The sequence below is a fragment of the Balaenoptera borealis genome, assembly GCF_965194805.1.
Source record: "Balaenoptera borealis genome assembly, chromosome: X".
In the NCBI taxonomy this organism is placed as follows: Eukaryota; Metazoa; Chordata; class Mammalia; order Artiodactyla; family Balaenopteridae; genus Balaenoptera; species Balaenoptera borealis.
The window spans coordinates 53,734,746-53,878,924 of NC_138881.1; the positions used below are offsets into that span (position 1 = coordinate 53,734,746).

Below are 144,179 nucleotides of genomic sequence, written 5' to 3' on the forward strand. Positions count from 1 at the left end.
AGCAGAAATTCTGGAGGCCAGAAGGGAGTGGTAGGATATATTTAAAGTGATGAAAGGGAAAAACTTACAACCAAGATTACTCTGCCCAGCAAGGATCTAATTCAGATTCAACAGAAATATCAAAAGCTTTACAAATAAGCAAAAGCTAAAAGAATTCAGCAGCACCAAACCAGCTCTACAACAAATGCTAAAGGAACTTCTCTAACTGGGAAACACAGGAGAAGAAAAGGACCTACAAAACAAACCCAAACAATTAAGAAAATGGTCATAGGAATATTCATATTGATAATTACCTTAAATGTGAATGGATTAAATGCTCCAACTAAAACACACAGACTGGCTGAATGCATACAAAAACAAGATCCGTATATATGTTGCCTACAAGAGACCCATTTCAGACCTAGGGACACATACAGACTGAAAGTGAGGGGATGGAAAAAGATATTCCATGCAAATGGAAATCAAAAGAAAGCTGGAGTAGAAATACATATATCAGACAAAATAGACTTTAAAATAAAGATTGTTACAAGAGATAAGGAAGGACACTACAAAATGATCAGGTGGTAAATCTGAGAAGATATAATAATTATAAATATGTATGCACCCAAAACATAGGAGCATCTCAGTACATAAGGCAATGCTAACAACTATAAAAGCGGAAATCGACAGTAACAAAATAATAGTGTGGGACTTCAACACCTCACTTAAACCAATGGACAGAAAATTAATAAGGGAACACAAGCTTTACATCAGTGGTCCCCAACACACAGGCTGTGGACCAGTAACAGTCCCTAGCCTGTTAGGAAACAGGCCACACAGCAGGAGGTGAGCAGTGGGAGAGCGAGCAAAGCTTCATCTACCATTCCCCATCACTCCCCAGCACTTGCATTACCGGATAAACCATCCCGCCTGTATCCGTGGAAAAATTGTCTTCCACAAAACTGGTCCCTGGTGCCAAAAATGTTGGGGATGGCTGCTTTAAATGACACAATAGATCAGATAGATTAAATCGATATTGATAGGACATTCCATCCGAAACCAGCAGATTACACTTTCTTCTCAAGTGCAAACAGAACATTCTGCAGGATAGATTATATCTTTGATCACAATTCAAGCCTCAGTAAATTTAAGAAAATTGAAATCTTATCAAACCTCTTTTCCGAGCACAATGCTATGAGATTACAAATCAATTACAGGAAAAGAAAACTGTAAAAAACACAAACACATGGGGGATAAAAAATACGCTACTAAATAACCAAAGAATACTGAAGAAATCAAAGAGGAAATCAAAAAATACCTAGAGACAAATGGCAACAAAAACACGAGGACACAAAACCTACGGGATGCAGCAAAAGCAGTTCTGAGAGGGAAGTTTATAGCAATAATATCCTACCTCAAGAAACAAGTAAAATCTCAAATAAACAATCAAAGCTTACACCTAAAGAAACAAGAGAAAGAAGAACAAAGAAAACCCAAAGTTAATAGAATGAAAGAAATCGTAAGAATCAGACCAGAAATAAATGAAATAGAAACAAAGAAAACAATGGCAAAGATCAATAAAACTAAAAGCTGGTTCTTTGAGAAGATAAACAAAAGTGATCATCTTTTAACCAGACTCATCGAGAAAATGAGGGAGAGGACTTAAATCAATAAAATTAGAAATGGAAAAGGAAAATTTACAACAGACACCACAGAAATACAAAGCATGATAGGAGACTACTACAAGCAACTCCATGCCAATAAAATGGACAACCTCGAAGAAACAGACAAATTATTAGAAAGGTATAACCTTCCAAGGCTGAACCAGGAAGAAATAGAAAAAATGAACAGACAAATCACAAGTAATGAAATTGAAATTGTGATTAAATATTTTCCAACATAAAAAGTCCAGGACCAGATGGCTTCACAAGTGAATTCTATTACATATTAAGAGAAGAGCTAACACCCATCTTCCTCAAACTCTTCCAAAAAATTGTAGAGGAAGGAACACGCCCAAACTCATTCTACAAGGCCACATCACCCTGTTACCAAAACCAAAAAAAGATATTACAAAAAAAGAAAATTACAGACCAAAATCACTGATGAATATAGATGCAAAAATGGTCAACAAAATACTAGCAAACAGAATCCAACAACACATTAAAAGGATTGTACACCATGATCAATTGGGATTTATCCCAAGGATGCAAGGATTCTTTAATATATGCAAATCAATCAGTGTGATACACCATATTAAAAAATTGAAGAATAAAAACTATATGATAATCTCAATAGATGAAGAAAAAGCTTTTGACAAAATTCAACACCAATTTATGATAATAACACTCCAGAAAGTTGGCATAGATGGAACCTTCCTCAACATAATAAAGGCCATATATAACAAACCCACAGCAAACATCATTCTCAATGGTGAAAAACTGAAAACCTTTCCTCTAAAATCAGGAACTTGCCACTATTATTCAACATAGTTTTGGAAGTCCTAGCCACAGCAATCAGAGAAGAAAAAGAAATAAAAGTACTTCAAACTGGAAAAGAAGAATTAAAACTGTCACTATTTGCAGATGACATGATACTATACATAGAAAATCCTAAGGATGCCACCAGAAAACTACTAGAGCTAATCAGTGAATTTGGTAAAGTTTCAAGATACAAAATTAATGCACAGAAATCTCTTGCATTCCTATACACTAACAACAAAAGATCAGAAAGAGAAATTAAGGAAACCATCCCATGTGCCATTGCAACAAAAAGAATAAAATACCTAGGAATAAACCTATCTAAGGAGACAAAAGACCTGTATGCAGAAAACTATAAGACACTGATGAAAGAAATCAAAGATGACACAAAGAGATGTAGAGATATACCATGTTCTTAGATTGGAAGAATCAATATTGTGAAAATGACTGTGCTACCCAAAGCAATCTACAGATTCAATGCAATCCCTATCAAATTACCAATGGCATTTTTCACAGAATTAGAACAAAAAAAAATTCACAATTTGTATGGAAACACCAAAGACCCCGAATAGCCAAATCAATCTTGAGAAAGACAAACGGAGCTGGAGAAGTCAGGCTCTCTGTCTTCAGACTATACTACAAAGCTACAGTAATCAAGACAGTGTGGTACTGGCACAAAAACAGAAATACAGATCAATGGAACAGGATAGAAAGCCCAGAGATAAACCCAAGCACCGATCATCAACTAATCTATGACAAACTAGGCAAGGATATACAATGGAGGAAAGACAGTCTCTTCAATAAGTGGTTCTGGGAAAATTGGACAGCTACACGTAAAAGAATAAAATTAGGACACTCCCTAACAACATACACAAAAATAAACTCAAAATGGATTAAAGACCTAAATGTAAGACCAGAGGACACTGTAAAACTCTTAGAGGAAAACATAGGAAGAACACTCACGGACATAAATCACAGGAAGATCTTTTTGACACACCTACTAGTGTAATGGGAATAAAAACAAAATAAATGGGACCTAATGAAACTTAAAAGCTTTTGCCCAGGAAAGGAAAACATAAACAAGACGAAAAGACAACCCTCAGAATGGGAGAAAATATTTTCAAGTGAATCAATGGACAAAGCATTAATCTCCAAAATATACAAACAGCTCATGCAGCTCAATATCAAAAAAACAAACAGCCCAATGCAAAAATGGGTGGAAGACCTAAATAGACATTTCTCCAAAGAAAACATACAGATATCCAAGAGGCACATGAAAAGATTCTCAACATCATTAATTATTGGAGAAATGCAAATCAAAACTACAATGAGGTATCACCTCACACAGTTAGAATGGGCATCATCAGAAAATCTACAAACAATAAATTCTGGAGAGGGTGTTGAGAAAAGGGAACCTTCTTGCACTATTGGGAATGTAAATTGATACAACCACTATGGAGAACAGTATGGAGGTTCCTTATAAAACTAAAAATAGAACTATCATGTGACCCAGCAATCCCACTACTGGGCATATACCCAGAGAAAACCACAATTCAAAAAGACACATGCACTCCAATGTTCATTGCCGCACTATTTACAATAGCCAGGTCATGGAAGCAACCTAAATGTCCATCAACAGATGAATAAAGATGTGGTACTTTGTACAATGGAATATTACTCAGCCATATAAAGGAACAAATTTGGGTCATATGTAGAGACCTGGATGGACCTAGAGACTGTCATACAGAGTGAAGTAAGTCAGAAAGAGAAAAACAAATATCGTACATTAATGCATATTTGTGGAATCTAGAAAAATGGTACAGATGAGCTGGTTTGCAAGGCAGAAATAGAGACACAGATGTAGAGAACAAACGTATGGATACCAAGGGTGGATAGGCGGGGTGAGATGAATTGGGAGATTGGGATTAACATATACACACTAATATGTATAAAATAGATAACTCATGAGAGCCTGCTCTCTAGCACAGGGAATTCCACTTCACTGTATTGTAGAAACTAACACAACATTGTAAAACAACTATACCCCAATTAAAATAAAAGTTTTTGTTTTTAAAAATATTGAAGGAAAGTATTTGCCTTCCCCCAAACCATACTTTTTTCCAGAATAACAATTTTAATCTAAGTATTCATTAGCTCATTAGATTTTGGTGAATCTACTTTGTACTTAGTTAGTATGTGCCAGCATTGTATTCCTTTATGCATCCATCCAACAGATATTATGTGCAGAACAGTATGCCTGACTCTAAGGGATCCAAATAATGAACCCAGTAAACCCACTTTTAAACAATGCTCATACATTTTCCTTCACATTGGGCTTGGCAGTCAGACTACTATGTGTCTGCAATGCCCATTGCATTTCTTTCATCACCAGGAGTGTACTAAGGAAGAAAAGGTAACCATGTGAGTCACGTGACTCAGTCCTGGTGATTAGGGAGATGATAGATATCTTGCCCTCTTTATAAGACAAAACTCCTACACTGAGTTACTAGAACGTGATATGAGACATTATTGAACTAAAAACAATGTTACTTGGTACCAGCTAAAACTGCTCTAGAACTTTGGAAGTGAAAGCAATTCATGAAGACTAGAGTCAGAGAAGAATTTCTGGAGAAGATGGGATTTAAACTAATACTTCAAGGACAGGAAGGATTTGGGTTAGTGAAAGGAAGAACATTTCAAGTAAGGTTGGGGGAGTGGGGGAGAGATGGAACATGTTTACACTCCAAAATTAGGCTCTGGTTATAAACTGATATTTCCTTTTGGCATCTATAATTTTTTTGCCTCACACTATTTTTATATCTAAACATCACCTCAGAAAGAAAAGTCTCCTTATATTTCTTATAAAATTTAAATGAATCAGAGAAGCAGATATTATGGATTCCTTTGACTAAAACATAGCAGTCAAAGCTATTAGTAAAATTTATGCAAATTTCACGAGTAATACTAGCTAATATTTATTGAGTATCCTGTATGTGCTAGGAGCTATTTATATACTTACCATGTATTTATTCATGTAATCGTCAAAACAATCTTGTGATGTATTACTATCTCCATCTTATAGATGAGAGAACTGAAGTACAATGAGGTTTAAGAAACTTGCCTAAGTTTCACAATAAGGAAGTGGCAGAGAATTAAAGTGGCATTAAATGATTCAGTTCCAGGTGGATTGTCAGCTGATAAGCAACGATAATTCCATCTGCAACCTTAATTCCTCTTTTTCATGTAACATATTCATAGATTCTGGGGATTAGGATATGAACATCTTTGGGAGAGGCATTATTTTGCCTACCTCACTCCCTAATACACTGAAAAAGAGTAACAGGTAGCCAAAGGAATAGATCAAATGGTTTGGAAAATAAGGCTGAGAAGGGACCCATCTACTATAACCTGGGTTATATCCTGAGATTAGATTGTGTTCACATTTCCTGGAAGAGCTGCTGGATTGTGAGAGTGTCTGCATTTTATGAATGTGAATAGAGATTCAGGGTTTGAAACTGCATATAATTCATTTCCCCAAATGGTGAACTTCCAATAAATTCACTCATGCAAACACAGAGGGCGTATAAATAGTATTCAGACATCTGCATAAGCTTTCTGGATGCTGGTGGGCTCTAATTCAAAAGACTGAATCATGGAAATATAGGATGTGAGAACTGGAAGGGGCCTCAAAGACCAGCTAATACAAGTCTCTCATTGTACAAGTGACAAGACTAAGACCAAAGAAGGAAAATAGGTCACCCCAGGTAACACATGAGATTGTGGCATAGAGAGGACTAGAATATATTTCTCACTACTAGGTCCAATTACTCCAAACAAAGATGTCATTTTTGGAGGCAGTGCAGGTGCTTTTGAGTCCCTTAAATGATATCATGGAGATGACTGCTTCCTCTAGTCAGTTGTTAAGCCAGCCACCAATGTGGCATTTTCTTTTCTTTTTCTTTTTTTTTTTTTTTTGTATTTCAAATTTGAATAAATAATAATCATTAAAAGAAAAATTTATTGGAAAATAATTATTAATGCAACACTGCTAAAATCAATACATTCAGAAGCTACTATATATATATATATATATATATATATATATATATATATATATATACAGTTTTATTGGAGTATAATTGCTCTACAATGGTGTGTTAGTTTCGGCTTTTTAACGGAGTGAATCAGCCATAAATACACATATATCCCCATATCTCCTCCCCCTTGCATCTCCCTCCCACCCTCCCTATCCCACCCCTCTAGGTGGTCAAAAAGCACTGAGCTGATCACCCTGTGCTTTGCGGCTGCTTCCCACTAGCTATCTATTTTACATTTGGTAGTGTATATATGTCTATGCCACTCTCTCTCTTCGTCCCAGCTTATCATTCCCCCTCCCCATATCCTCAAGTCCAATCCCTACGTCTGGGTCTTTATTCTTGTCCTGCCCCTAAGTTCTTCATAACCTTTTTTTTTAGACTGATATATATGTATTAGAATACGGTATTTGTTTCTATCTTCTGACTTACTTCAATCTGTATGACAGATGCTAGGTCCATCCACCTCACTACAAATAATTCAATTTCATTTTTTTTATGGCCGAGTAATATTAGATTGTATATATGTGCCACATCTTCTTTATCCATTCATTTGCCGATGGACACTTAGGTTGCTTCCATGTCCTGGATATTGTAAATAGAGCTGCAATGAACATTGTGGTACATGACTCTTTTTGAATTATGGTTTTCTCAGATATATCCCAGGAGTGGGATTGCTGGGTCGTATAGTAGTTCTATTTTTAGTTTTTTAAGAAACATCCATACTGTTCTCCATAGAGGCTGTATCAATTTACATTCCCACCAACAGTGCAAGAGGGATCCATTTTCTCCACACCCTCTCCAGCGTTTATTGTTTGTAGATATTTTAATGATGGCCATTCTGACCGGTGTGAGGTGATACCTCACTGCAGTTTTGATTTGCAGTTCTCTAATGATTAGTGCTATTGAGCATCCTTTCATGTGTCTCCTGGCTATCTGTATGTCTTCTTTGGAGAAATATCTATTTAGGTCTTCTGCCCATTTTTGGATTAGGTTGTTTGTTTTTTGCTATTGAGCTGCATGAGCTACTTGTAAATTTTGGAGATTAATCCTTTGTCAGTTGCTCCATTTGCAAATATTTTCTCCCATTCTGAGGGTTGTCTTTGTGCCTTGCTTATCGTTTCCTTTGCTGTGCAAAAGCTTTTAGGTTTCATTAGGTCCCATTTGTTTATTTTTGTTTTTATTTCCATTTCTCTAGGAGGTGGGTCAAAAAGGATCTTGCTGTGATTTATGTCATAGAGTGTTCTGCCTATGCTTTCCTCTAACCGTTTTATAGTGTCTGGCCTTACATTTAGTTCTTTAATCCATTTTGAGTTTATTTTTGTGTATGGTGTAAGGGAGTGTTCTAATTTCATTCTATTACAGTAGCTGTCCAGTTTTACCAGCACCACATATTGAAGAGTCTGTCTTCTCTGCATTGTATATTTTGCCTCCTTATTCAAAGATAAGGTGATCATATGTGCGTGGGTTTATCTCTGGGCTTTCTATCCTGTTCCATTGATCTATATTTCTGCTTTTGTGCCAAAACCATACTGTCTTGATTACTGTAGCTTTGTAGTATAGTCTGAACTCAGGGAGCCTGATTCCTCCACCCCCATTTTTCTTTGTCAAGATTGCTTTGGCTAATCGTGATCTTTTCCATTTCCATACAAATTGTGAAATATCTTGTTCTAGTTCTGTGAAAAACGCCATTGGTAGTTTGATAAGGATTGCATTGATTCTGTAGATTGCTTTGTGTAGTATAGTTATTTTCACAATGTTGATTCTTCCAATCCAAGAACATGGTATATCTCTCCATCTGTTTGTATCATCTTTCATCAGTGTCTTATAGTTTTCAGCATACAGATCTTTTTTCTCCTTAGGTAGGTTTATTCCTAGGTATTTTACTCTTTTTGATGCAGCGGTAAATGGGAGTGTTTCCTTAATATCTCTTTCAGATTTTTCACCACTAGTGTATAGGAATGCAAGAGATTTCTGTGCGTTAATTTTGTATCCTGCTACTTTACCAAATTCATTGATTAGCTCTAGTAGTTTTTTGGTAGCATCTTTATGCTTCCCTGTGTATAGTATCATGTCATCAGCAAACAGTGACAGCTTTACTTCTTCTTTTCGGATTTGGATTCCTTTTATTTCTTTTTCTTCTCTGATTGCTGTGGCTCAAACTTCCAAAACTATGTTGAATAATAGTGGTGAGAGTGGGCAACCTTGTCTTGCTCCTTATCTTAGTTGAAATGGTTTCAGTTTTTCACCTTTGAAAACGATATTGGCTGTGAGTTTGTCATATATGGTCTTTATTATGATGAGGTAAGTTCCCTCTATGCCTACTTTCTGCAGGGTTTTTATCATAAATGGGTGTCAAATTTTGTTGAAAGTTTTTTCTGCATCTATTGAGATGATCATATGGATTTTATCCTTCAGTTTGTTAATATGGTGTATCACATTGATTGATTTGCATATATTGAAGAATCCTTGCATTCCTGGGATAAATCCCACTTGATCAAGTTGTATGATCCTTTTAATGTGCTGTTGGATTCTGTTTGCTTGTATTTTGTAGTGGAATTTTGCATCTATGTTCATTAGTGATATTGGCCTGTAGTTTTCTTTTTTTGTGACATCTTTGTCTTGTTTTGGTATCAGGGTGATGGTGACTTTGTAGAATGTGTTTTTGAGTGTTCCTCCCTCTGCTATATTTTGGAGGACTTTGAGTAGGATTGGTGTTAGCTCTTCTCTAAATGTTTGATAGAATTCACCTGTGAAGCCATCTGGTCCTGGGCTTTTGTTTGTTGGAAGATTTTTAATCACAGTTTCAATTTCAGTGCTTGTGATTGGTCTGTTCATATTTTCTATTTTTTCCTGGTTCAGTCTCGGAAGGTTGTGCTTTTCTAAGAATTTGTCCATTTATTCCATGTTGTCCATTTTGTTGGCATATAGTTACTTGTAGTAATCTCTCATGATCCTTTGTATTTCTTCAGTGTCAGTTGTTACTTCTTTTTCATTTCTAATTCTGTTGATTTGAGTCTTGTCCCTTTTTTTCTTGATGAGTCTGGCTAATGGTTTATCAATTTTGTTTATCATCTCAAGGAACCAGCTTTTAGTTTTATTGCTCTTTGCTATTGCTTCCTTAATTTCCTTTTCATTTATTTCTGCTCTGATCATTATGATTTCTTTCCTTCTGTTAACTTTTGGGGTTTTTTTGTTCTTTCTCTAACTGCTTTAGTTGCAAGGTTAAGTTTTTTATTTGAGATGTTTCTTGTTTCTTGAGGTAGGATTGTATTGCTATAAACTTCCTTCTTTGAACTGCTTTTGTTGCATCCCATAGGTTTTGGGTCATTGTGTTTTCGTTGTCATTTGTTTTTAGGCATTTTTTGATTACCTCTTTGATTTCTTCAGTGATCTGTTGGGTATTTAGCAGTGTATTGTTTAGTCTCTATGTATTTTTATTTTTTACAGATTTTTTCCTGTAATTGATATCTACTCTCGTAGTGTTGTGGTCAGAAAAGATACTTGATATGATTTCAATTTTCTTAAACTTACCAAGGCCTGATTTGTGACCCACGATATGACCTATCCTGGAGAATGTCCCATGAGCACTTGAGAAGAAATTTTATTTTGCTTTTTCTGGATGGAATGTCCTATAAATATCAATTGTCTATCTTGTTAAATGTATCATTTAAAGCTTGTGTTTCCTTATTTATTTTCATTTTGGTTGATCTGCCCTTTGTTAAAAGTGCAGTGTTAAAGTCCCCTACTATGATTGTGTTACTGTCGAGTTCCCCTTTTATGGCTGTTATCATTTGCCTTTGTATTGAGGTGCTCCTATGTTGGGTGCATAAACTTTTACAACTGTTATATCTTCTTCTTAGATTGGTCCCTTGGTCATTATGTAGTGTCCTTCTTTGTCACTTGTAATAGTCTTTATTTTAAAGTCTATTTTGTCTGGTATGAGAATTGCTACTCCAGCTTTCTTTTGATTTCCATTTGCATGGAATATCTTTTTCCATCCCCTCACTTTCAATCTGTATGTGTCCCTAGGTTTGAAGTGGGTATCTTGTAAGCAGTGTATATACGGGTCTCGTTTTTGTATCCATTCAGCCAGTCTATGTCTTTTGTTTGGAGCAGTTAATCTTTTTACATTTAAGGCAACTATCAATATGTATGTTCCTATTACCATTTTCTTAATTGTTTTGCATTTGTTATTGTAGGTCTTTTCCTTCTCTTGTGTTTCCTGCCTAGAGAAGTTCCTTTAGCATTTGTTGTAAAGCTGGTTTGGTGGTGCTGAATTCTCTTAGCTTTTGCTTGTCTGTATAGGTTTTAATTTCTCTGATGAATCTGAATGAGATCCTTGCTGGGTAGAGTAATCTTGGTTGTAGGGCTTTCCCTTTCATCACTTTAAATATGTCCTGCCACTCCCTTCTGGCTTGCAGAATTTCTGCTGAAATATCAGCTGTTAACCTTATGGGGATTCCCTTGTATGCTATTTCTTTTTTTTCCCTTGCTGCTTTTAAATTTTTTTCTTTGTATTTAATGTTTGATAGTTTGATTAATATGTGTCTTGGTGTGTTTCTCCTTGTATTTATCCTATATAGGAGTATCTGTGCTTCCTGGTGTTGATTGACTATTGCCTTGCCCATATTAGGGAAGTTTTCATCTATAATCATCAAATATTTTCTCAGACCCTTTCTTTTCACTTCCTCTTCTGGGACCCCTATAATTCGAACTTTAGTGTGTTTAATTTTGTTCTAGAAGTCTCTGATACTGTCCTCAATTCTTTTCATTCTTTTTTTCTTTATTCGGCTCTGCAGTAGTTATTTCCACTATTTTATCTTCCAGGTTACTTATCCGTCCTTCTACCTCAGTTATTCTACTATTGATTCCTTCTAGAGAATTTTTAATTTCATTTATTGTATTGTTCATCATTGTTTGTTTGCTCTTATTTCTTCTAGGTCCTTGTTGAACCTTTTTGTATTTTCTCCATTCTATTTCCAAGAGGTTGGATCATCTTTACTATCATTATTCTGAATTTTTTTTCAGGTAGACTGCCTATTTCATCTTCATTTTTTTGGCCTGGTGGGGTTTTGCCTTTCTCCTTAATCTGCTGTGTGTTTCTCTGTATTCTCGTTTTGCTTAAGTTACTGTGTTTGAGGTCTCCATTTTTCAGTCTGCAGGTTCGTAGTTCCGAAAATTTTTGGTGTCTGTTCCCAGTGGCTATAGTTGGTTCAGTGGGTTGTGTAGTCTTCCTGGTGGCAGGCACTGGTGCCTGTGTTCTGGAGGATGAGGCTGGATCTTTTCTTTCTTGTGGGCAGGACCGTGTCTGGTGGTGTGTTTTGGGGGTGTCTGTGACCTTATCATGATTTTAGGCAGCCTCTCTGCTAATGGGTGTGGTTGTGTTCCTGTCTTGCTAGTCGTTTGGCATAGGGTTTCCAGCAGTGTAGCTTGCTGGTTGTCGAATGGAGCTTTGTCCTAGCGTTGAGATGCAGATCTCTGTGAGAGCTTTTGCCATTTGATATTACTTGGAGCTGGGATGTCTCTGGTGGACCAATGTCCTGAACTTGGTTCTCCCTCTTCAGAGGCACAGGCCTGACACATGGCTGGAGCACCAAGACCCTGTCAGCCACACAGCTCAGAAGAAAAGGGAGAAAAAAAGAAAGAAAGAAAGAAAAAATAAAATAAAACTATTAAAATAAAAAATAAAAAATATTTAAAATTAAAAAATTAAAAGTAGTAAAAAAAAAAAGAAAGAAAGAAGAGAGCAAGCAAACCAAAAAACAAATCCACCAATGATAACAAGCACTAAAACCTATACTAAAACCAAACAAACAAACAAAAAGAATGGACAGAGGGAACCCTAGGACAAATGGTAAAAGCAATGCTATACAGACAAACTCACACAAAGAAGCATACACATACACACAAAAAGAGAAACAGGAAAAAAATATATGCGTATCTATATGTAAAAAAAAAAAAGGAAGAGAGCGATGAAATCAATAAACAAATCTACCAATGATAATGAACTCTAAATACTAAACTAAGATAGACTAAAACCAGAAACAAATTAGAGGCAGAAAGCAAACCCCAAGCCTACAGTAGCTCCCAAAATTGACCGACTCACTTTTGGGATGATTCGTTTTCTTTCCAGGTACTCCAGAAATGCAGGGTACATCAAGTTGATTGTGGAGATTTAATCCACTGCTCCTGAGGCTGCTGGAAGAAATTTCCCTTTCTCTTCTTTGTTTGCACAGCTCCTTGGGTTCAGCTTTGGATTTGGTCCCGCTTCTGCGTGTAGGTCGCCTGAGGGCATCTGTTCTTTGCTCAGACAGGACGGTGTTAAAGTAGCAGCTGATTAGGGGGATCTGGCTCACTCAGGACGGGGGGAGGGAGGGGTATGGAAGGCAGGGTGAGCCTGCAGTGGCAGAGCCCAGCAAGACGTTGCAACAGCCTGAAGCGTGCCATGTGTTCTCCCAGAAAAATTGTCCCTGCATCATGGGACCCTGGCAGTGGCAGGCTGCACAGGCTCCTGGGCGGGGAAGTGTGGACAGAGACCTGTGCTTGAACACAGGTTTCTTGGTAGCTGCAGCAGCAGCCTTAACATTTAATGCCTGTCTCTGTGTTCTGCACTGATAGCTGCAGCTCAAGCCCATCTCTGGAGCTCGTTTAGGTGGTTCTCTGAATCCCCTCTCCTCATACATCCCGAAACAATGGTCTCTTGCTTCTTAGGAAGCTCCAGACATTTTCCTGGACTACCTCCTGCTAGCTGTGGCACACTAGCCCCCTTCAGGCTGTGTTCATGCAGCCAACCCCAGTCCTCTCCCTGGGCTCTGACCTCTGAAGCCCAAGCCTCAGCTCCCAGCCCCACCTGCCCCGGCAGGTGAGCAGACAAGCCTCTCAGGCTGGTGAGTGCTGGTCGGCACAGGTCCTCTGTGTGGGAATCTCTCCACTTTTCCCTATGTATCCCTGCTGTTGTGCTCTCCTCTGTGGCTCTGAAGCTTCCCCCCCACCACCCCCTGTCTCTGCCAGTGAAGGGGTTTCCTAGTGTGTGGAAACTTTTCCTCTTTCACAGCTCCCTCCCTGAGGTGCAGGTCCTGTTCCTATTCTTATGTCTCTGTTTTTCCTTTTTTCTTCTGACCTACCCAGGTACGTGAGGAGTTTGTTGCCTTTTGGGAAGTCTGTGGTTTTCTGTCAGCGTTCAGTATGTGTTCTGTAGGAGTTTTTCCACATGTAGATGTATTTCTGACATATTTGTAGGGAGGAAAATGATCTCCATGTCTTACTCCTTCGCCATCTTGAAGGTCTCCTGAATGTGGCATTTTCTACCACAGTTCTCTGGGAATGAAGAAAATATTGGCATGAGAACAAAGAAAAGATGAGATCTGGGAGCCAGCACTGCATTGTACGTGCCCAAGAGAGGAAATATTGTCCACAAGACAGCTAGTTTTTTGCTGTTAAAAAGAGGTCAGATGGCATTGACTAGAATTTTTGCTCAGGAGTCCTAAATTCAGTAGAAAAATGAACCAATAAACAGAAGGTAGAAGAAGGCAGATATTTAGCTATTTAATATAAGGAAAATAACTGGGAAGTTGAATGAGTTGTCTTGGGAGATCGTGAGCTCTCAATTATTGGAAGCATGCAAACAGAGTTTGTATAGTCATAAGGAAAGATTGTTGTATTGGGAGTTTTCTGATTTATTTTGCTAAGAACTGTTTCTTTGAATGAAGGTCTACATGGCTGCTTAACCCAGAATATAAAACAGGTAAATGCAGCTCCTCTAAGAGCCCTGTGAAGCAACCTAGTCTGGAAGTAAACACCATCCATGCCTTCTGAGGCCTTTTTTGCTCACTATTCTTCTAACCCGAGGTGACCCAGGAGGATTTAGGGGTTAGGTGCTTAGAGGAACTGGGCCAGGCTCATTACAATGGGTCAATTAGAAAAGAACAGGGACTGGCAGTGACAGACACACAGGACGTTTTGGTAACAGACTTGTTGGTCAAATAGTGAAACTATCAAGTACAACTAAGCCAACCTTAAAACTGGAAAAGTCCCACCTAAGTCATCTTCCCAAATGAAGGTTATGAATGCAGCTGTTTTCTCTTAGGATTTTGCTGACCATGCCCAAAGACTGTCTTATTGATTACTTTGTTCATCATTAATTCATCTAGCAAATGTTTATTGAGCACCAAGTCTATATGTAGTGTTGTGCTAGGCTCTGAGGCTACAATGGGAAGCAAGAAAGATGTGATTCCTGAACTCAGAGGGTTTCCATTATAAGCTGTGAAGACAGGCAGTTAAACAAGCAATTTCAATAAACTCTGGTTAAATATACATTGTGTTTTGGGAGCACATGTCAGGACCACCTAACTGAGAAACACAGGAAGTCAGGGAAGACCACTTGGAGGAAGGGAATTCTAAACTGAGACCCAAAAGATGAGTGGTAAGAATAATAGAGCGAAGAGTGTTTGAGCCAGATAGAACAACATATACGTCTGGAGGTAAGAGAAAGCACATAGTACCTTGGAAAACGGACAAACTGATAGAACTCCGGTATGGGTGGATCATAGAGTATGAGGTGAGGAACAGCAAACAGTGAGCTAGAAAGATTAGGAAGGAGGAGCTAAATCACAAAGGGCCATATAAGCCATACTAAAGAGTTTGACCTTTGTCCTAGAGAAAATGAGAAGTCATTAATTTTCTCAATATAACAGTTATAAGTTTCTTATGCATAGGAATACAAAGAAAGAAACAAAAGTCAGTATATATTCACTTTCTAGATAACCTTTAAAAAACCAATTAATGTATGAGGTTTGAAAATTCAAAGAGTTCAAAGCAAAAAATGAAATTCATGCTCCTCCCCAACTAGGTCACTCTCCCTAAAGGAAAACCACTGTTAAAAATATTTTTGTGATGATTTCCAGAAGAAAAATTCCTTATTCTCCCATATAAATATATGCATAGAAGTATGTGTATGTGTGAATGAAGCAAACACAAAATGTTCATTGTTCTGTACCTTATCTTTTACTTAATGATATATCTTGGAGATATTTCCATATGTGCACGTGCACACACACACACACGAGGAACATTTCACCAGTTTGAATGTTATCCTTACCCAAGAGCCCTGTTAATCTCCATATTACTCTAACTTCAATCAATAAGGCAAGCACTTTGGAGGATTTTAAGTAAGGGGAAAATATACATTTGTGTTTTGGACAAAATAGCTTTGGTTGTTATTTGGAGAGCAGATTTTGGGAGGCAAGAATGAAGACAAAAAGAACAATGAAGAGGTCATTACAGTGATCCAATTAAGAGATGAGCATGGCTCAGATCACTGCTATGGCAGTGAAGCTGGAGAAAAGTGGGTGGATTCAAAAGATATTTAAAATATAAATATGTCAAGATTTGTCAATGAAATGGGTGTGGATAGTGATGGAGAAGGCAGGACTCTTGGATGACATTCAGATTTCTGGCTTGAGAAATGGGAGTGGGAGGGAAAATGATATCATTCAGTCATTTATGAAGCTTATCCTGACACACACTCATTGAAAATGACTTCTTCCTTCTCTTAATTGTTGTAACACTTTGTATAGGCTCCCCTTCTCTCACTCACTATGTTATTTTATACTAATTAAAGGCTTTTTATTCCTGCATTGTTTTATCCTTCTTACTTGTTGCCAGCTCCTTAGTAGTAGAGGTGGGGGTAGGCTGGAGTGAGAAAAGTAGAGAAAGTAAGGAAAAAGAGACTAACATTTACTGATATCTTACTATGTGACAGGTGCTGCACTAGGCCTTTTTATAGACATTTTTACATTTTATTTTCACAGCCTGATTTTACAGATGACAAACTGAGGCTTGGGGAACTCAGGTATCTTTCCCAAGATCACATACTTCAGGGAGAGGCAGAGCCAAGATTCACAGATTCACTGTCTGTACCCATAGCCCACAATCAGGAAGCCACATGAGAATATAGAGGAAAGATGGAAGGAGAAGCTGATGCCATTTATAGAGCTGTTCAAAGATGGCAGCCAGAAAACAAGACATGTTAACTGAGCGTGGAGGAGAAAGGGAAGTTTACTCAGGCAGGTAAGAAGGGTCTGAAGCAAAGGGAGTGGGCAAATAGGTGTTGGAAGGACACTCAGGGAGACTCCAAATGAATGAGGTACCAGGAAGCTAAAGGAAATATACTTTTTGACCTAGAGCCAAATATTGGATGCCTGAAGACCAAGGCTGTTGAGAGCTGTTGAAATCAGTCTACAAGTGCAAGTTAGCTGGCAGGAGGGTGAGCTTCAGAGCCAGAGTCCCTTAACCCTGAGCAGTGGTTCTTAAAGTGTTGTCTTCAGATGAACAGCATTAGAATCACCTGGGAACTTGTTAGAAATGCAAATTATTGGTCCTCACCCCAGATTTACTGAAGCAGAAACTCAGTGTCTTAACAAACCCTCCAAGGGATTCTGGTGCATGCCCAAGTGTGAGACCCACTGCCTTAGAGGACTTAAGAAAGCAGCAAGTCGAATTCAAGAACCAGAGCTCAAGAACCAGACAGTGTCCCCTGAGGGAGCCAAGGAAACACATCACAGCAGTGTAGATCAATCCTTTCAAAGCATGATAGAGCCTGCTGGTCAGAAGTGGTGGTGGGTAATGAAAAGGGAGAACAGTGGCTTCAGAGGTGTGGTCTCTAGGGGACAACCCCTTCCTCTCTGGCTCCCTGCATCCCTCAATCTTTTCCCAGAGGCCTTCTTTTTAAAAACTGCTAAGGGCAAGCTCATCAGAGTCCTGAGATAATGTGGTAAACTGGCTATGCCAGGGTACTGCTCAGGGCTTTTTATTTTCACAAGGTAACTGATGCTGCCACTAAATTTCACTGTGGGGAAGATGGGAAGAAAAGGAATATCTATGGACAGTCCCTAAGGTATTGAGCACTGTTCCAAGGGTTCATGCAAATTCCAGCTTATTTAATCCTCACAATGTTTCAGTCATGGAAGTGTTATTGTTCCAGTTTTACAGATGAGGTACCAGAGAGCCGGAAAGGTTAAGTGACTTGCCCAATGTCACACAACTCAGAAGGAGCCAGCCAGGATACAAACCCTGGTCTTTTTGACTCCAAACTCCATGCTTCTCACACTGGATAGTCTTTCCCTAGCATGAAGTTCCCTGTGATCTTCTCATCTTTGCAGACATCCCAGGGCCATGCCCTTGTGATTGTCCATACACAGATAACATGGAAATATTGACTGAGTAAATGAATAAATGAAGGGATGGGTTAGTGACAGAATTTAAGACTTGAAGAATGCTTAAGCACATTCTGGTCTTGTGCTCCTCAAACATGCTTTTAGTGTCAATGAAGGTCCTTACTGGTACTCCAGGGTTAACCACATTGTCTGCATGGGCAGGCATACAAATGAGTAGGTCCCTGGGTATCCTCATCCCTGCCCATTTCCTTTCTCTCTCCTAACTTGCCTGTAGTGCTCCACAGGAAAGATGAGACTTCCATAGATAGTGGGGGTTTACTATAAGATTCTCTTTGGGGAAATAGTTTTGCCACCAAAAATAATTTTGAAAAATGACAAGTCTAGACTATCTTCTCCATTTTACAGGTGATGGAACTGAGTCCCATAAAGGCAAAATGACTTATCCAGATCACTGTGTTTTCTATTGTAGCATAACTAAAACTTAAAACTAGGATTCTTGAAACACTCTTCCTTTTCTCCCTGAATTAATACGACTTATTTTCTAAGAATCAGGACAGAAGAATTTAGATTTCTTTATTAAAAATTTTTAAATGATAACTCATTTTTGAGCATTTACTATGTACCAGTCACTCTGTTAAATAGTTCACATGTAAACTTTTATTTCAGTCCTCATAACAGCCCTATGAAATAGGTACTATTATCTCCATTTTACAGACGTAAAACTGAAGTTTAGAAGAATTAGATGAATTTTCCAAGGTCACAGAATCAGGAAGTGTCAGAATTGGGATTTAAACCTAGAATGTCTGATTCTAGTTTCCACACTCTTAATAATGTTGTCTTATTGTAAATGTCTATATTGCAGGGGTTTTCAAACTACAACTCATGGGCTAAATCTGGTCTGCTGCTTGTTTTTGTAAATTAGCTTTTATTGGAATATAGATATACCTCCACATGCTACAATGGCCTATTTGAATAGTTATGACAGACAGAGACTGTATGTTCTGCACATAAACTATTTACTAACTGGCCTTTGACTGAAATAATTTGCCAATTCCTAGTCTATAGGTATCAACTTAAATCTTTTTTTGGTGATCCTTGAGGAAAGGCACTAGAAATATGCCCAGGATTTGCAGAAGTAGGCACTGTGTGCCCTTTCAGTGAATTGCTGAATGAATAATACAGGCTCAGAAACCTAGCCTAGCTGGCCTCCTGCAGTCTTCACTGTGTTGACTCAAGTGTGTCCATAAGACCTGTTTATTGTTGTCTTTTGTGAGTCAGAACACAGGCCTTATCCCTACCCCTCCCGGTCATAAATGCCTTTAAGCCTGGACTTGGATCCCAGCTTAATGGGTTTGGTCTCCACATTCCCGCTCTAGCTTCAAGGTCCACATCTGTGCTAAGTTGGGGGAGAGACAGATCGTCCCAGGGGCTGCTGTGGCCTGATCCAGCTTCCCTTGATCACTGATAATTTCTGAAGGAGCTGAAGAACTATGCTTCCTGCCTTCTTCCTACTGGTGCTTCTACTTGGGTTAGCCTGGGGTGCAGTCGGTGGGGGCAGCTCCTAAATGTCTAGGCACCTTTAAGCACCTCCATTGGTTTATGACCCAGACTTTGCCCCACTGGCTCAGTCTTTGAAACTCCTCCTCCCTGGACCCTGCTCCAGACACTTTAAATCCAGGAGAGAAAAATGTGTTGAGACTGCCTGGGGAACAACATCTGCTCCTAGCCAAGATTACCTCATCACAAAGTAAGGATACTAGGTGGTGGAACTGCCATCATACCTTTCTCCTTCCTATACCTGGTTCTGGTGGGTAGATGTAGTCCTTTCTAAAGAGGCATGGAGTTCTCTACCTTTTCTCCATGAATTACTCTGCACCCATTCTTTTCTTACACTTTTCATCTTTAAAACCTCTTTTTCTTCTACTCTTAATATCAAGAATGTGCCTTCTTCATGGAATCCTAGATATGTAAATTTATAGAGCTGAGAGGGTCCTTATCTAGTTTAAGGCCCTCATTGTACAAATGGAAAGACTGAGGCCCAAAGAAGAGAAGGGCCTGAGCCAATGCCACATAGCTGATTACTGCAAGAGCAAGCTGGGGTTGGAACCTAGGTCACTTGACTCAGACCAGTGATTTTTCATTACCGTCTCTTTCTAACAGGAACAAAGATGTCCTCTGGTTTTAAACAAATCCAGACTCCAGCTTCACCCAGAAATTTTGAGCCCCGTTTTGTTATTTTTATTAGTTCCTTTTTTTTAATTTAATATTTCCAATTCTTCTGGGTCTTCTTAGTTTTTAGGATGTTGACCTATGTTAATCCAGGCTATCTTGTAGCTACATCCGGTCTCCTCGATGGAAAATGTGAGTAATACAGCCCTGAGGTTTCACTCTAGGAGCTGCTAAAAATGGCAGAGGCAGAGTTTATGTACATTTAAAAAAATCTAGCAGTGACTGGTGGACAGCAGGCACTCAATAACTGTGAAGTCACTTCCTTCATTGCAAAAGGGCTCTCTGTGTTTCTCCCTGAAGTAGCACAGTGTGGTAGTGTGGTGGCTAAGAGTCTAGACAGACCCAGTAAAATCCGCCCCCCCCCTTTTACTTCTTAATTGTTTGACTTTGAACTGTTACTTTCTCTCTCAGAGCCTGCTTTCCTTCAGCTGTAAAATAAGGAGAATTAGCATATTCATTTCACAGAATAATTGTGAAACTTAAATGAGAGAATGCATGAAAAGTGGTTAACATAGGGACTGGCATGTAGAAAGCTCTTTGTTTTATTACCAGTTTTACTTTTCTCTATTACCAAGCAACCATGGCCTCAGAATATTAGGAGGGCTGATAACTGTACTTCACAACAAGGGAAAATGTTGATGGGGATGGGAGCTCTTTTAACATCTTGCAACCCTTGCAGAGGGCCCTATTTCTTAAATGAGGCTGTTGGAATCCTCCTGTGAGCTTTGACTGGCTGCACTGACAGTGCATTTCCTCCCCCCTCTCAGCAAATACCAACCAGCAAGCTGAGATAAGAGAAGTGCAGCCCACCCTCTTGTAATTCCTCTGGAGATCCTAACCGGGATTTGGAAAACACCGGATATGGTCAAAGAACCGTCCCGGGTTTTGTACCAAACCAGGCCCGGAACAAGACATTCCAGCAGTTTAGTTTCTGGAAAAGAGGGCACCCAGAACTGCCCTAGCCTCCATTCACCCCTCCCCAGTAACACCAGCCAAATTGGAGCCCCGGACTTTATTTATGAGAAAGGCTCTCTAACCCAGGATACAGACTGAGCAGGGCTGGCAGACTCATGCTGGGGTCTGCAGCTTAGCATCACTAAGCCACTGACATGAATATGGAAGTGTTTTCTGCAACAAAGGTAAGCTTTTTTTCCCCTCTCTTTCCAAACCCTACCTTGCCTCCCTTTCTTTGAAGAAAACCTTTATTCAGCTTGGTTTAGGGGAATCTTGGGCCACTAGAAGAGAAAGCCAGTGGCTGAGAAGTTGGAGGAAGCATGGCTTGGTGTGCAGGAAAGTTAAAGTGGACAATACACTCTCTTTGTTCCTCTCACCAAAATGGCCAGGACCACACTGTCTCAGCTGTTTCAGAGACGATCCTGGAGTTGTAGAGAGTAGTTAATTTTCCTGTTGAAATAGTGTGCTCATTTTCTGTCTCACAGTTTGTGGTGTTTATTGAGGTAATGGATCTGAGGACTACATAAATGGGAAGCTCAAGCACTTAAAAATGATCATTTAGTTTCATACTTTGAGATCCAGATTGGCACAGAGTAAGGCAATAAATTATAGCTGAACTAAGCTATCAGCTTAAAATCTGAATTATTTCTCACACTTAGTGCCTAAGTAGAAGAAATATTTTAGAAAATATGGGTTCAAATTCTGGCTTTGCCAGTAACTGGCTGCTTGACTTTGAGCAAGCCCCTTCATCTCTCTGGTCTCAGTTTTCTATATGTCACATCAGGGATTGAAAAAATGTACTTTCTAAAGGTCTTTATGGATGTATGTATCTAAAATACATTCAGTTTTTTACTGAGCATCTACTGTATTCTAAGCCCTTTGCTAGGGGCTCATATATCCATTATTTTGTTTGAGCCTCAAAACAATCTTGTGAAATAAATATCATCCCCAATTTTGGATGAGAAAACTGAGGCTCAAATAGGTGAAAGTGACTTGTTGAAAAGTCACATAGCTATTACAGGCAAGAAAGAGAATTTGAATCCAGATCTTCTAGTTTCAAATCAGTATACTTTCTATTATACCACAACTGGGGTGTGAGGAAATAAAGAAACCTCCTTAATACAAATGCAAATATGTAGTGAAATCATATTGTCCCAGGAACAGTATGGTGATAATATACTGGACATGATTGCTAGGCTAGAGGCTCTTAGGTTCTAGTATTAGCTCTCAGGACTTCAGGTGAGTCTCTTTCTCTGTGGGCCTCCATTTTCCCATCTCTGACATACTAAGATACAGTGATAATGATTAAAAAATTATATAAATTGTACTTGTACTACTCTTTTGAGACTTTAAACACTCTCCCCATTTTCCCTTCCAGTAAAGTCCCATACCCACTGAAGGTGAGAAAATCGCCTATTTTGAGTCACAAGGTAAAGAAAAAGCCACACAGCATTAAGAAAGTGGAGGACCAAAAGGTCAATCTTGATGGAGGGTTCTATTAGTAAGACTTCTGAAATTGGAGATAAAACCTCAAGGATAGCTCAGCATTTCTGTGTCCAGTTGAGTGATCCTTTGTCTAGGATGAGCCTGTCCAGGCCAGTCTATTCAAACTCAGAGAGAAAAGAGCATTGTCTCATTAAAGGAACAACTTGCAAATTCTAGGGAAAACAGTGATGCAAACTGTCATGGATGATGGGGACCAGGCCCAGGTAACATTGGGATGCCAGGAAAGGAAGTTTTGACTAGTCTCAGTGTATACTGACTAAACTATGTCTAATTAGAAGTATCCCAGAAATCTCTTCTCTCTCTCTCACTCTCTCTCTTTCTCTCTCCTCCTTTGAGCACCTCTTCCTTCTGCCCTCTTTTTTTACTTTCCTCCAGGATTCTTGCTCACCTTATTTCATTTCTCCTTTTACCTTTCCCTTTTATTTTTCCTCCTCAGTCTGGCCTTTCTATAAGACCTCCTCCTGTGGGCTCAGCTGAGAAAAAAATAGCCCTGTCCAAGTGAAAAGTTTATGTAGGGCTTTCAAATTCTTCATCTCATTTTATCTTCATAGCAAACTAATAGGGAGTCCAAAGCAGAGATTATCTCCATTTAAGAGATGAGGAAATCAAGGCTCAAGAAACTAGGTGACTTGCTCCATGTCATACAACTAATAAATGATGAATTCAGAACTAGAATCTATTTTTCTAGAGTCTAAAGACTTTCAATTTTACCATGAAATATCCAAGTGATTCTAAAAGAATGTTATGGGCTTTCCCTTTCTTCTGTTTTATAATGATAAACCAAGTTTAAAAAAACAACAATAAAAGTAGCAACAACAAATGCAGCTTTGGGAATAAAAAGGGAAGTTAGTGACTAGAAGAACTGAAAACTTATCAGATACCTACTAAGTCCTTGGTGCTATTTCTTTCAAACACAGCTGAAAACAGTACTCAAACCTAAGTTTATCTGACTCAAAAGTTCTGGTTCTTTTCATATATCATTTTCCTTTCAAAGAAATTAATCTCAGCCATATACATGTGCCTATATGCTTACAATGTGCTATTGTATATAGGAACTTATGAGTGTGTATGTGTTATGGCTTTCCATAAAATGTTAAAGCTTTGTGATTCTGGCAATTTTCATTTCTAAAGCTATTTCCTTGTCTGTAATAATCAGAGCCACTAATACTTTTTGATCTCTTGTGCACTTGAGTACTTATTTGTGTTCTATTCATTTACAGATCTTAATTCATTTAATCCTCACAACTACTCTGAGATGTAGCAAATAACATTAATTCTATTTCAAAGATGAAGACACTATGGCTAGAGAAGTGAAGCAGTTTATCAAGTCACACAGCTAGGAAAACCGAAGCCAGGATTTCTTTAGGCAGTCTGATTCCAAAACCTGTGTCCTCAGTGCCAAATGGGGAAGAAAATCCTTATCTCACAAGAATGTGAGAATTAAATAATATGGAAGATATGAAAAACATACTGTACAGTGAAAAGTGCTAGGCAAATGCTAAGTTGCATTTTTTCCCAGGTTCTATTGTCTAGTCCTTTTGGTCATTAGTCACCCTTTGAATGCTTTTTCATTTACTGCAGAAGTTCTATACCAGTCTCTTCTGGGAATATTTCCAAGTTAACCATGTGCTTCTTCAATTGTGGAACTCTTACCTGGGACAGTTTTTTCTCTACGTGAGTTTAAGGCACAACAGCCCTGCTGACACCTCTCTAATAAGGAAGCTTGAAGGAGATGCATGTTGCATTCAGATTCTCATTGAATCAAGGACACTCCCTCCTTGCTGAGGACATGCTATTTGTGTATCCATATGTGGTACTATATGTTGGTGCATGTGAATGCACCTGTATTTCATCAGTGAATGTGAGAACTAGAAAGACTCTTTGAGAGCTCTTTATATAAAGCATTTTTGTAGTTCTGTGTTTTTGCATTTCATTATATTCCCGAAGATCCATGACCCCCCAAAAGTAAGTTATAGTCCAGCTCTATTATATTATAGATGAGAAAACTGGGGCTCACTAAGGTCACTCTTTGAACCAGTGGCGAACCTGACTAAAGTCAACTGGTGGGAAAATGTATGTCTATGTTGTTTTATGTCACTTTAGCAGTAGCTGTTTATGTTACACCTACAGGGCCCCCATCACCATATCTGCCAGTAGATACACAAAGACCTCTAAGATGTGACATCCATGCTCAAGGAGTTTATAGCCCAATCTGGTAAATAAAGACAGTTCATGAGGCAGCTTATGAGGCAAAGATAATAATAATACAAAGTTTGACTTCATGTATTTGGGTGTTATAGAGAATAAATAGTTCTTCAGAGGACAGTGATATGAAAAGGCTACAGGGGGCCTTCTGGAGCAGTTAGGATTTAAGTTAGCCCTTAGAGTTGAAATATAGAACATAAGATGTGTGGGAGACAGTAAGGATAAATTAACAAACTGTCACCAGGAGGGAGAAGGAAGAGGAAGAAAACCAACATTTACTGTCTGTTATGTTCTAAACACTAATTGTACTGGGGCCTTTTCATGCAAGTTTTCTAATTTACTTCTCCAAGGCTTATATTATAAGATATATTTTATAGATAAGAAAACAGGTCCAGAGTGGCTAAATATCACCCAAGGCTACACAATTGGTCAGTAGGAAAGCCAGGTTTTAGGAAGAGGAATCCAAGAACAGGTCCTCCCACTTATCAAGGGCTTTTTTCCAAATGTCATATGAAGACTGGGGATTACACACTTGGGCCACTACTTTGTGTGGAGGGGTCTGAGAGTATGTAGGGAAATCTATAGTTCTGTTTATCAATCAGGGTAAATAACTGGAGATTTCCTATCCACATGCGAGTCTGTGCATATTTTTGATTTTCTATTTTTGATTAATTGTCCCTAATATCATGTGCTTAGGTTGAGGATTTAGTGAAATAATTTATATATTGAAAAAAAGTGAGCATCACGTTTAGTGTGTAGTAATTTCTCCATGAATGATAGTTACCATCATTATTATCATCATCATGAATGATATTGATTAGATGTATCTCTGCCCATATGAATATATGTGTCTGTTTCTGGAAGTGATCATAACTACATATGATTGCATGTTTCAGAGTGTATGGGGTTTTCTCAGATATAACTATAGCTATAGGCATATACAAGCATATCTTGGAGATATTGTGGGTTTGGTTCCAAACTACTGCAATAAAGTTAATATCGTAATAAATCTTCACACAATTTTTTGGTTTCCTAGTGCATGTAAAAGTTATCTTTATATTATAATGTAGTCTATTAAGTGTGTAATAGTATTACATCTTTAAAAATGTACATACCTGAATTTAAAAATATTTTATTGCTAAAAAGTGCTAAACATCATCTGACAATACGGAATTGCCACAAACCTTCAATTTGTAAAAAACACAATGTCTGTGAAGTGAAATAAAGTGAAGCACAATAAAACAAGATATGTCTGTACATGTTTTCTGTGTGTGCAAGTATATTTCGTGAAAAGTAGTATAGCATGGTAATTAAGAACATGTATACCTGAAACTAACATAATATAGTAAGTCACCTATACTTCAATTGAAAAAAAAAAAAAAAACATAGACATTGGACCCATACTTCCTTGAGCTCACAACCCAAATCTACTGATTGTTAACTAGGTAAACTTGGACAAATTATCTTATATTGCTGTTCTGCGGTTTCTCCTTCTATAATATGGGGATAATAATGGCATCTGCTTCATAGTGTTGCTGTGAGGATTGAATGATTTAATCTGTAAAGCACTTAGAACAATGTCTGACATGCAATGCACACACTATAAATATTGATTTTTATTATTTTTTTAGTTGAAGTATAGTTGATTTACAATGTTGTGTTTGTTTCTGGTGTACAGTAAAGTGATTCAGTTATATATATATATACTTTTTCAGATTCTTTTCCATTGTAGGTTATTATTATTATTATTATTATTATTATTATTTTGAAAGTGACTAAGGTTCTGTGTGACACTGTGGTTCTAGTGTGGATGAAAGTGTCTGCATCTCTGCTTTTAGATAAGACTGCATGTGTCTAGGTATATGCAAGTGTATTATATTTGTGTTTATGTTATGTCGCCTGTGTTTCTGGGATTGACTGTAGCTATGTATAGTATGACTGAGCGCTTCATATCAGCCCCCAAAAGTCTAACTGCCTGGCTGACGTATCAGAATGAAAGGTTAGAAGCTTAGTTCTAACTCTGACTCAAGATTGGACACATTAAATGGATTTGTGCATGGCAGAGAACCAGCAGAGAACATTTCTTCTGATAAATGTGCTAAGTTCACAGCTCAGTGAATTTTCACAAACTGAACGTACCCATGTAACCAGTAAGTAAATCAGGAAACAGAACATTTCCTAGAAGCCTTCCTCCTCTGCCTTACTAGTCACTGATCCCTACCTTAAGAGAAAACATTATCCTGGCTTCTAACAGCATAGATTAGTTTTGCCTGATTTTGTACTTTATATAAATGAAATCATATAATATGTACCCTTTGTGTCTGGTTTCTTTCTGCACCATTGTATTTGTGAGAGGCATCCATATTTTCATGTATAGTGTTAGTTTGCTCATTACCATTGCTATATAGAATTCCATTATATGAATAAAATATCATCTACTCATCCATTATAGTGTTCATGGACATATTGACTGTTTTCAGTTTGGGTCTATGAACATTCTAATAAATATATTTTGGTGAATTCTCATTTGTTTTTAAACACAGTTCATAGAGGATGGAAAGTGGCAATGGTGAAAACAGAGACACAGGGAGAATTAGTGACCTGATTTGGGTATCGAGTGAGTCAGTGGCTCAGTCGGGCTACTGATGCCTGTTTCCTAATTTTGGGGCCAGAGTATATTCTTCTTTCTACATTGCTGACGAAAATGGATCCAGATTTCTCTTCTGAAGAAAGTGATACACAATTGTCAGTACAAGTGATTTTTAACTTTGCCCTCCAAAGTCCAATGTGTAGAGATCCTTGAACACTTGTTGAAAGGAAACAGGTAAGGGAGAGATTCTAGGCTAATCGGTTTTTGTTTTCTCAGTCACTCAGTCTGGCTCTTGCCTCTTTACTTTTCCAGACACATGCAAAGCCCCTTTGTTCTCTTTCTTCTATACCGGCAGCTATTCAATTGCCTGTTTCCCAGAGTAATGTGGGCCATGGAGCCAGGCCATCTTCTATGGGCTCTGCTGTTCGTGCAACCCTTGTGGCCCCGACTGACTGATGGGGCCACTAGAGTCTACTATCTGGGCATCCAGGACGTGCAGTGGAACTATGCTCCTAAGGGAAGGAATGTCATCACGAACCAGCCTCTGGACAGTGACACGTAGGTTTAATCTCTTGTGGAATTAGAGATGGAGTTAGGGAGGGGCACTCTTGAGGTCAATAGGTAGCTCTTGAAGACCTTTCCCCGGGGTGTGGTTGCAGCCAGCTCCTGATCTCTCTGGGCCATAAGCCCAGTGATACATTTCCTGAGAAGACGACTAGTTGACTCAGGAGCCAGTATCCCATATGGAGTTCACTTTTCCACAGTGAGGTGCCTAAGTATTTTTAGGGTCCTAAAGGTCATTCCATATTGCCTTGATTCTAAGGTGATATCCACAATGCTGTTTTAATAATAGGTATTTAGCTTTTGAACAAGAAAGAAACATGATATATATACAGTGTTTATAAGATGTGTGTAGTATATGTATGCTGCCATAGTTCAACGGAACTATACTGATTTAAGATATGTAAAAATGTGAAAAAATAAGATCAGCCTTAGAATCAAGGAAAGAACAGCAATAGCTATCACTTATGTAACACTTTGTGACAGGTACCGTACTAGAAATTTATATACTTTGTCCCACCTAATTCTTACAGAAACTTTAGGAGGTGAGTATGAATATTCTTATCTTATAGATGAGAAAACTGAGGCTCAGGGAGATCAAGTGACTTGCCCAAGTCCAACAGCTAGTAAACAGAGAGGTAGGATTTGAACCTGGGTAATGTGGATGCAAAGCTGGTACTCTTCTCACCATTCTGCCTCTCACAGATCCCACAAGATTAACCTTTCTTGATCTTAGAGCTTTGCAGATGTTCCACAAATGCCCATTGAAAAAATCGAATTAATGTATTAAAAAATCTTTTGTGATCATGAATTGCTTTGTCTCTCCAAAGCCTCAGAGTTTTACAAAGTTGACTGTAACATCTCAGAGCTCTCTAGGAAGAATTAGAGTAAGAAAAACAGCTCTCTTTTTTAACAAACCATTTTTCTACTCATCTAGTTTTGGAGTCACAGAGTCTGTATTAAAAGTATCTTTGAGGGATAACTTTGTTATCCCCTTCTCCAATATTTTGAAGTAATAGTTAACGTTTATTAAGTTTTTACTATTTTCCAGGCACTTTTCTAAACTCTTTATGTATTTTAATTATTTTAGTCACCAGTAATAAGTGGTACCATGGTTATCTCCATTTTACAGATGGAGAAATTATGCACAGAGAAGTTAAGTAACCTGCTCACAGTCCTACAGATTTGGAAATGGTAATATTGGCATTTAACTGAAACTTCCTGGCTCCAGAGTTTGTGAACTTAACCACTATGCTATAAGACTTCCCATATACAGCAGGGCAACACTAAGTTAGGCCACCTAGATAGGGAGTTGATCACTTAAAAAGAGTCTGTCCATAGTTGGTTGCCTCCCCATTATTATATATTAGGCTTTACTGAGTGAAATTGTCTATTTTGTAGATTAAAATTGCTCAAATATCAGCAAATTCATATGCTTTAACTTAATACTTCTCATTGTCTAACAATTAGATTCTAACGTAAAGCTTTCATGTTTTGATCAGTACAATCCCATTTCCTCTTGTTTTGCCCTAAACAAAGATGAACACTTCTTGGTCAGCCACCTCTGGAAAAAAGGCAAAATTGTGACTTTCTCTTTCCTTCCTTCCCAGAGTAGCTTCCAACTTCCTGAAGTCTGACAAGAACCGAATAGGGAGCAGCTACAAGAAGACCATCTACAAGGAATACAGGGATGGTTCATACATGGATGAAATGGTTCAGCCAGCCTGGCTGGGTTTCCTGGGGCCAGTGCTGAAGGCTGAGGTGGGAGATATCATTCTTATCCACCTGAAGAATTTTGCCACTCGTCCCTACACAATCCACCCCCATGGCGTTTTCTATGAGAAAGACTCAGAAGGTAAATCAGCCCATCCTTTTTCTCCTACCTGCAACAAATATACCTTTTTCTTTATTGCCATCTGAGAGAGAGGAGCTGGGAATGAAGATAGTGTTCCTTTTTGATCTGAGGTGGCAAGGACTCTCCTCAAAGAAAATATGGCTGGGTACTGTTATCAGATCTGCTATTCACACACTGTGTCACTTTGGGCAAGTCACTGTCCCTCTCTGAACCTCAAATTCTTCATTAAGAATGTAGAGATTCAATTTACCTTTTATCACAAAGAATTACTTGAATGGCATTTCCATAAAATATTTGACTGTGTTTTGGAAAGAGAGGAGTGTTCTGTGAATGTAAGGGAGCATTATTCTTGTGCCACAGTCTTCCAAAAGGCCCATTGTTTTTCTTAAGAGGGAGATCGGTTTACTCATCTGTATCTCCTACTATCCCAGGCCCTACGGCCTATAGTACTGACACAACGGTGAGTGAGGGGAATAGAAAGCAAACTCAGAAGGTCTTGACTTGACCATTAACTCCCTGTGGGCAAGTTATTTTCCTCTGTTTTCTCTTTCATAAAATGGGAATAGATCAATTGATCATTAAGTTGCCTTTAGATGGAAATTCTGTGATTGTCTGCTTTCTGTTTTTCAAAGTGAGTACTTGAAGGAAGGGACTTTTTTCTTCTCTCTTGCCTCCATGTTATCAGCTTTGCACTAGAGCATTACTAGGTTAGGCTGTATAGCACTTTCTATGGTCATAGTTCCTTCCCCAGGGGCTGCTACCTTTCTACCCACTGTTGATTTGAGGTCTAGGGTTCTTGGCTAGATATTATCTGAATCTGTGCCTTCCTTAGGTTGTGAGGAAAACTGTGCTGAACTTTAGAACTCTACCTTCCACAAGACTAGAACTAGATATTCCATACATCCCTCTCCCGGCTTCTACATCTGCCAGGCTCCTTCTCGCTCACCGTGGGACTAAGCATATGCAATTTCATTTTCTAGGATCCTTATATCCAGATGGTTCCTCTGGTTGGCTGAAAGCTGATGACTCTGTTCCCCCGGGAGGCAGCCACATCTACAACTGGACCATTCCAGAAGGCCATGCACCTACTGATGCTGACCCAGCGTGCCTCACCTGGATCTACCATTCTCATGTAGATGCTCCACGAGATATTGCTACTGGCCTCATTGGACCCCTTATAACCTGTAAAAGAGGTATAAGCCCCAAATGTGAGCTGTGAGATACAGTTTGGGATATCTAGGGGAATCAGTGGTATTGTTGACTCACCTACATATTGAGCAGCAGCCTGGGGAGTGTTAATTTAGCACCCTAGTTTATTAGTAGGAATAAATCCTGCCAAACTCCCTTTTTCACTGTTTTTTCTATTTCACTACTTTTTTTTTCTAAAACAAACAAAAAACAGAAACAAAATATTTAAAAACACTTTGCTACTTTCTTTTTTTCTTATTTTACTTAAAAAACTCAAATTAGTAATGATGGAAGTCAAGTTACATAAGAATAAGGTATGTGTTAATAGTCTGTTGGATAGGATTGAAAGTGTAGTCATCAGAATTTTGGGAGGATTGTGGGTTTGATTTGAAATATGGTATGTTTAAGGTGTAGTCAGGCCTGAAGACCTGTGTGTTACAGGAGTGTGGTTAGATCAAAGCCCTGAGTTGAAGACATAGGCAGGGATGGTGGGAAGGAATTATTCTAGATCCTATGTACCTCACCTTCAAGTCCTAGGCTCAACTGAATTGGTGGTTTCATGTGGGGAATTTAGAAATAGTAATTAGCAGCAGAAGTCTCTACCTACTTTTCTGTTGCTGATAGACTCTTAAGGCCCCTCTATTTCTATTCTTTACTTATGAGTACCCCTTACAGCTTACTGTTGCTAAAGAAAGAAGGTTCTTAAAGGCTCTTTTCTTACTTTCCCTAGGAACCCTGGATGGGAACTTCCCTCCTCAACGGCAGGACGTGGACAATGATTTCTTCCTGCTCTTTAGTGTGATAGATGAGAACCTTAGCTGGCATATCAATGAGAACATTGCCACTTACTGCTCAGACCCTGCCTCAGTGGACATAGAAGATGAGACCTTTCAGGAGAGCAATAAGATGCACGGTAAGCTGGGAGTATGTGGCCACACTATGACAGTGAACATTGATGGAGGGTCTCCGCTGGGCCTAGCATTTGGTGGATGTTTTCACATACCTGGTTCGTTTTAATTCTCACAAGGACCGTGAGTAGTAGGTGGTTTCCCCCTGTTTCACTCATGAGGAAACCGAGGCTCTAGGCTTACACAGAAAATAAATGGCACAGCTAAAATTCCAACCCTGATATGTCTGACTGCGTAGGCTATGCTCTTGCCATTAGGTACCCTGCTTTCTAAACTCCAAAGTCATATACTATATGCTCAAGTCACTTTGGTGAGGATTGCCTACTGATATAATTAGTTAACATTTCTTTGTTCTAAAAAGGATGCAAACTGTCAAAATTACACATTTTGTAGAGAAGATAAATGACTTCCCATAAGGGAGTTGACCATCTTAATTAAATTTAAAACAAACTAAAGGCACGAAAGCCTGAGGCATGGACAGAGAACTGATTTTAGAAATGAAAGTAAGTGATTTTGCTTTCGTTTATTTATGGGAGTGATTTACTTGGTGACAGAGGTGGGATCAAAATGAGAGAGTCCCAAGGGGAGGTGAAAACTCAGAGGAAAGATGCAAAGGATGGCTTGGACAGCTCAAATTTCTCTTAGTTTTATACCAATTGCTTGTAATAACTATGATAATTAGTTAGCTAACTTGACAACTGTCCTGTGGAAATTTCAGAAGGAAATTGTCTTAGATGGAAAGAAAGTTTGTAAAATAAACTCCATTTCTTAGAAAGCTTCCTCAGATTGCCGGGTTGGAATCCTGGCTCTACCACATAATAAATTTGTGGTCTTGGGAGAGAAGTAACTTTAGCTCTCTGAGCCTTGATTTTCACATTTTTTCCACAATAACAGTGAATTCTGCCTATTTCCCAGGGATGTTTGTAAGATTTATATAAGATAATACATATGGTCAGCACAGTGTGCTCTTTGAATCCTCATCTAAATGTTATCTATTATTATTGTCAGATGGTAAGGCCTCTCTCATTGGGCTGTCCTTTCCTAACTCTGATATTTTCTTTTGCAGCAATCAATGGCTTTGTCTTTGGAAACTTACCAGATCTGAGCATGTGTGCACAGAAACGTGTGGCCTGGCACTTGTTTGGCATGGGCAATGAGGTAGATGTCCACACAGCTTTCTTCCATGGACAGATGCTGACCATCCGAGGCCACCGAACTGATGTGGCTCATATCTTTCCAGCCACTTTTGTGACTGCTGAGATGGTGCCCCAGGAACCTGGCACCTGGTTAATTAGCTGTCAAGTGAATAGTCACTTGCAAGGTGAGATCCAACATCTCTGATCTTTCAGATACAGGACGTAGGTGGCAGTGATGGTTATCAGGAGGCTGGGTTTCTGGCCTGGAGACATAAGATTGGTCTTTCAGGTGAGATAGTTGGATATAAATGATCAAACATTAGACTAGAATTCTGAGATTCCAGGTTCTTTCCTGGCTCAGCCATTAAATTGCAAGGTGACATGGGGCATTGCTCTCTGAGTTTCATCTTCCCCATCGCTAACATAAGATGGTATAGGAATGGATGAGTGAACTTTTAAGCTGCCTTTTTTTTGCTCAGAATTCTAAGGAATTAAGACCTGATAGTATTTGATGCTGATTGAACAGGGAGTGAAGGACTAATTAGTTAAAGAAGAGTAAGGCTTCTTCAGGAGATCATGGAGTATTGTGGGCAAGTAGTGACACTCTAGTTAGAATCCAACAGCAATAGGTTTAGAAGGTTTGGTTTTTAGAAGGAGAATGGTTGAGGTAATGGCCCTGTGCAGTGAGGAACATCAGAGGAGCAGAGGAACCTATGAGACAATGGAAAGAGCATTAGGTAGGTGATTAGAAGGTTCAAGTTGTCTCAGCTCTGTGGAAAACTGAAGAAATCACTGTGTGACTTTGGAAAAGTCCCTTCCCACTCCTATGCTTCATTTGCCATATATATATATATATATATAATGGGGATTGGGTTTAAATAGTTTCTAAGATCTTCTTCAGCTCTCACTTTCTAGAATTATTTGAAGTATGGTAAATCAAGTGAATGTCATGAAAGTGATATGTGAGTATGTGAAAGCGGATTTGAGTAGGTGAGGAATTATAGACTGGTGGGATATTGATTCTGGAATGGTAAGTTTGACCCAATAGGAGCCAGGTATTCATGTTCCATTGTCCAGGGTCTGCCCTCAGTACCAAATGTACCTGAGTAAGAGAGTATGAATGTGGATGGAGGTTAGGGATGCAGTGCAATAGTGAAACAAACATAAGCCTTAGAGCCAGACAAGCCTGGATTCAAAACCTGGTTCCACCAGTTAGTTACCTTTGATAAGACATATCACTTTTTTGAGTCTGTGTTTCCTCATGAGGATCGCAATAATTATTCCTACCACATAAAGTTGTAATGAGGTTTCAGAGAGATAATGGGATTTTGAATCTTAGAGACGGGGGAATGATGAGACCAAGATCGTGGATACAAGAGAAGAAAAGGAGTACTCAAATTTGCAGTTAAAAGATAGGCGCTTAAATTTCAACTCTACCTCTGACTAGTTATGTAATCTTGGGCAATTTACTTAACCTCTCTGATCCTTAATTTTCTTAATCTTCAAAGGGGGACATTAAAAGTCTGCTTCATAGGCTAGTTATGAGGATTGAAGAAGATAACATATGTAAATCACCTGACACAGGGTCTGGCATATAGTACACATTCAACGAAAATGAATATCCTTATCTCCTCCTTCTTCATACCTCGGATTTCTGATTTCAAATTTCAAATCTCCTTGGGATGTTGTGAGATTCAAATGAGATAATGTACCTGAATGACCTCTATAATTAGCCAAGCAAATATAACACAGTATCATCCATTACCATTATGCCTCAATGTAACATCTTCCGCATTTGGAAACACTACTTAGAATCTAAATTTTCCTGACAGTCCCAAGTGTGAAGCTTCTTCTTCATGTGTAGATGATGTTCCATTACTTTGGGAGCTTCCCACTTTACAAATAACTTACTCCTCTTTTTAAAATTTGATGCTCCCATGGGCCTAGTGTGGTAGATTTCCCTATTCTCCCCATTTACAAATCAGGGGTTAAGCTCAGGTCTAGGAAGTGACTTGCCTAAGGTTCTATAGATAAGGATAAGTATTGGACTTGAACTCAGGTATTTTGACTTCAAGCTCTGTGATGTTGCTACAATATAAGCATTTTGCAGAGGCAAGAGCAAGGATCTGGTAAATGAGTCAGTGGTGGTGAGCAGGTGGAGATATTTGAATTCCCACATGGGCTCCCTCTCTCCCAGCTAGGCTCTTTAGGAATGAGAGAAAGTAGCCCATTTGGAGGCAGGGGTAAAGAGCCCAGTGGAAGGTGGAAGGGGGAAACATTAGGAGAAGGAGAAAGCTGAGTCACCTGGGTAGAAGATGTTTTGGGTGGAATGGAGCTAGCCATGATATTCTTCCTGCAGATGGCATGCAAGCACTCTACAAGATCAAGTCTTGCTCCATGACACCTCCTATGAACCTACTCACAGGCAAAGTCCGGCAGTACTTCATTGAGGCCCATGAGATTCAATGGGACTACGGCCCAATGGGGCATGATGGGAGCACGGGGAAGAATTTGAGGGAGCCAGGCAGGTAAGAGGTAGTGTATTCCCTCTCCCTACTCCTGGGCCCAACCACAAACACCGATTACTCCCTCTCAGAAATCTCTCACTTCACTTGGGGATCACAATCATTGTTTGTCTGAAGTTACATGGCACAACTGATAGCCAAATTCTTGTGGCCCCCAGAAGTGCTTGCTCTTGGGGAGCTATAAAGCTTTTTGTATGGTTATGTCATATTCCCAGCAAAGAGTCCAAGCAGAAAAGAAGGCCCAGGTGGGACCAGATCATTCAAAATGGCATTTCTCCAACTCTAATTTACTAGTTATTTACCTCTTTGCTCCTTCCTTTGTTTACCATAGTCTGAAGGAGACATTTAAGCTGAAGTGTAAAATGCACTCTGAGAAGTGTAGGAAGAGGGGAAGCAACCTGCCTGTGGCCATTCCGTGCTCATCCTTTTGGAGGAATTTCTCCAAATTCTCATGACTCAGATGTGGGCAAGATAGAGTAGAAGGTTAGTGCCCTAATCAGTTGCTAGGCCTTAAGTTATACTGACTCACTGGTCTATCAGTGATTCAAGGTTTTTCAAAAGAGGAACTTGATAGATGACTAAGAGAGTTTATGGAGAAATATCCTAGGACACCCAATCATGTTTATTCTTCCAGTAGGAAATAATGGAATGAATCTGCAGAAAACATAGGAAAGTAGGCACTTAGGTGTCAGCATAGCTTCTAAGAATCTGCAGCTGGTCTTGCTAACTTACTGGGTTTTCATTTTTGAAAGAAAGATATTATTGATTAAGGGAAGAAAGGATCTTGAGTACCTGAGGATTATTAAGGACAGATGTAAGACTACTTAACTCTGGAGCACAAAACTGATCCCAGTGTCTAGAACTTACAAGCAAGAAGATTTCAGCCTATTTCTATACAACAGTAAAAGGAATTGCTTTCTCTGAAAATGAGTTCCCTGATCTTGGAAAGGCTCAAGCAGAAGCTGTGTATTGTTAATTTGTGTTGTCACCAGAGGAGATACCTTCAGTGGGTGGAAGTTAACCTGGATGATCTCTGAGGTCCTTCCTAATCACAAAGATCCATAACTTGATGAGAAAAAGGGTGAGATGGAAACCTATTTGACACATTGCTAAATCATTTGAAATTTGCCTCCTTATATGCCAGTGGCTCAGATAAATTCTTCCAGAAGAGCTCCAGTCGAATCGGGGGTACTTACTGGAAAGTTCGATATGAAGCCTTCCAAGATGAGACATTCCAGGAAAAGGTGCAGCTGGAGGAAGATAAGCATCTTGGAATCCTGGGTGAGGAATCCTTAACTTGTGAATTTAATTGACTAGAGCCAGAGAATTGGGAAGGGCTTAGAAACTGGAGGCTGATGACAGCTCAGAAACACACTCTAGACCAACATTTCCCAAAGTGAGTCCCAAGAGATGAGTGTTTTGTGAGAAAGGGTTATAGGTCTGAATGTGTCTGCAAAACACTAAGTTAAACAGTCAAATAGTGTTCTTTGATGCAGGGCTTCCCAGAGCCTTGGATTTATTTTTGTTCATCATGAATCTCCAAGATGGGAGTAGAGTATATAGCATTTCTTATATTTACTTTACTACTGAAACCTTTTTTTCATTGAACATCTTCTGGTAGCAGTGTTGTACAGATCACACTTTTAAACGTTATTCTCTAGGTGTATTTCTGAAGGGCTATATAAGACAGTAAGACTGTTCATGTTCTTGGCAATACAGGACCAGGAGCAGATTGGCATGACATGCACACATGCTTGCTATGGTGAGGGATGTGGAACAAAGCTTAGGGCCTGACCTTAGAGAAGGTATCTAGAAGGCCTAAATCACAGTATAGCACTGAAATACTATAGGAAGGTTGGGTGTGGCTTAGTCACTTAGTAGAGCAGGAAATAATATAGATCAGATGGGAGAAAACTTTGAAAATGAAATAATGTAATGGACCATATTCTGGGGATAGGTGTGTGCCAGTTGATTTTAGGAGATCTGAACATGGACAATTGCTGTTTCATTAGCTGGATAGGGAGATATAAGGAGCAGAAACCCACCTGGGTTTGGGAAAGAGGGTGGGTGGCGAGTAGTAAGGAGCTATCATTAGCTGGTATTCAGTATTTGTCCCCAGCCCTTGTTTTTCTTCAATATTTTATTGTGGTAAAATATGCATAACATAAAATTTGCCATCTTAACCATTTTAAAATACACTGTTCAATGGTATTAAATGCATTCATAGCATTGCACAGCCATCACCACCATCCATCTCCATAACTCTTTTCATCTTGTAAAATTGAAGCACTATAGTCATTAAAAAATAGCTACCCATTCTTCCCTCCCACCAGTGCTTGGCAACCACCACTCTACTTTCTGTCTCTATGATTTTGACTACCTTAAGTACCTCATATAAGTGGAATTTTACAATATTTGTCTTTTTGTGACTGACATTTCACTTAGAATAATGTCCTCAAGGTCCATCCATGTTGTAGTATTTGCAGAATTTCCATTGTAGTTTTGCTTATCCACACATCTATCAATGGACACTTGGTTTGCTTCCACATTTTAGCTGTTTGGAATAATGTTGCTATGAATATGGGTGTACAAATGTCTCTTTGAGACATGCTTTCAATTACTTTGGGTATATACACAGAAATGGAATTGCTGGGTCTTATGGTAATTCTAGTTTTAATTTTTTGAAGAACCACCATGCTGTTTTCCACAGTGACTGCACCGTTTTACAATCCCACCAACAGTGCATAAGTGTTCCAATTTCTACACATCCTTGGCAACACTTATTTTCTGATTTTTTTCATAGTATCCATCCTAGTGGGTGTGAGGAGTTGGCTTATTGTAGTTTTGATTTGCATTTCACTGATGATTAGTGACGTTGAGCATCTTTCCATGTGCCCATTGGCCGTTTGTATATCTTCTTTGGAAAAATGTCTATTCAAGTCCATTGCGCACCTTTAGTTGGATTATTTTTTTGTTGTTGAGTTTTAGGAGTTCTCTATATATTCTGGATATTAATCCCCTGTCAGATGTATGATTTGCAAATATTTTCTCCCATTCTGTGTGCTGCCTTTTCACTCTGTTTGTAGTGTCTTTTGATGCACACTTAAAAATTTTTTTAATGAAATACAATGTTTATTTTTTTTAGTTACCTGTGTCTTTGGTGTCATAGCCAAGAAATCATTGCCAAATCCAGTGTCCTGAATATTTTGCCCTATGTTTACTGACAAGAGTTGTATTGTTTTAGGTATATTTAGATCTTTGATCTACTTTTATTTAATTTTTGCATATGGTGTTAGGTAAGGGTTCAACTTCATTCTTTTGCATATCGAAATCCAGTTTTCCCAGCACCATTTGTTTAAAAGACTATCCTCATATCTGACAGGGTTTATTTCTGGGCTCTCTATACTATTCCATTGGTCTATATGTCTGTCTTTATGCCAGTATCACACTGTTTTAATTACCATAGCTCTGTAGTAAGTTTTAAAAGCAGGAAATGTGATGTTTTCTAGTTTGTTCTTTTTCCCCCAAGATTATTTTGCTATTTGGAGTCCCTTGAGATTACATATGAATTTTAGAAAGGGTTTTTCCACTTCTTCAAAATCATCATTGAGATTTTGATAGAAATTTCACTGAATCTATAGGTAATATTGACATTTTAACAATATTGTCTTCTGATCTATGAACATGCAATGTGTTTCCATTTTTTATGTCTATTTTATTTCAGCAATGTTTTGTAGTTTTCATTCTACAAGTTTTTCACAACTTGGTTAAATAAATTCTAAGTATTTTATTCTTTTTCATGGTATTATAAATGGAATTGCTTTTGTAAGTTCTTTTTCAGATTTTTCAATGTTAGTGCAACTGACTTTTGTGTGTTGATTTTGTATCCTACTACTTTGCCTAATTCATTAATTCTAACAGTTTTTTTTTGGACACTTTAAGATTTTCTAAATAAGTATGATAAAGGTCTTATCATCTGCAAACAGAGATAATTTTACTTCTTCATCTCCAATTTGGATATCTTTTATTTCTTTTTCTTGACTAATTGATCTGGCTAGAAGTCCCAGTAATATGTTGAATACAAATGGTAAAAGCAGGCATCCTTGCTTTTTCCTGATCTCAGAGGAAAACTTTTTAGTCTTTCAACATCAAGTATGATGTTTCCTGTGGGTTTTTCATATATGGCTTTTATTATGTAGAAGTAGACTACTTCTATTCCTAGTTTCTGGATTTTTTTTTTTAATTATTAAAAGGTGTTGAATTTTGTCCAGTGTTTTTTCTGCATCAATCAACATGATCATTATTTCCCTTCATTTTGTTAACATAGTATATTACATTGATTAATTTTTATATGTTGAAACATTCCTGCATTCCAGGAATAAAACCGACTTAGTCATGGTGTGTAATTGTTTTGTTTTTTTTTTTTTTGCTTTTTTTAGAATTGAATGTATTTTTATTTATTTTTTTAACATCTTTATTGGCGTATAATTACTTTACAGTGTAATCTTTATAATATGTGGCTGAATTTGTCTTACTAGTATTTCATTGAGGATTTTTACATCAGTGTTCATAAGTAATATTGGTGTGTGGTTTTCTTGTAATATCTTTGCCTGGCTTTGATATCAGTGTAATGCTGACCTCATAGAATGATTTAGGAAGTATTCCCTCCTCTACAATTTTTTTGGGAACATTTGAGAATTGGTATTAGTTCTTTAAATGTTTAGTAGAGTTCACGAGTAAAGCCATCAGGTCCAGGGCTTTTCTTAGTTCCCAGATTTTTGATGACTGATTCAATCTCTTTATAGGTCTTTCAGATTTTCTATTACATTATGATTAAGTCTTGGTTGGTTTTCTGTTTTAGGAATTGTCTATTTTATCTAGGTTTTCCAATTTGTTGGTTTACAAACAAATTATAACCTTTTCAATAATATTTCTTATAATTTTTTTATATAATCTCTTATAAACGTTTTTTTCTTTACTTCTGTAGAATCAGTAGTAACATCCCCAATTTCATTTCTGATTTTAGTAATTTGAGTCTCCTGTACTTTTTTCTTACTCCATCTAACTAAAGATTTTTCAATTTTGTTGACCATTTTGAAGAACCACTTTTGGTTTCATTGATTTTTTTTAACATGTTTATTGGAGTATAATTGCTTTACAATGTTGTGTTAGTTGCTGCTGTATAACAAGTTGAATCAGCTATATGTATACATATATCCCCATATCCACTCCCACTTGCATCTCCCTCCCACCCTCCCTATCCAACCACTCCAGGGGGACACAAAGCACCAAGCTGATCTCCCTGTGCTATGCAGCTGCTTCCCACTAGCTATATATTTTACATTTGGTAGTGTATAAATGTCCATGCTACTCTCTCACTTCACCCAGGTTACCCATCTACCTCCCCATGTCCTCAAGTCCATTCTCTAGGTCTGTGTCTTTATTCCTCTCCTGCCCCTAAGTGGTTCAGAACCATTTTTGTTAATTCCATATATATTTGTTAGCATATGGTATTTGTTTTTCTCTTTCTGACTTATGTCACACTGTATGACAGTCTCTATGTCCATCCACCTCACTGCAAATATCTCAATTTCGTTTCTTTTTATGACTGAGTATTATTCTATTGTATATATGTGCCACATCGTCTTTATCTATTCATCTATCGATGGATAGTTAGGTTGATACCATGTCCTGGTTTTTGTAAATAGTGCTGCAATGAACATTGTGGTATATGACAATTTTTGAATTATGGTTTTCTCAAGGTATATGCTCAGTAGTGGGATTGCTGGGTCATATGATAGTTCTAGTTTTAGTTTTTTTAAGGAACTTCCATACTGTTCTCCATAGTGGCTGTATCAATTTACATTCCCACCAACAGTGCAAGAGGGTTCCCTTTTCTCCACACCCTCTCCAGCATTTATTGTTTGTAGATTTTTGATGATGGCCATTCTGACTGTTGTGAGGTGATATCTCATTGTAGTTTTGATTTGCATTTCTCTAATGATTAGTGATGTTGAGCATCCTTTCATGTGTTTGTTGGCAATCTGTATATCTTCTTTGGAGAAATGTCTATTTAGGTCTTCTACGCATTTTTAGATTGGGTTGTTTTGGTTTTTTGCTGTTGAGCTGCATGAGTTGCTTGTATATTTTGGAGATTCATCCTTTGTCAGTTGTTTCATTTGAAAATATTTTCTCCCATTCTGAGGGTTGTCTTTTCATCTTGTTTATAGTTTCCTTTGCTGTGCAAAAGCATTTAAGTTTCATTAGGTCTCATTTGTTTATTTTTATTTCCATTTCTCTAGGAAGTGGATCAAAAAGGATCTGCTGCGATGTATGTCACAGAGTGTTATGCCTATGTTTTCCTCTAAGACTTTTATAGTGTCTGGCCTTACATTTAGGTCTTTAATACATTTTGAGTTTATTTTTGTGTATGGTGATAAGGAGTGTTCTAATTTGATTCTTTTACATGTAGCTGTCCAGTTTTCCCAGCACCACTTATTGAAGAGGCTGTCTTTTCTCCATTGTATATTCTTGTCTCCTTTGTCAAAGATAAGGTGACCGTATGTCCGTGGGTTTATCTCTGGGCTTTCTATCCTCTTCCATTGATCTATATTTCTGCTTTTGTGCCTGTACCATACTGTCTTGATTACTGTAGCTTTGTAATATAGTCTGAAGTCAGGGAGCCTGATTCCTCCAGCTTGGTTTTCCTTTCTCAATATTGCTTTGGCTATTCGGAGTCTTGTGTGTTGCCATACAAATTGTGAAAAAATTTTTTCTAGTTCTGTGAAAAATGCCATTGGTAGTTTGATAGGGATTGCATTGAATCTGTAGATTGCTTTGGGTAGTATAGTCATTTTCACAATGTTGATTCTTCCAATCCAAGAATATGGTATATCTCTCCATTTTACATCCTGCTACTTTACCAAATCATTGATCAGCTCTTGTAGTTTTCTGGTGGCATTTTTAGGATACTCTATGTACAGTATCATATCATCTGCAAACAGTGACAGTTTTATCTCTTCTTTTCCGATTTGGATTCCTTTTATTTCTTTTTCCTCTTTGATTGCTGTGGCTAACACTTCCAAAACTATGTTGAATAATAGTGGTGAGAGTGGGCAACCTTGTCTCGTTCCTGATCTTAGTCAAAATGGTTTCAATTTTTCACCATTGTGAATGATGTTGGCTGTGTGCTTGTTATATATGGCCTTTATTTTGGTGAGGTAAGTTCCCTGTATGCCTACTTTCTGGAGGGTTTTTATCATAAATGGATGTTGATCTTAGTCAAAGATTTTTCTGCATCTATGGAGATGATCATATGATTTTTATCCTTCAGTTTGTTAATATGGTGTATCACATTGATTAATTTGCATATACTGAATAATCCTGCATTCCCAGGATAAACCCCACTTGTTCATGGTGTATGATCCCTTTAATGTGCTGTTTAATTCTGTTTGCTAGTATTTTGTTGAGGATTTTTGCATCTATGTTCATCAGCGATATTGGCCTGTATTTTTTTTTGTGTGTGTGTGTGGCATCTTTGTCAGGTTTTGTTTCAGGGTGATGGTGGCCTCGTAGAATGAGTTTGGGAGTGTTCCTCCCTCTGCTATAGTTTGGAAGAATTTGAGAAGGATAGGTGTTAGTTCTTCTCTAAATATTTGATAGAATTCGCCTTTGAAGCTATCTGGTCTTGGACTTTGTTGGAAGATTTTTAATCATGGTTTCAATTTCAGTGCTTGTGATTGGTCTGTTTATATTTTCCATTTCTTTCTGGTTCAGTCTCGGAAGGTTGTGCTTGTCTAAGAATTTCTCCATTTCTTCCAGGTTGTCCATTTTATTGGCATATAGTTGCTTGTAGTAATCTCTCATGATCTTTTGTATTTCTGCAGTGTCAGTTGTTACTTGTCCTTTTTCATTTCTACTTCTATTGATTTGAGTCCTCTCCCTTTTTTTCTTGATGAGTCTGGCTAATGGTTTATCAATTTTGTTTATCTTCTCAAAGAACCAGCTTTTAGTTTTATTGATCTTTGCTATCATTTCCTTCACTACTTTTTCATTTATTTCTGATCTGATCTTTATGATTTCTTTCCTTCTGCTAATTTTTGGGGGTTTTTTTTGTTCTTCTTTCTCTAATTGCTTTAAGTGTAAGGTTAGGTTGTTTATTTTTCTTGTTTCTTAAGGTAGGATTGTATTGCTATAAACTTCCGCCTTAGAACTGCTTTTGCTGCATCCATAGGTTTTGGGTCGTTTTGTTTTCATTGTCATTTGCTTCTAGGTCTTTTTTGATTTCCTCTTTGATTTTTTCAGCGATCTCTTTGTTATTAAGTAGTGTATTGTTTAGCCTCCATGTGTTTGTAATTTTTACACATTTTTTCCTGTAATTTATATCTAGTCTCATAGAGTTGTGGTCAGAAAAGATACTTGATATGAGTTTAGTTTTCTGAAATTTAACAAGGCTTGATTTGTGACCCAAGATATCATCTATCCTGGAGAACATTCAATGAGCAGTTGAGAAGAAAGTGTATTCTGTTGTTTTGGGGTGGAATGTCCTATAAATATCAATTAAATCCATCTTGTTAAATGTATTATTTAATGCTTGTGATTCTTTATTTATTTTCATTTTGGTTGATCTGTCCATTGGTGAAAGTGAGGTGTTAAAGTCCCCTACTATTATTGGGTTACTGTCGATTTCCCCTTTTATGGTTGTTAGCATTTGCCTTATGTATTGAGCTGCTCCTATGTTGGGTGTATAAATATTTCCAATTGTTATATCTTCTTCTTGGATTGATCCCTTGATCATTATCTAGCGTCCTTCCTTGTCTCTTGTAGTAGTCTTTATTTTAGAGTGTATTTTGTCTGATATGACTATTGCTACTCCAACTTATTTTGATTTCCATTTGCATGGAATATCTTTTTCCATCCCCTCGCTTTTAGTCTGTATGTGTTCCTAGTTCTGAAGTGGGTCACTTGTAGACAGCATTTATATGGGTCTTGTTTTTGTATTCATTTAGCCAGTCTATGTCTTTTGGTTGGAGCATTTAATCCATCTACATTTAAGGTAATTATTGATATGTATGTCCCTATTACCATTTTCTTAATTGTTTTGGGTTTGTTTCTGTAAGTCTTTTCCTTTTCCTGTGTTTCCAGCCTAGAGAAGTTCCTTTAGCATTTGTTGTAAAGCTGGTTGGTTGTGCTGAATTCCCTTAACTTTTGATTGTCTGTAAAGCTTTTAATTTCTTCATCAAACCTGAATGAGATCCTTGCTGGGTAGAGTAATCTTGGTTGTAGTTTTTTCCCTTTCATCACTTTAAATATATCCTGTCACTCCCTTCAGGCCTGCAGAGTTGCTGCTGAAAGATCAGCTGTTAACCTTATGGGGATTTTCTTATATGTTATTTGTTGCTTTTCCCTTTCTGCTTTTAATATTTTTTCTTTGTATTTAATTTTTGATAGTTTGATTAATATGTCTTGGCGTGTTTCTCCTTGGATTTATCCTGTATGGGACTCTGTATTTCCTGGACTTTATTGTCTCTTTCCTTTCCCATATTAGGGAAGTTTTCAACTATAATTCTTCAAATATTTTCTCAGTGCCTTTCTTTTTCTCTTGTTCCTCTGGGACCCCTACAATTTGAATGTTGATGCATTTAATGTTGTCCCAGACGTCTCTGAGACTGTCTTCAATTCTTTTTGTTCTTTTTTCTTTATTCTGCTCTGTGGTAGTTATTTCCACTATTTTATCTTGCATTTCACTTATCTATTCTTCTGTCTCAGTTATTCTGCTATTGACTCCTTCTACAGAATTTTTTATTTCATTTTTTGTGCTGTTCATCATTGTTTGTTTGCTCTTTAGTATTCTAGGTCCTTGTTAAACGTTTGTTGTATTTTCTCCATTGTATTTCCAAGATTTTGGATCATCTACTATCATTACTGTGAGTTGTTTTTCAGGCAGAGTGCCTATTTCCTCTTCATTTGTTTGGTCTGGTGGGTTTTTACCTTGCTCTTTCATGTGCTGTGTATTTCTCTGTCTTCTCACTTTGCTTAACTTACTGTGTTTGGGGTCTCCATTTCACCAGCTGCAGGTTCGTAGTTCCCATTGTTTTTGGTGTCTGCCTTCAGTGGGTAAGGTTGTTTCAGTGGGTTGTGTAGGATTCCTGGTGGAGGGCACTGGTGCCTATGTTCTGGTGGATGAGACAGGATCTTGTCTTTCTGCTCGGCAGGACCACGTCCAGTGGTGTGTTTTGGGGTGTCTGTGAACTTATTATGATTTTTGGTGACCTCTCTGCTAATGGGTGGGGTTGTGTTTCTGTCCTGTTAATTATTTGGCCTAGGGTGTCCAGCACTGCAGCTTGCTGTTTCTTGAGTGGAGCTGGGTCTTAACATTGAGGTGGAGATCTATGTGAGAGCTTTCGCCTTTTGATATTAGTTGGGGCTGGGAGGTCTCTGGTAGACTCATATCCTGAACTTGGCTCTTCCACCTCAGAGGCTCACTCTGGAGCACCAAGAGCCACTCAGCCAGTCAGCTCAAAAGAAAAGGGAGAAAAAATAAAAGAAAGAAAAATAAAATAAAATATTTAAAAGAAAAAAATATTAAAAATAAAAAGTAAAAAATAATTTTAAAAAGAAGGAAAGAAGAGAGCAACCAAACCCAAAAACTAATCCACCAATGATAACAACCGCTAAAAACTATACAAAAACAAAAACAAAAACAAAAAACGGACAGACAGAAGAACCCTAGGACAAATGGTAAAAGCAAAGCTATACAGACAAACACACACAAAGAAGCATACACATACACACTCACAAAAAAAGAAAAAGGAAAAAATATATATATTAAAAAAAGGAAGAGAGCAACCAAATCAATAAACAAACCTACCAATGATAATAAGCTCTAAATACTAAACTAAAATAAACATAAAACCAGAAACAAATTAGATGCAGAAAACAAACCCCAAGTCTACAGTTGCTCCCAAAGTCCACCACCTCAATTTTGGCATGATTCATTGTCTATTCAGGTATTCCGCAGATGCAGGGTACATTAAGGTGATTGTGGAGGTTTAATCTGCTGCTCATGAGGCTGCTGGGAGAGTTTCCCTTTTTCTTCTTTGTTCTCACAGCTCCTGTGGTTCAACTTTCGTTTTGGCCTCGCCTCTGTATGTAGGTCTCCTGTGGCTGTCTGTTCCCCACCCAGACAGAATGGGGTTAAAGGATTGGCTGATTAGGGGGCTCTGGCTCACTCAGGCCAGGGGGAGGGAGGGGTCTGGAATGCAGGGCGAGCCTAAGGCAGCAGAGGTCGGTGTGACGTTGCAACAGCCTGAGGCACACCGTTTGTTCTCCCAGGGAAGTTGTCCCTGGATCTTGGGACCCTGGTAGTGGTGAGCTGCACAGGCTCCTGGGGGGAAGGTGTGTGTGTGTGGATAGTGACCTGTGCTTGCACACAGGCTTCTTGATGGCTGCAACAGCAACCTTAGCGTTTCATGCCCGCCTCTGCTGTCTGTGCTGATAGCCACAGCTCACGCCCATCTCTGGAGCTCATCTAGGCGGTGCTCTGAATCTCCTCTCCTCGCACACCCCGAATCAATTGTCTCTTGCCTTTTAGGCAGTTCCAGACTTTTTCCCAACTCCCTTCTGGCTAGCTGTGGTGCACTAGCCTCCTTCAGGCTGTGTTCATGCAGCTAACCCCAGTCCTCTCCCTGGGATCTGATCTCTGAAGCCTGAGCCTCAGCTCCCAGCCCCCTCCTGCTCCAGTTGGTGAGCAGAAAAACCTCTCTGGCTGGTGAGTGCTGGTCAGCACTGATCCTTGTGTGGGAATTTCTCTGCTTTGCCCTCTGTGCCCCTGTTGCTGTGCTCTCCTCCATGGCTGCAAATCTTCCCCACTGTCCACCCGCCGTCTCTGCCAGTGAAGGGGCTTCCTAGTGTGTGGAAGTTTTTCCTCCTTCACAGCTCCCTCCCAGAGGTGCAGGTCCCATCCCTATTCTTTTGTCTTTTTTTCCCCTTTTCTCTTTTGCCCTACCCAGGCACATGGGGAGTTTCTTGCCTTTTGGGAAGTCTGAGGTCTTCTGCCAGCATTCAGTAGGTGTTCTGTAGGAGTTGTTCCACATGTAGATGTATTTTTGATGTTTTGTGGGAAGGAAGGTGATCTCCACGTCTTACTCCTCCACCATCTTGAAGGTTCTCGATATTCATTTTCATTGATTTTTAAAATTGTTTTTCTATTCTCTATTTTATTTATTTCTGCTCTAATCTTTATAATTTCCTTTCTTCTGCTAGCTTTGGGTTTTGTTAGCTTTTATTTTCCTAGTTCTTTAAGTTGTAAAGTTGGGTTGTTGGTTTGTGAACTTTCTTGTTTTTTAAATGTGTTTATAGGTATAAGTTTCCCCCTTAGCACTGCTTTTACTACCTCTCATCTTTTGGTATGTTGTGTGGTCATTTTCATTTTCATTTTCCTCTACATATTTTGTAGTTTCCCATATGATTTCTTTTATGGTATACTGGTTGTTTAAAAGTTTGTTGCTTAATTTCCACAACTTTGTGAATTTTCCAGTTTACCTTCTGTTATTGTTTTCTTACTTTATCCCATTGTGGATGGAGACAATACTTTGTATGATATATTTTTAAGTCTATTGAGATTAATCTGTGGCCTAACTTATGGTTTATCTTGGAACGTGTCCTCTGTGCACTTGAGAAGAATGTGTATTCTGTTCTTGTTGGGTAGAGTGTTCTGTATATATCTAGTTGGTCTATTGTGTGGTTTGTCTTCATTTCTTTGCTTATTTTTGTATAGTTGTTTTTTCCATTATTGTAAGTGGGGTATTGGTTCCTAGTCTTTGAACAGAGGTGCAGCATTAGGAGTAGCAATTGAATAAAAACTAAGCCAGAAAACCTGAACTAGGGTTAGAGCCACCATAAGTACTCAAGGTATTGTCTTGGTATTTCTTGTTGATCTCAAAGGTGGTCCAGGCTAGGTTAGATGTGGTAGGTGGTGGAAGAAAGGTAAGTGTAGAAGTCATGGCTAGACTACCTAGTCCAGGACCTGACTAGAAGTTATAATAATTTCATCTGTTTCAATTCAGTTTAGGATTGAGACAAGCTCAGATTTTTAGTTGCGTTCTACAAGGAAATGCAGTTGTGGGAACTGGGGAAATGGGATTGGACCTGACAGTGGAGTAGGAGAAAACCCTGGCTTCAGGACCTGGTTCTCTTCCTAATCAGTCATTTGAATTTGGGCAGATCAATTCCAACTCTCTGAGCTGCAGTTTCCTCATCTGAAAAATGAAGATATCATCTGCCTTGTATACCTTAGAATGGTGATTGAAGATCAAAATGAGATGGTAGACTTTAAAGTGCTTTTTATAACTGTAAATTGTAATATACTTGAAGAAGATTATTCTTATTATTGCAGAGGAAAAAGTTCTCTATCTTTTTCACTTCTTTTTTCTTTTCTTCCCTCTCCTATTTCCATCCTACTTGATCATCCTGTTTTCATTACCATTGTCTCTCCTTGCCATTTTCCAGGGCCAGTGATCCGGGCTGAGGTGGGTGACACCATCCAGGTGATCTTCTACAACCGTGCCTCCCAGCCATTCAGCATACAGCCTCATGGGGTCTTTTATGAGAAAGACTCCGAGGGAACTGTGTACAATGATGGTGAGCAGGCAGGGTTTCAAGTAATGTGGGCTGCAGATAATAACAGGTACCTCTAGAGGACAAATAAATAAGGGAAGGAAAGAGAGAAAAGAAGGCAGAATTAACTGCCATGGATGGATGTTGTTGAATGAATGTATGATATTTTAGTGAGACAGAGCTGGGATCAATAAGAGACAACTACTTTTAAATATATTTAAATATATTCTGATTATAAAAATAACACATGTATTATGGAATTTTGATAAACATGGAAAATTATAAAATAAATAAACTTCATTCATAGGTAAATTGACAATATATTTTATATACCTTTTAACATTTTTCTGTGTTTATACAAATTTATATATTTATAGATTTGTGATGATATGTTTTGTATAGTTTGGTATCTTACTATTTTCACTTACCATTATATTGTGTCCATTTTCTATGTCATTATAATCTTACAAACATTTTAATGACTATATAATACTCTAACACATATATTTTACCTTATCCTCTATTATTTGGACATGTAGGTTGCTTCCATTATTTTTTAATATTGTAAATCATGTTGCAATGAATGAATATATACATTTGGTTTGGACTACTACCTTAGGAAAAAATCCTAGAAGTGGGATTATTGGGTAGTTAATTTCTTGTTTTCCCTGAGAATAATATTAACACCTGCTAATCTCAAGCCAAAAATACCAAAAATACTGAAAGCATAAAGGGCAAACTTACAGACAAATCTGGAATAAAAGAACATTCTACAATGCAACTGGTCTAGTCTCTTCAAGAAATCAATGCCATAGGGAAAATAATTAAAGAGCAACACCAAGGGCAACGTGCAAACCTTGTCTGAATGTTAGATGATATTAGAGTATTTTCTTAGGTGTGGTAATGTTATTATGGTAATATAGCAGATGCTTACTGATGTATTTAGAAGTAAAATGTCATTTTGCTTGCATTTCACTTCCAAATGATTTAGAAAAAGTAAGCATACACATAGATTTAGATAAATTAAAGATGGCCAAGTCTGAGATAAAATAGATAACCAACATGGACCTACTGTAAAAATAAATAAATAAATAAATAAATAAATAAATAAATAAATAAATAAATATGTTCCCATATCTCTTCCTCTCTTCCCTCTTGCATCTCCCTCGAGATATGGGAACATATGTATATGTATAACTGATTCACTTTGTTATAAAGCAGAAACTAACAAAAAATAAATAAACAAATAAATAAATAAATAAATTTTTAAAAATACAAAAAGAGAAAAAAGGTGGCCAAATGTTAACAATCAACTCCAAGTGGTAGGGTAATTATCACACTATCCTTTAAGGTTTTTTGTATGTTTGAAAATTTAAAGAATTAGGAACAATGAATGAATAAGAAAAAATAAGTTAAAACCATCCTAAATTATACCACCATATGATAAATTATACTACAAATATCCTTATGTATGCTTCTTTGCATACTTTTATGATTATTTCATCAGAATATATATTTAAGACATGGAATTATGTCAGAGGGCACACACATGAAAATTTCTGGTACCTATGTCCAAATTGCTCTCTGGAAAAATTTTCAGTCACATCAATTTGGAGTTACATCAACAGTTACCAAGAGGGAGGACACATTTTCTTACAACTTCACCAGCAGAGGGCAGCCATTTTAATCATTGTCAAAATGTCAGTCTTGTAAGCAAACAACAACAAAACTCACTGTTACTTCTATTTGCATTAGGTTTAACATTCTTTTCAGTATTTATTTTGTATCTTACTTTTTTTTGTGGACATAAACTTTTTAAGGCTTTTGATACATCTGTCAACATTTTTTCTAAAATGGTTATTTTCATTTACACCTACCCTTTTTATAGGTGAGTGAGAGGAGTAAGTGCCATTTGAACCACTTATCACCAGAACTGATTATTATAATTTGTAAAATTTTGTTAATTTGACAGGCAAAAAAGTTATGTTTTCACTTGTACTAATTTGATTACTAATAGGTTTGAACATATAAAATAAAATTTCTGTGCATTGTTTACCATGACTTGTGTCTATTTAAGGAATTACAGCCTTAGTATCATATATACACACACACGCACACACGTACCTACATAACATATACACATCCACACAAACATGCATACACATAGAGAGGAAGATATGTTCAACAATTAAAACCATTCAAAGATGAAACAGGCTATGATGGTAGGTAGTGAATCTTCTATCTCTGGATATTTTTAAACAGAGGTAGGACTACAAGAGGAGATGAATGTATGTTTTTAAGTGAGGGATATTCCAAATACGTTTTAAAAGTCCTTTCAATCCTTGGGACCTATGAGTTTGGAAAACTGAAACCTAGGGAAGTTTAAATTTCCCCAGTTCATATCACAAGTAGTGGCAGAACCAGAAACCAAACTCTAATCTCTTGACTCCTACTCAGAATCTTTTTTAATATTCTATATTCTATGTTGCTGCTTCTCTTACTGATACTCCAAAATGCCTTTGTAGATTATGATCTTTACTCCACTGTTTGGAGATGATGATACTCACTCTAGCCAATGTGAGTAATGAATTCTATGTCTTTTCCTATAGGCTCATCCCACCCTGGCTTGGTGGCTAAGCCCTTTGAGAAAGTAACATACCGCTGGACAGTCCCTCCCCATGCTGGCCCCACTGCTCAGGATCCTGCCTGTCTCACCTGGATGTACTTCTCTGCTGCTGATCCCATAAGAGATACAAATTCTGGTCTGGTGGGCCCCCTGCTTGTGTGCAAGGCTGGTGCCTTGGGTGCAGATGGCAAGCAGGTATTGCCATGGTTTCTGGCTGGAAAGCCTGCTGGGAAGAGGATGAGGTTGGGTTGCTGAATAGGAGTTAAGCATGGAACTGGGTTCTAGAAGTGAAGGAATAAAAAAAAAAAAACAAGTTATTGAATCAGAAATTAATCGTTGGTGACTTCATGCTATCTTGCATCCTATTCTTTTGTTCACAAACACATATCTTCCTTAGTCTTTATTCCTTTCTATTTTATATTCTTCTAACATCTCCTCATTGTTTTAACCTCAGTGGCCCTTAAACCTTGCTCCTAATTCCTAACTCTGTCCTACTATTTTCTTGCCTTCTTTCATATCCAGCCCATAAATCTTAGCTGTTTAACCTTGAGCAAATTACTTAACCTCTCTTTGCCTCAGTTTCCTCATCTACAGTAAAGGGTTAACAATGGAAGAAGGTATCTTGGGTTTCTGTGAACACTAATTAAAATAATCTATATAAAGTGCTTGGCACATACCTAGTAAACACTCAGTAAATGTTACAGTAATAATAATAATATTACTAAAATTAATAATAAAATAATAGTAAGCTAGTATAATTATTTTTTCTTTTATTTTCTAGCTTCTCCCTCCCCATAGAATCCTCCACCACCCCCTCCCCGATCTTCCAGCCGTCTTTCCCCACTCCTCCCCTTAATTGATGCCAGGCTCTCTTCTATCACACTCTGTACCTCTTCATCATAATCTTGTGCCTCTTCCCTGCCCTCTTTCATACATCCCTCCCCTCCAGTCTTATCACTTTATTCTAACCCCCTTCACCCACCTGCAAATTGAAGTTACCTGAGGAAAAACTTTACAGCAACAACTGCAGCTCTAGGCAGGAGATATGGGCTTGGATCTGTGTTTGGAAAAGGAAATGGAAAATAATCAGGGATCATTGGGTTCTGGAGCTGCACAGTCCACAACTGCTGAAACTGTGGTTATTCCCCCCTCTGTTTTCTTCCACTGGGACTACAGAAAGGAGTGGATAAAGAATTCTTTCTCCTTTTCACTGTGTTGGATGAGAACAAGAGCTGGTACAGCAATGCCAATCAAGCAGCTGCTATGTTGGATTCCCGACTGCTCTCAGAGGATGTCAAGGGTTTCCAAGACTCTAATCGGATGCATGGTATGGGGAGTGCTTTTACCCTAAGCTACAACTGAGAGATTATAAGTAAAATCTAGCCTAGATTTAATCATGATCCATTCCTGAAAACGTTGATCCTATCGGTCAGCTCTTCCCAAGAGACAAGCTAAATCAAGGGATTAAACCTAAGACAACATATCTTGTACTTAACACCTTCTTGTGCTTTGTTCTGTGTTACACAGTATGGGAGACACTGGAAAAAGATACTGTAAAATGAGGATTCCTCACAAAGAATCCGCTAGAGAATGAGGAGAGTAAGCTGGGATGATACCTTTCCAGTCTTATCTCCTTCTTTCTTATAACCCACTATCCTTGCTTGCCAACCCCATAGTCCAGCCAAACAGGGATATTTTCTCTATATAGACATACCTTGTACTCTTCTGAGTTCATGCTTTCGTAATGCTTTGTCCTCCGCTTGAAATGCCCCTCCTTACATTTTTGCTCTTAGCCAGTGGAAATTCTTCTCATTCTCTAAGGCCCTACTCAAAAGCTACCTCCTCCTCATTTCTTATTACCAAATCCCAGGATGATGACACCCTCTTACTAACTACTATTGTATTTTTATCAGACTCTTTCAATAGCAAGCTCCATACACTCCAAAATATTGTAGTTATTTGTTATGTGCCTTTTGACTTCTGCTAGAGTGTAGTCTCCTTAAAGGTGAGTATTGTTTGTTGTTTATCTGTGTATCCTTTACATGGTCTAATATATAGTAAGTAGTTATTGAACTAGTGAACTACTAAATTAATGAATAGGTGGGTGGGTGAGTGAATTAATGGGGAGTCATGGTCCAAGTTTGTAAGGAACTCTCAGCATTTTGCAATGAAATGAAACTAACACCCATAAAACAATTATAAAATATCCAAGACAGACTATAATTAAGTGCTAAATTGTGTGGAACAGCTTTTAAATGACATAGCGTTCAGAAAAGGAGAACATTAATGAGGAACAATCCAGTTAAAGGATTCCTGGAAGAAGGAAGTGCTTGACTGAGCCTTGAAGTCTGAATGACTTTGCAATCAAACATTATAGGTAGGGGAAGCAGAATCAAGCAGTTAGCGATGTTTCCATCAGCATCCCAGGGGATTACCAAATAAAGTTACTCATTAAAGCTGGTTCCAGTGGATGTAGGAACATTGAAAAGGGATCAGCTTCAAGCAGGCCTCGCTGTATTTTTGAGGGGAGTATGCAGGGTGGGAGAGGGTCAAGAACGAGTGTGTTGTCTTTTGGCTCTATCTCTTGGTTCTCATTACCAGTCAGTTACATCAGTTGGAAAAAGTAATACAGTCTACAAACCAAGTTTATTCCAGTCTGAACTTATTTGGCAACTGATAAGTACTAGGTAACATGAGAGATGCTTGGAAAAAATGGTGTGTTTCATGCTAGGTCAATCTAGTGTGGGAGATAAATTTGTAAGTAAATCACTGGACTCTGTGGTAAGTGACATTTCAGAATTTTGTGGAGAGAAAAGTTTCAAGGAAGCCAGAAAGAGTGTAAAAACTCTGCTTTACAGGGTAGATGATATTTGAGCTAGTGCATGATGGATATGTAGTAATTTGCTGTAGAGGGAAACCAGAGGGAAAGTTTATTCCAGGCAAAGGGAACAGCATGTGTAAAATCAACAAGTATTTTCTAAGTGCCTGCCATGTTTAAGGCCTTGGGGATACAGAGGCAAATAGAGCTCACAGGATAATGGTGTGTATGTTGTGTGAAAGAGAGTGGGAGGATAGGTTATAGGTAGGAGTACCAGGGAGGAGGCTTTTGTGTGGAAGTTCAGGCCAGAGATGATGAGAGCCAGAAATAAGGCAGTGGGAGTGAAGATGAAAAGGAGGAAACAGATTGAAAGCTGAGGAAGGAACCTTGGGGAACTCCAACACTTTACAGAAGCATGAAGAATGAGTACAAGATGGAGGAGGAACATTCAGAAAAGTTATAAGAGAACCAGGGACATACGGTGCTACAGAAGCCAAGGGAGTGGAGTTTCAAGAAAGTGGGAATAAGAAAGATTAATACTTGTGTGTGTGTGTGTGTGTGTGTGTGTGTGTGTGTGTGTGTGTGTGTGTGTGTGTGTGTGTGTGTGTGAAAGAGTTGTGGGAGTGCAGAGTAGTTCAGTTTTGCCAGGATGTGAAGTATGGTGGAGGAGGGGCAGCAGGTAAACCCGGAAAGGACAGTAAGGCCCTCGTCCCAACGAGGCAGATCTTCATAAGTAGAACTAAAGTGGCTTAGGGAAGAAGGCAGAGGAGTTGAGAATGACTCAGAAATTTCAAGTTGTGGGAAAACTTAGTACAGAGCTGATGCCATGCTGCTGGCTGGTGCCCAAGTAGTCTGGTCTCATCTCCCCATCCTGTCTTGTGTTTTTGTTTTCCAGCCATTAACGGGTTTCTGTTCTCTAACCTGCCCAGGCTGGACATGTGCAAGGGTGACACAGTGGCCTGGCACCTGGTTGGCCTGGGCACAGAGACTGATGTGCATGGGGTCACGTTCCAGGGCAACACTGTGCAGCTTCAGGGCATGAGAAAGAGTGCAGCCATGCTCTTTCCTCACACCTTTGTTATGGCCATCATGCAGCCTGACAACCCTGGTAAGTGCTTTAGCAGCTGGCCCTAGGCTGAGAAACTTTATTGGGCATTGGGCTGGGTGAGGTGGGGGGCTGGTGAAGAGAAAAGAAAAGTCATGTTGAGGGTACTTGGGAACTTTTCAAAACAGTTGTGTCTTCTCCTTCCTCAATGTGTACTCCATGTTTTGGTTATTTGGATTCTCTTCTCAGTTGCAGGCAGAATAAAGAGCTGAGGAAGCTCTTTTCTGAAACAACAGGAGAGATGTAGGGATGCTGCCCAGCATCAGGGCAATTCTTGTATAAGCAGAGGGTAGACTTGGTTACATAGCCCCTTGGCCATGTAGAGATTCTATAGATTTAACCCTTGCATTGGAAAAGAGGTCCATGAGATGTACCTATAAGTGCTTCCAACTCTGATATTCTGTGAGGATTTTTGCAAACTTCTGGTGGGAGTGGGGGGCGAAGTATGCTGTAACAGTTGCAGCCTAGGAGTCAGAACACAGGAGCTTCTAGTCCAGGCTCTTTCATTAACTTGCTGTCCATTTATTGTCTAATTAATTCCCCTCTCGGTGGCTAAATTTCTTCCTTCTTTCTTTTTTTTTGTTCATTCTTCCCCCTCTCTCCCTCTCTTCCTTTCTTCTCTTTCTTCCGCTGTCCCTCCTTCCTTCCCTCTCCTCCTCCCTTTCCCCTCCCCTATCCTTCTTTCATGATGAAATTTGACTAGAATGTTTCTTCAGATTCCATCTGTGTCGATATTTCATAACGTAGCAGTAATTTCTCTTTTTGTTGTATTTTTTGATTATGTTTTTAGCATCTTTATTGGAGTATAATTGCTTTACAATATTCTGTTAGTTTCTTCTGTATAACAAAGTGAGTCAGCTATATGTATACATATATCCCCAAAACCCCTCCCGCTTGAGCCTCTCTCCCACGCCTCTACGTGGTCACAAAACACCGAGCTGATCTCCCTGTGCTATGCAGCTGCTTCCCACTAGCTATCTATTTTACATTCGGTAGTGTAGATATGTCAGTGCTACTCTCTCACTTCGTCCCAGCTTACCCTTCCCCCTCCCCATGTCCTCAAGTCGATTCTCTACATCTACGTCTTTATTCTTGTCCTGTCCCTAGGTTCATCAGAAACTTTATTATTTTTTAGATTCCATATATATGCGTTAGCATGTGGTATTTTTTTTCTCTTTCTGACTTACTTCACTCTGTATGACAAAATCTAGGTCCATCCACCTCACTACAAATAATTCAATTTCGTTTCTTTTTATGGCTGAGTAATATTCCATTGTATATATGTGCCACATCTTCTTTATCCATTCATCTGTCGATGGACACTTAGGTTGCTTCCATGTTCTGGCTATTGTAAATAGTGCTGCAGTGAACATTGTGGTACACGATTATTTTTGAATTACGGTTTTCACACGGTATATACCCAGTAGTGGGATTGCTGGGTCATATGGTAGTTCTATTTTTAGTTTTTTAAGGAACCTCCATACTGTTCTCCATAGTGGTAGTATCAATTTACATTCCCACCAACAGTGCAAGAGGGTTCCCTTTACTCCACACCTTCTCCAGCATTTATTGTTTGTAGATTTTTGATGATGGCCATTCTGACCAGTGTGAGGTGATACCTCATTGTAGTTTTGATTTGTATTTCTCTAATAATTAGTGATGTTGAGCATCCTTTCATGTGTTTCTTGGCACTATGTATATCTTTGGAGAAATGTCTACTTAGGTCTTCTGCCCATTTTTGGATTGGGTTGTTGTTCTTTTGCTATTGAGCTGCATGAGCTGCTTGTATATTTTGGAGATTAATCCTTGTCAGTTGCTTCGTTTGCAAATATTTTATCCCATTCTGAGGGTTGTCTTTTCATCTTGTTTATGGTTTCCTTTGCTGTGCAAAAGCTTTTGAGTTTCATTAGGTCCCATTTTTTAATTTTTGTTTTGTTTTTATTTCCATTTCTCTAGGAGGTGGGTCAAAAAGAATCGTGCTGTGATTTATGTCATAGAGTGTTCTGCCTGTTTTCTTCTAAGAGTTTTATAGTGTCTGGCCTTACATTTAGGTATTTAATCTATTTTGAGTTTATTTTTGTGTATGGTGTTAGGAAGTGTTCTAATTTCATTCTTTTACATGTAGCTGTCCAGTTTTCTCAGCACCACTTATTGAAGAGGCTGTCTTTTCTCCATTGTATATGCTTGCCTCCTTTATCAAAGATAAGGTGACCATATGTGCGTGGGTTTATCTCTGGGCTTTCTATCCCGTTCCATTGATCTATACTAAAACAGAAATATAGTAATTTCTCTTTGCAGAGCCTAGGGTGTATTCTTTTTTCCAGGCAGTAGGTGGCAATAGTGTTTGTAAGAAAAATCTCTCAGTTAAATGCAGTTCCCACTAAAGTTTTATTTTAGTTCTGTAAATTCCATTCATATTTGAGAAAAAAAATCCTTAAACAAATCAAGTTTCCTTGACAAATTAATAATTTCAGCCTGGCACTGGGTTTGACAAAAACTTGACATAAAACAGGCCACTTGGGTCCTCATTTCTCCTCATCTACCTAGGATACTTTCTTGGTCAAGAAGAGTTGTTGTTAGCAAATTAGAAATAACCATTAATGGGGCTGAAAGGGACAATAGAATTAAGTGCTTGTAGTGAGTGCTAGGGTGGGGAACTTCTGGAAAAGAAAGACCCATCTCTCTAGCCTTGGTCCCAAAGTCAAACCCTAGGTTTAATATCCTTCCTATGAAATTAGCCAGGCTCCCCAGCCAGGTCTATATGCCTCTGTGGGGCTCATTCTTACTCTGGATGAGTGAAATTATTTTTGTGCCACACTAAGGCCCAAGGAGAGTGACTGTAGATGGCTTAAAAACATGGGAGGAGAGGCAGTGAATGGGTTTATAATGGTAAAGGCTTAAAAGGTTAATCTTGGTCAAGATTCCTGAGTTTTCTTATTAGAAAAAGCCCAAACTCTTTTTACCTTTGCATTTTCCAGTCCTTTCAAACTCTCCTCTTTCTGAACAATCCTCGAGTCATAGAATGTTGAAACTGGTACAGCCCCTTCAAGATCATCTTTCACTCATTTTGCTAATGGGTGGAAGAGACAGAGATCTGGAGGGGGGAAAATGATTTTCTCATGTTAGGAATGTTGGCTCTATGTTTTTTTTCCCCTTTTGCCCCTTCTCTATCAACCCCTGTTGATTCTTACTTCTAGGTAATCTCTTTAATCTGAAGTCTCCTTCATTCTACCTTGAGAGTTTAGTCTCTGATTAAGACTGAGAGAGACCATTGTGAGTAGCTCCCCAAAGACAGGACAAAATTACCAAATTAATGGAAAAGCCAGAACCAGAATCTGGCTTTGGAATTCTAGAAAAAGGGGTAGCAATGAAGATTGGTAAATATAAATATGCAATTAAGCAGCTTTGCAGATGACTTAAAACATCACCATGGAGATTCAACTTGTTGTTTGCTGGATGCTTACCATTATGTTTAACAAAACAGAAGAATAAATTCCCAGAAAAAATGCAGCAAAATGCTAGGAGTGTGAGTGTTGTGGGTTTATTGGTGACTTTTTTTAATCCTGTTTTTGCTTTGCTTTAAATTCTAATAATATTTTAATTTCAAATATTAATTACATTTAATATAAATGATGATTTTGCACTTAAAAATGTCCCGAATAATACACCTCAGCTTTTCCAAAAGAACCACTGATACTAGAGCTTTGATAGCCAGGGAAAGTGGCAGAAAAAGAGGTTAGAGCTTGTAATGTGCTATTTTCCACCAACTTCATGTAGATTTCTCAGCAGCAAAGAGAACATTTATTACTGCTCTGGTCCGTCAGAGTTTCTTTTCTCTCTTTCACCATTGGAGCTCATTCTTTATTCATTTATTTTTCCCCCTTTCCCACACTCTTTTCTTTCCCCATTACTTTTTCTCCCTTCTCCTATTTTTTCCTCTTCCTCTTTCATCCTTTCTTTTTGTTTTGCTTCTCTCCTTTTTCTATCTCTCTTCTCTTTTCCCTCTTCTTTCCTTCATTCTTCCTTTTTTTCATTTGTCTCCTATCTTATCTTTTATCTTCCCTTCTTTTCATTTTCTCCTTGCATTCTTTTTATCTCTCTTCTTTCTTCCTTTCCTTCTTTCTTCTTTCCTTCCCTTCTCTCTCTTTTTTTCACTTCTTTTTTTCCTTCCTTTGATTTTTCCTACCTTTTTTGTTTCTCTTTTTTATTTTTGTTTTTAATCTTCTTTTCTCCTTTTTCTTTTATCTTTATTTCTTTTCCTTTTCCCTTCTTCTTGTTTCTTTTCTTCTTTTTCCCTTTCCTTTAATCTGTATCTTTTCACTCTTCTTGTCTTCATGTTTCTCCTTTTTTCTTCCTCACTTTTTATTTTACCTTTCTTTTACAATTAGATTTTCCCCAGACATAGTAAATATCTGTTTTCTTCCACTTTTTGGTCTAGATGCTAGGGATGTGAGGATGAATGAGGCAGTTCATAGTTAGTGTGAAAAGGAGAAAGGTATGTAAACAATATTCACCATGTTATGATAATGCTATCAGCCAAGGGCTATAGTAACACATGGGAAGCTATAATAAGTTCTGCCTGACTTGTGGAGTGAATCTTTCCTAGAAAAGCAGACATTCAAACTGAGCGTTTAAAGAAGAGTTAACTGTTACCAGGCAAAGAAAGGGGATGGGTGGTGAAGAGGGTATTATAGGCAGTAGGAACCACATGGGCAGTGACTTGAAAGCAGCATCTGCTTAGAGAAGGTTACATAGATTGATTTTATTCAATGGTTCTCAACTAAGGGGGTATGCTAAAAGGTGTTTGGAAATGTGTGGAGATACTTTTAGTTGTCAAATGACTGGGGATATGGGGGTGTGATACTGTCATTTAGAGAGTGGGAGTCAGAGATTCTCAAGCTTTCTGCAATATGTAAGACAGTCTTAAACAATGAAGAATAATCCCACACAAACTGCTAGTACCAGCCTTGTTGAGGAACACCAAGAAAAAAGGTTTAAGAGGAGGTAGAGCAGGGGGCCCTTGAAAGAGGTGATGAGAGCCTGACAGTGGGTGGGAGCAATAGGGATGGACAGAAGTGGCAGAGTTAAGGGATATTTGAGAGAGAAATGACAGGACTTTGCTGAGGGACTGAGCAGGAAGAAAGGATGTCTGAGGTTTTCGTTTGGCTTGTGCACTAGATGGATGGTGGTGTCATTAACCAAATGAGCAAACACAGAAGCAAGGAAAGGATAGTAAGGTTTGGGTAGAAGCACTCATTTGGGGGCATGGTGAATTTTAAATTTCTTGTGAAGTCCAAGTGGTGTGGACTTTACCGTAGATAGCTGTGGGTAGACATACAAACATTGGAGGAAAAGTCCAGGCTAGAGAGAGAGATTTGAGTATTTTCATAGTCGAAGTGCTTTAGCATGTAAAGTTATAGGAAATAAAACTTAAAGCAAAAATCAACATTTAAGTGTAGAAGGGAGAAGATAAACCAGGTTAAGGAGACAGAAAAAAAGATTGGTCACAGAGGTAGGAGGAGAGTCAGATGCCAAGGGCAGAAGAGCGTTGAAAAAGAAGCAATTTGGGGACTTCCCTGGTGGTCCAGTGACTAAGACTCCACACTCCCAATGCAGGGGGCCCGGGTTCAATCCCTGGTCAGGGAACTAGAACCCACATGGTGCAACTAAAGATCCCATGTGCTACAACTAAGACCCAGTGAAGCCAAATTAATAAATAAATTAAAAAAAAAAAAAAGAATCACCTTGGACAACAATGTCCATATGAGATGATGTGATAGTCCCAGGTCACATGATTCTCCCAAAAAGACTTCTATTTTTCCCATTCCCTCCAGTGATCATCAGACTTTCTTCTCCATACCAACCCCTAAGCTATGACGTTTGGACAGTGTATACAGTCATTCATTTGTACAGAAATTCATTCACTCAACACATATTTATTGCACACCTCCCATGTGCTAAGACTGGGGTAGAGAGGTGAAAAGATAGACATGATACTTACTCCCAGGGGAGATCTACAACAAACACACAAAAACACACACATAAAATAATAAGATAATTTCAGATCATGATACATGTCATGAAGGAAATAAAATACAATGGTGTGCTAAACTGACTGGAGCTTTAGAGAAGGTATATAGGGAAGACCGCTCTGAGAATGCGACATTTAAGATCTAAGTAATGGGGAGGAAGGAGCTATATGAAGATCTCTGAGCAGTATATTCCGAGCAGAGGGACAAGCAAGTGTAAATGTCTCAAGGTGGGAATAAACATGGTTTGTTCAAGGGTCAGAAAGAAGGCCAGTATGGTTGGAGTGTAGTGAGCAAGGAGAAGCCTAACATCGTATGAAATCATAGAGGTTGGCAAGAGTCATATTATATAGGGCCTTATAGACCACAGTCAGGAACTTGAATTGTATTCTGAGTATGAATGGAGCATTTAAACAAGGGACCAATGTGCTCTGGATCATATTTGTTAAAGAGGACCCTGTATCTTGTTTGGAGAATGTTTGAGGTGGGAGGGAGAAACAGAGAAGACAGTTGTGAGACCATTGAAGTTTTCCAGGTGAGAGATGATAGTGGCTTTGACTAAGGAAGTGAGAGTGGAAACAGAAGGATGACTGTGAGGGAAGAGATGATAGGATTTATTGATGGAATAGATTTGGGGGATAAGGGAAATAGAAAAGTCAGAAAGTAGATATGGAAAGAAAATATTAGATTTTTTTCAAGAAGTCTATAAACTAGTGGAAAGGACTGTTTTTTTAAAGAGAGGAACACTTAGTCCTTAACCATGTGATTTAGATGTAAAGTGTTTTAAGAGTAGAGAGGCCAAGAACGTAGAGTCCAATGTGGGCCGGAGTAGTCAGCGAGGACTTTCTAGAAGAGATGAAGCATGAATTGGGTCTTGGAGAATGAGTGAACTCTTATAGATATTTATGGGGAAGGGGATGGGCAGGTCTATTCCAGAAAAGTAAAAATAACATGAGTGAAAATTCCAAGATAAGAATGAGATATGTGAGAGGGGCCATCAGGGACAGATTTAGTTAAAGCACTGGTTGAGTTTGGGACAGAGTGGTAAGTGGGATTGTATCAATAGTTTGGAGCTAGCTCATAGAGGCCTTTAAAAGCCAGGAGGAATTTGTAGTGGTGGTATAGGCAGTCAGCAGTAAAGGAAGGAATACTGGGGAAAATGTTAAAAAGTTACTTTCTCCTGATCAATATTCTATGAGCCTATGTGTCCTTGACATAGAAACCTGGATCTTGAGATTAGATCCAGGCAGCTCTACAACTCAGACATTTAAGACTGATATCCAAACATTTCATTGTTAAAAACCTAGGGAAAGCCATTCCAAAGCCCTCTGATGTAAGAATTCTTGTGATCAAGAAATTCATATATATATATATATATGTATGTATTTAAGCCCATATTTATTTCTTTGAGACTTGGTAAGAAGGGAGAAAATTGGTCAATTCCTTCCTTCAAATAATAATTACAGCTTTATTTACTTACTTATAGTTTCACTTATTGAATATTTACTCTATAATGTGCCAAGCAATATCTACATATTATTGTATTTAATTCTAAAACAATCCTATTAAGTAAAATGCCCCCCACTTTACCATGATGAAACTGAAACATACAGAGGCTTAAAATTTTCCTGAAGGTTATATAGATAATAAGTGTCAGATAGGGTGACTGACCATCCTGGTTTGCTCAGAACTGAGGAATTTCCAGGGATGTGGGACTTTCAGTGCTAAAACTAGAGAAGCCCTTGGTAAACAGGGGGGAGCTGGTCATCCTAGTGGCAGGTTTAGTTTTAAACCCAGACAATGTAGCTTTGGCACCAGAGCTCTTAACCTCTGTGCTCATTGCTCTCAATAAACTTGTAATAATCTTTTATCTAATGCATAGAAAAACCTTATCTAAAGCTACCCACTCTCTGCAATATGCCTAGAGAGAAGTAGGAACTCCCTCAGGCACTATACAGGGGTATTTTGATTCAGGTTTTGCTCTCTGTTCCTACCTCAGGGACATTTGAAATTTACTGCCAGGCAAGCAGCCATAGAGAAGCAGGGATGAGGGCAATCTATAATGTCTCCCAGTGTCCTGGCCGCCAAGCCAACCCTCATCAACGTTACCAAGCTGCAAGGATCTACTACATCATGGCAGAAGAGATGGAGTGGGACTATTGCCCTGACAGGAGCTGGGAACTAGAATGGCACAATCAGTCTGAGAAGGACAGGTAAGGCTTCAGAAAAGAAGCGATCACACTTTCAAAGACTCTGGACCATTTTACTGAAATGGAGGAAGATACTGAAATTCTGAGCTGAGGAGGCACTTATCTAAAGTCAACTAATAAGATACCAACACATCTAGAGGAAGGACTAGAACACAGGTAAGCTGGTACTCAGTGCTTGGTCTATGTTGTTATACTGTAGAGCTGAAGTAAAGACCTTGTCCACATCCTCATGCTCTCAGTCTTGGCATCCTTTCCTCTGGTTAGCCAGAAGCACTGATATTGAGACTTAAATTTTATAGGGAATTTACTCAAGGGACTGAATGTCCCCAAGCTCAGATGTCCCTTGACAAAATGTCTTTAAGATAGAGGCTAAGCTGTATAGAAGAAAAAGCCCAAAATAAAGTGGCTTAAATATGTTAGAGTTTTATTTCTTGCTTAAGTACAAATATGAGCAGTTCAGGGCCAATAGGTGAACTAGTCATCCATAACACTTGCTTTCATCTGTGGAACTAAGACATCTCTTCCAGTTGTAGTCATTCCCAGCTATCAAGAAATGGGAACTAAATCCATGCCAAGCAGCATTGTCTGTGAGGCCTGAAGTTGTAATACATTACTTTCTCTGAATCCCCGTTATCCTGAACTTATTCATATGGCCATACCTAGCTGCAAGAAAGTCCAGGAAGTGTAATCTCTGGTTAGGCAGCCATGTGCTCAGCTAAAACCTAGGTGATTCTATTACTAAAAAGGAAGGAGGGGAGAATGGGAATTTAGGTACAGTTTAGCAATTTCCACTATAGTTTATTTTTGGTGTTCTCACTACCCTTTACCAATCTTTATGTTGGTTTATGAAGGTTGAAGCCTTCTTGCTAACTTGTTCTGCAACCTAGAAAAAATTAATTCCCTTTTCTGGACTCTGGTTTACTCATCTTTAAAGTGATGTGGTATAGTTGAAAGAACTTGACCAGCCTTTAATCCAAGCCCTGGCTCCCTTTCTGGCTGATAGTATCAATGAAGATAAGCCCTATCACCTCTAGATCACTGGATTCCTCCTCTAGGACATACATACCTCATCAGCCTATTGGGACGATCAAATGATAAAATGAATAATAAAGCTCTTTGTAAACAGGAAAACATCCCATAATGAGAAATCTGTAAGATTTCATTTTCTTCCTACCTCTCCCTACCCCTTATCCACCAGCAACAGAAGCAGTTAGTATTCTCCTACCGCCTGTACCTTGTCCTTTGTCAGACTAATTCCATCTAAGACATCATTAAGGCTGGAACTAGAGTTCACAGCTTCTGATTCTTACCAGATTAATTTTACTATAAATTCCTAACTGGATGATGGCAAACAAGGAAATATACATAAATATTGAAATATGCCATCTTTAACTGCAGATATGCAGCCAAAGTGCATAATCTGACATTAGAAGGAATAGGCCTCACCTTCTTATACCTGTGACATGAGGTTGGGTCTGACATAGCTTTCCCATACTTGAAAATGAGGGGTTAAGGGAAAGGTGCTGATGCCACTCTTTGGATTCCTCTAGTTATGGTCACATCTTCCTGAGCAACAAAGATGGACTCCTGGGTTCCAGATACAAGAAAGCTGTATTCAGGGAATACACTGATGGTACATTCAGGGTCCGACGGCCAAGGACTGGATCAGAGGAACACTTGGGGATCTTAGGTAAGGGAATTCCACTTCCCTCCTAGTGTCTAGAAACCTGTGATGCTCCTAGGGAGGTTATGTCATATCAGGAAGGCCTCTCCATTCCCCCTTATCAGTTTTCCTTATAGTGGAACTATGGTCATATTTTATAAATCATTCATGAAAATAAGCAATCATATGGGGGTAATTCATGAATTCTGCTGCAACCTAAACCAGGTATTTCCAGGCCTCTATATCTAGGGATCTGTAAGGGTGATGAATTTTTTTTCAATGCTAAAAGCAAGGGAACTTAGGAACATCGAAGAGTAGGAAAAATGGTACAGGGAACCAGTATTACCCTTACACCCTTGCAATTATTGCTGTAGTTTCTTCACTTTCATAGGAGCCAATGAGTTTCATCATTTTTATCTTCACACAGAAGGGACCCACTGGTCCTTGAAGGGAACCCAGCAATTCTGTACTCTGTGTCAAACTCTCACTCCTTACCAACAATGATTCCACAGAACCCTGAATATGTAGAAACTTGGGCTATTATACAAAGAGAGTTGGAGTGGGAAAAGTGGGGATAATTGGAGGCATAATCTTGTTGTTGAAGTACCTTTATCCTGTGGGTAACAGTATCAGCTCAAGGTCTTCTGAATTTAAAAATGGAGTCAGTCACGACTTTCAGTTTTGGGACCCTTTCTCCGAGCAAACCCCTAATTCTAGGGAGCTCCTATGTATATCCCTTTCTTTAATGTCTTTAATGTCCCTGTTCCACTATTCTACTAATGAGACTTTTTCTTCTTTTGCATATACTAGGTCCACTTATCAGAGGAGAGGTTGGTGATATTCTAACTGTGGTGTTCAAGAACAATGCCAGCCGGCCCTACTCTGTGCATGCCCATGGAGTGCTAGAATCTAGCACCGGCTGGCCACTGGCTGCTGAGCCTGGTGAGTGGGAACACTTTAGTGAAGGAACATGTGAAGCATCTCTGTTTCAGCCCTCTGGCTTGTTCCTTTAAAAAAAAATATGCCCTTAGCGAACAGAAACAGGAATATTAACCAGAACTAAGCCTCAGTCTGAATTTGTCTCTATGAAATACTCATTTTTTCAATCTCAGAACAGACTGCCTACCTTAGGTCTTTTGTTTAATCAAAGACATACTCAACACTTGCCACACATGGAGCCTTATACTGTCGTTAACCCTGAATACAGATTGAGCTTCTAACCCTCTCTAGATCTGAAGTTAAACTTGGCTATAGTCTGAGCTCCTAATCATGACTAGAGACTGGCCTGTCCCAGACCACAAACTGATCCTTAAACCCAGCCATAGATAAAGTTCTTGTCCTCTTAGTACAGACTAAATCCTAACTCCAGTCATATACTAAACTTCTAATATTAAATGTAGGGTTACCATAATCTTGACCACATTATCTTCCATGCATTCATTCACTGAATAAACACTTACTGGAGGCTTACTGGGTACAGGAAAAATGTTAGAAGTTATGGAAAGAGTGGGGAATAATACTTTTTCATACCCTAAAAAACTTGGGCTATTATGATAGAGAGATAAGTAAACCGGTAATTATAATGCCATGTTTTAACTGTTAAATAGGGGCTTTAAAAATGTGCCATGGAAGTGTAGAATAGGGTACCTAATCTAAAGTTTGGATGGTCAAGGATGATTTCCCAGAGTAGGTGATAGCTGAGATCTAAATCAGTAGTTCTCAAACTTTAGCATGCATCAGAATCACCTGGAAGGTCTGTTAAATCATAGATTTCTGGGAATAACCCCAGAGCCTCTGATTCAGTAGGTCTGGGATAGGGTTCAAGAATTTTCTTATTCAAACAAGTTCCTAGGTGATTCTGATGTTGCTGGATCAGGAACTACACCTTAAGAACCAATAATCTAAAGAATGAGAAGTAAGTATACAGGTAAAGTGATAGTGTGGAAGAAAAGCAGGGAAAAGGAAGTTCCATATGTGGGGAATGCAATATGTAAAGATTCAGTAGTAAGAGAGATGAAATTTGACGTTGAGGAAAGGGTTCTAAAAAGATCAAGTAAGTAGAATCAACAGGATTTGATTAACTGGATATGGAAGGTGAGAAGGAGAAGGATTCTTGAATGACAACCACATATTTGGAGGAAAATCCTGGAATGATTCCCACATTTTTGGCCTGGACAACCAGATATATGGTAATGTCATTCACCAATATAGGGAACATGGGCAGAAACTGATTTGGGATGGGGAAGAATGGATGATGGTGAGTTCACATTTGAATTTCTTGAATTTATGATGTCTGTAAGACAACCAGATAGAGATATCTAATAGACATAAAGGTCCAAAGCTCAAAAGAAAGGTAGGATCTGAGGGAATAGATATGAAAGACATCAACATTTAAGTAGTAATTGAAGGCAAAGAAATAAACACAGTCACCCTGGAAGAGTATATTCAATGGGACAGTAGGAATCCTAGAATGATACCCTGAGGAAAACCAACTTTTAAGGGAGGTACTAATTGAAAAGTAAGCGTGAGAAAAAGTGAGCAAGATGTTAGAAGAAAAACCAGGATAAGATTGTATCAAAAATGTTTAAAAGAAGATCATTTCAAAAATGAAGAGGTCAACAGTTTCAGCTTCCTCAGAGAGGTTAAATAAGGTAACATAAAATTTCCCATTGGATATAGCAACAGAGGAATGGCTGGTGCTTTTCATAAATTGGTGGGGAAAGAAGCCAGATTATAATGGAATAAAGAGTAATTGGGAGATTTGGGAGTGGAAACAGTGAGTGTGGCTTAATTTTAAGACTTAAGAAGAGCAATTTCAGGTGACGAGATGGTCTGGGGTTTGACCAGGGACTAAAGTAAAGTGGAAGTGAAAGTTACTGGAATTGAGATCAAGGGACTGAAAGGCTAGAGTGTTGTATGATTCATCCATATAGACTTTAAAGTTACTCAGAAGAGTGGTAGAGATTGGGGTGGAAAGGAAGATGGTGATCCAGGTACTAAAATCATCAATAAATGAGTAAAAGGAGAAAGGGGATACATTGGAAGCAGGGAAAACATTTAGAAGGTTGTAGCAGTACATACAAGTGAAGATAATGACTTTAACAAAAGTGGTAGGAAATGAGGATTGAGAGAATTAGTTGGGTTTGAGGGATGTTAATTGATAATCAATAGGACATGATGATTGTACAGGTGTTAGGGGATAAGAGAGATAGTAGAGTTAAGGATAACAAACTATTTTTTGGATTAAGCACCTAGATGGTGGTACCACTCACAAAAGAAGATAAAAAAGCACGAAGTATGGAGTGTTTTTGTTTGTTGGTTTGTTTGTTTATTTAGAGGGGGAAGATATTAAGTTTATTTTTGATTGTCTTGAATCAGGTACCTGTAAGACATCCAGGTGGAAAAGAGAGCACTGATGAGAATAGGAGGCTGTACTCAATTTGAGTATGGGTTTGTAATTTGGAAGAAACATCTGAAAAAATGTGGAGCTTTAACAGTCACCAGTAACTACAATAAATGATAGTTGAAATCATGATCATATGTGAGATCACCTAGTGAGATAGTGTGTAAAGTGACAATAACATTGAGCTGAGAATGGAACTTTGCAAAATACCATTACTTAATAGGAGGTGATTTACCTTAAATAATTTATAGATTTGAAGCAGTTCTAATCAAAATCACAATTGGACATTTGTATACTTAAATGAAATAATTGTATATAAAGTTCATTTGGAAGAATAAGGAATGCCTGGACAAGAAGATCCAAGAAGTATTTAAAGATGAATGAAATGAATGAACCTAGAGAATATAATACATAGTGAAGTCAGTCAGACAGAGAAAGACAAATACTATATGATATCACTTATATGTAGAAACTAAAAAATAATACAATAAAATAAAATGAGTCTATATACAAAGCAGAATCAGACTCACAGACATAGAAAACAAACTTATGGTTACCAAAGGGGAGAGGAAAGGAGGAAGGGACAAATTAGGAGTATGGAATTAACAGATACAAACTACTATACATAAAATAGATAAACAACAAAGGTATACTGTATAACACAGGGATTTATATTCAATATCTTGTGATAACCTATAATGGAATATAATCAGAAAAAACCCGAATCATTATGCTGTACACCTGAAACTAACACAATATTGTAAATCAACTACTCTTTAATAAAAAAGATTGAGAGAAGACTAGCACAACCCAATATTACAGCATATTATAAAGGTACAATAATTAAAGCAGCATGGTACTATTAAAAAATAATTAATAGGACAAAAAAAATCCCTGAAACAAACTCAAAGTTCTATCTTTGTCAACAGCTATGGGAATACAACTATTCCACTACTAGCCCACATTTCTTCTTTCTACCTCCCTCCTTAGGTCTCCTCACAAAGGAAATGTTATTAATCTGATTAGTCAGAACCCAGGATATTTGTTGGACAATGCCTTACTAGTGGGCAGGGTTACTGTTTCTCTCATCTCAGCACTCTCTATTTCACTGCCTACTTCCATGTGTTAAGTTGATCTGTGCCTGCAAATGGGTAAACTGGTTATATGAGTTAAGACTCATATAACTGGTTTTCTGTGTTATGCCTGCACTGCAGATCGAGCTATCTTAGTTTCAAGGGGCTAGAATGAGGAAGCTTTGTTTAGGACTTTAAGTCAAAGTTTTTCAAAAGCCTCAAGGAGAGGAGTAACTAATAAAAGCCAGACATTCTTGTGATCCTGCATTAATATCATCACAATAGCATAGAAATCTTGCCTCTTGCCTCTAATGCTGAGTGTATATAAAAGTTTAATATTAGAAAAATCTAGCATTTCAGTGACAGAAAGGAAAAATTGATCAATACAGTCAGCTCTCCATATCCACTTGTTCAACCAACTACATCCATGGATTCAACCAACTACAGACTGAAAATATAGTTGATCCTTGAACAACATGGATTTGAACTGCACAGGTCCTCTTATATGCAGATTTTTTTCAATAAATATGTACTAAAGTACTACCCAATCTGTGGTTGGTTGAATCCACAGATGAGGAACCACGAATATGGAGGGTCAACCATAAAGTTATATGTGGATTTTCATTTTTTAATATAATTTTTAAAACATATTTATTTACTTATTTGGTTGCACCAGGTCTTAGTTGCAGCAGGCGGGCTCCTTAGTTGTGGCATGCATACTCTTAGTTGCAGCATGAATATGGGATCTAGTTCCTTGACCAGGGATCAAATCCGGGCCCCCTGCATTGGGAGCACAGAGTCTTAACCACTGCACCACCAGGGAAGCCCTTATATGTGGATTTTCAGTTGTGTGGAAGGTTGGCATCCTTAACCCCTGTGTTGTTCATGGGTCAACTGTATTCAGAAAAAAATTCCAGAAAGTTTCAAAAAACAAAACTTTAATTTGCCATGGGCCAGGAACTATTTACATAGCATTTACATTGTATTTACAATTATTTACATAGTATTTGCATTGTATTAGATATTATAAGTAATCTAGAGATGATTTAAACTATATGAGAGGATGTGTGTAGGTTATATGCAAATACTGTACCATTTATATAAGAGACTTAAGCATGGATTTTTGTATCTATGGGGGTTCCTGGAACCAATCCCCCATGGATACCGAGAGAGGACTATATATGGCTTTAGGACAAGTTGTCTCTTGTCAAAAACAAAATTAGATCTCTGTTTATTACCATATGCTAAAATAAATTACAAGCAGATTAAAGGTAAAATAGCTTAAAAATAAAAGAATTAAAAGAAAATATAAGTGAAAATTTATCTGAATTCTGGGTGGAGATAGATTTTTCTAAGTTTGAGACCCTAAAAAGATGTTTAACACATAAGATAGTGTTACTACATGTAGGATACTTATTTTTTTTAAAAGAGTAGCAAAAGAAAAATTAGTATGTAGACAGGAAATTTATGAAGGAAGAAATACAAATGTCCAATTTAAAAAATAAATTAGGGGTCACTAATAAATATTGCAGTGCAAATTGGTTAGTAAAACCGATGTGACCTCTGCCCTCATAAATTTTACAGTCTAGGAGAGAAAGCAGGTAATAAGCAAGAAACCAATAGATACATACATATTTACAAAATTAGGTAAGTTCTATGAAGGAAGCAGAAGAAGATAATGTGACAGGGTAGAGGGAGAGGTGTATAAATCTTCCTGAGGCAGTGACATTTAATTTGAGACCTGATGGATATAAGGAGCTAGGGAGGCAACTATGAGAAGAGTATTCAAGGAAGGGGAGAAAATTCCAAGAAAAAGGAACAGCAAGGGTAAAGACCCTGAAGCAAGAGTGTATTCGGTCTGATCAAGAAGAGCAAGACTGCTAGTATTCTGGAATTGAGTAGGCCACAGGGAGAAGGGTAGGTGAAAAGGTCAGAAAGTTAAAAGTGGAAGAAGAGCAGGAAGCAGATTATGTTGGGTCTTACAGGCCATAATAGGAAGTTTGAGTAGATTGGGAGGCCATTGGCAGATTTTAAGCAGAGGAGTGACGTGATCTGACTTACATTTTAACACTATCAATCCGATTGCTGTGTTGAGGAGAGATTATAAGTAGGCAAGGGAGGAATTAGGGAGATGATCTAGGAAGCAATGCAGTAATTCTGTTTAGAGATGATGAGATGACGGTAGCTTGGAAGTGATGAGCAGTGGTCATATTTAGGATGGGTTTTTAAGGTAGATCCAATGAGATATTTTGATGGTCTAGATGTGAGATGGGAGGGGGAAAGAGCAGAAAAAGATGATTTCAAGGTTTTGGTCTGGACCAATGGAAATAGTTGTCGTTTAATAAAATAGAGAAATTTGAAATAAAGTTTAAGATGTGGAAATATCAAGTAGGTATTTGGCTACACGTGTAGCCAAATTAGAGAAGAGGTGTGAACTCGAGATAGAAATTTAAGAGTCATCAGCATGTAGATGATATTTAAAGATATAATATGCATGAGATCACTTAGGGAGTGAGTTAGACAATAAAGAGTGACTGAGATAATTAGATTAATCCAGGTATTAAATGATGGCAGCTCAGGCCAGCCAAATACAGTGAAAGGAGTGAGAAGTGTTCTGATTCTGGGGTTTCAAGATAGATTGGGGTTTCTAGATAGATTTTTCTTTTTGATTTTCAAGAGTTTCTATATTTTAGTTATTAGTCCCTTGCCTGTTTTATACATTGCAGGTATCCTTTCCCAATTTGTCATTCATCTGTTCATTTTGTTCATGGTGTTGTTTGTTGAACAGAACATAATTTGTAATCAAATTTTGGCCTCATGATTTGTGCTTTTTTAGTTTTGTTTATAAAGTCCTTTCCGCCTCTGGTCACAAAGATATTGGGCTATATTATCTTCTATTTATAATTTTGTCACATTCAGATCTTTAATAATGCCAGGATCTACCTTTCTATGTGCCATTAGCTAGGGATCCATTTAATTTTTTTCTCCATATAGTGAGCAAGTTTTCTCAATACCATGTCTTAAACAATTCAGCTCTTCCCCATTTTACTTGTTTTTGCCACCTTTATAGTTTACTTTCTTTTTTGTGAATTTTTATTGGAGTATGGTTGCTTTACAATGTTGTGTTAGCCTGCACTGCACAACAAAATGAATCAGCCATACACATACAGATATCCCCTCCCTTTTAGCCTTCCTTCTCATTTAGGTTACTACAGTGCATTAGATAGAGTTCCCTGTGCTATATAGTATGTTCCCATCAGTTCTCTTTTTTACACATAATATCAATAACGTATATGTGTCAGTCCCAGTCTCCCAATTCCTCCCACCCCACCTCTTTCCCCCTTGGTATCCATACATTTGTTCTCTATGTCTGTGTCTCTATTTCTGCTTTGCAAATAAGATCATCTATACCATTTTTCTAGATTCCACATATATGCAAGCATATATCACATATTATTATATGATATTTGCTTTCCTCTTTCTGACTTACTTCACTCTGTATGACACTCTCTAGGTCCATCCACGTCTCTACAAATGGCCCAATTTCATTCCTTTCTATGGCTGAGTAATATTCCATTGTATATAGGTACCACATCTTCTTTATCCATTCCTCTGTTGATGGACATTCAGTGTTTACTTTCTTTAAATAAATAGATCTGACTCCAAGTTTTTATTTTGTTATATTTGTATGTTATTATGTTATTGCAACAATATCATGCTATTTTTATTATTATAAGTTTGAAATTTGTCTTAATACTTGGAGGATAGGCCTCCTTTGTTCAGGATTGACTTAGATATGTGTTATTTTTTCATATAAATTTTAGAGTAAGTTTATCAAGTTCATCAACAAAATCCAACTACGATTTTGATTTGCATTGTGTTGAATTTATAGATTATTTTAGAGAAAATTGGCATTTTTATATTATTCACTTGTTGGAATAACTTTCCATTTATTCAGATAGTCTTCTTTGTGAAGACACATAACACTTTTTTCATAGTGTTATGAAAATTTCCCCATTAAGGTTTTACATATGCCTAATTAAGTTAATCTGTGGATGTCTTATTGCTTGTGTTGCTAATTTTAAATTATATTTCTAATTGATTATTGCTAATGTAGTTAAATGCTATTGATTTTTATAATTTAATCTTTTATCTGGTAGGCTTCCTGAATTTCCATATTAATTCTGTAGTTTGTTGATTCTGCAAAAACCGAGTGTTTTGTCCCTCTACTTATTATTTCCTTTTTGACATATGTGTTTGCCAGGATCTCTAATATTAGTGATAGTGGTGGTAACCCTTAGCTTTTTCCTAATCTCAAGGGGGATGCAACTAACTTTTCTCACTTTTTGCTATGGATCTTTTTTGGAGGAAGATGATAAACACATTTATTTAAATTTTAGTCAATGTAAATGACTAAAACCTTTAACAGAAGGATCATTTTAAAACCACTTTGAAGCCTACCTCTGTAAAGTGATTTTTCCAAGATGGTTATACCAGACATGCCCTAATCCCCAAAGCATCTTAAATGGTATAGGTTCTGATAAGCTTGGAATTTGTACACCTCCCCCTCTTCCCCAAGGAAATTTAAAGGCTTTACAATACATACTCCCACATGGCATACACATTTTCCTGTATTCAATAAATTTCTTCTTAGTAGAGAGGAAAAACCCAACCCAATTATGAGGCCAATCACACCACTGTTGAAAAACTGTACTTACTACTTCAGAATACTGGCATGAACAATTTGTATTTTAACCTAAAATCTTTATTAAATCCTAGTTTAGTGTCTCTATTATCAGTTAGAGTGTTGGTTAACTTGTGGTGAAATGAGGATTATGCAAGTAATAATGCAGCATAATATTTTACTACTATAAAAACAAGTATCATGTAGTTAGAGTTGTAACTGTACACCCACCTTAAAAATGTTTTCCCACATATCTATGTAAAACATGTAATTTAAAAATACTGACATCATAATATATAAATAGCTGTTATAAATGCACATAACACATTCTATAGACATCATATTTATTTTTTAAAGAGACTGTAAATTATACATGGAAAAATTACACGCTTGGAAAAGCTTATGTTCTAATAGTGTTGTTAAACATCTAGATTAAATAAGAAATTGTATTTCAGAAGCATGCTATATTACATGTATATCAATTCTAGTACCTTAAGTGCTCACCAACAAATCATTAACATATAGAGACATTCATCACAAGAATCAAGAACTATCATCTATCTCTTCCACATATTAACAGGTGGTCAACTCCAAATCAACAGTGCTCACATAATTATGTCTGTAAACAACTATCCTAAGTGAAAGATGGACTGAGTTAAGTACAGCTACAACATATTATAAACAATTCATTACAAAAATATCACAAGTTAAAACTGGAACACTTTGCACAGTTGATCACAAGACATCATAAAAACTGTCTTCAGTAAAACTCTGTAACAACTGGATATATCTGGATATGATAGAGACTTCTTATTGAAGATGCACACAAGTTAGGATTTTGAGAAAAAAACAACCATCAGGTCTGCTTCACCAGGCTCCTGAAATGTACCCATCACTGCATTACAGAACCTCAAGTCTGTTTTGAAGCCCCAGACAACAGATTTCCCAGAGACACTGTTCATCTATGGTAATGACAACAGCAATCTTGGATTTGTATGATGAGGCTTCTTTTTTATTGAAGTATAATTGCCATTTGATATTATATTAGTTTCAGATGTACAATATGATAATTCAATAATTGTATACATTATGAAATGATCACTGTAATAAGTGTAGTTAACATCTGTCACTATGCATACTTACAATTCTTTTTTCTTGTGATGAGAACTTTGAACGTCTACTCTCATAACAACTTTCAAATATGCAATACAGTATTATAAACTATAGTCACCATGTTTTACATTGCATCCCCATGACATTCATTTTACAACTGGAAGTTTGTACCTTTTGACTGCCTTTACCCATTTTGCCCAACTCCTAACCCATGCCTCTGGCAACCACCAATCTGCTCTCTGTATCTATGACCTTGGGTTTTTTGTTGTTTATTTTGTGTTTGTTTGTTTTTTTCTATTTTAACATATAAGTGAGACTATATGGTATTGGACATTTTCTGACTTATTTCACTTAGCATAATGCCCTAAAGGTCCATTCATTTTGTCACAGATGGAAGGATTTCATTTTTTTATGGCTGAATAGAATTTCATTTTGTGTGTGTGTGTGTGTGTGTATACACACACATGTATATATCACATCAACTTTATCCACCGAAGGACACTCAGGTTGTTCCCATGTCTTGGATATGGTAAATAATGCTGAAATAAACGTGGGAGTGCATATATCTTTTTGAATTAGGGGTTTTGTTTTCTTTGGATAAACACCCAGAAGTGGAATTGCTTGATCATATGGTAGTTCTATTTTTAATTTTTTGAGGAACTGCCATACTATTTTCCATAGTGGCTGCACCAATTTACATTCCCATCAACAATGCACAAGGGTTCCCTTTTTCCCACATCCTTGCCAACACTTGTTATTTCTTGCCTTTTTGATAATAGCCATTCTAATGGATATGAGTTGCTATCATGGTTTTGATTTGCATTTCCCTAATAACTAATGATGTTGAGCATCTTTTCATGTACCTGTTGGCCATTTTGACGTCTTCTTTGGAAAAATATCTATTCAGATCCTCTGCCCATTTTTTAATCAGGTTGTACATTTTTCTGAATGTTGAGTTGTATGAGTTCTTTGTATATGTTGTATATTAACCCCTTATTGGCTATACTGTTTGAAAATATATTCTCCTACTCAGTAGGTGGCCTTTTCGTTTCTTTGAAAAAAATGTTTTTTTTATTCAAAAGCTTTTTAGTTTTATGTAGTCCCATTTGCTTATATTTTTGTTGTTGTTTTTGCCTGACAAAACAGATCCAAAAAATGTTGTTAAGACCAACATCAAAGAGTGTAGTGCCTATGTTTTCTTCTAGGATTTTTACGATTTCAGGTCTTACATTTAAGTCTATATCCATTTTGAGTTTATTTTTGTATATGGTGTGAAAAGTAGTTTAGTTAGATTCTTTTACATGTAGTTGTCCAATTCTCCCAACATCATTTATTGAAGAGGCTATCTTTTCCCCATTGTATATTCTTGTCTCCTTTGTTGTAGATCAATTGCCCATATAGGTGTGGGTTTATTTCTGGGCTGTCTATTCTATTTCATTGATCTATGTATCTGTTTTTATGCCAGTACCATAATGTTTTGATTACTGTAGTTGTGTAATATAATTTGAAACCAGGGAGCATGATGCCTCCAGCTTTGTTTTTCTTTTTTAAGATTGCTTTGGCTATTCAGTTTCTTCTGTGGTTCTGAACAAATTTTAGAATTGTTCTATTTCTGTGAAAAATGCCATTGAAATTTTGATAGCAATTGCATTAAATCTGCATATTGCTTTGGGTAGTATGAACTTTATAACAATATTAATTCTTCCCAATCCGTGAATATCTTTCCATTTATTTGTGTATTCTTCAATTTCTTTCCTCACTGTCTTATAGTTTTTATTTTTCAGGTCATTCACCTCCTTGGTTAATTTTATTCCTAAGTATTTTATTCTTATTGATGGAATTATAACTGGGAATTATTTTATTAATTTTTCTTTCTGACAGTTTACTATTAGTGTATGGAAACACAACGGATTTCTGTATGTTGATTTTGTATCCTGCAACTTTACTGAGTTTGTTTATTAGTTCTAAAAGTTTTTTGGTGGAGTCTTTAGAGTATTCTGTATATAAGATCATGTCATCCTCAAATGGTGACCGTTTTACTTTTTCCTTTCTAATTTGATTACCTTTTATTTTATCCTCTTGCCTAATTGCCCTGGGTAGGACTTCCAATGTTATGTTAAAAAAAATTGTGAGAGTGGGCATCCTTGTTTTGTTCCTGATCATAAAGGAAAAACGTTCAGCTTTTCACCGTTGAATATGATGTTATATGTGGGCTTGTCATATATGGCCTTTATTATGTTGACGTATATTCCATCTCTTCTCAGTTTGTTGAGCATTTTTATCAGGAATGGATGTTGAATTTTGCAAACGCTTTTTCTGCATTTATTGAGATGATTATATGATTTTTATCCTTCATTGTGTTAATGTGGTGTATAATTATGTTGATTGATTTGTGGATACTGAACCATTCTTGCATCCCTGGAATAAATCTCACTTTATCATGGTGTATGATCCTTTTAATGTATCGTTGATGTCGGTTTGCTAATATTTTGTTGAGGATTTTTGCATCTATGTTCATGATAAACCTATGTTTATCATGTACTTATTGCCATTTTGTTAATTATTTTCTGGCTGTTTTGTAGTTCCTCTGTTTCTTCTTCTCATGCTCACTTTTGTGGTTTGGCGACTTTCTTTAGTGATATGCTTGGATTCTTTTCTCATTATCTTTTGTGTATTTACTATAAGTCTTCCTTTGTAGTTATTAAGACACATATAACAACCTCTATTTATAACCATCTATTTTAAGTTGATAACAACTTATGTTTGAATGCATTCTCAAACTCTACATTTTTACTCTTTCCCCCCAAATTGTATGTTTTTGATGTCACATTTTATATCTTTTTATTTTGTATATCCTTTAACTAATTATTGTAGTTATTGTTATTTTAACTACTTTTGTCTTTTATCCACCATACTAGCTTTCTTGTTTAATACTGATGAACTTCTTAAGATTTTTGCTTGTCTGGAAAACTCTTTATCTTGCCTGAAGACAGCCCTCCCCACCCCACAAAGCCAAAACTCCAGGACAAACAAATAGGCCTCTTTCAAGGAAAGACTGGGGGTTTGTTTCAGTCTGCTGTGTGTGCAGTACCCCAGGGATGGTAGCCTTCTAGGAACTGTCTCTCCAATTGTTACAATCCCATGTGACCCAGGAACACAAGCCGCCCTGGCCACCAGAGCCAGGCATTTAAGGGGAATCTCCTGGGCTGCAGCCACATAAACCAGGGCACCAGATATAAAAACTGGGGCACCAGACATGTATAAAAGCTTCCCTCTGGGAGATACTGGTATTCTGGACAGTAGCAGAGGGCAACAGTGAAGGTGGCGCTTACTGAAGGAAAAAAGACTTAGTGCCTGGCAGCTTTATCAAGGCAGAGAGAGAGAGAGAGAGAGCACAGAGATGGTGCCCACCAATTGGTGGGTAAAGATGGCGCCCATTGAGAAAAAATAGCTCTTGTCAGCTTTAGCATTGTAAAGGGAGAGTGTGAAAATTGTGTCCACCAGTATCTTCATCCATGGAGATTATCCAAACATGCCCCTGCTCCTCAGGTCAGTGCTTTAAGATTAGCAATGAATTGCTTTGACATAAAGTCTGAGTGCTTTTCAAATGGTTACCTCTGTGCTGGGCCCTGGGGTGAGTGAGTCTGCATGTGAGCCATTTAGAAGGTATTTCTTAGTTCACTACATCCCTTTGGATCTCATGAACATGAGCCCCATTGGTTTAAAAAGCCATATATTTTACAGCTTCATATTTCAGGTTCAGGTATTAAAGGGGGGGGGGCGCTGATATGAGGTATGAACACTTTGCTCCTCAGGGAGAAGCTTTAGTTGTGTGAGTTCCCTCCTAATTCTGGATTGTTGAGCTGCGGTGGGATTTATGGTAAGACCATGTCTCAGTCTCTCCTACTGCCTCGATGTGATCCTTTTCTCATTTGCCAATGTGAAGGAATCACTCAGCTAGTTTTCGGGTCTTTTTCAGAGGAAATTTTCCCATAAGAAGCTTTAGATTTGGTGTTTTCCTGAAAGGAAATGTGTTCAGAATATTCCTACATTGTGTCTTAGACTGCCTCCTGAGAACCCTGTGATGATGAGGCTTCTTTACTCTCTGGTAAAGAGGGTTGCTTTTTGTCTGCTTTAATAGCCAGGTGTTTGCAAGCAGCTTTCCAACAGCAGATATAAGCGATCTGGTTGTTGCGAATTCTTTTGGACAATCCATTTTCTTTTGGCCAATGTTCAACTCTTAGGCTACTTCTGTATCCTTCACTGTCACTCCCATCAGCATTAAAAAGCTTCAGTAGCTCAGGGAAATAATTGCTTCTTCAACAGTGACTGACGTGATCTGTGTTCCTGCTATAAGAATTTTTTTAGCCTTTCTCAAGGAAGTATATATTATACATTAATGAATGTATTTTACAGTAAAACTAAATTGAAATCAGACTCTTTTAAAAAGCTTAAAATGGAAACCAAGTCATTTATCAAATTTCCATGATGAACCAAAATCCTGACTTTCAGAATCCAGCAATCATGATTGTAGATGAGGGCCATTAATCCATGTTTTTAAATAACTAAGGATCTTGTCCATACTTGGAGCAGAATTCTGTGTATAAGTGACAATCATTTCAAATGTAAATATTTTAGGGGCCCCAGATATTTTAATTGTTCAGCCATACATGTGTTGTACTTCATCATCTGATGACTTGCATGGCTCCCAGCCAAAGAAAAATATGTTACCCAGCAGAGTTTAAGACCTGACCACACAGATCATGGCCTAGTTAAGACCCATGGTTCTAACAGAGGGAAGGACTAATACTTCTGTTCTAGAATTTTTTTAATTAAAAATAACTTTATATTTAGTAAAATTCACTCATACTGTAGCATTTCATGGATTTTGAAAATGCATGCACTTGTGTATTCACCACCATAACTGAGATACAGAACAGTTCCATTACCCCCAAAAAACTTCTTCAGGCTGCCTCTTTGTAGTCAAGCCTTTCCCCCAATCCCACCACTTTTGTCAACCACTTTCCTTATGTTCTACATCCCTATGGTTTTCTGTTGTACAATGTCATAAAAATTGAATCATACAGTTTAGCCTTTGACTTCTAGATTCTTTTCACTTAAAAAAAGCATTTGGAGGATAGCAAAATTTGCAGATTAGGGAACACCAGATTCCTGTTCCTCCACAGCCCATACTTCTAAGAAACAAAGAAAACAACAAACCAAATTCAGGTATAACATAGATGTTGAAACTGCCTGACAGGAATTTTAAAATAACTACAATTAATATGTTAAAGGCCCTAATGGAAAAGGTGACAAACATGCAAAATGAGATGATAATTTCAGTGGAGAAATTAAAAACTATAAGAGAGAATCAAATGAAAATGCTAGACATGAAAAAGAGAGAGAGAGAGGCTTTTCAATGGTCTCTTCAGTAGACTTCACACAACTGAGAAAATGACTACTGACCTTGAAGATAGGTCAATAAAAATTACCAAAACTGAAATACTAGGAGAGGAAAAAGAAACAGAATGAAGCATGTAAGATCTGCATGATAATATCAGATGCTCTAACATAAATGAAATTGAAATCATAAGAGAAGAAAGAGAGATAGGACAAGCAAAAGATTTAAAGAAATAATAGCGGAAACTTTTCCAAAATCAACAATAGACACAGAACTACAGAATCAAGAAGCTCTGAGAAGACCAACGGGGATAATTACCAAAAAACAAACAAATAAATACACACACATGCACACACATGCACACACACACACTTGCAAACACCCTTAGTCATGCCACGTAAAGTCTACTAAAACCAAAGACAAACAGAAAATCTTGAAAACAGCCAGAAAAATAAAACCAAAGCACATTACATACAAAGGAACAAAGATAAAACTTATGGCAGATTTCTCATCAAAAACTATAAAAGCAAGAAAGCAGTAATGAAACATTTTTAAAGTGCTGAAATAAAAATACTGTCAATGAAGAATTATATATGCTGTGAAAATAAGAAGGAAAAATAAAAACATTCTCAGAAAAAAAGGCTATAAGAATTCATTGCTAGTATATCTATATTACAAGAAATTTTAAAGAAAGTACTTCAGGAAGAACTGACATGGCACCAGAAAGCAAGTGGTAACCATACAATGAAATAAAGAGTGCTGGAAATAGAATAAATAAAGATAAAAATAAAATTTATTTTTTTCATTTTTAGTGCTCAAAAGACTGTCTAAAAGAAAACTTTATCAATGTAGTGTATTTTTGTATATGCAAATATAAAATATATGACAAAAAATACCACAATGATTGGAAGTGGTGTATTGGGAATATACAGTTGCCAAGATCTCTTGCTAGATAGTAACCAATATAATATTATTTGAAGATAGATTCTAATATATGTTGTAAATTCTAGAGCAATAAGTAAAATCATTTTTAAAGGGGTAGAGTGAATTAATAATAGAGAAAAAATGGAATCACATAAAATGCTCAATTAATGCAAAAGAAAGCAAGAAAGAAGGAAAAAACAAAAAGAAATAGAAAAATAGAAAAAAAATCTACCAATATGATAGATTTTATTTCAATGATAGCAATAATAATTTTAAATTTAAACCAATATAAACACACCAACAAAAACAGATGTATATTGTGATACTGGATTTTATAAGATTACCCAACTATATGTTATATAAAAGAAATTCACTGTAAACATAAAGGCAAAAATAGGATAAAAGTGAAAGAATGGACAAAGATGTACCATGTAAACACTAACATGGCTAATACTACTGTCATGGAAAGTACACTTTAGACTAAGGAATCTACCAAGGATAAGAAAGATATTACAACATAATAAAGAGATCAATTCTTAAAAATAAAACAAAAACTGTCCTAAATATGCACACATTGAACAACAGAACTCCAACATACATGAAATCAAAAACTGATAGTATTGAAAGGTAATTTGTATATTTCTAGGAATTTCTGTATTTCATCTAGGTTATATAATTTGTGGACATATAACTGTTTTGGTGTTTTCTTATAATCCTTTTTATTTCTGTGAGGTTGGTAAAATATCCCTACATTCACTTGTGATTTTAGTTTTTTTTGTTTCCGATTTTTTTTATTGAAGTATAATTGATTTATAATATTGTACAGCAAAGTGATTCAGTTATATATAGATAGATATAGATATATTTCCCTGTGCTATACAGTAAACCCTTGTTCCTAATCTATTTTATGTACAGTAGCTTGTATCTGTTAATGCCATACTCCAAATTTATCACTTCCCCTCTCCCTTTCCCCTTTGGTAACCATAAGTTCGTTTTCTATATCTGCGAGTCTATTTCTGTTTTGTATATAGATTCATTTGTATTATATTTTAGATTCCACATATAAATGACATCATATAGTATTTGTCTTTCTCTGACTTACTTCACTGAGTGTAATATTCTCTAGTCCATCCATGTTTTTCCAAATGACAATATTTCATTCTTTTTTATGTCTGAGTAATATTCCATTGTATATCTATACCACATCTTCTTAAACCAATCATCTGTGATGGGCAATTTGGTGTTTTCCATGTCTTGGCTACTATAAATAGTGCTACCATGTACACTGAGGTGAACATATCTTTTGAATTAGAATTTTCACCTTTTCTGAATATATGCCCAGCATCACATTGTAGCTCCATTTTTAGTTTTCTAAGGAAACTCTTTACTGTTTTCCACAGAGGCAGAACCAATTTACATTGCCACCAACAGTGTACAGGGTTCCCTTTTCTCTGCACCCTCTCCAGCATTGGTTGTTTGTAGACTTTTTGATGGTAGCCATTCTGACCAGTGTGTGGTGATACCTCATTGTGATTTTGATTTGCACTTCAGTAATGATTAATGATGTTGAGCATCTTTTCATGTGACTGTTGGCCATCTGTATGTCTACTTTGGAGAAATGTCTATTTGGGTCTTCTGCCCATTTTTTGATTGTGTTCTTTCTTTTTTCAATATTGAGTTGTATGAACTGTTTATATATTTTGGATGTTAATCTCTTGTTTGTTCCATTGTTTGAAAATATTTCCTCCCATTCCACAGGTTGTCTTATTGTTTTATTGATGCTTTCCTTTGCTGTGCAAAAGCTTTTAGATTTTATTAGGTCCCATTTGTTTAGTTTTGATTTTATTACTTTTGCCTTGGGAGACCGAACTAAGAAAATATTGCTATGATTTATGTCAGAGAATGTTTTGCCTCTGTTCTCTTCTAGGAGTTTTATACTTTCATGTCTTAGATCTAAATCTTTAAAACAGTTTGAGTAATTTTTGAATATGGTATGAGGGAGTGTTCCAGTGTTCTATTTTCATTGATTTACATGTGGCCATCTGGCTTTCCCAACACCACTAGTTGAAGAGACAGCTTTCTTTCCATTGTACAGTTTTGATTCCTTTGTTAAAGATTAATTGACTGTAGGTGTGTGGGTTTATTTCTTGACTCTCTATTCTGTTCCATCGATCCATATGTCTGTTTTTGTGCCAATACCATGCTGTTTTGATTACTGTAGCTTTGTAGTGTTGTCTGAAGTCTGGAAGTCTAGCTTTGTTCTTTTTTATTAGGATTGTTTTGGCAATTTTGGGTCTTTTTTCGTTCCATATAAATTTTAAGATTATTTGTTCTAGTTCTGTGAAAAATATCATGGGTATTTTGATAGGGATTGCATTAAATCTGTAGATTGCTTTGGGTAGTATGGCCATTTTAACAATATTAATTCTTCCAATCTAAAAGCATGGGATATCTTTCCATTTCCTTGAATTATCTCCAATTACTGTTTTCAATGTTTTATAGTTTTTAGTGTATAGGTCTTTCACTTCCTTGGTTAAGTTTATTCCTAGGTATTTTTTGACACCATTTTAAACAGGATTACTTTTTACTTTCTCTTTCTGATATTTCATTGTTCGTGTAAAGAAATGCAACAGATTTCTGTATATTAACCTTGTACCATGCAACCTTGCTGAATTTCTTTATTAGTTCTAATAGTTTTTGTGTGGAGACTATAGAGTTCTCTATATAGAGTATTATATCAACTAGAAATAGTGAGAATTTTACCTCTTCTCTTCTAACTTGGATATATTTTATTTCTTTTTCTTATCTGATTTCTGTGGCTAGGACTTCCAATACTGTGCTGAACAGAAATGGTGAGAGTGGGTATCTTTGTCTTGTTCTGTGCCTCCATTCTATTTCCGAGATTTTGGATCATCTTTACTATCATTACTCTGAATTCTTTTTCAGGTATGTTGCCTATTTCCTCTTCATTTATTTGGTCTTGTAGGTTTTTATCTTGTTTTTTCATCTGTAACATATTTCTCTGTCATCTCATTTTTGTTGATGTGTGGAGCTGTTTTCCTCTCTTGCTGGTTGTTTGGCCTGAGGCGTCCAGCACTGGAGCTTGCAGGCAGTTGGGTGGAGCCAGATCTTGGTGCTGAGATGAGGACTTCTTCGAGACCTCAGAGTGATTAATATTTCCTGGGACCTGTAGTTCTCTGATAATCCAGCAGTTTGAATTTGGTGCTCCCACCACAGGAGCTCAGGCCTAACCCCTGGCCTGGGAACCAAGACCCTGCAAGCTGTGCGATGTGACAAAAAACAAACAAACAAACAAAAAACAGACAAACAAAGCCCAAGGCAAATATTAAAAACAAAACAAAACCAACAAAAATAAGAAGTAACAATCACACAAACAAAACAAAACAAACAGACAAATAAAACCAAAGACAACAAAAACGAATCCAAATAAACAAGACAAAACAACAAACAAACAACAACAAGGAAAGCAAAAAACAAGAAGACACCAAAATGAACAAGAGAGCCCAAAAACCAAAACCAATAATAAAAACAAAACTAACCCAAACAGAAAACTAAAAACAAAACAAAATCAAAAAACAAACTAAAAGAAAAGCTAAGTGAACAAAAGACAAACACACAAAAATGACACACACACAAAAAATCAAAACTAGAAAAAAAGGATAAAAACAAAAGAAAATAATAAACAAAGCAAAACAAAACTAAACAAAAATATCAAAATTACAAACCAACAGGAAAAAAAGGACAACAAATAACAAAGAGCAGGACAATAACAAAGAATAAAAATAAAATTAGAAAAATAAAAAATATATTAGAAAAAATAAAAATGAAACAACAACAAAGCAAAATAGACCAACAGCAAAAAGATAAAATAAAATAAAATAATTTTTAAAGTTTAAAAAATAAAGTTAAAGATAAAAATATAAAATATTAAAAAATGGAAAATTCTGTGATGCCTCCACTATCAATGTCCCTGCACCCACGGTGAGCTACAGCCAACCCCCACCTCCCCAGGAGGTTCTCCAAGACCTCTCGGTAGGTCTCTGGACCAGCTGTGTCATCCCCACCTCTGCTTGTATTCCTCTCACCAGCATCTGCTTCTGAAGCACACATGCTTGCATAGGCCAGCTGGGGTGCAGACTTCCATGGGCATGGCTGCAGGGGCTGGCACAGATGGAGGAGGCTTTGGAGAAGGGCGGCACTCAGCCTGCCAGGACCTGTGTGGACAAAGGAAGATTTGTCAGGGGTGGTGGCAGGCTGCCAAGACCCACACGGCCCATGGATGTTTTGGAGGAGTTGTGCTCAGGTCCACCGGGACCCGTGTGGCTGGAGGAGGCTTCGGCAGGGGCGGGGCTCAGGCATGGGGCCCTAGCAGGCTTGCCAAGGCCTGAGCAGGTGGGGGGAACCCTGGTTTTCAGGGTGGGCGAGCCTGCTCAGACATGCACAACTGACGTTGCCCAAGGAGGCCAGCCCAACAGGTGGGAAAGGGCATTCCAATGGCAGCCCTGCCTTTTACGCACCATTCAACAATTGCATCTCACCTCCATGGTGGCCTGGGCTTCCTCTGCAAACCTTTCTGGCTGTGGAGCCCTTCCCTCCTGCTTCCTCAGGCTGTCTCCTCACAACCAACCGCTACCTCCTCCCTGGGTCCACTCTCCAAACCCCACTCTCCAGCACCCAGCCCTCCTACACACAACTCAGGCTGGGGTGTGCAGGGCTGTGGCACAGACTCTATGAATAGGTATTACTTTGTCTGTCCTGCCTTCCACAGACTGGTTGCTGCATTCCCCTCCAATCTCCCAATCCCCTGAAAGTCCCTCTCTGTCACTACTGTTCCCCTTGCTGTTAGTGAGCTTTTCTGAGTGTGGGAATCTCTGCTCTCCTTTAGCTCCCCCTCAGGGGCACTGGTCCCATCCTGTTTCCACTTTTCTTCCCCCTTTCCTTCTTTCTTTCATCCTACCTGGTTGCTCAGGGATTTTTTTGTCCCCTTAGGTGTCCGAGGTCCTCCACTAGTGTTCGGTAGGTGCTCTCTGAGAACTGTTCCAATGTATTCTTGATGTATTTGTGAGGAGATGCAAACTCCACATGCTCCTATTCTGCCATTTTGACTCTGCCCCCAATGTTCAGTATCTTTGATTTACAATATTATGTTAATTTTATTTATACAGCATCGTGATTCAATATTTTTGCAGATTATACTCCATTATAAGATATTTTAAGATAATTGCTATAATTCCCTGTACTATACAGTATATCCTCTTTGCATACCTATTTTATATATAGTAGTTTGTTTCTGTTAATCCCATCAAACAAACAAACAAATAAATAAATAAATAAATAGTCTGAAGTCAGGGAGTCTGATTCCTCCAGCTCCGTTTTTTTCCTTCAAGACTGCTTTGGCTATTCGGGGTCTTTTGTGTCTCAATACAAATTTTAAGATTGTTCTAGTTCCATAAAATATGCCATTGGTAATTTGATAGGGATTGCATTGAATCTGTAGATTGCTTTGGGTAGTATAGTCATTTTCACAATATTGATTCTTCCAATCCAAGATATACCAGTCCATGGTATATCTCTCCATCTGTTGGTATCATCTTTAATTTCTTTCATCAGTGTCTTATAGTTTTCTGCATACAGGTCTTTTGTCTCCCTAGGTAGGTTTATTCCTAGGTATTTGATCCTTTTTGTTGCAATGGTAAATGGGAGTGTTTCCTTAATTTCTCTTTCAGATTTTTCATCATTAGTATATAGGAATGCAAGAGATTTCTGTGCATTAATTTTGTATCCTGCAACTTTACCAAATTTATTGATTAGCTCTAGTAGTTTTCTGGTGGCATCTTTAGGATTCTCTATGTATAATATCATGTCATCTGCAAACAGTGACAGTTTTACTTCTTCTTTTCCAATTTGTATTCCTTTTATTTTTTTTTCTTCTCTGATTGCCGTGGCTAGGACTTCCAAAACTATGATGAATAATAGTGGTGAGAGTGGGCATCCTTGTCTCGTTCCTGATCTTAGAGGATATGCTTTAGTTTTTCACCATTGAGTATGATGCCTGCTGTGGATTTGGCATATATAGCCTTTACTATGTTGAGGTAGGTTCCCTCTATGCCCATTTTGGATTGGAGCTTAATGACAAGGAAAGTCTGGCTAAGTATTTGAGGCATCAATACACACAGATCATAATTGACATCAGAAAGATGGCTGAAAGCTTCCATGGAGACAGTATGGAAAAAGAGGAGAAGAGGACTAGAGACAGAGCCTTGAAGAAACAGCTCATTTAGAAGGCAGCATCAGGATAAGGAGACCAAAACAGAGCCAAAGAAGGAAGGTCATGATAAGCAGGGAGAATAGTAGCAGAACTGCCTTACTAGAGTATTGGACCTGAATATTTAAAGATAGGGACAGTAGAAGAGATGCTGAGGGTGTCCCAGGAGGGAGAAGAATAAAGTCACAAAAATAAAATGAAGACTGATATGGAAATGATGGAGAAATATCTTAAAGGTCCTGGTACTCACCTGCCACAGCCTCTTAGGGATACCCGGGAACTGGGAGAAATTTCTGACCTGGTCCAACTGGAGACTCCTGTTACCCCTTCTAGGTGAGGTTCTCACTTACCAATGGAACATCCCAGAGAGATCTGGCCCTGGGCCCAATGATTCTACTTGTGTTTCCTGGATCTATTATTCTGCAGTGGATCCCATCAAGGTAAAGACAATATTGGCTTCCTGGAGTTGTCTCAGAAATGGCCAGGTTGCCTAGCAAAAAGAAGTTATTAAAAAGATGTAGTAAGAAGCCCAGCACTAAAGTCCAGGGTTCAGGTGAAATTCCTCAAATGCTGGGCTTATTCTAGTAGGTAGGAGGAGGGATGAAAGGAATAGGTAGCACCACATGTTAGTTCTGAGGATTTCCTTCCTTGTTTCTTCTTCTTGGATAATATAAGGCAGTATGTTATCATTTAAGAAACCTAGAATTGGTTGTCAAGAGATTGGGTTTCTAGCCCAAATTTTGTTCTGTCTTGCTTTTGAAGTGACTTTAGGAAAGTCATTCTGCCTCTGTTTCCTGGAAAATGGGCTTATCTATGTAGCCACCCATCTGCTGACAGGCAGATGTCAGCTATCATTTATTGAGAGCCTACTGCATTTTACCTGGTGCTTTGGATGATACAAATGCAAGATACAGTTCCCATTTTCAAAGAGTGTGATCTAGTTGTGGGAGACAGATGAATATAAACATAACGTTAACATTAAATATATAAAATATTATATATATATATATATATATATATATATACAGAATAAATTTTAAATATAGCTTAGTATTAGCAACTCTTTAAAACCATTTAATAGAAAGTGCTGTGGGGGTCCATGAGAGAGTGATTACTTCTGCTTGGAGGAGAGGATGAATGAAGGGGAAACTGGAGAAGGCAAAATAATGGTAGGTAGATATACATTGAGCCTTGAAGCTGAATAGCAGTATGATAAAAGATAGGGATATGGTGGAGGGGTGGACATTATAGGAGGAAGAAACAGCCTGAGAAAAGGCATTATGTTGTGAAAGTGATTGGTGGGTTTGGAGATCAACGAATAGTCCAGCAGAGATAAATCATAAGTGAGATAGCATATCTTACCTGTGTCCCAAGATGGTTGTGAGGATGAATTCAGATAATATAGTTGAGGTGCTTATAAATACAAGACATTATGATGAAGTGCTGAGGGCACAATGGGCTTGGATGTCAGCCTGTCTCTCTGTAGCGCACTACCACCCAGAAACAACTCCATCTAGTTCACTCTCTCCCTCTTCCTCCTATCCTTAGGACATGTACAGTGGCCTGGTGGGACCCTTGGCCATCTGCCGAAAGGGCATCCTAGAGCCCAATGGAGGACGGCGTGACATGGACCGAGAATTTGCCTTGTTATTCTTGATTTTTGATGAGAACCAGTCTTGGTATCTAGAAGAGAATGTGGAAACTTATGGGCCCCAGGATCCAGGCCATGTTAACCTACAGGATGAGACTTTCTTGGAGAGCAATAAAATGCATGGTCTGTAGAAAAGAACCTAACCCTCTTCCAAAGAAGTCCCTACTGGCTGCATGGGGGTATCTGATAGGCACATCACAACCCAAGGGAGCATAATTTCTGAAAGAATAGGAAAGTGGAATGGGGACAAATTAGAAGAAATGTCTCCTACTACAGTATTATATATTTCATATATAAAATAGGTAATGTGGTCTACGTTAGTTCAAGTGCCCAGAAAGCAGGAAGCTGACTCTGTAAAATTGCTGTGGTGACACTAGCACATTTTAACATATTAGAGAAGGCAAGATGGACATTTATGACCCTCAATGTACCTGGTGCACTGGCTGATTAGGGCCTCTCTACTTAAAAATTCTGAGTTTGGTTTCGCAATATTATCTTATTTCCTTACCACTCTGGATCTGAGATCTGTTTTCTCAATAGATTCTAATATAGACAAATGAAGGACAGCTTATCCTTTAATCTATTTTTAAAACAAAGGTTCAATTTACAGATGGAAGGATTGGAGAGAGAGCCTCAGAGAGCAGCATACTGGGTTATATTACATTACAAATAAGAGCTTCTTGATGCTCAAATGGATTTTGGAGGTAAATTGTGCACTCAAGCCTTCCTTTGTTCTAGAGATTTGTGTATCTTTAAAAAAATAGAGAAAATCTCAAAGAAGAGGGAGAATTTAAGTGCAGCAGACTGTATGAAGTGATTTCTCACTATCTCTTCTAGTGTAGTATTTCTTTGATTTGAGGATAAGTTGCAGCTTTGATAGTGACTCTACTGGAACTCAAAAGTAGTATCTCATTGTCACACAGATTCTAGCTATTTCCCCTTGATGGAAATATGAGTGATTCACATTGAATCCAGTGATTCACAAACTTTACGAAATGAATTTTTTTTAGCTCCTTTCAAATCAGAGAAATAAATTGCCCAAAACCAAAATGGAAAGAGGACACAGATCTTGCTAGTGCAGGGGTTTAGCTAATGCTCATTTCCATCTGTTTGTTTATGTGTTTATTCATCCAAACTCTTCAGGAATCAATCTATCTACCTATCTATCAAGCATTTGTTGAAAACTCTCTGAGTGCCGGCACTAGAGAAAAAAAATAATGTTGGTGTCTGAGGGCAAACAAATAATACCATTTCCCTCACTTCCAGATTCCTGAACCAATTGAGAAAGAGGCAGGGATGCTTAAGATCAAATGTGAACTTACTGAGAAAGCTAATTGGCAAACTGAATTTAGTTCTGCAGCAAAATGGGCTTACTAATACTCCCCCAACAATGGATAGATTTTTCATCCTCTCATTGATGTAGAGGGACAACAATACCCTCCTCCTTCACAGGGGCAAAATCTTCCCCATGATGGAATAACAAATCCATCTGCACCACTTTCTATGGTCAGACTGAGTTGAGCATATTTAGTCCCTTCTCTCAAATACAAAATTTGGCCAGAGTAAATAGACAGGCTATAAATGTTCCTTCCATTATTTCCTCTCTTGGGATGTAGAGTATAAATCATCTTCCCTCTGTGAGAAAATGAAAAGTGGGAGAGTGTATCCTGGGCATAGTCTTGACAGTGTGAATTAACATGGTGATGAGTGGTTTGTTGTCTTTAAAGCATAGGATGTGGCCTGGGAAGAGGCAGATGTTGAGTCCCATGTGTTAATATCATTTTAAATTCCAAGAATGTGACAGGTATTTTTTTTAACATTTATTGTAGGCTCAGGTGTCTGCTGGGTGTTCTGAAGAATACAAGGAATATAGTATATACATTTATTTCCTGCCTAATAGAAACCAACAGCCTAGTTGAGGATATAAAATTCCACAAATTAAAAGATAGGTAAATGTAGGAGGCAGTTTCTAGTGAGTTCCAAAGGGTGGTACAGACAGTACTGGAGGAGTTCAGATGTGGAAAGAGATGCAGGCAATGAGAGGTGCTGAGAGGTGCTAGATCAGGGAAGTATTATTAGAAGAGGTGAAGGTATGACTGGGCTTTGAAAAGATGGATAAAAGGCGGGAAAATTTCTGGGAGGGAAGATCAGAAACATGAGCAAGAACACAGAGAACATGAATATGGGGCCATATGGGGGGATGGTGAAAAAAATCACCTTAATTGAAATAAATATGTTAGATAGTGGTGGATGAGTTTGGGAAGGTAGTTTGGGGTTGTATTTTGAAGGACCTTGTTGGCTGAGCTAAGGAGGCATGAACTTGATGTTTTGGGCAGGAGGGAGCTATTAAAGTATTTTAAGCAGCAGAATAACATGATCATATTAGTTACTTAGAAAGACCACTCTTATAACACCAATGTGGAAGATAGACTGGAGAGGGACAAATGGAATAAAAATGAGAGAATTTAGGAGGGTATTGCTATCATCAGAGATGATAGGGATTAGCTCTAGGGTAGTGGCAGTGGTAAGTCAAAATGAGAGATATAAAATAGTTTTTCTTCTCTTACAGCCATTAATGGAAAGCTCTATGCCAACCTCAGGGGCCTTATCATGTACCAAGGAGAACGAGTGGCTTGGTACATGCTGGCCATGGGACAAGATATCGACCTACACACTGTCCATTTCCATGCAGAAAGCTTTCTCTATCGGGTGAGCTGGAAAGAAGGCTGAGTCCCTCAGACTGCTTTGATATCCATTAAGAAAGAAGAGAATAAAAAGAAACATGATAATAATCAGTTAAAAGAAGAAAGGTCTTGTACGTGGAGTATTGATCAGGGAATTCTAGTTTGGCTTTGTATCCCAAGGTCAATCATTGCCCTCCAGGCCTTAGCTTTCCCTTATGATATAGAAGAAATGAATGACTCATTTATGGGATAAGGAGATTGAAGGAATAAATGTAATTGGGTCTCAGTCAGGGACTTGAGGTCCAGTAAGCAGTCATCCTGAATAAGAAATTTCAGAGTAGTGTCTCACAGTCTCTGAAAGTTCTTAATCCATTCCTGAACTTCAATTCAGGACCTACCTGGGACAACATGTGGGTTTTGAAGAAGAAGATTTTGTCTTAGGGAAAGGGGTCAGAGTTGTAGGCATTAATGTGGACTTAAAGACTTAGAAGTCCTGATAAAGGTGGTGGCATAGAGGAGAAACTAAATTGAGTTTCATTTCTAAAGTAAATATGTGGATCCTTCCTAGGGGTCAAGGCTTAAGCCTGCTAAAAAGTATGGATATACTAGTTTTTAGCCCCCTAATGAAAGACTAAATGAACTTTACTTTGGAACACTTTAAGAAAAAGTAGGAGGAGAGAGTCTCCTCTGTTGAGTCAGTTTGTATGGGTGGGTTCACAGAGGAGATGGATAAGATGGAATCTTCAAGCTGTTCTCTGGTCTGTGAATCTTGAAGTTCCATGTCCCTGGTGTGGATACCCAAGCCTTTTAATTCCTATAAGCTCTGAGACTATCTCTACCCTTCACTTTCTCTCTCTCACCCACAATCTCTCTTTCAGAGTGGAGAGAGCTACCGGGCAGACGTGGTGGATCTGTTCCCAGGAACCTTTGAGGTTGTGGAGATGGTGACCAGCAACCCTGGGACATGGCTGCTTCACTGTCATGTTACTGACCATGTCCATGCTGGCATGGAGACTGTCTTTATGGTTTTGTCCCAAAGAGGTAAAGCCTAATTAGGCTATCTTCTAGCACTGTATCTAGCCTGTAAGAACCAGATAATCCAAGAAGTGACTTGCATCCGTCTTCTGATCCCAAGAAGACAGAACAGACCCCTTCTCGTGTTCTCCCAACCAATATTTCTCATTCCCTGTTGCTCCCCTGCTCATGCCCCCTCCTAATTTCTTTGATACTTGCTGAGCTCACATGAATTGACTCAGCCTGGCTGGGCTGTATGCATTGATGCTTAGTGTAGATTTGTTTCCTTTGAATATATTTAATTTGTATGTAAATTTATTATTTTAGAGTTTATTAGAGGTGCTAACTATTTCAAAGGAATCTTATTAATGAGTTCTTTTTTTATAAAAAGGAAAAATATAATTCTAACAGTCACCCCTTAATTGGTTTGTTTTGTGGGGATTGTCTAAGGCTGGAAAGAGATATTAGCCTTCAATTACAACTAATCCCAGACAGATGCTAACAAGGATGGAAAAAACTTTTTCTTTGTGTTTGTTATATGGAGACGTAATAGCCAGGGTATTTTCTTTACCAATAAATCTTTGTTCATCACCAATAACATAGAAGAGTAGGCTGTGTTGAATTTTGTGTCTTTGGGCCATTAAAGGGTTGAGTCTCACTTCTTAAGCCTCTTAACCTGAATCCAGTACTCATCATTATCCCCCTTGCAAGAGGCTCAATAGAAACTCTTGGGACCCACATGAATCCAGAGAGGATTTTTTTCTCCTGTTCTTTTTTTTTTTTAAGTCATGCTGTTTTGAAAACTGGTTATATTGAGGTAGGTATTCTGGGATTCCCAGCCATTGACATTCTGTCAGCAGGAATAGAAAGTGGGAAAATGTCTTTAGGCATTCAAACAGGGCTAGCAAACCCTAATGTAGAAAATACAACTCTGCTCTTTACCCCCAGGGAGGGAGACGAATAATTGTACATTATGATTTCCTATATCTTTGGAAAACTTTGTTCTCTGGTAACACATACTGCTAGAATGTGTCTTCCAGTTACTACTGTAGTACTATTCCCCACCACCCAGACAGGCACACATAATTCTTTGTTGTGTTCTGTCAGTCCTTAGAATCAAAGTCAAGTGGTGAATTGATGTATCATCAAGATGCTATAGATCCAAAGCAACAGATTGTCTCCATATGTAGTAACGGGTCATGTCAAATATGGACCATCTAATAGATAAGAGACTGCATCAATACATATCATCAAGGAACTTCCATGAATAAGAATAGCTTACCTCTCTCTATAATAATGAGCCAGTCCATAAATTTTACCTATTTACCTTTTGTTTGTTTGACAGACTATGGTCTAATTTGATATTGTTCCAATCACATATAAGCTAACAGGCCAACCAGAGGGAAGAGTTGAAGACAGATAGGGAATAAAAGACTAATTGTTGGAAAGGGCTTCCTGGTGAAGAAGCAGGGGATGAAAGCCAGAGCTACAAAAAAATATTAGAGTGGGGTAAGGTCATTTTTTTCTACTAAAAGAAGAGAGAAAACAGAAAAAGACCAATGTGTAGGTTTGGGTGAGAGGCTTGACAAAAAGGTAGATATTTCTGTCTGATGGTCTGTGTTTCATCTGTGATGGAGGAGACAGAGTCATCTACTGAGGATGAAAGATAGGTGGTAGTGTAAGGGGCTTGAGAAGAGTGGGCAAAGTGGTTATGAAATAACCACTCTGGGTGTTGGGGAAAAAGTTACTCTGAGTGATGGAAAATAAATTAATTATTGCCAAGCAGCATTGAGGACTTAGTTGAAGTTGGGCCCAAAGAATACTGATCTTTACAATTGTGTGATGTTTCTCCACCAGCACTCATCATACCAGAAAAAAATACAAGGAAAGTATAGTTACTGGGGTTTCAGCAAATGATTATAACATTCCTGGTAAGTTAGTAGTTGAAGTGATAGACAATGGAGTCCAGCCTGGCCAGGAATGGAAGAAAAAAACAGGATGAAACTGGTGAGGTGAGAAAAATGGAAGTGTCCAGGAGGTCTTCATGAGAGGAGAAAATAACAGGTGAAATAGAATAAATAGCATTAGAACATGGAGAGAATAGGAGGCTGTTGTTAGATTTTAGACTTATGAGATGGAGCAATTCTGCATAATTAGTCCAATGTGACCATAAGAGTGGTTGATAGAGTTGGAGTATATTTGAAATTTGTTAGAGTTAAGAGGCCTAAAAACTGTGAGGCTTAAGTGTTGGATGGGTCAACACTCATGATGGGAATTGAAGACAAGAAAGACTGAGCCACGTACCAAAGACTTCCATGAATGAAGAGAACTGCTAGGTAACAGTGGCAAGAAGTGGTTGTGGTTTTTTAGCCAAATAATATAAGCCTCAAAAGTAATGGATCTTTGCAAAAAGGGGAGGAATAATAAATAATATCAAAGCAGCATTGAGAAGATAAAAAGGAAGTACAGTTCTCAGAAAAGAGCTCAGCCTCATTAAAGCAAGAAGAAGAAGAAGTATTCTAAAAAGGTTGAATATGTAGGGATGTAGGTTTGACAAAGAGCAGGGGCTTCCTGAAGGAAGACTGGGAAAAGGTGGCAAAAAGAGCAATAATGAGGATAAATTGCCAATAAATATGTAAATATTGGCAGAGGGGTGACTTACCCTTTGGACTCCTAAGCCTATGCTCTTGCTCATATTTTGTGTCACTGCTCAAAATCAAATCCACATACTAATACTGACTTTGATCACAAGATAGTTAATTCCAGTCACCTCCATTTTGCTTACTATATCACAGAGAGTTTCCTCCAACCAATGCTAACCTCCTACAACAAGCCTGTGGATAGGTAGGAAGAATAATAGGACTAACCTATTTTTTCTTTTTCCTCCAGAACACTTAAGCACTACCACCATCATCTCTGAAGAGACTGGAAAAGGTAGGGAGAATGATACACAGATTGGGTAGTTATATATGTTGTGCATTTGGGGAAAAGTGCAGTGCCTCTAGAAGATGGGTTTCACATGGCTGAAAGGTGGACCTCAATACTAGCAGAAAGCATCCTGAGATTTATTTAAGACTTCAGAAGCCAGGAATCTAAGGTTAAGCTTCCAGTTCAGCTTCCCTCAGCATGTTTATTCTCTCTGACCCCCATGCCCAACCTCCTGAGTTGAGGAAAATTGTCTCATCCTCAGTTGAAGGCTACTATCTTTTCCTCTTACTAATGTGTGAAGGGGAATAAAATTCAAGGTCTTGCTGAGTTGTGAATGAAGGTGCTATAGCACAGACATGAATTCCCCACAAGGATAGTGTGAAACTAGGACAAATGCCATTCAGTCTGCACCAGGTAATTATTCTTTCATCTATAGAATACTAAATAGTTGACTCTTTAGAACCATCCATTTCTGTCCTTCCAGAAAATAGAGATTCTTGTTCTATCCAGGCTGGGTTCAAATAATGCTTTCACTCTCTACCTCATTTGTACCTGAACTGAGAAAGATTCAGAAAGTTCTGAGAGGCTAGAATGGATGTTAGAGATCTTCAGTTTAGTCTGGAGGTTTTTCAGCTCTGTTTGGAAAGTTCCTAATGAAATAAGTATCTTATAAACAGTCAACCAGGGGAATAGGATATGTCCTGGAGGGTTAGGGAGAGGTAAGGTGAAGCAGAGAGAGCAGAGTGACATACCCATATGTATATGTATTTGTATATATATACACACATATATTTGTATATATACATATTTTGCGCATACATTTGTATATGCATTTGTACATATCAGTGTGTACATATATACATATATCCTCATAAGCTCTTGTCTGTTAAAAAGGTTCAACAGTGGGGAAAACCTCTCAAAACTGGTGGTCTACTAAAGCCCAATATTTTCTGCATGAGAAACTGAGAGATGGAAAGTGATTTTTCCAAGGTCACAAGAGAAGTAAGTGGTAGAATGTAAACTCAAAACCAGAATGTTTCCCAGCTTCCATTTGAACTCATTATATTTCATCTTCTCTCAGTTCTGTAAGAGTATTGATTCATCCAATTATACATTCATCAAACACATACTAACTGCCAGAGACACCACAAAAGTAAGACATAGTCACTATTTTCCAAGAGATTCATGTCTAAAAGTGGAATGAGACACAGAGACAATAATTGCAGTGCTGGATACTATATGTTATTTTTTTAAAGTGGGGAAACAATAATAACAACTGATCAATTATTGTACATTTGCTGTCTTCCAGGAGCTATGTTAAATAATTTATAAATATCAACTCACTCAAGCCTCACAATAAACCACTGAATTAAATATGGTTATTATCCCCATTTTATAAAAGAGGAGACTGAAATCCAGAAGTGAAGGTGGATTAGGTCACTTGGCCCAAGCAAGTAAATTGTGGGAGTACAAACAGTACAGGTACTTTGGGCACACAAAAGAAAGACCATTGTTAGTTATACAGCTGAATTGAAGAAAGCTTTGCTGAGACCTATAATGTTTAAGCTAGGGATAGAATGGTGAGGAAGAAGAAAGGGTGTTCAGGCAACTGGAGCAGCATGAGAAAGTCTTGGAAGCCTGAAAGAGGCTCACCCATTCTGCAGAACAAAGAATGAGTTGCTATCCCTGAAGATAGTAAATAAGAGTAGGCTAAGTTAGAATCTGATCGTGAGAGTTGCAATGTCTGACTTGAGTCTGAGCTTTATTCCATAGGCTAATTGGAGATCATCAAAAGTTTGTATGCCAGGAACTAAGAAAATTAGATATTTCACCTAGAAAGATCAATGTGACATCAGTGTTATAATGACCCAAAGATGGGAGAGACCAGACAGCACAGAGGCAGGCTCTTGTCATGGTCCAATGGTCAAAGTGAGTATTGATAAGCTAGATAATTGAGTCAAACTGCTTCTCAGGAGTTTCTACTTACTGCTCCCAGTTCTACCCTCTGGAACCATGCAAACCAAATTCAATTCTTTTTTTTTTTCTACATCACAGGCTTTTATATATTTAAAGAAATATGTCAAGGCCCTTCTCACTCTGAGTGTTAGCTCTTTCCATGGGGGGATTGGTGCCTCAATGCTTCCTAATGATTTTCTCAGCTATGACATTTTGTTACGCTGGTTCTCTGTAACCTCCGAATCTGTCATCATTGGCTGATCTTTTAAGGGATAAGGATAGTTCCTCTGCCCTATTTGGATGACCTTATTTCTCCTCTCCCAGAGTTGACTATAAAAGAAGACATTTTAGAGTATTCTCCATCCCAGGGTTCCCACTTTCCTCTTGTTCCATTTCAGTAGCAATCCCCAGTGACATTGGAGAAAGCAATGTGAGGATGCTGGGCATGCAGATCCCTGTAAAGGATATCGAGATACTGACTTCTGTCTTGATTGCCATGGGTGTCACTCTCCTGCTCATTGCTCTGGCTCTTGGTGGTGTGGTGTGGTACCAGCATCGGCAGAGAAAGCTACGGCGCAACAGGAGGTCCATCCTGGATGACAGCTTCAAGCTTCTGTCTCTCAAGCAATAATAGCTGGATCCTGGAACTGCACATCTGGAACACACTCCCAGCAGGCCATGGACTAACAGCTGACCTCACTGCCACTGTCAAAGGGGCATGGGTTTTAGAGAGGCAGAAGAGGGAATCAAACTCAAGAGAGTATTTCTTCACTAATTTATTTACATGGAAATGATATGCTTTCTTTTTCTTTAGTTTCTTTACTCCACTTGGGCACCTGGGGCTAAGTGAGTCCCCTAGTATCTAATATCACAAATTTCAACAGTTATATTATAATATCACCCACTGACACTTGGAAGGTCTGGAAATTTCTAAAAACTGACTCTTCTCACAAAGTAGATACCAAGAGTAAGTTTCACTGTTTAGGTTTCTACTGCTTTACAGGACCTAGGCAAGTTCAATTTGAACTGAGGCTAAGTGAGCTGTGATGATAATCCAAATCTAAACTAAGGACTAAGAACATAGGCATGATGGGGAATGGGTGGGGTGGGATTTTAAGATCTAAATTGTATTTTGATTCTTCTTGGCAGTGGACTATTTTGGTTAAGTGGGTAGATAGAATATTGTTGTCATGAGCAACTACAACCTTTGGAGGCAAAAGCTCCTCAGGAAGCCAGTACTCCAAGTTCTTGGCACCGTTGCACTGAAGGGAATGTTGAGTGTCCTCTCCATGTTTTAGTCAGAAAATCCTACACATTAAAGTGCTTGTTAGAACACCATAGAAGTGAACTTGCTGATTTTGATTGTCTCTGTGGCCTCTGGGAGGTTGTGACTGTTATTGAAAAAGAGAGCACGCAGCAAGACTGGTGGGGGTGACTAGTGTTGGGCATAGAATGGGTCTGCCTATCCTTTGTGGACCCTGCAGGTTTGTGTTTTGGAAGTGAAGAAGCTGCCCCAGAGGAAGCCTCAGAATCAGAGTGGTGGGTACCATCTTTTGACCCATAAGTGCCAAAAGTATTCTGAATGCTAAGAAAAGTTGCCAGAGGGAAATAGAGGGCTGAAACTAGGCTCAAACTTTTACACTGGGCAAGGAGAGGTGGGCACAGATCTAATGGGCTCTTTTGGTAGTTGGGGGTATGAGAGGTCTACTTGCAATTTTGAGGGCCTCTTTATAGGGTAGAGTCCTTCCTCTGGTAATTTAAAGCAATATTCTTTTGTCACTTACAAGTTCAAGCCTCTCTAAAACCTTGGTCAGAGAGCACAGACAAGACGCAGAGTAGGGATGGGATAAGATGGCCCATTCTTACTATAGTATCCATAATACCATTTCACATGGCAAGTGGAGAATGGAAGAGGCATCAGGGACAGTTAAAATAATAACTGAAATGCATAGTGCTTTACACTTTACAAAGCATCTAATACCTGATTGCATTCTACTTCCCTTAGTTCTATCAGGGTGATACTTTGTTTTACCTTTTAGTAAACAAATGATTATAGAGAGTAAGTGATTTTACCCCAGGCCATTCAGCTAAAAATTGAGTGGGGATTCAAGCCTTCATCTATTCCACTCCAAATACCTGCTTCATCCTTCTATATCATGGAAACTCCACTAATCTCTATCATTTGTTACCCATATTGAATCCAACTTTCCTTTTCCTGTCTTTCCAGCAAAACTGTCTGCCTAGTTAGCAATGCTTTGCAGATTAACTGTAGAAACCCACAAAGCTGGTTTTCAGTTACTAAATAATGTTGAAAGTTGGAGGGTAAAACACAGGCCAGAGCCCATCATTCATCTTGGTTTATTGTGGTCAATGGCTCTGTGGAGAGCTTTACTGGAAGTCTCAGAAACATATCAGGGCGTGGGGTAGGGAGAAGATTTGGATTATTAGTGATAAAATCAAATGAGAGTATTTAAACCATTGCATAATCAATGCACTTAACAGCAGAACTCTGTTGGTGTATTGTTAAAGTGAAGGTTATTGAAAACTCAGTGCACTCTGGGGACTCTACTCAATTATTGTAATTTGTATGCAAATGGAAGGTGGTCTCAGTCACGAATCTGAGACAAGGAGAAGTAGGTGAGATGGGGATACGTTTCTTCTGAATGTGTAACCCTGCTCCTGATTGGGAAATGTAAGCTCAAGCCCATGTATTACAGAAAAGTATGCATTTTTGTAGTGGGTGTGCTCCCTTTGGGGATGTAGGAGATGTTTTTGACAATTAAGTGGCACTTCCATCCATTCAATTGCTCAAGTCAGAAATCCCCAAAGTAAGCCTTGTTTGTTTTTCCTCTAAAATATCTTTAATTTATTCATCTGTTTCTATCTTCATTGCTACCACCCCAGACTAAAGCACAACCATCTGTTACCAGGACTTGTGTAGTAGCCTCCTGCTTATATCCTTACATTCACTCCAGCCTCCTACAATTGATTCTCCATGCAGAAAAGTGATGTTTGAAAAACATAAATTGGACTTCCAGTTTAGATGAGCTGCCATAGGTTCATGTCTCTCTGGAGATAAATAAACACTTGGAAGTAATTTAAAAAGACAACAATAGAAGGACTCAAAAAGATAGAGAAGAGGAAGGCAGCCTGAAGAAGAACAGAGAAACATAGCAACAAAGCATCTTCTTAACACCTAACCTAGAAGAATGCAGCCCAAAGTCAAAAAGGAGTCCTAGTGACAACCCCAGGTGGACCTGGGACTCTGGAACGAGGGACTGGGGAGGAGCCTTGCTTACATCAAGTAACCATGGAAGCTGCCCTTCATCTCTGCTGACCAGAGACTCTCCTCCCCCAGTTAGACATTAGGAAGCAACTGCAAGGAGAATCCCAACATAGCAAGCTGAAGCCCAGGAAGCACTCTTTGTGCCTGTAAGCTGGAGAATCCCTTTTCCTACCCAGAGAAAATAATGGTTCTGGCAGAGGTCAACAGGAACCTCAGTGACATCAGAGAAACCAAGCAAAACTGAAGAGCACAGCAAAGTCTCTGAAAGTTACATTGCCATTGGAACACAAAATTATGCCAGGACTTATGCTAAACATAAACAGGGTTACTGCCTCCTAAAATAGATCGTTTTAATATGATTCAGAGTTCCATCATACGAAGAATCAGTAAAATCACAACTTGAATGAGAAAAGACAGTATACTTTCTGGGTGCCCTCTATGTGGGCTGTGTGGGTCCTTCTGTTGTGGTGGGCTGATTACTGTGAGGACACTGGTAAGTGGGACTGTCTCCCTGTCCAGTTGGTTGCCAGACACTGCCTTGTGCAGAGGCTGTGAGCCACAGGTGATCAAGGCCATGTCCTGGTATGGCTGCTTTCACAGTCAGGGGACTCCAGGTCCTGGTGCCAAGCCACAGATGGGTGTGGCCATGTCACAGGTTGACTGGCTACTGAGCCCAGGGGGATCTCAGGGCTAGTGCTGGCCCACCAGTGCGTATAGCCGGGTCCCATGGTGGCTGGTTCTGGTGCCAGGGATCTCAGAGCAAGTGTCGACCTGCTGTAGGGTGGGGCCCCAGGACATACTGGAGTGGTGTTGGCCTGCTAGAGGATAGGCTGGTTCTTGCCACAGCTGGATGCAAGGCTGCCATGGTCCCAGAGATGGTGCTCACACACAAGCAGCTGAAGCTCGGTCCTGGGTGTCAACTGACTTGCAGAGTTAGGTCCTGGGGTCACTTGCTGTGGGGCAGGGGTTCCCAGAGCTGGTGTTGGCCCACTGGTGTCCAGCTCCAGGGCCCAGGATGACCCAGGGCTAATGCCAAAACACTGGTGGGTGGGACCAGAGATTGAGGTCACTCTCTGTAGGACCCTGGGTACCCTAGAGTTGGTATAGGTAGGTGGATAGGGCAAGGGACCAGGGAATCCTGGGGCTGGTGACAGGCTGCTGGTGTTTGCACTGTATGTTGACACAGCTGCCTACAGGGCCTTGGTGATCCTGGGGCTGGTGTCTGCCTGCTGGTGGGTGAGGACTGGTGCCAGGGCTAGTGCTAGCCCACAGGATGGCAAAGCCAGGTCCTAAGGTCTCTGGCTATGGGACCCAGAGTTTCTGGAGCTGAAGTTGTCCTACTGGTGGGTGGTGCCAGGGCCCAGGGAGTCCTGCGGCTAATGACAGCCCACTGGTGGGTGGAGCTGGGTCCCAGCATCTCTGGCTGCATGACCCTGGTGGTCCCAGAGATGTTGTCAGTACAAGGGTGGGTAGGAACAAGGCCCAGGGGACCCTGGGGCTGTTGCCCATGCCCTGGTGGGTGATGCTGGGTTCCAGGGTTAGTAACGATCCACTAGTGGGTGGGGTTGCTTCCTGGGCCCTCTGGTGGGTGGGTCCAATCCCGGGAGGGCTTGGGTCTTGGGGGAGGGGTCCTACAGAAGCTGGCCTGCTGGTGAGTAGGGCTGTGTCCCTGCTCTGCTAGCTGCCTGACCTGGAGCATCCCAGAACTGGTGCCAAATGGCTGATGGGTGGGGCCAGGTTCCAGCACTAATAAGCAACAATGGTGCTTACCAACGCCAGTGTCCTCTTGGTGGGATGAGCTCCCACAAATGGCTACTGCCAGTGTCTGTGTCCCCAGGGTGAGTTTCAATTGCCTCCTGCCTCTCCAGGAGGCTCTCCAAAATCAGTAAGCAGATCTGACCCAGGCTTCTTTTAAATTACTGATTCTGCTCTGAGTCTCAGAGCATGTGAAATTTTGTGTGTGCCCTTTAAGGGTGGAGTCTCTATTTCTCACAGTCTACTGTGTCTCCAAAAAACCCCACTGGCCTTCAAAGTCAAATGTTCTGGGGGCTTATCTTACTGGTGCAGGACCACATGGCCGGAGAGCCCAATATGGGAAGAACCAGTGCAATTGGGATTATTCTCCTTTTGTGGTCATATACCAGGGAATATGGGTCTCAACTATACGGAAGCTCTGTCTCTCCTACTCATCTTGTGATTCCTTATTTATATCTTTAGCTGTAGCATGTCTTTTCTGCTAGTCTTCAGGTTGCTCTCATGGATAGTTGCTCTTTGAATAGTTTCAGTTTCATTGTGCCCATGGGAGGAGGTGAGTTCAGGGTCTACCTAGTCAGCCATCTTGTCCATATCTCCATCCAGTCTCATGTTACAATTAAAAAAAAAAATTCAGACACTATGTTAGACACTAAGGATACAGGGATAAATTGTTCAAGCTCATTTTCCAGTACAGAAGACAGTTATAAGTAAAGTGCTCTGAAAGCAGATGGAAGAACCAGATAACTGGGAGGGATCAGGAGGAATAGCAAAGAGAGTATACTTCAGCTGAAACTTGAAGGATGAGGAGAAACTTGGTAGATAGGTGAAAAAGCATTCTATGCCAGACTAACAACATATATGACAGCAGGGAGCGTGAGAATGTATTGTGTCTTTAGGATGTAGAAAAGGAAAGTCATATTTTAATATGTCTAATGGAGAAATATTGCTTTTTCCCACTAAATGTGCTCCTCCTCCATTCTATCCCATTTCAGCAAATGGTATCACCATCTGTTAAGCTATTCAAGATGGAAACTTAAGAGTCATCCTTCAGCCCTCCCTTTCCCTCGCCCCTAACTTCCAATATAACCATAATTTCTACCAGTAGTATATTCAAAATGTATCCAAAATCAACCTATTTTTAACATTTCTACACCCCCAGCCAAGTTCAGGCCACTATCAACTTTCAACTCAACAAAAGCAATAAGCTCCTCCCTGTTCATACTTTTACCCTTGCCTTCCCACTACCCATCCTTTCCACAGCAAATTGTGAGAACTTTTAAAAACATAGATTGGGAGAGGAGCTTCAAGATGGCGGAATAGTAAGACGTGGAGATCACCTTCCTCCCCAAAAATACATCAGAAATACATCTACATGTGGAACAACTCCTACAGAATACATACTGAACGCTGGCAGAAGATCTCAGACCTCCCAAAAAGCAAGAAACTCCTCACGTACCTGGGTAGGGCAAATGAGAAAAAAGAAAAAACAGAGACAAAGGAATAGGGACAGGACCTGCACCAGTGGGACGGAGCTGTGAAGGAGGAAAGGTTTCCACACATCAGGAAGCCCCTTCATGGGCGAAGACAGCGGTTGGCAGAGGGGGGAGCTTCGGAGCCACGGAGGATAGTGCAGCAACAGGGGTGCAGAGGGCAAAGCAGAGAGATTTCCGCAAGGAGGATCAGTGCCGACCAGCACTCACCAGCCCGAGAGGCTTTTGTGCTCACCCGTCGGGGTGGGTGGGGGCTGGGAGCTGAGGCTTGGGCTACGGAGGTCGGATCCCAGGGAGAGGATTGGGGTTGGCTGCCTGAACACAGCCTGAAGGGGGCTAGTGCGCCACGGCTAGCTGGGAGGGAGTCCGGGAAAAAGTCTGGAGCTGCCGAAGAGGCAAGAGACTTTTTCTTGCCTCTTTGTTTCCTGGTGCACGAGGGGAAGGGATTAAGAGCACTGTTTAAAGGAGGTCCAGAGATGGGCGCCAGCTGCGGCTATCAGCGCAGACCCCAGAGATGGGAATGAGATGCTAAGGCTGCTGCTGCAGTCACAAAGAAGCCTGTGTGCAAGCACAGGTCACTATCCACACCTCCGCTCCCAAGAGCCTGTGCAGCCCACCACAGCCAGGGTTCCGTCATCCAGGGACAACTTCCCAGGGAGAACACATGGCATGCCTCAGGCTGCTGCAATGTCACGCTGGCCTCTGCCGCATCAGGCTTGCCCCACTTTCTGTGCAACTCCCTCACCCCCAGCCTGATTGAGCCAGAGCCCCCAAATCAGCTGATTCTTTAACCCAGACCTGTCTGAATGAAGAAAAGACGCCCTCAGGCGACCTACACGCAGAGGAGGGGCCAAATCCAATGCTGAGCCCCAGGAGCTGTGCAAACAAAGAAGAAAAAGGGAAATTTCTCCCAGCAACCTCAGGAGCAGCGGATTAAATCTCCACAGTCAACTTGATGTACCCTGAATCTGTGGAATACCTGAATAGACAACGAATCATCCAAAATTGAGGTGGTGGACTTTGGGAGCAACGATATATATATTTTTTTCCCTTTTTCTCTTTTTGTGAGTGTGTATGTGTATGCTTCTATGTGTGATTTTGTCTGTATAGCTTTGTTTTTACCATTTGTTCTAGGATTCTGTCTCTCCGATTTTTTGTTTAGTATAGTTTTTTGCACTTGTTATCATCGGTGAATTTCTTTTTTGGTTTGGTTGCTCTCCTCTTTATTTTTTCTTTATTACTTAAAAATTTTTTTAATTTTTATCTTAATAACATTATTTTATTTTATTTTATTTTACTTTATCATCTTCTTCCTTTCTTTTTTCTTTTTGTCCCTTTTATTCTGAGCTGTGTGAATGACAGGCTCTGGGTGCTCCAGTCAGGCGTCAGGGCTGTGTCTCTGAGGTGGGAGAGCCAACTTCAGGACACTGGTCCACAAGAGACCTCCCAGCTGCACGGATTATCAAATGGCAAAAATCTCCCAGAGAACTCCATCTCAACACCAAGACCCAGTTCCACTCAACGACCAGCAAGCTACAGTGCTGGACACCCTAGGCCAAACAACTGGCCTAGACAGGAACACAACACCATCCATTAGAAGAGAGGCTGCCTAAAATCATAATAAGGCAACAGACACCCCAAAACACACCACCAGACGTGGATCTGTCCACCAGAAAGAGAAGATCCAGCCTCATCCACAAGAACACAGGCACTAGTCCCCTCCAAAAGGAAACCTACAGACCCCACTGAACCAACCTTAGCCACTGGGGACAGACACCAAAAATAACGGGAACTATGAACCTGCAGCCTGCGAAAAGGAGACCCCAAATGCAGTAAGTTAAGCAAAATGAGAAGACAGAGAAACACACAGCAGATGAAGGAGCAAGGCAAAAACCCACCAGATCTAACAAATGAAGAGGAAATAGGCAGTCTACCTGAAAAGGAATTCAGAATAATGATGGTAAAGATGATCCAAAATCATGGAAATAGAATGGAGAAAATACAAGAAACGTTTAACAAGGACCTAGAAGAACTAAAGAGCAAACAAACAGTGATGAACAACACAATAAATGAAATAAAAAATTCTCTAGAAATGGTAAATAGCAGAATAATTAAGGCAGAAGAACGGGTAAGTGACCTGGAAGATAAAATAGTGGAAATACTTACTGCAGAGCAGAATAAAGAAAAAGGAATGAAAAGAATTCAGGACAGTCTCGGAGACCTCTGGGACAACATTAAATGCACCAACATTTCAACTATAGTGGTCCCAGAAGAAGAAGAGAAAAAGAAAGGGACTGAGAAATATTTGAAGAGATTATAGTTGAAAACTTCCCTAATATGGGAAAGGAAATAGGTAATAAAGTCCAGGAAGTACAGAGAGTCCCATAGAGGATAAATACAAGGAGAAACATGCCAAGACACATTTTACTCAAACTATCAAAAATTAAATACAAAGAAAAAATATTAAAATCAGAAAGGGAAAAACAACAAATAAGATACAAGGGAATCCCCAAAAGGTTAACAGCTGATCTTTCAGCAGAAACTCTGCAAGGCAGAAAGGAGTGGCAGGACATATTTGAAGTGATGAAAAGGAAAAACCTACAACCAACATTACTCTACCCAGCAAGGATCTCATTCAGATTCGATGGATAAATTAAAACCTTTACAGACAAGCAAAAGCTAAAAAAATTCAGCACCACAAAACCAGCTTTACAACACATGCTAAAGGAACTTCTCTGGGCAGGAAACACAAGAGAAGGAAAAGACCTACAATAACAAACCCAAAACAATTAAGAAAATGGTAATAGGAACATACATATCGATAATTGCCTTAAATGAAAATGGATTAAATGCTCCAACCAAAAGACATAGACTGGGTGAATGGATACAAAAATGAGACCCGTGGGCTTCCCTGGTGGCGCAGTGGTTGAGAATCTGCCTGCCAGTGCAGGGGACACAGGTTCGAGCCCTGGTCTGGGAAGATCCCACATGCCACGGAGCAACTGGGCCCGTGAGCCACAATTACTGAGCCTGCGCATCTGGAGACTGTGCTCCGCAACAAGAGAGGCCGCGATGGTGAGAGACCCGCGCACCGCGATGAAAAGTGGTCCCCACTTGCCGCGACTAGAGAAAGCCCTCGCACAGAAACGAAGACTCAACACAGTCATAAATAAAAATAAATAAATAAATAAAAGAACGTGAATTTCTAAAAAAAAAAAAAAAAAAATGAGACCCGTATATATGCTGTCTACAAGAGACACACTTCAGACCTAGGGACACATACAGACTGAAAGTGAGGGGATGGAAAAAGATATTCCATGCAAATGGAAATCAAAAGAAAGCTGGAGTACCAATTCTCATATCAGAAAAAATAGACTTTAAAATAAAGACTATTACAAGAGACAAAGAAAGACACTATATAATGATCAAGGGATCAATCCAAGAAGAAGACATAACAATTGTAAATATTTATGCACCCAACATAGGAGCACCTCAATACATAAGGCAAATACTAACAGCCCTAAAAGGGGAAATCGACACTAACACAATCATAGTAGGGGACTTTAACACCCCACTTTCACCAATAGACAGAACATCCAAAATGAAAATAAATAAGGAAACACAAGCTTTAAATGATACATTAAACAAGATGGACTTAATTGATATTTATAGGACATTCAACCCAAAAACGACAGAATACACATTTTTCTCAAGTGCACATGTAACATTCTGCAGGATAGATCATATCTTGGGTCACAAATCAAGCCTTGGTAAATTTAAGAAAATTGAAATCGTATCAAATATCTTTTCTGACCACAACACTACGAGACTAGATATCAATTACAGGAAAAGATCTGTAAAAATTATAAACACATGGAGGCTAAACAGTACACTAATTAATAACTAAGTGATCACTGAAAAAATCAAAGGGGAAATCAAAAAATACCTAGAAACAAATGACAATGGAGACACGATGACCGAAAACCTATGGGATGCAGCAAAATAAGTTCTAAGAGGGAAGATTAAGCAATAAAATCCTACTTTAAGAAACAGGAAACATCTCAAATAAACAACCTAACATTGCACCTAAAGCAATTAGAGTAAGAAGAACAAAAAAAACCCAAAGCTAGCAGAAGGAAAGAAATCATAAAGATCAGATCAGAAATAAATGAAAAAGAAATGAAGGAAATGATAGCATAGATCAATAAAGCTAAATGCTGGTTCTTTGCGAAGATAAAGGAAATTGATAAATGATTAGCCAGACTCATCAAGAAAAAAAGGGAGAAGACTCAAATCAGTAGAATTAGAAATGAAAAAGGAGAAGTAACAATTGACACTGCAGAAATACAAACGATCATGAGAGATTACTAAAAGCAAGTCTATGCCAATAAAATGGACAACCTGGAAGAAATGGACAAATTCTTAGAAATGCACAAACTGCCGAGACTGAACCAGGAAGAAATAGAAAATATGAACAGACCAATCACAAGCACTGAAATTGAAACTGTGATTAAAAATCTTCCAACAAACAAAAGCTCAGGAACAGATGGCTTCACAGGCGAATTCTATCAAACATTTAGAGAAGACCTAACACCTATACTTCTCAAAGTCTTTCAAAATACTGCAGAGGGAGGAACACTCCCAAACTCGTTCTACGAGGCCGCCATCACACTGATACCAAAACCAGACAAGGATATCACAAAGAAAGAAAACTACAGGCCAATATCACTGATGAACATAGATGCAAAAATCCTCAACAAAATTCTAGCAAACAGAATCCAACAGCACATTAAAAGGATCATACACCATTATCAAGTGGGGTTTATCCCAGGAATGCAAGGATTCTTCAATACACCAAATCAAACAATGTGATACACCATATTAACAAATTGAAGGAGAAAAACCATATGATCATCTCAATAGATGCAGAGAAAGCTTTCGACAAAATTCAACACCCATTTATGATAAAAGCCCTGCAGAAAGTAGGCATAGAGGGAACTTTCCTCAACATAATAAAGGCCATATATGACAAACCCACAGCCAACATCATCCTCATTGGTGAAAAACTGAAACCATTTCCACTAAGATCAGGAACAAGACAAGGTTGCCCACTCTCACCATTATTATTCAACATAGTTTTAGAAGTGTTAGCCACAGCAATCAGAGAAGAAAAAGAAATAAAGGAATCCAAATCGGAAAAGAAGAAGTAAAGCTGTCACTGTTTGCAGATGACATGATATTATACATAGAGAGTCCTAAAGATGCTACCAGAAAACTACTAGAGCTAATCAATGAATTTGGTAAAGTAGCAGGATACAAAATTAATGCACAGAAATCTCTTGCATTCTTATACACTAATGATGAAAATTTGAAAGTGAAATTAAGAAAACACTCCCATATACCATTGCAACAAAAAGGATAAAATATCTAGGAATTAACCTACCTAGGGAGACAAAAGACCTGTATGCAGAAAATTATAAGACACTGATGAAAGAAATTAAAGGTGACACAAATAGATGGAGAGATATACCGTGTTGTTGGATTGGAAGAATCAATATTGTGAAAATGATTATACTACCCAAAGCAATCTACAGATTCAATGCAATCCCTATCAAACTACCACTGGCATTTTTCACAGAACTAGAACAAAAAATTTCACAATTTGTATGGAAACACAAAAGACCCCGAATAGCCAAAGCAATCTGGAGAATGAAAAATGGAGCTGAAGGAATCAGGCTCCCTGACTTCAGACTATATTAAAAAGCTACAGTAATCAAGACAGTATGGTACTGGCACAAAAACAGAAATATAGATCCATGGAACAGGATAGAAAGCCCAGAGATAAACCCACGCACATATGGTCACCTTATCTTGGATAAAGGAGGCACGAATATACAGTGGAGAAAAGACAGCCTCTTCAATAAGTGGTGCTGGGAAAACTGGATAGCCACATGTAAAAGAATGCAATTAGAACACTCCCTAACACCATACACAAAAATAAACTCAAAATGGATTAAAAACCTAAATGTAAGGCCAGACACTATCAATCTCTTAGAGGAAAACATAGACAGAACAATCTATGACATAAATCTCAGCACGATCCTTTTTGACCCACATCCTAGAGAAATGGAAATAAAGACAAAAGTAAAAATATGGGACCTAATGAAACTTAAAAGCTTTTGCACAGCAAAGGAAATCATGAACAAGACGAAAAGACAACACTCAGAATGGGAGAAATTATTTGCAAATGAAACAAACAACGAAGGATTAATCTCTTAAATTTAGAAGCAGCTCATTCATCTCAATATCAAAAAACAAAAAACCCAATCCATAAATGGGCAGAAGACCTAAATAGACATTTCTCCAAAGAAGATATACAGATTGCCAACAAACACATAAAAGAAACCTTAACATTATTAATCATTAGAGAAATGCAAATCAAAACTACAATGAAATATCATCTCACACTGGTCAGTATGGCCACCATCAAAAAATCTACAAAAAATAAATGCTGGAGAGGGTGTGGAGAAAAGGGAACCCTCTTGCACTATTGGTGGGAATGTAATTTGATACAGCCACTATGGAGAACAGCATGGAGGTTCCTTTCAAAATTAAAAATAGAACTACCATACCACCGAGCAATCCCACTACTGGGCATATACCCTGAGAAAACCATAATTCAAAAAGAGTCATGTATCACAATGTTCATTGCAGCTCTATTTACAATAGCCAGGATATGGAAGCAACCTAAATGTCCATCAACAGATGAATGGATAAAGAAGATGTGGCACATATGTACAGTGGAATATTACTCAGCCGTAAAAAGGAACTAAATTGAGTTATTTGTAGTGAGGTGGATGAACCTAGAATCTGTCATACAGAGTGAAGTAAGTCAGAAAGAGAAAAACAAATACTGTATGCTAACACATATTCATGGAATCTAAAAAAAAATGGTCATGAAGAGCCTAGGGGCATGACGGGAATAGACTCAGGCCTACTAGAGAATGGACTTGAGGATACGCGGAAGGTTAAGGGTAAGCTGGGACAAAGTGAGAGAGTGGCATGGACATGTATACACTACCAAACATAAAATAGATAGCTAGTGGGAAGCAGCCGCATAGCACAGGGTGATCAGCTCTGTGCTTTGTGACCACCTAGAGGGGTGGGAAAGGGAGGGTGGGAGGGAGGGAGATGCAAGAGGGAAGAGATATGGGGACATATGTATATGTATAACTGATTCACTTTGTTATAAAGCGGAAATTAACACACCATTTTAAAGCAATTATACTCCAATAAAGATGTATATATATATATATGCTTTGGGTAATATCACTCCCATTCTTAAAACTCTTCCTCATAATTATAATAAAATTGAAACTTCTTACATTGCCCTCTAAGACTCTATATCACCTGGCTCCTGCCTATCTCATTGACTTATTTCCCAACACTCCTACAACCCCACTGACCTTCTTTCCATTCTTCACACTTGGTAAGCTTATTTTCTTCTCAAGGTCTTTGTAGGTGATGTTTGCTCTGCCTGAAACACCCTTTTCCCAGATATTGGCATAGCTGGCATAGCTTCCTGTTACTCAAACCCAATGTAAAATATTATATTCTCAGAGAAGTCTTGTCTAGCAAGCCCACCTATGTATTCACCCATCCCCACTGAAATTGCTATCCCTATACCTTCTCTTAATTCATTCATAGCACATAAAACTATCTGAAATACTATTTTTTATGTATTTGTTTATGTATTTATTGTCTTGTATTTTAGTTGTAAGGGGTAAACCTGATGGGAATGAGGCTCTTGCATCTTGGCAGAATTGGAAATCTCTGCAGTTATTTTTATTTCATGTATTCATTTACTAATTCAAAAACATTTATTATTTACTATCTACCACGCAAACTGTTAGATAATGGCCTAACAACAGAAAGTGTTTTGGGCAATACTCATCCTACTCCAGCCAAACACCTATGGAAAATTACATGCCCTCCACCTCCACGGTTTCAGTAGAGACAGGCGAGAAATTGATCTTCTAAACCCCTCACCTGCAGAAGTCAGTAGTACACTGAGTCCCTCATTGGGTGGTTTTGGGGATGGAGCAGGCAATTGATTTTCGTTGTTTATCTCTTTTATATAGGGCAGTTTGCATTTGCTAATCCCAAACTCCTAATTTATCCTTCCACCACCCCTTCCCCCTTTGGAAACTATAAATTTCTTTTCTAAGTCTGTGAGTCTATTTCTGTTTGTAAATAAGTTCATTTATATCATATTATAGATATCACATGTAACTGATAACATATGGTATTTGTCTTTCTCTTTCTGATTTACTTCAGTTAGTATGATAATCTCTGGGTCCATCCATGCTGCTGTAAAATGGCATTATTTAATTCTTTTTTATGGCTGAGAAGTATTCCATTGTGTATATATACCACATCATTCTCCATTCATCTGTTGATGGACATTTTGGTTGCTTCCATGTCTTGGCTATGAAAAATGGTGCTGCAGTGAACATTGTGGTACATGACTGTTTTTTTTTATGATTTTCATTTTTTTAACATCTTTATTGGAGTATAATTGCTTTACAATGGTGTGTTAGTTTCTGCTTTATAACAAAGTGAATCAGTTATACATATACATATGTTCCCATATCTCTTCCCTCTTGCGTCTCCCTCCCTCTCACCCTCCCTAACCCACCCCTCTAGGTGGTCACAAACCAGTGAGCTGATCTCCCTGTGCTATGCGGCTGCTTCCCACTAGCTATCTATTTTACGTTTGGTAGTGTATATATGTCCATGCCACTCTCTCACTTTGTCACAGCTTACCCTTACCCCTCCCCATATCCTCAAGTCCATTCTCTACTAGGTCTGTGTCTTTATTCCCGTCTTGCCAGTAGGTTCTTCATGACTTTTTTTTCCCCCCTTAGATTCCATATATATGTGCTAGCATACTGTATTTGTTTTTCTCTTTCTGACTTACTTCACTCTGTATGACAGACTCTAACTCCATCCACCTCACTACAAATAACTCCATTTAGTTTCTTTTTATGGCTGAGTAATATTCCATTGTATGTATGTGCCACATCTTCTTTATCCATTCATCCGATGATGGACATTTAGGTTGCTTCCATGTCCTGGCTATTGTAAATAGAGCTGCAATGAACATTTTGGTACATGACACTTTTTAAACTATGGTTTTCTCAGGATATATGCCCAGTAGTGGGATTGCTGGGTCGTATGGTAGTTCTATTTTTAGGTTTTTAAGGAACCTCCATACTGTTCTCCATAGTGGCTGTATCCATTTACATTCCCACCAACAGTGCAAGAGTGTTCCCTTTTCTCCACACCCTCCAGCATTTGTTGTTTCTAGATTTTTTGATGATGGCCATTCTGACCAGTGTGAGATGATATCTCATTGTACTTTTCATTTGCATTTCTCTAATGATTAATGATGTTGAGCATTCTTTCATGTGTTTGTTGGCAATCTGTATATCTTCTTTGGAGAAATGTCTATTTAGGTCTTCTGCCCATTTTTGGATTGGGTTGTTTGCTTTTTTGTTATTGAGCTACATGAGCTGCTTGTAAATCTTGGAGATTAATCCTTTGTCAGTTGCTTCATTTGCAAATATTTTCTCCCATTCTGAGGGTTGTCTTTTGGTCTTGTTTATGGTTTCCTTTGCTGTGCAAAAGCTTTTAAGTTTAATTAGGTCCCATTTGTTTATTTTTGTTTTTATTTCCATTTCCCTAGGAGGTGGGTCAAAAAGGGTCTTGCTGTGATTTATATCATAGAGTGTTCTGCCTATGTTTTCCTCTAAGAGTTTGATAGTGTCTGGCCTTACATTAAGGTCTTTAATCCATTCTTTGTTTATTTTTGTGTATGGTGTTACGGATTTCATACTTTTACAGGTACATGTCCAGTTTTCCCAGCACCACTTATTGAAAAGGCTGTCTTTCCTCCACTGTATATTCTTGCCTTCTTTATCAAAGATAAGGTGACCATGTATGCGTGGGTTTCTCTCTGGGCTTTCTATCCTGTTCCATTGATCTATATTTCTGTTTTTGTGCCAGTACCATACTGTCTTAATTACTGTAGCTTTGTAATATAGTCTGAAGTCATGGAGCCTGATTCCTCCAGCTCCATTTTTCGTTCTCAAGATTGCTTTGGCTATTCAGGGTCTTTTGTGTTTCCATAAAAATTGTGAAATTTTTTGTTCTAGTTCTGTGAAAAATGCCAGTGGTAGTTTGATAGGGATTGCATTGAATCTGTAGATTGCTTTGGGTAGTATAATCATTTTTACAATGCTGATCCTTCCAACCCAAGAACACGGTATATCTCTCCATCTATTTGTATCATCTTTAATTTCTTTCATCAGTGTCTTATAATTTTCTGCATACAGGTCTTTTGACTCCCTAGGTAGGTTTATTCCTAGATATTTTATTCTTTTGGTTGCAATGGTAAATGGGAGTGTTTTCTTAGTTGCACTTTCAGATTTTTCATCATTAGGGTATAGGAATGCAAGAGATTTCTGTGCATTTATTTTGTATCCTGCTACTTTACCAAATTCATTGATTAGCTCTAGTAGTTTTCTGGTAGCCTCTTTAGGATTCTCTTTGTAGAGTATCATGTCATCTGCAAACAGTGACAGCTTTACTTCTTTTCTGATTTGGATTCCTTTTATTTCTTTCTCTTCTCCGATTGCTGTGGCTAAAACTTCCAAAACTATGTTGAATAATAGTGGTGAGAGTGGGCAACCTTGTCTTGTTACTGATCTTAGTGGAAATGGTTTCAATTTTTCACCATTAAGGACGATGTTGGCTGTGGGTTTGTCATATATGACCTTTATTATGTTGAGGAAATTTCCCTCTATGCCCACTTTCTGCAGGGTTTTTATCATAAATGGGTGTTGAATTTTGTCGAAAGCTTTCTCTGCATCTATTGAGATGATCATATGGTTTTTCTCCTTCAATTTGTTAATATTGTGTATCACGTTGATTGATTTGCATATATTGAAGAATCCTTGCATTCCTGGAATAAACCCCACTTGATCATGGTGTATGATCCTTTTAATGTCCTGTTGGATTCTGTTTGCTGGTATTTTGTTGAGGATTTTTGCATGTATGTTCATGAGTGATATTGGCTTGTAGTTTTCTTTCTTTGTGATATCTTTGTCTGGTTTTGGTATCAGGGTGATGGTGGCCTCGTAGAATGAGTTTGGGAGTGTTCCTCCCTCTGCAATATTTTGGAAGAGTTTGAGAAGGATAGGTGTTAGCTCTTCTCTAAATGTTTGATTGAATTCGCCTGTGAAGCCATCTGGTCCTGGGCTTTTGTTTGTTGGAAAATTTTTAATCACAGTTTCAATTTCAGTGCTTGTGATTGGTCTGTTCATATTTTCTGTTTCTTCCTGGTTCAGCCTTGGTAGGTTGTACATTTCCAAGAATTTGTCCATTTCTTCCAGGTTGTCCATTTTATTGGCATAAAGTTACTTGTAGTAGTCTCTTAGGATGCTTTGTATTTCTGCAGTGTCTGTTGTAACTTCTCCTTTTTCATTTCTGATTTTATTGATTTGAGTCCTCTCCCTCTTTTTCTTGATGAGTCTGGCTAATGGCTTATCAATTTTGTTTATCTTCTCAAAGAACCAGCTTTTAGTTTTATTGATCTTTGCTATTGTTTTCTTTGTTTCTATTTCATTTATTTCTGCTCTGATCTTTATGATTTCTTTCCTTCTGCTAACTTTGGGTTTTGTTTGTTCTTCTTTCTCTAGTTTCTTTAGGTGTAAGGTTAGATTGTTTACTTGAGATTTTTCTTGTTTCTTTAGGTAGGCTTGTATAGCTATAAACTTCCCTCTTAGAACTGCTTTTGCTGCATCCCATAGGTTTTGGGTCGTCGTGTTTTCGTTGTCATTTGTCTCTAGGTATTTTTTGATTTCCTCTTTGATTTCTTCAGTGCTCTCTTGGTTATTTAGTAACGTATTGTTTAGCCTCCATGTGTTTGTCTTTTTTACGTTTTTTTCCCTGTAATTCATTTCTAATCTCATAGCGTTGTGGTCAGAAAAGATGCTTGATATGATTTCAATTTTCTTAAATTTACTGAAGCTTGATTTGTGACCCAAGATGTGATCTATCCTGGAGAATGTTCCATGCGCACTGGAGAAGAACGTGTAATCTGCAGTTTTTGGATGGAATGTCCTATAAATATCAATTAAATCTATCTGGTCTATTGTGTCATTTAAAGCTTCTGTTTCCTTATTTATTTTCATTTTGGATGATCTGTCCATTGGTGTAAGTGAGGTGTTAAAGTCCCCCACTATGATTGTGTTACTCTCAATTTCCTCTTTTATAGCTGTTAGCAGTTGCCTTATGTATTGAGGTGCTCCTATGTTGGGTGCATATATATTTATAATTGTTATATCTTCCTCTTGGATTGATCCCTTGATCATTATGTAGTGTCCTTCCTTGTCTCTTGTAATAGTCTTTATTTTAAAGTCTATTTTATCTGATATGAGTATAGCTACTCCAGCTTTCTTTTGATTTCCATTTGCATGGAATATCTTTTTCCATCCCCTCACTTTCAATCGGTATGTGTCCCTAGGTCTGAAGTGGGTCTCTTGTAGACAGCATATATACGGGTCTCGTTTTTGTATCCATACAGCCAGTCTGTGTCTTTTGGTGGGAGCATTTAATCCATTTACATTTAAGGTAATTATCGATATGTATGTTCCTATTCCCATTTTCTTAAATGTTTTGGGTGTGTTACTGTAGGTGTTTTCCTTCTCTTGTGTTTCTTGCCTGGAGAATTTCCTTTAGCATTTGTTGTAAAGCTCGTTTGGTGGTGCTGAACTCTCTCAGCTTTTGTTTGTCTGTAAAGGTTTTAATTTCTCCATTAAATCTGAATGAGATCCTTGCTGGGTAGAGTAATCTTGGTTGTAGGTTTTTCTCCATCACTTTAAGGGTATCGTGCCACTCCCTTCTGGCTTTAAGTGTTTCTGCTGAAATATCAGCTGTTAACCTTATGGGGATTCCCTGTGTGTTATTTGTTGTTTTTCCCTTCCTGCTTTTAATATGTTTTCTTTATATTTAATTTCTGACAGTTTGATTAATATGTTTCTTGGCGTGTTTCTCCTTGGATTTATCCTGTATGGGACTCTCTGTGCTTCCAGGACTTGATTAACTATTTCTTTTCCCATATTAGGGAAGTTTTCAACTATAATCTCTTCAAACATTTTCTCAGTCCCTTTCTTTTTCTCTTCTTCTTCTGGGACCCCTATAATTCAAATGTTGGTGCATTTAATGTTGTCCCAGAGGTCTCTGAGACTGTCCTCAGTTCTTTTCATTCTTTTTTCTTTATTCTGTTCTGCAGTAGTTATTTCCACTATTTTATCTTCCAGGTCACTTCTCCGTTCTTCTGCCTCCGTTATTCTGCTATTGATCACTTCTAGAGTATTTTTAATTTCATTTATTGTGTTTTTCATCGTTGCTTGGTTCCTCTTTAGTTCTTCTAGGTCCTTGTTAAATGTTTCTTGCACTTTCTTTATTCTATTTCCAAGATTTTGGATCATCTTTACTATCATTATTCTGAATTCTTTTTCAGGTAGACAGCCTGTTTCCTCTTCATTTGTTAGGTCTGTTGTGTTTTTACCTTGCTCCTTCATCTGCTGTGTTTTTCTGTCTTCTCATTTTGCTTATCTTACTGTGTTTGGGGTCTCCTTTTCACAGGCTGCAGGTTCGTAGTTCCTGTTGTTTTTGGTATCTGTCCCCAGTGGCTAAGGTTGGTTCAGTGGGTTGTGTAGGCTTCCTGGTGGAGGGGACTAGTGCCTGTGTTGTGGTGGATGAGGCTGGATCTTGTCTTTCTGGTGGGCACGTCCACATCTCTTGGTGTGTTTTGGGGTGTCTGTGGCCTTATTATGATTTTAGGCAGCCTCTCTGCTAATGGATGGGGCTGTGTTCATTTCTTGCTGGTTGTTTGGCATAGGGTGTCCAGCACTGTAGCTTGCTGGTTGTTGAGTGAATCTGGGTCTTGGTGTTGAGATGGAGATGTCTGCGACATTTTTGCCATTTGGTATTTCATGGAGCTGTGAGGTCTCTTGTGGACCAGTGTCCTGAAGTTTGCTCTCCCACGTCAGAGGCACAGCCCAGATGCCTGGCTGGAGCACTAAGAACTTTTCATCCACACGGCTCAGAAAAAAAGGGAGAAAACATAGAAAGAAAGAACGAAAGAAAGAGGAGAATATAAAATAAAGTAAGATAAGATCAAATAAAGCTATTATAATAAAAAATAAGAAAAAAATTATTAAGAAAAAATTTATTAAGAAAAAAGTTTAATTTTGTAAAATAAAAAATAAATAAATTATTTATTAAGAAAATAAATATTTTAATTTTTTTAAATAAAAAATAAGAATTAAATTGTTAAGAAAAAATTTATTAAGGAAAAAAATTTTTTTAAGTTAAAAAAAAAAAAGGACGGCCCGAACCCTAGGACAAATGGTGAAAGGAAAGCTATACAGACCAAATCGCACACAGAAGCATACACATATACTCTCACAAAAAGAGGAAAAGGGGAAAAAATAATATATCCTGCTCCCAAAGTCCACCTCCTCAATTTGGGATGATTCGTTGTCTGTTCAGTTATTCAACAGATGCAGGCACATCAAGTTGTTTGTGGAGTTTTAATCCACTGCTTCTGAGGCTGCTGGGAGAAATTTCCCTTTCTCTTCTTTGTTCACACAGCTCCTAGGGTTCAGCTTTTGATTTGGCCCTGCCTCTGCATGTAGGTCGCCTGAGGGCGTCTGTTCTTCACTCAGACAGGACAGGGTTAAAGGAGCAGCTTATTCGGGGGCTCTGGCTCACTCAGGCCGGGGGGAGGGAGAGGTACGGATGCGGGGCGAGCCTGCAGTGGCAGAGGCCAGCATGACGTTGCAGCAGCCTGAGGCACGCCGTGCATTCTCCCGGGGAATTTGTCCCTGGATCATGGGACACTGGCAGTGGCAGACTGCACAGGCTCCCTGGAGGGGTGGTGTGGATAGTGACCTGTGTTTGCACACAGGGTTCTTAGTGGTGGCAGCAGCAGCCTTATCGTCTCATGCCCGTCTTTGTGGTCTGCACTGATAGCCGCGGCTCGCGCCTGTCTCTGGAACTCGTTTATGCGGTGCTCTGAATCCCCTCTCCTCGTGCACCAGGAAACAAAGAGGCAAGAAAAAGTCTCTTGCCTTTTCGGCAGCTCCAGACCTTTTCCCAGACTCCCTCCCGGCTAGCTGTGGTGTGCTAACCCCTTCAGGCTGTGTTCACGCCGCCAACCCCAGTCCTCTCCCTGCGATCCAACCTAAGCCCGAGACTCAGCTCCCAGCCCCCTCCCACCCCAGCGGGTGAGCAGACAAGTGTCTCAGGCTGGTGAGTGCTGATCGGCACCAATCCTCTGTGCCGTAATCTCTCCACTTTGCCCTCTGCACCCTTGTGGCTGCACTCTCCTCCGTGGCTCTGAAGCATCCCCCCTCTGCCTCCTGTAGTCTCCACCCGTGAAGGGGCTTCTAGTGTGTGGAAACTTTTCCTCCTTCACAGCTCCCTCCCACTGTTGTAGGTCCCATCATTATTCTTTTGTCTCTGTTTTTTCTTTTTTCTTTTTCCCTACCCAGGTATCTGAGGAGTTTCTTGCCTTTTCGGAGCTCTGACGTCTTCTGCCAGCATTCAGTGGTGTTCTATAGGAGCAGTTCCACTTGTAGATGTATTTGTGATGTATCTGTGGGGAGGAAGGTGATCTCCACGTCTTACTCTTCCGCCATCTTGCCCAGACCCCCAGAACCATATTCTGTTAAGAGTGCCTTATAACACTGGCATGCTGAAGCTACTTGTGCTGACTCATGAGAGCTGTTAATTGTATACATCTCTTTCTAACACTGTGTTCAATGATTTTACATTGATAGCTTGAAATTGGCCATTTCAATTTCAGTGGGAGTACTTTCACCGTGAAAAATGATATATACTACAAATTTTCCAGAGAATTGGTTGTTAAACATTTACCATCACACCACTGCTTATAGCCTGAATGATGATGGCTAGGTAGTCAAACATCTGCTAGAGTCTTTGGATAAGAATTTTTTCTTTAATTCAGATAAAATATCAACATGGACAAAGAAATATAGATATGAAAACTATAGATATGAAAACTCATAAAAATGTTGAAACCCTTTGATTCAGAAATCCTACTCTTATGAATTCATCATGATGAATTCATCAAATGAAAATGAAAAGGTATGAGCAATGTTCAGCAAAGGTATAAAATGTACACTGTACCATTGTGAATAACTGAAAATGTGGGTATAGTCTAAATGATCAACAATTGGAGAATAGTTAAATAAATTATGCTACATTCACTCAATGAAATACTAGGCAGCCAGTAAATATGACTATGAAATTTGTAGAAATGTAGAAAAAGCTTGTGTTAAATTAAGTGAAAAAGCAGAAAACAAAATTGTCTGTAGAGTGTTATTACTGCTCTGTAGGAAGAGTTATCTAAGGCAAAGAATAAAAGGTAAAGTTTAGGGATGACCTTAGTTGTCCCTGGTAGATTCTCAGTAAATATCTCATTCCTTATTTTCACAAACATTTTGTTTTCTGCTTTCTTTGTGCCACATAGTGTACCAGGGACTATGGCTATAGGGAACAATCAGAAATAGTTCCTGTTAAAAGAATTGTCTTAGACTAGTGGGATTAATGATATTATTAATGATATCCTTCTTTTAAAATAAATTCAGGAAACAATGTTATGTATTTTAAGTAATAGAAAAGTTAAAAGAGAAAAACAAAGTTAGAGAATAGTTAGTAAGATGACTTCAAGGGATTGGGATGCTGCCAGAAATAACAATTCTGTCCATATAATTGCAAATGGCTCTGAGCAAAAAGAAAAGAAAGGGGGTACATAAAAGAACCAGGGATTAAGGAGGCTTCCCTGCAAGCTCTTTACTAAGCCTACGTTTTCAAAGGATGTGAACAAGAGTTGTAAAGAGAGGAGTGTGTAAGCAGGGATGAATGTAAGAGGGAGTACAGAGATGTTGGAACAGCCTCCAGAAACTGGCGCCTGCATTGAGCTGAGGCTGACAAAAATGCTAAGTACTCTCTAGGGTGGTTCCAAGTAAGACTGACAAGAAGGATGTAAACCTCCTACTTAGGCCAGATGAAAGCCTGTGTTAGATAATACAATATGTAAACACTCAAAATATGGGCTGTCTGAGGCAGGCTATAGGGTACTGAAGGAAATTGTGGGAAAGAATACACATGTTGTGAATACTTACTATGTTATGGACGCTGTGCTTGGTACTTTCCATACCTGATTTCCCTGAATTCTTAGGAATAGGAACTCTCTTTACCAGCCCCCTTTTCTCTGGCCAAAAAGATGTAATTTATATCAGAATTTTAGCTGTGTCTCTGCCGCTAATGCAAAATTCCATGATTGGAGTCCATGCTCCAGTAAAAGCCACCTGAGCAAAAAGGTAAAATATGGGAAACTTATACCTGTATTAGTACCTTCTCCAAAGTATTGCACTCCAGGTAGTAGTAGTTTTTGTATTTCATCCAGAGTTATAAGTTGTAGTCAGTGGGAGAGATAGGCTATAGTGGACATGCTCCATATTAATTGACATCAGTTAATATGTGTATTATACCATATGTTTTCATTCTTGGAAAGGTTGCTCAAACTATTAGCCAGTGAGTGGTGAAGGCTGGGAACCAATAGAATCACTGTAGAAGAAGAGGTGAGAGAGAATGTAGAAATCACTAACTGGTCAAACCAAAGTTAGGAATTGATTATACTTCAACTTATTATAAACTTCTGTAGCCTCTCTTGACATGCTATCCTAAACCCAGGACCTTGTGGCTGAAAATAGTGTTTGTATGTAATGTGGTTAGTCTGCTGTGTTTATAATAGTGAATCTATGTTGGTTCCAAATACTCAACACAGCCTTGTCTAGGTCCTCAAAATCATCCCTAGGTGAGATGCATCTAAAACATTGCTTAGAAGAAAATTTATAGCACCGATTGGTTATATTAGTAAAGAAAGTCACAAATCAATGATTCAAAGCTTCCATCTTTAGAAACTAAGAAAAGGAGAGCAAATTAAACCCAAAGTAAGCAGAAAGAAGCAAACAGTAAAGATAGCAGAAATCAATGAAATGGAAATTAGAAAAGAAATAGAGAAAACTAACTAAATAAAAAGTTTAAAAAAAAATAAGAATCCAATTTAAAATGGGCAAAAGACATGAATAGATTTTTTTCCCCAAAGAACACATAAAAAAGGCCAATAGGTACATGAAAACATACTCAACATCACTAATTGTCAGGGAACTGTAAATCAAAACCACAATGACGTATTACCTCACACTTGTTAGAAGGACTACTATCCAAAAGACAAGTGACAAGCGTTGACAAGGAGTCAGGGAAAAAGGAACATTAAGTTACAACTTAGACAAAATGGACGAATTCATTGTAACACACATGTTACCAAAACTCACTCAACAATACTTAGTTAACCTGAAATAGTCCTAAATATATTAAAGAAGATGAATTTGTGATTAAAACCTTAAACCCAGGTCCAGTTGTCTTATATAGTAAATTACACCAAAAATTAAGGAAAAAATAATACTGGCTTACACAATCTCATCCAGAAGATTGAAGAACACTTCATAACTCATTTAATGTGGCCAGCATTACCGTGATACCAAAACCAGCCAAAGACATCACAAAAAACTGCTATAACTAATATTAAACTTAATGGTAAAATTTGAATGCATTTTTTCCTTAGGGTAGGAAAGGTGAGGATGTCTGATCTCACCAATCCTTTTCAACATCACACTGTAGGTCCTACCCAGTGCCATAAGACAAGAAAAAAATTAAAAAGCAAAAACTAGGAAATAAAGAAATATATTTTCTGTATTTGTAGACATCATGATTGTCTACTTATAACCCCCCAAGGAATTTACAAAAAGTTTCTAAAATTAAAAAGTTAGTTTAGCAAGTTCACAGAATACAAGGTCAATATGCAAAAATCAATTTCATTTTGATATACTAACAATGAAAAGTTGGAAAAATAAATTTAAAACAATATCATTTTTAATAACACTTAAAACATAAAATATTTAAATATATATCTAAGTCCATTCTCTAATAGGTCTGGACTTGAGGATATGGGGAGGGGGAAGGGTAAGCTGGGACAAAGTGAGAGAGTGGCATGGACATATATACACTATGAAATGTAAAATAGATAGCTAGTGGGAAGCAGCTGCATAGCACAGGGAGGTCAGCTCAGTGCTTTGTGACCACCTAGAGGGGTGGGATAGGGAGGGTGGGAGGGAGGGAGACACAAGAGAGAAGAGATATGGGGATATATGTATATGTGTAACTGATTCACTTTGTTATAAAGCAGAAACTAACACACCATTGTAGAGCAATTATACTCCAATAAAGATGTTTTAAAAAAGAAGGTGAAAATGCACACAGCAAAATAATGAAAAAAAAAAAAATATATATATATATATATATCTAACAGAATACATGATGCCCATATGCTGAAAACTACAAAACAGTGATAAAAAATCAAAGACCTAAATCAATCAAGAGATCAAAATTGTTAAGATGCAAATTCTTCTCAAACTATTCTATAGAATCACTGTTACTCTATTCAAAAGTCCAGCAGAAATTTTATACCTAATACAGACTTTCTAAATTTCAAGTGGAGAGGCAAAGGAACTAGAATCACCCAAATGATTTTGAAAAATACAAAGAAATATGAAAGACACTTACAGCAATCAAGACTGTATGGTATTAGTGAAAGGATAAATACATAAATCAATAGAACAGATTGAAGGTCATAGAAATAAACTTGTGCATATATGTAAATTGATTTCGATAAAGGTTCAAAGACAATTCTATGGAGAAAAAATAGCCTTTTCAACAAATGGTGTTGGAACAATTAGATGTACACATGTAAGGAAAAACAAAACAAAACAAAAAATATTGACCCAAATTTTGCATCTAAAAATAATTGAAAGGTAAGACAGTCATAAAGTTATTTGTAAAAAGCAAACTGTAAAATGTCTAGGAAAATATAGAAAAATAGTTGTGACCTTAATTTAGACAAAGATTCATTAAAATAAACACAAGTGAGATCCATTAAAGAAAACTCTGATAAACTGTACTTCATTAAAATGAAAAGCTTTTGTTCAGTGGCCAGGGGAACTATTAGGACAATAAAAAGACAAGCCACAGACTGTGAGAAAATACTTACAAATTAAATGACAAAGAACCTGTATGCAGAATATTATTATTTTTTAAGCTCTCAAAATTCAACCCAACCAAAGTTGAAAGACTTATGTACTGAGAACTATAAAACATTAATAAAGGAAATTAAAGATTATTCAAAGAAATAGAAAGATATCCCATGCACTTTGAATGGAAAAATTAATATTGTTAAAATGGCAATACTACCCAAAGCAATCTACAGATTTAATGTGATCCCTATCAAATCACCCGTAATATTTTTCACAGAACTAGAACAAGTAATCTTAAAATTTATACGGAACCATAAAAGACCCAGAATTGTCAAAGCAATCCTGAGGAAAAAGAACAAAGCTGGAGGCATAACTCTCCCAGACTTCAGACAATACTACAACGCTACAGTAATCAAAACAGTGTGGTACTGGCACAAAAACAGACATATGGATCAATGGAACAGAATAGAGAACCCAGAAATAAACCTACACACTTACAGCCAATTAATCTTTGATAAAGGAGGCAAGAATACAAAATGGAAAAAAAACAGTCTCTTTAGCAAGTGGTTCTGGGAAAGTTGGACAGCCACATGTAAATCAATAAAGTTAGAACACACCCTCACATCATGAACAAAAATAAACTCAAAATGGCTTAAAGATTTAAATTTAAGACAAGACACCATAAAACTCCTAGAAGAGATCATAATCAAAACATTCTCTGACATAAATCATACCAATGTTGTCTTATGTCAGTCTCCCAAGGCAATAGAAATAAAAACAAAAATAAACAAATGGGATCTAATCAAAGTTACAAGCTTTTGCACAGCAAAGGAAACCATAAACAAAATGAAAAATAACCTACAGAATGGGAGAAAATACTTGCAAATGATGCAACTGACAAGGATTAATTTCCAAAATATATAAAGACCTCATACAACTCAACAACAAAAAACCAAACTACACAATGGAAAAATGGGTAGAAGACCTAAATAGACATTTTTCCAGAGAAGACCCACAGATGGCAAAGAGGCACATGAAAAGATGCTTAACATCGCTAATTATTAGAGAAACGCAAATCAAAACTGCAATGAGGTACCACCTCACACTGGTCAGAATGGCCATCATTAAAAAGTCTACAAATAACAAATGATGGAGGGGGTGTGGAGAAAAGGGAACCCTCCTACACGTTGGTGGGAATGTAAGTTGGTGCAGCCACTATGGAAAACAGTATGGAGGTTCCTCAGAAAACTAAAAATAGAATTAGCATATGATCCAGCAATCCCACTCCTGGGCATATATCCAGACAAAACTATAATTCAAAAAGATACATGCATGCCTATGTTCACAGCAGCACTCTTCACAATAGCCATGACATGGAAACAGCTTAAATGTCCATTGACAGATGAATGGATAAAGAAGATATGGTACATATATACAATGGAATACTTCTCAGCCATAAAAAAGAACAAAATAATGCCATTTGCAGCCACATGGATAAAATTAGAGATTATCATACTATGTGAAGTAACTCAGAAAGAGAAAGACAAATACCATATGATATTACTTACATGTGGAATCTAAAATATGGTGCAAAGGAGCCTATCTATGAAACAGAAACAGATTCACAGACATAGAGAACAGACTTGTGGTTGCCAAGGGGAAGGGGAAGTGGGGAGGGATGGACTGGGAGTTTGGGGTTAGTAGATGAAAACTATTACATATACAATTGGTAAACAACAAGGTCCTAATGTATAGCACAGGGAGCTATATTCAATATCCTGGGATAAATCATAAAGGAAAAGAATATAAAAAAGAATGTATATATGTGTATAATTGAGTCACTTTGCTGTACAGCAGAAATTAACATAACATTGTAAATCAACTATACTTCAATAAAAATTTAAATTTAAAAAACTCAACAGTAAAAAATATCTCATCAAAAGTGGACAAAAGATTGGATAGAGACTTCACTAAAGCAGATATATATATGGCAAAGCAGCACCATAGAAAAATGCTCAATATCATTATTGATTAGGTAAATTCAAATTAAAAGTACAATGAATTGCCAATAAACACCTTTTAGAATTACTAAAATTAAAAAGCAAAAGAAAGTTGACAATACCTAGTGCTAAAGACTATGTGAAGCAACTGAAATTGTATTGTACATTGCTGATGGGAATGTAAGATGGTGTAGCCACTTTGAATTCGGTTTGGCAGTTCTTTATAAAGTTAAATATACACTTACCATGTCATCCAGTCATTCCACTTCTAGGGAAATACTAAAGAGAAAAGAAACTATATGTCCATACAAAGACTGGTAAATGAATGAACACAGTTTCATTTGTAATATTAAAGAAATTGGAAACAACTTCAATGTCCATAAATAGATGAATGGTTACACAAATTGTAGTATACCTATACAGTGGAATGCTACTCAGCAAAAAAAAAAGGAGAAAACTACTGATACATGTAACAACATGGATGAAGTTCAAGTGAATTATGTTAAATGAAAGGAGACAGACAAAAAAGTGATACAGTTCCGTTCTGGAACATGAAAAATTATAGGAACAGAAAACAGGTAGGTCAGTTGTTTCCTGGGGTTAGTGGTCAGGTGGGGGTTTTATTACAGAAGATTGCATTCTTTTGGGTGATGGAAATAGTCCCTATTTTGATCCTGGTTGTGATTTATAATTATGTATTTGTCCAAATTCATGTTACTGAACACCAAAAGTGTATTTTTTTTACTATATGTAAATTTAAAAGTGATTTAAATTATCAAGCTATATAATTTAATAGTTTAATATGAACATAGAAAAACGAATGCACACATATGGTACAGTGCAAAGCACATGGTATTAGGAGTAAGGCAAAAATTCTGCTTAATCCTCAGGAAGGTACTTAATCATTCTGAGCCTCAGTTAGCTCATCTATTAAATTAATATAATAATCTTATCTTATATATTTGCTGTAAAGATTAAATGAGACTTATGCAAAGTCCCTAGCATAGGGATAGACACAGTATATGATTAATAAATGTCAGTCCTCCCACCCTTCTCCCATATGCCATTTATTATAATTGTTTTAAAAGTTACAAATTGCTTTTACATCTGGAATTAAGATTGTTTTGGACACTTATATGCTTTCTATAATTGACAGTCATGGGTATAATGTATAGTCTGTCTTTGTGGAACAAAAAAGCATGAAATTCAGAGTGACACAGGCCTGAAATAGAATTTTTGTTTAGCCACTTACCAGCTATGTGACCATGGGCAACTTACATAACCTCTCTAAGCCTCAATTCAATTTCACCATTTGTAATATGGGAATGATGATGGTACCTACTTCAGAGGGTTTGGGGGAGAATTAAATGAGATAATGCATATGAAACATCACCACGGTGCCAGACACATACACAGTATGGATTCAACAATTGTAGTTGCTTTATTAAGGTGTTGTGCCTCAAAATAGTCCACTTATGTAAGTATGGTGTAGAGAAGTTAGTTATTTTTAGTGTAACATAATTTATCAAGTGGGTCTCACAGTTGCCCTTGCACTGTCCATGTCCTTCATGCTTGTACACATTTGGCTTTCATGAGTCCACCACTCAGGGTTTTTCTTTCCAGATAGATAAGGACCTTTGTCCTAAACCAGTAGAACTACATCCCAAGACAAATTGAAAGCTTTCTCATTCTCTGACCTTTCCTAGCCTCTTTTTCCTTCTTTCTTTCCCTCATTTCCTATTCTTCCTCCTTTGTTCCTTTGATCTTGTCCCTGTCTCACCTTTTCTCCTTTGATTGAGTTCCTCATTTATCTGAAATTTTATTGGGTTGTTTTCATTTCCTAGAACTTTTATGGTTCTGGGTTTTATGTTTAGGTCTATGATCCATTCACAAGAAACTTAGCAATTTCAGAGGATGGAAAAGCTGAAAGGAAGTTACTGTATATTTTCTAAGACCAGAGGACTAGGATTGTCCCAAATTTAGCATAATCCAAGGCACATGTAAATGTTCAAGTACTGTTGAATGCATACATGAGTGAATGAAGGAGTGTTTAAATTATTAAATAGAATATGTGAATAAGTAGAGAATCCAGACACGGCTGTTAATCTGAGCCAAACTGCAGACTTTCATAGTTCTAAGATTTATAGAACATATACTCTTTGCAATAAAGAATATTTTGTTTTGTGCATAGCTCATTAAGACCATAATGACATGATGACTCACTCTAGGTAAAGTCTTAGGGAGAAATAAGAATAGAACGAACTTTAAAAAAAGAAGACCATGTTTAAAGGAGACCACTTTGTCATTTCTCTGGTAGTAAAATGAGTGCAGATCAATGCAAAAATACAGTAAATCTTCTGTTTGGGTTACACCTGTTTGAACTGGCATGTGACTGTGTTCATTTGTGCACCTTGGTTAGAGTGAAAGCAGTGGTCCATAATCTTGGCTTCACATTAGAAACACCTAAGTACTTCTAAACAATGTCCATTTCATCATCCATCTAAGTGTCTACTAAGGTGATGTAATAAAGTTACATTTCCTGTGATGCATTTCTGCCAAAAGTACTTACCTTGAATAGATCAGGCCTTTAGAAATATCTTCTAGTTTATGGGAATTTAAGGAGCTAGAGAAATAAACCAAATGATAGCATAAGAAAGCAATCAAAGTAAAATGCTGGGACAAACTTTAAAACCAATTACAAAAAAAAAATTAAAAAAAAAACAATTACAAAAGATATATTTAGGACAAATAGGGGAGTTTGATATTAGATAAAACAAAAAAATGATACAAAAAGGAAAGGAAATTGTTAATTGAAAACAAGGTGGATTACAAGGTAGCATATTCAATGTGATTTTATTTTGGTTTAAAAAAATCTGTACCTTCTAACTTCCTGTATTGTCTCTTCACTGCTTTGGTAAAAAACACTAGTTTTTTAAAGTCCACCCTCAGAGACTGTGTTTTAATTACTCTAGACTGTGCTCCAGAATCATTATTTTAAAGCTCCCCAGGGAAGTCTACATGCAGCCAGGATTAAGAAGCTGTCTTTGGATCATAAAACAAAAAGATAAGTTGTCAGTGGTGTTAGTCTTTTAGGTCACAGGGTCCATGCTTTGTTTTCATGGAGATGCTTTGGGCAAAAATAGATGTTTGTGGTTGTGTCTTATTTTAGTAATAGGTTGCAGCATGCAATGAAGATATCCCTAGCCACTTACTCATACCCTGCATAACCTCTTTGTTATACTTTTGCTACCTAATATCAATCGTCTTTGAAACTGTTTTTTCTCTCTCTCTCCTTCCTTCCTTCCTTCCTTCCTCTCTCCCTCCCTCCCTCTTTCTTTCTTCCTTCCTTCCTTCCACTAACTCATCAAACACTTTCCTAATCATCTGTTCTGTGTGAGGTTCTGTGCTAGATTCTGAGGTTGCAAAGATGAACCCTTTCCTCCATGGGTTCATTCATAGGCTAATTAAAGATAAGTAAGTAAACAAAGAATGATGCCCTCTATTTAGTTCCTGCATTTAAATGCCTTGGTAATGAGAACTATGAGAAGATAGAGAACAGAAAGGTTAGAGCTGCCTAAGTGTGTTAAGCAAAAGCTTCACAGAGGACTGGAAAATCTAAATACCTTTTAAAGGAGAAACCATACTGGAAAATCTACTACTAATGTGATGTAATATAAAGTTACATTTCTTATGATGTATTCCAGCCAAAAGTATTTACCTTGAATCCATCACAGCTTTAAAAATAACTTCCAGTTTATGAGAATTTAAGGGACTAAAGAAACAAAGCAAATAATTCCATAAGAGGACTGGAAAAATCTAAGTAGATTTCTGAAAGCCTCAAATGAACCCTGTGGACAAAGAATGTCACCTGCCTTGTCAGTAAACAAAGGATATTGCAGCCATCAAGCTATCAGCCATTGCAGTCATTCCCAACTGTGCATCCTGAGGGGATTCAGGATGGATAGAAACAGGTTACTGGCCCTAGATAGTTAAGGTACATATCAAAGGAATGATTTCAATGTGCCCAGACTTTTGCATCTTCCCATACACAGAAAACTGCTAAATGCATTAACTTGTGATGTCTGTTTTTTCTTTAATTAACAGTAATTTTTTGATGTTCTGACTACCTGTTTTTAGTTGCAAAAACTCCTATACATCCTGGCGCCTCCTTTACCTCTTTGGAACAGTCACTCAGAGCTATCTGAGAGGCTGTCTCCCGGGCTTAAGCTCTCAGTATGTCTGCCAAATAAAACATAATTCTCAACTTTTACATTGTGCATTTTTTTCAGTCACCTAACCATATATGTCTATAATACTGTGATCCAGTAGGTTCAGCAGAGCATCCCAGATCCAGGAGAACCTAAGTTGAGACAAGCAGGCCTGAAATCAGGAGGAACATGAAAATCAAACTGGAAATTTATGGTGAGAAGGAATACAGAGAAGGGAAGATACACCTCCCCAGAAGTGTTTGAGCAGGGATATCCATCCTTAAGCAATAGTGAGGGAGACAGATGGAGGAATTCAAGATATAAAAAAACTTTGGATTAGGGGATCTTAGGGACCTTCTGATCCTAGATAATCACAGTATGAGAGAAGAGTAACCTTTTTTTCCCTATTAGATAACCAAAGGCTAGGAGTTAAGATAAGTTCTGCATTCTTGAGATTTCATTCATGGGATTTATGATCCAATATGGAAAAAAAGACAGGTCAATCTGTAATTCCTACCCATATTAACAATAAAGGTATTCCTATATGGAAATTGAGCTCAAAAAGCATTTATGAGCATAAATTCCAAGGGTATATAGTATAATTTCCAAAGTGATATGTTCTAGCATGTTTGTATGTCCTTAATAAGTTACAGGTGTGCCAATATATTGACACACTCAGTCCTAGAGTAACCAGGCAAAACCAGGGTGGCCAGAGTCTCCATAGAGCCCTCTCTAGCTTGCAGCACTATTTCTTTCCTCCAAAATGCCCTTAAAAACATTATTTTATGACCACATTTTATTACTTCCTTATAGGTCCCCTCTCCAAATATAGGTACACTGGAGTCTAGGACTTCAACATATGAATTTGGGGGACACAAATATTTAGTCCATAACACTTGACTTATTGAACTACCTAGAATGTTCAGTATGAAGTTGAATAAAAATTATGAAAACAGACATTTTTTCCTTGTTCCAGATCTAAGGTAAGAAGAATTTATTCTTAATATAATGTATTAATCTAAAGTAGAATTTTCAGGATGTTGTTGATCATATTAAAGAAGTTTAATTTTTTTTTAGTTTACAGAGAGTTTTTATCATTAATGGGTGTTGAAATTTGTCTAATGTTTCTCATGCAATTTTTGAGATTATAAAGTATTTTTTATTTTTTTTAATATTTTTTCTTTATTTGTTTAAACATCTTTATTTGAGTGAAATTGCTTCACATGACTGTGTAGGTTTGTACTGTATAACAACGTGAATCAGCTACATGTATACATATATCACTATATCACCTCCCTCTTACGTCTCTCTCACACCGTCCCTATCCCACCCCTTAAGGTGGTCACAGAGCACCGAGCTGGTCTCCCTGTGCTATACGGCTGCTTGCCACTAGCTATCTATTTTACATTTGGTAGTGTATATATGTCCATGCCACACTCTCACTTCGCCCCAGATTACCCTTCCTCTCACCATGTCCTCAAGTCCATTCTCTACATCTGCGTCTTTATCCTGTCCTGCCCCTAGGTTGATCAGAACTTTTTTTTTTTTTTTTAGATTCCATATATATGTGTTAGCATACGGTATTTGCTTTTCTCTTTCTGACTTACTTCACCCTGTATGACAGACTCTAGGTCTATCCACCTCACTACAAATAACTCAATTTCGTTCCCTTTTATGGCTGAGTAATATTCCATTGTATATATGTGCCACATCTTCTTTATCCATTCATCTCTCAATGGACACTTAGGTTGCTTCCATGTCCTGGCTAATTAAAATAGTGTGGCAATGAATATTGTGGTACATGACTCTTCTTAAATTATGCTTTTCTCAGGGTATATGCCCAGTAGTGGGATTGCTGGGTCATATGGTAGTTCTACTTTTAGATTTTTAAGGAACATCCATACTGTCCTCTATAGTGGCTGTATCAATTTACATTCCCACCAACAGCGCAAGAGGGTTCCCTTTTCTCCACACCCTCTCTAGCAGTTATTGTTTGTAGACTTTTTTGATGATGGCCATTCTTACTGGTGTGAGGTGATACCTCATTGTGGTTTTGATTTGCATTTCTCTAATAATTAGTGATGTTGAGCAGCCTTCCATGTGTTTGTTGGCAATCTGTATATCTTCTTTGGAGAAATGTCTGTTTAGGTCTTCTGCCCATTTTTGGATTGGGTTCTTTGTTTTTTGGATATTGAGCTACATGAGCTGCTGGTATATTTTGGAGATTAATCCTTTGTCAGTTGCTTCATTTGCAAATATTTTCTCCCATTCTGAGGGTTGTCTTTTTGTCTTGTTTGTAGTTGCCTTTGTTGTGCAAAAGCTTTTAAGTTTCATTAGGTCCCATTTGTTTATTTTTGTTTTTATTTCCATTTCTCTAGGAGGTGCGTCAAAAAGGATCTTGCTGTGATTTATATCATAGAGTGTTCTGCCTATGTTTTCCTATAAGAGTTTTATAGTGTCTGGACTTACATTTAGGTCTTTTTAATCCATTTTGAATATTTTTGTGTGTATGGTGTTAGGGAGTGTTCTAATTTCAATCTTTTACCTTTACTGTCCAGTTTTCCAAGCACCACTTATTGAAGAGGCTGTCTTTTCTCCATTCTATATTCTTGCCTCTTTAATCAAAAGTAAGGTGACCAAGGGTGCATCAGTTTCTCTCTGGGCTTTCTATCCTGTTCCATTGATCTATATTTCTGTTTTTGTACTAGTACCATACTGCCTTGATTACTGGAGCTTTAGAGTATAGTCTAAAGTCAGGGAGCCTACTTCCTCCAGCTCCGTTTTCTTGCTCAAGATTGCTATGGCTCTACGGGGTCATTTGAGGTTCCATACAAATTGTGAATTTTTTCTTCTAGTTCTGCAAAAAATGCTACTGGTAGCTTGATAGGGATTGCATTGAATCTGTAGATTGCTTTGGGTAGTATAGTCATTTTCACAATGTTGATTCTTCCAATCCAAGAACATGGTATATCTCTCCACCTATTTATGTCATCTTTAATTTCTTTCATCAGTGTCTTATAGTTTTCTGCATACAGGTCTTTTGTCTCCTTAGGTAGGTTTATTCCTAGGTATTTTATTCTTTTTGTTGCAATGGTAAATGGGAATAGTTCCTTAATTTCTGTTTCATATTTTTCATCATTATTGTATAGAAATACAAGAGATTTCTGTGTATTAATTTTGTATCCTGCTACTTTACCAAATTCACTGATTAGCTCTAGTAGTTATCTGGTAATATCTTTAGAATTCTCTATGTATAGTGTCATGCCATCTGCTAACAGTGACAGTTTTACTTCTTCTTTTCCGGATTGGATTCCTTTTATTTCTTTTTCATCTCTGATTGCTGTGGCTAAAATTTTCCAAAACTATGTTGAAAATCAGTGGTGAGAGTGGGCAACCTTATCTTGTTCCTGATCTTACTGGAAATGGTTTCAGTTTTTCAACCCTGAGGACGATGCTGGCTGAGGGGTTGTCATATATGGCCTGTATTATATTGAGGTAAGTTCCATCTATGCCTACTTTCTGGAGAATTTTTTATCACAATTGGGTGTTGAATTCTGTCAAAAGGTTTTTGGCATCTATTGAGATTAACACAGTATTTTTACCCTTCAGTTTGTTAATATGGTGTATCACATTGACTGATTTGCATACATTGAAGAATCCTTGCATTCCTGGGCTAAACCCCACTTGATCATGGTGTATGATCCTTTTATTGTGCTGTTGGATTCTGCTTGCTAGTATTTTGTTGAGGATTTTTGCATCTATGTTTAACAGGGATATTGGCCTGTAGTTTCTTTTCTTGTGACATCTTTCTCTGGTTTTGGTATCAGGGTGATGGTGGCCTTGTTGAATGAGTTTGGGAGTGTTCCTCCCTCTGCTATATTTTGGAAGAGTTTGGAAAGGATAGGAGTCAGCTCTTTTCTAAATGTTTGATAGAATTCGCCTGTGAAGCCATCTGGTCCTGGGCTTTTGTCCTTTGGAAAATTTTTAATCGGTTTCAATTTCAGTGCTTATGATTGGTCCGTTTATATTTTCTATTTCTTCCTGGTTCAGATTCGGAAGTTGTGCTTTTCTAAGAATTTGTCCATTTCTTACAGGATTTCCATTTTATTGGCATATAGTTGCTTGTTGTAATCTCTCATGATACTTGGTATTTTTACAGTGACAGCTGTTTCTTCTCCTTTTTCATTTTTAATTCTATTGACTTGAATCTTCTCCCTTTTTTTCTTGATGAGTCTGGCTAATGGTTTATCAATTTTGTTTATCATCTCAAATAACCAGCTTTTAGTTTTATTGATCTTTGCTATCATTTTCTTCATTTCTTTTTCATTTATTTCTGATCTGATCATTATGACTTCTTTCCTTCTGCTAACTTTGGGGTTTTTTTGTTCTCCTTTCTCTCATTGTTGAAGTGTAGGGTTAGGTTTTTTTATTTGAGATTTTTCTTGTTTGTTGAGGTAAGATTTTATTACTATAAACTTCCCTCATAGAACTGCTTTTGCTGCATCCCATAGGATTTGGGTCATCGTGTTTTCATTGCCGTTTTTCTAGGAATTTTTTGATTTCCTCTTTGATGTTCAGTGATCTCTTGCCTATTTAGTATTGTTTAGCCTCCATGTGTTTTTATGTTTTTGTTTGTTTTCTTTTTAACATCTTTATAGGAGTACAATTGCTTTGCAATGGTGTGTTAGTTTCTGCTTTATAACAAAGTGAATCAGTTATACATATTCATATGTTCCTATATCTCTTCCCTCTTGCGTCTCCCTCCCTCTCACCCTGTTTTTATTTTTTACAGTTATTTTCCTGTAATTGACTTCTAGTCTCATAGCATTGTGATCAGAAAAGATAGTTGATATGATTTCAATTTTCTTAAATTTCCCAAGGCTTGATTTGTGACCCAAGATATGATCTACCCAGGAGAATGTTTTATGAGCACTTGAAAAGAAAATTTATTCTGTTGTCTTTGGATGGAATGTCCTATAAATATCAATTAAGTCCATATTGTTTAACGTGTCATTTAAGGCTTGTGTCTCCTTACTCATTTTCATTTTGGATGATCTGTCCATTGGTCAAAGTGGAGTGTTAAAATCCCCTAGTATTATTGTGTTACTGTCGAGTTCACCTTTTATGGCTGTTATCATTTGCCTTTGTATTGAGGTGCTCCTATGTTGGGTGCATAACTTTTACAACTGTTATATCTTCTTCTTGGATTGATCCCTTGATCATTATGTAGTGTCCTTCTTTGTCTCTTGTAATACTCTTTGTTTTAAAGTCTATTTTGCCTGATATGAGAAATGCTACTCCTGCTTTCTTTTGATTCCCATTTGCATGGAATATGTTTCCATACCCTCACTTTCAGTTTGTATGTGTCCCTAGGTCTGAAGTGAGTCTCTTGTAGACAGCATATATACGGGTCTCATTGTTGTATCCATTCAGCCAGTCTATGTTTTTCGTTTGGAGCATTTAATCCCTTTACATTTAATGTAATTATTGATATGTATGTTCCTATTACCATTTTCTTAATTGTTTTGGGTTTTTTATTGTAGTTCCTTTCCTTCTCTTGTGTTTCCTGCCCAGAGAAGTTCCTTTAGCATTTGTTGTAAAGCTGGTTGGGTGGTCCTGAATTCTCTTAGCTTTTGCTTTTCTGTATAGGTTTTAATTCCTCCAATGAATCTGAATGAGGTCTTTGCTGGGTAATCTTAAGTGTAGGGTTTTCCTTTTCATCACTTTAAATATGTCCTGCCACTCCCTTCTGGCTTACAGAATTTCTGCTGATGGTTCAGCTGTTACCCTTATGGTTGTTCCCTTGTATGTTATTTGTTGCTTTTCCTTTGCTGATTTTAATATTTTTTCTTTGTATTTAATTTTTGATAGTTTGATTAATATGTGTCTTGGCTTGTTTCTCCTTGGATTTATCCTGTATGGGACTCTCTGTGCTTCCTGGACTTGATTGACTATTTTCTTTCCAATATTAGGGAGTTTTTTAACTATAATCTCTTCAAATATTTTCTCAGTCCCTTTCCTTTTTGTCTCCTTCTGGGACCCTTATAATTTGAATGTTGGTGCTTTTAAGGTTGTCCCAGAAATCTCTGAGACTGTCCTCAATTCTCTTCATTCTTTTGTCTTTATTCTGCATTATGGTAGTTATTTCCACTATTTTATCTTCCAGGTCACTTATCCGTTCTTCTGCTTCATTTATTCTGCTATTGATTCCTTCTAGAGAATTTTTAATTTCATTTATTGTGTTATTCATCACTGTTTGTTTTCTCTTTAGTTCTTCTAGGTCCTTGTTAAACGTTTCTTGTATTTTCTCCATTGTATTGTGAAAATGACTATATTACCCAAAGCAATCTACAAATTCAATGCAATCCTTGTCAAACTACCACTGGCATTTTTCACAGAACTAGAACAAAAAATTTCACAATTTGTATGAGACAAAAAAGACCCGGAATAGCCAAAGCAATTTGAGAAAGAAAAATGGAGCTGGACAATCAGGATCCCTGACTTCAGACTATACTACAAAGCTACAGTAATCAAGATAGTATGGTACTGGCTCAAGAACAGATATATAGATCAATGGAACAGGATAGAAAGCCCAGAGATAAACCCACACACATATGGTCACCTTACCTTTGATAAAGGAGGCAAGAATATACAGTGGAGAAAAGACAGCCTCTTAAATAAATGGTGCTGGGGAAACTGGACAGCTACATGTACAAGAATGAAATTAGAACAATCCCTAACACCATATATGAAAATAAACTCAAAATGGACACTCTAAAAGTCTTAGAAGAAAACATGGGAAGAACACTCTTTGACATAAATCACAGCAAGTTCTTTTTTGATCCACTTCTTAGAGTAATGGAAATAAAAACAAAAATAAATAAATAGAACCTAATGAAACTTAAAAGTTTTTGCACAGCAAAGGAAACTACAAACAAGACGAAAGGAAAGCCCTCAGAATTGGAGAAAATATTTGCAAACAAATCAACGGACAAAGGATTAATCTCCAAAATATATAAACAACTCATTCAGCTCAATATTAAAGAAACAAACAACCCAATCCAAAAATGGGCAGAAGACCTACATAGACATTTCTCCAAAGAAGACATACAGATGGCCAAGAAGCACATGAAAAGATGTTCAACATCACTAATTATTAGAGAAATGCAAATCAAAACTACAATGAGGTATCACCTCACACCAGTTAGAATGGGCATCATCAGAAAATCTACAAACAACAAATGCTGGAGAGGGTGTGGAGAAAAGGGAACCCTCTTGCACTGTTGGTGGGAATGTAAATTGATACAGCCAGTATGGAGAACAGTATGGAAGCTCCTTAAAAAACTAAAAATAGAATTACCATATGACCCAGCAATCCCACTACGGGGCATATACCCAGAGAAAACCGTAATTCAAAAAGACAGATGCACCCCAATGTTCATTGCAGCGCTATTTAAAATAGCCAGGTCATGGAAGCAACCTAAATGCCCATCGACAGATGAATGGATAAATATGTGGTACATATATACAATGCAATATTATTCAGCCATAAAGAGGAATGAAATTGGGTCATTTGTAGAGACGGGGATGGATCTAGAGACTGTCATACAGAGTTAAGTAAGTCAGAAGAAGAAAAAGAAATATCGTATATTAACACATATATGTGGAACCTAGAAAAATGGTACAGATGAACTGCTTTGCAGGGCAGAAATTGAGACATAGATGTAGAGAACAAAAGTATGAACACCAGGGGGGAATGTGGCAGGGGGGTTCCTGGTGTGATGAATTCGGAGATTGGGATTGACATATATACACTAATATGTATAAAATGGATAACTAATAAAAAAGAAGAAGAATGCTGGCCTATAAAATGAGGTGGGCAAGTTAATTCTTCCTATATTTTATTAAAGAGTGTATGTAGTATTGACATTATTTATTCCTATAATATTTGAGTTTATTCTGCAGCAAAGCAACCTGGGACTGACATTTTTTTGTGACAAGGAATTTAATAACAAATTCAATGTATTTAATAGATACAGTGAAATTCATATTTTCTACCTTAAATCATTGTTGTTAGCTTGTGCCTTCCAATAGTTTTCTCCATTTCATCTATATTGACTTTATTAGCATAAAGTTTCCCATAACAGTCCATTATTTACATCTACTATTTGTGATGTTGCCTGATTTAATTCTGGATATAGTTTTTTAATTTATGTTTTCTCTATTTTAAGTTAATTAGAGGTTTATCAATTTCGTTGAAATTTCTAAAAATTTTTCTTTTCATTGATTTTCTCTTATGTTGTATTTTTAATTTTCCTTTTTTATTGGTCTCTTAGCTCTTCCTTTTATTTTTTCCTTCTTTGGATTAGAATTTACTTTTATGTATTTATTTTTTTCTTTCTTAAATTATGATGCATAGATCATCATTTTTGGATCTTCATTATATCTAAATGCTTATAAAATAAGCATTTATATTTATAAATTTCTCTTTAAACATTCCTTTAACTATATCCCACATATTTTGATATGTTGAGTTTTCATTTTTATTCAGCTCAAAATATTTTCCAATTTCCTTCTCCATTGTTTTCTGTTCTGTGTTATTTATGGACATGTAGTTTAATTTTCACATTGTTGTTGATTTCTACATATTTTCCTGTTATTAACTTCTTATTGAATTTCATTGTTTTCAGGGAACTTATTCTATATGATTTCTACTTCTTTAATTTTATTGAGACTTTTCCTGTGGCCCAAATTAGGGCTTATCTTTGTGATTGTCCCATGCACACTGATTAGAATGTGTTTTCTTCTCTTGTAATTTGATGATGTTGTTTAGTCTTAAGTTATCCTTAGTTATTTCCTGTTGTCTTTTTCTATCAATTACTGAAATAGGAATGTTGAAGTCTCCAACTATAATTATATAAATTTTTAAATGTATTTGAAGCTCTCTCATTGGATGCAAGTATATTTAAGACGAATACATCATGATTAATTAGCCCCATTATCATTTTAAAAGCTCTCTCTTTACCTCAGTTGTATTTCTTGATCTTAAGTCTATATCTTCTTTGTTGGAAATTATAAATACTCCATCTTTCCTATGATTAGTGTTTTCAAGGCATATCCTTTTATCTATTTTTAATTAATTAATTAATTAATTAATTTGTTTTTATTTTCAGCTGCATTGTGGCTGTGTTGCTGCACACAGGCTTTCTCTAGTTGCCGCAAGTGGAGGCTATTCTTTGTTGCAGTGTGCACCATTTTTCCAACAGCGTTATTTTTTAAAGTATGTACTTTTCTTTTGACATAATGCTATTGCACAATTAATAGACTATAGTATAGTGTAAACAACTTTTATATGCACAGGGAAACCAAAAAATTCATGTGTCTTGCTTTCTTGCAAAATTTCTTTTATTGTGGAAGTCTGGAAACCTAACCTGCAGTATCTTTGAGATATGCCTGTATATGTGTATTTATGTGTGTGTGTGTGTGTGTGTGTGTGTGTGTGTGTGTAGATATACATACAATGAAGTGACATTTAGTACATTCACAATATTTTGCAACCATATCTCTGTCTAGTTCCAAATGTTTTCATGACTTCGAAGGGAAACTACACACCCATTAATCACTCATTCCTAATTCTTCCATTTACCAGCGCCTAGCGACCACTAATTATCTGTCTCTATGGATTTACCTATTCTGGAAATTTACAATTTTTTTCTACATCTGCAAAAAATACATTGGAATTCTGTTAGGGATTGCACTGAATCTAAAGATTGCAAAACTGTCAACTAAGAATACTATACTCTGCAAAACTGTTCTTGAGAAATTAAAGAGAGATAAAGACTTTTGCAAGAAAAAATCAGGCAGTTCATCACCACAAGATATGCCTTATGAGACATGATAAAGGGAAATCTTCATGTGGAAGTAAAAGCATGCTAACTTATATCCTAAAAAAATTAAAGTTAGTGTCAAACTCATTGGTAAGGGCCAATATATTGTCAAAGTTAGATTCTAACATTATAATGGTGGAGTGTAACTCACCTACAACTCTAGTTTAAAAGGTAAAAAAAAAAAAACAAATGTATTAAAAGTAACCATAACTAAAATAATCTGTTATTGTATAAACAATATAAAATTATGTAACCTGTAACATCATTAATGAAAAATGTGAAGAGGAGGAAAAGTAAAAGTGTAAACTTTAGGAATGATATTAGAGTTAAATTTTCCTCAGTTTAAACTAAGGCATTATATTCATTGCAGCACTATTTACAATAGCCAGGTCATGGAACAAACCTAAATTCCCATCTACAGAAGAATGAATAAATAACATGTGGTACATATATACAATGGAACATTACTCAGCCATAAAAATGAATGAAACTGGGTCATTTGTAGAGATGTGGATGGACATAGAGACTGTCATACAGAGTGAAGTAAGTCAGAAAGAGAAAAGCAAATATTGTATATTAATGCATATATGTAGAATGTAGAAAAATGGTACAGATGGACCAGTTTGCAAGACAGAAATAGACACACAGATGTAGAGAACAAACGTATGGGCACCAAGGGGGAAAAGCAGGGGAGGGGGGTAGTGGTGGGATGAATTGGGAGATTGGGATTGACATATATACACTAATATGTATCAAACAGATAACTAATAAGAACCTGCTGTACAAAAAAATAAACTAAATTAAATTTTAAAAAGAAAAGAAAATTATGTAAAATAAAAAAATAAAAATAAATAACTAAGAAGTTATAATTTTAAGATATTTTATGCAAGTCTTATGGTAACCAAACAACAACAAAACAAACCTTTAGTAATCACACAAGATGACATGATAAAGAAGTCAAAGCATACTGATAGAAAATATCTTCATTCTCAAAAGAGGACTGCAGGATAAGAAGCCATTGACAATGGATTTACAAATCAGTCAGAAATTAACTAACAAAATGACAGGGACCTAATGAAATTTAAAAGCTTCTGCACAGCAAACAAAAGCATAAATGAGACGAAAAGACAATCCTCATAATGGGAGAAAATATTTGCAAATGAAGCAGCTGACAAAGGATTAATCTCCAAAATTTACAAGCAGCTCATGCAGCTCAATATCAAAAAAAAAAAAACACAACCCAATCCAAAAATGGGCAGAAGACCTAAATAGACATTTCTCTAAAGAAGATATAGGTTGCTAACAAACACATGAAAGAATGCTCAACATCACTAATCATTAGAGAAATGCAAATCAAAACTACAGTGAGGTATCACCTCACACTGGTCAGAATGGCCATCATCAAAATATCTACAAACAATAAATGCTGGAAAAGGTGTGGAGAAAAGGGAACCCTCTTGCACTGTTAGTGGGAATGTAAATTGATAAGAGAACAGTATGGAGATTCCTTACAAAGCTAAAAATAGAACTATCATATGACCCAGCAATCCCACTACTGGGTATATACCCTGAGAAAACCATAATTCAAAAAGAGTCATGTTCCACAGTGTTCATTGCAGCTCTATTTACAATAGCCAGGACATGGAAGCACCCTAAGTGTCCATTGACAGACGAATGGATAAAGAAGCTGTGGTATATATATATATAATGGAATATTACTCAGCCATAAAAAGAAACAAAACTGAGTTATTTGTAGTGAGGTGGATGGACCTAGAGTCTGTCATACAGAGTGAAGTAAATCAGCAAGAGAAAAACAGATACCATATGGTAACACATATATACGGAATCTAAAAAAAAAAAAAAAAGGTCATGAAGAACCTAGGGGCAGGACAGGAATAAAGGTGCAGATGTAGAAAATGGACTTGAGGACATGGGGATGGGGAAGGGTAAGCTGGGACGAAGTGAGAGAGTGGCATGTATTTATATATACTACCAAATGTAAAATAGATAGCTAGTGGGAAGCAGCTGCATAGCACAGGGAGATCAGCTTGGTGCTTTGTGACCCCCTAGAGAGGTGGGATAGGGAGGGTGGGAGGGAGATGCAAGAGGGAGGAGATATGGGGATATATGTATATTTATAGTTGATTCACTTTGTTATAATGCAGAAACTAAGACACCATTGTAATGCAATTATACACCACTAAAGGTGTTAAAAAAAATAACAGCAACAACAACAAAAAAATGAGAATAGTAAGTCCTTACCTATCAATAATTACTTTAAGCTTAAATTGATTAAGTTTTTTTATCAAAAGTCATAGCAGGGATAAATATAAGATCCAATGATATACTGCTTGCAAGTGATTCACCTCAGCCGTAAAGACACACATAAACTGAGAGTGAAGGAATGAAAAAAGGTATTTCAAGCAAATGGTAACCAAAAAATGCAGGGGGAGGAATACTTATATCAGACAAAATAAAAGTTAAACTAAAAATTGTAAAAAGAGACAAAAAAGTTTATAATATAATGATAATGAGGTCAATCCATGAAGAACATAAAACAATTGTAAATATTTATACACCCAACACTGAAGCACCTTAATCTATAAAGCAAAAACTAATGCAGCTAAAAGAAGAACTAGAAAGCAATACAATAATAGTTAAGGACCTTAATGCTTTACTCTCAACAATGGATCATGCAGACAGAAAATCAGTAAGAAAACTGAATTTAAACA

At 37.8% G+C, this 144,179-nt stretch overlaps 1 protein-coding gene across 7 annotated transcripts; it reads left to right on the forward strand.

Annotated features, from left to right (window-relative positions):
• The first annotated feature begins 19,479 nt into the window (after positions 1 to 19,479).
• Positions 19,480 to 99,912, forward strand: HEPH (hephaestin). 7 transcript variants are annotated; one of them, XM_082376545.1, is made up of 21 exons: positions 19,480 to 21,095; positions 27,524 to 27,769; positions 29,383 to 29,627; positions 30,608 to 30,820; positions 31,546 to 31,728; positions 32,790 to 33,044; positions 35,219 to 35,387; positions 36,529 to 36,665; positions 48,894 to 49,025; positions 51,611 to 51,822; positions 52,804 to 52,954; positions 55,341 to 55,553; positions 63,579 to 63,792; positions 65,340 to 65,479; positions 66,263 to 66,394; positions 88,670 to 88,776; positions 89,885 to 90,110; positions 92,557 to 92,696; positions 93,550 to 93,712; positions 96,575 to 96,619; positions 98,968 to 99,912. In XM_082376545.1, exons 2-21 carry the CDS (start codon positions 27,528 to 27,530, stop codon positions 99,198 to 99,200), a joined length of 3,552 nt encoding a protein of 1,183 aa, XP_082232671.1. In that variant the 5' UTR covers positions 19,480 to 21,095; positions 27,524 to 27,527; the 3' UTR covers positions 99,201 to 99,912. The 7 variants fall into 7 exon arrangements, with proteins under 7 accessions (XP_082232671.1, XP_082232673.1, XP_082232674.1 ...); XM_082376547.1 differs by having other exon boundaries at positions 27,567 to 27,769; XM_082376548.1 differs by having other exon boundaries at positions 27,567 to 27,769; positions 98,971 to 99,912.
• The last annotated feature ends 44,267 nt before the right edge of the window (positions 99,913 to 144,179 follow it).

What these genes read in the sequence shown, in the direction of transcription:
- HEPH (XM_082376545.1), top strand. Translation starts at nt 27,528, where the DNA reads ATGCAAAGCCCCTTTGTTCTCTTTCTTCTATACCGGCAGCTATTCAAT. An exon ending in GGAACACTTGGGGATCTTAG is followed by an intron (nt 65,480 to 66,262) that starts GTAAGGGAATTC and finishes TGCATATACTAG; the next exon opens with GTCCACTTATCAGAGGAGAG. An exon ending in CAGAAAGCTTTCTCTATCGG is followed by an intron (nt 92,697 to 93,549) that starts GTGAGCTGGAAA and finishes TCTCTCTTTCAG; the next exon opens with AGTGGAGAGAGCTACCGGGC.